Source organism: Phacochoerus africanus, chromosome 1 (assembly GCF_016906955.1).
Source record: "Phacochoerus africanus isolate WHEZ1 chromosome 1, ROS_Pafr_v1, whole genome shotgun sequence".
NCBI classification, from domain to species: domain Eukaryota; kingdom Metazoa; phylum Chordata; class Mammalia; order Artiodactyla; family Suidae; genus Phacochoerus; species Phacochoerus africanus.
Window position 1 is genome coordinate 151,193,448 of NC_062544.1, and position 141,505 is coordinate 151,334,952.

The window sequence follows — 141,505 nt, forward strand, 5'->3', positions numbered from 1 at the left end:
TGTGACTGCAAAATCACAGGCTTGATTACAGGGATGAGGCTTAATTACCTCCCACTTAAAATGGAAAGGGGAAACTAGGCCAGGTGCATCTAAGATAATCCATTCCAATCTGTTTCCCAGCCTCAGCATCCATCCAGGCCCTCCACGAGGATCGCTTCGTCAATACTTCTGAATTCCTTCTAATCAGGGACCAGTGTCCCAGGAAGCCTTGGTTGTGCTGAAACTTTGGACAGGGCTGGGGGTGGGAACCAGGGTGCTTAAGGCTCCATCAGTGGACCCTGTGATTGCTTTCCACCTTTTGGCTTTTGTAAACAGTGCTGTGAACATGGGCATACAAGTAGCTCTTCAAGACACTGTTTTCAGTTGTTTTCTGTATACACCTACAAGTGAAATTGCTGGATCGTGTGTTAACTCTATGTTTAACTTTTTTTTTTCCAGCCGCAGCTGCAGCATGCAAAACTTCCCAGGACAGGGATCGATCCCCTGCCACAGCAGTGACAATGCTGCTGCAGTGACGATGCCAGATTCTTAACCCACTGCACCACAAGAGGACTCCCTATGTTGAACCTCTTGAGGAACCTCTCATTCTGCTGTCCTCAGCAGCTGTACCATTTTACATTCCCACCAACACCCACACATGTTCCCATGTCTCCACATTCTGGCCAACCTTTGTTGCTTTCTGTCGTTTTGATTGCAGCCATGGGTGTGAGGTGGTACCCTGCTATGGTTTTGATGTGTATTTCTCGAATATCCCTGCCTTTTGCAGGGTGACCCAGCAGATCTTCCCACCCAAAGGCAGAGTCTGGGGTTTACACCTTGCTTTGGTTGCTGCAAGGCCACTGGAGGGAGGCAGTGCTGGCAGCAAAAAGCCTTGGCCCAAGGACACCCCAGCCCCACCCCAGCTTCCCCTCTCTCATTGGAAGGTGCCATGTGAACAAGCCCAGGCTGCTCTGCTGGAGCATGACAGACATCCGGCCAGTGACTCCTATCACCCCAGCCAACAGCCAGCCAGCTGCCAGGCACATATTAGAGGCCATATTAGATCTGCCAGCCTGGCTGAGCTGCCTGTGGACTGCAGCTTGGATCCATGCCAGGCCTGGTGCAGATCAGAAGCTCCCTACTGACCCCCACAATCAGGAGCAATAGTGACTGTTTTTTGAACCAGGAAGTTTGGGGATGGCTAGTGATCAAACAGCTGCTCACCAGCACCCAGACCCTACTCCTGCCTAAGGGTTTCACCCCACAATGTGCCATGGACACCTCTGTTCCAGGCAGAGCAGGAGAAAATTCTCCCCTAATTCCTGGAAGAAAGCAGACCAACTCTTATCTGGCATCCAGGACACAGCTGTAGAATGACTCTCTTAGAAACCCAATCTTTTTTCCTCCAGTTTTACTATAGCATTGATAAGTTTCAGGTCTGATTTACATGTATTGTGACATGATCACCAAAACCAATATGTTTAGCTAACATCCATCATCTCATACAAATACAAGAAAGAATTTCCCTGTGACCTATAGCATGGTACAGATACAACAAAAAGAGGAGTTCCCTGGTGGCTCAATGGGTTAAGGATCAGGCATTGTCACACCTGTGGTTTGGGTTTAATTCCTGGCCGGTAACTTTCACATGCTATGAGTGCAGCCAAAAAGAAAAAAAAAAAAAAAAAGGAAATGGATAAAAAATTTTCCTTATAATAAGAACTCTTAGGATTTACTCTCGTAATACCTTTCCTATATACCACACAGCCCTGGTGACTGCAGTCATCATGCCATGTGTTACATCCTAGTACCTATCTATCTTATAACTGGAAGTTTGTACCTTTATCACCTTCCTCCAATTTCACCCCCCCAACCTGTGGTACCCACAATCTCATCTCTTTTTCTATAAGTTTTGTTTTGTTTTGTTGTAAATTCCACATATAAGTGAGATCATATGGTATTTGTCTTTCTCTGATTATTTCACGTAGCACAATACCCTCGAGGTCCATCCATGTTGTCCATCCAAATGGCAGGATTTCCTCTTTTTTATGGATGAATAATATGTCATTACATTATTCATCTTTTTTATGGATGAATAATTAAATATCTCACATCTTTATCCATGCATCTATTAATGGACACAGGTGGCTTCCATATCTTGGTTATTGCAAATAATGCTGCTATGAATGTGGGGGTGCAGGTATATTTTCAAGTCAGTGTTTTGCTTTCCTTTGGACATATTTGCAGAAGTGGAGTTACTGGATCACAGTTCTGTTTTTTTTTTTTTTTTTTAATCTCCATGCTGTTTTTCATAGTGGCTGTAGCAGTTTACACTCCCACCAGCACACAGGTGTCCCCTTTTCTCCACATCCTCTACAGTGCTTCTTTTTTTTTTTTTTTTGTCTTTTTGCATTTTCTAGGGCCACTCCTGAGGCATATGGAGGTTTCCAGGCTAGGGGTCGAATAGGAGCTGTAGCCGCCGGCCTACACCAGAGCCATAGCAACGAAGGATTCAAGCCACGTCTGCGACCTACACCACAGCTTACTGCAATGCCAGATCCTTAACCCACTGGGCAAGGCCAGGGATTGAACCCACAACCTCATGGTTCTTAGTCGGATTCATTAACCACTGAGCCACGACAGGAACTCCATACAGTGCTTCTTGTTTCTTTTTGACAATGGTCATTCTGACAGGTATGAGGTATATCTCACTGGGCTTTTGATTTGCACTTCCCTCATGACTAGTAATGTTAAGCATTTTTCATATACCTGTTGGGTATTCGTATATTTTCTTTGGAAAAATATCTATTCAGGCCCTTTGCCTATTTTATTTTATTTTATTCATATATTTAGGCCACACCTTTGGCATGTGGAAGTTCCCCGGTCAGGGATCGAACCTGTGCCACAACAGTGACCCCAGCCACAGCAGTGACAACACTGATCGTTATCTCACTGCACCACAAGAGAATTCCCCCTTTGCCCCTTTTTAAATTCAATTATTTGGGCTTGGCTTTTTTTTTTTTTTTTTTGGTATTGAGTTGTGAGTTCTTTATATATTTTGGAAATTAACTCCTTATATATATGGTGATTGTTTCTTTTGCTGTGCAGAGGCTTTTTAGTTTGATCTCGCTTCCCCGTGTTTTATTGTTTTATTTCATTGGGGATTGGAGGCCGAAGGCTTAAGCAGGTCAGACACGTGTTTAGGCAGGACCCTTCCCCCCCCCCCCCGCCCGGGGGCCCACCTGTTTGCTGGATTAACAGGGTTCCTCCATCTCGCCCCACCCCTTCATCATCTTCCCGATGGACCAGGTCTTGGCCCTGATCATCCCCCACAGGCTCTTGGCAGGCTCTGCCAAGCACCTACTCATGCCACTTCCCCCACCAGCCTGAAGGCTCAGGGAGGGTTCCCAGCAGCCAGAAAAGACCTTGACCAGGCAGCACAGTGACACAAAGTATAACCCTTGCCAGACTTCAGGGTTCAGTGCCCTCACCTGCCTTCCCACATTGTATACCTTGGACAAACTGTTGGTCCATCTGTTCTGCATTTGTGTTTTCTCACTGGTGAAGTGGGAGCAGTTCCAGCAGCTGCTTTGTCAGGACCAGGTGTTGAGGGGGTCCAGTAGTGACCACTTACAGGAAAGTTAGCTGGAGCACACCGGGCGTCCATGTGCGTTTAACTGATTCACTATTACAATAAAGTGTGAAATGTGAAAAGCTGTATTTTAATTCAGGTATAATACTAAGGTTTTAAGTACAGACACTTGTACAGTGGGGACCCGCCCCTGCCCCCGCATCCCTTCAGAGATGGGTGATTTTCAGTTCACTCCCCTCCCCACTAGAGGCCGCCACTGCTCTGACTTCTAACTGTATGGAATCATTGCTGTTCTTGAACTTCACTCCAGTGGATGCCTGGTTTTTGTGTTTGGCTTCACTCACTCAATCTTATGCCCACAGGCTTTGTTTGTATCTTCATGCTTGGCGGTAGTTTGTCCTGCTTTCCCGATGATTGGTATCCACTTTGTGAATATGCCACCGTTTCTTCATGCACCCTCCTGTTGGGGGGCAGTTAGGTTCCTTCTAGTGTGGAGCTGTGACGAGCATGGCTCCTATGAACATTTGTGTTTAAAGATTTTGTGTGGACATATCACTTTCCTTGGGTAGACACCTCGCTGGAATTTCTGGAGCATAAAGTTTAGTTGCGTAAGAAACCACCAAACAGCCCTCGGAAGCCGCTGTACCAGCCACATATGGGAGTTCCCATTGATCCCCAGCCTTGGGAACATCTGGGATTGTCACTCTCTTGTCATAGCTCTTCCAGTGGGTGGGAAGTGATGTCTCATTGTGGTGTTACCTTGTCTTTCTCTGATGACTCATGATGGTGGGCACTTTTTCATGTACTTATTGGCCATTGTGTATGTTTTATGAAATAGCTGTTCATTTTTACCTACTTCTTTTTATTGGACTTTAGTATTTATTGCCCTTTTAGTATTACTTTGTCAAACTCTTTCTTGTAGTCTGGAAATTCTGAAAACCTTTCTTTTGTCAGATATAAGTATTCTGCATAATTTCTCTCAGTTCATGTCTTACTGAATTTTGTTTCACTTTTAGAAACAGCTTTGGGGGAGTTCCTATTGTGGCTCAGTGGGTTATGAACCCATCTAGTATCCATGAGTTTGCAGGTTTGATACCTGGCCTTGCTCTGTGGATTAAGGATCTGGCATTGCTGCAAGGTGCCGTGTAGGTCACTGATGTGGCTCAGATCTCTGGTGTTGCTGTGGCTGTGGTGTAGGCCGACAGCTACAGCTCTGATTAGACCCCTATTCTGGGAACTTCCATATGCCACAAGTTCAACTCTAGAAAAACAAAAAAAGACCCCACAGCTTTGGGATGTAGTTGACGTACTATAAACTGCACATATTTAAAGGGTATAATTTAATAAACTTTGACACACATACACCATGAAGATAACCCAGTACATCACAATCAAGGGACTGAACATATCCCTCACCCCTCAAAGCTTCCTGGTGCACCTTCGTGATTCCTGCCCACCCCACCCACCACCCCCGGCGGTCTCCTGTCACACCCCCTCAAGCAGCAGCTGAGCGGCCTCCTGTTACTGCAGTTTGAGTTTGCATTGTCTAGATTTCTATATGCACTTGGAATCATTCAGTGTTACTCCTTTTGTTTGGCTTCTTTCACTCAGCACAGTTATTTTTAAATTCAGCTGTGTTTCAGTAGGCATCAACACCTGATTCACAGCCTGTCCTTGTATGGAGAGACCGCAGTTTGTTTATCCACCCCTCTGCTGATGGATGTTTGGGTTGTTTTCAATTTTGGACTAAAGCAACCAAAGCCACCATGAACATTCATATTCAAGCCTTTGTGAGACATAAGCTTTCATTCCTGGGTAAATACCTAGCAGTGGGATTGCCAGCTCATAGAGTGGTATATGTTTAACTTTTTAACAAATTGCCAAGCTGATTTCCAAAGTTGGAAAAAGGTGATTGTAGGATTTTACATCCCCACCAGCGGAGGATGAGGATTCCAATTCCAGCACATCCTCCTCAGCATTTGCTTTGATCTGCTTTTTTCCTTCTAGCCATTCTAATAGGTATGTAAGGTAATTCATTGTGTTTTAATTTGCATTTCTTTTCTTTTCTTTTTTGTCTTTTCGCCTTTTCTAGGGCCAGAGCCACAGCAACGCGGGATCCGAGCCACATCTGCAAACTACACCACAGCTCATGGCGACGCCGGGATCCTTAACCCACTGATGGAGGCCAGGGATCGAACTTGCATCCTCATAGTTCCTAGTCGGATTTGTTAACCACTGAACCATGACGGGAACTCCTGCATTTCTTTAATGACTAAAGATGCCGAGTATTTCTTCCTCTACTTGTCATCCTTATCTCTTTGGTAGAGTGTTTACGCAAATCTGCCATGTGCGTTTTTTTATTGGATTGTTTGTTTTCATATTTAGTTTTGAGTTCTCTCTTATTCTGAGTGCAAGCCCCTTATCAGATAAATGATTTGCAAATATTTTCTGAGTCTGTGGCTTGCTTTTTTTTTTTTTCCTCTTACCAGTGTCTTCAAATAGCAGAAATTTAAAATTTTGAAGAAATCCAGTTTATCCATTTTTTCTTGTATGGTTTTGCTAAGTAGAAATCTCTGCCTAGATAGATTTGGAGTAGAAAATGTTATTACTGAAATGACTGAATTCAGTAGTTTAATGTTTAAGAAAAATGTATTTTTAAATGCAATCTCCTTTCATTACTGATAAATATCCATTTGGTAGCACATGAATATTTTGATCTGAAATTAGCTTTTATAAAATTCCACATTGTAAGTCAAAATCTCTGGGACTTCCTTGATAAATCACTTTCATCTCTGGAAAATCAGTACTTGCTTGCAATTCCTAGTGGGTGGCTGCTCAATTTACCAACTCCAAATATATGAGTCCAAGATCATAACTTTGTCCTTTATTTGTATTTCCCACCAGTGCCCCTAGCGCTATTATTAGTAATAAAGTAGTTTTAAACAGAAAAAGAAAAAAAAAAAAGAAATCTCTGCCTGCCCCTAGGTCCCAAAGGTATTCACTTGTGTTTTCTTCTAGATTTATAGTTCCAGATAGGCAATCTCTCAAAAAAAATTTTTTTTAAGTTTTTATGCACCATTAACTAAAAAGCATACATTTCCCATTTGAATTACTTTATCATCTTTTCAAGATTTCAGTTGGCTGTGTATGTGAGGGTCTATTTCTGACTCTGTTTTGTTCCATAAATCTTCTTAAACACTTTTTAATTTCATGATTCACAGTAAAGTAAGCTTTTATGGTATTGACATAAGAGTAACTCCAGAAGTTCCCTGGTAGCTCAGTGGGCTATAGATTCAACGTTGTTGCTGCTGTGGCGTGGGTTTGATCCCTGGCCCAGGAAATTCTGCATGCCTTAGGCACCCCCCCCCAAAGTGTAAGTCCTCCAAATTTGTTCTTTTTCAGAATCATTTTGGTTCTTCTAGACCCCTTCCATTTTCATACAAAGTTTAGGATCCACTTATCAGTTTCTACTAAACAGACTGCCAGTTTTTTCCTTGGATTCAAGTTATAATTATAGGTGAATTAGGGGACAACGGACATCTTACAATTTTTTTAATTTGTTAATCCTCCAATCCATGAACATAGTGCATCTGTCCACTTATTTAAATCTTTTAAAATTCTCTTTACATTGTTTTATAGTTTTCAGTGTAGAGATCATACATTTATTTCATTAAACTCATTTCTAAATATTTGATGTTGGAGTTCTCCTGTGCACAGTTGGTTAAGGGTCCAGTACTGTTACTTCGTAGCTCAGGTCACTGCTGTGGTGTGATTTCATTCCCTGGTTCAGAAACTTCTGCATGCCACACACACAGCCAAAAAAAAAAAAAAAATTGATGGTTTCGATGGTACTATAAATAATGTTACATCACCCACCCCAATTTCTTATTGCTAGTATATGTGAACACAAGTTTTGTATACCGATCTTACATCCTGTGTAAAGGAGCAAAATTTGCCAATACAAAATCTATCTCTTTGGCATGCAAATTATTTCAAGTTGAAAATAATCAAAGCCGCAAAAACTCTGGAAGAAATTTTGACATGCTCCCTAACTGCCTAAAAGAATGTTGATGGAGGAGTTCCCAGTGTGGCACAGTGGAAACTAATCAGACAAGTATCCCTGAGGACCAGGGTTCAATCCCTGGCTTCGCTCAGTGGGTTAAGGATCCAGCATTGCCGTGAGCTGTGGTGTATAGGTCACAGGTGTGGCTCAGATCTGGCATTGCTGTGGTTGTTGCTGTGGCCGGCAGCTGTGGCTCTGATTTGACCCCTAGCCTGGAAACCTCCATATGCCACAGGTGTGGCCCTAAAAAGCAAAAAAAAAAAGGATAGAAGTTCTGCTCTAGGAAGTGGGCTGTCACCACAGATAACTCTGGACAATAGGAATGAGGCGTGTACTCAGGGAGGAACCCAGCAGAGTCTGTGGGTTAAATTCTTCCCTGTGTCTCTGCCTGGCCTAGTAATCACTTGTTTATCAAATATTTACTTGTCCATCTTTCTGTGAATTGCCCTCCCCCGCCTTTGAGGTCCTAAACCACCCCTCCCCCAACATCCTCTTTGTCTTTAGCTGAAGAGGGTGTTTAAGGTGAAGCCTTCAGCCATTTTATTGAGTTACTCCGTTTTCCTGGATCTCTCTCATGTATCATGTTATTAAACTTTTGTTCGGCTTTCTCCTACTCATCTGTCTCATGTCAATTTAATGCTTAGGTCAGCCAGAAGGACCTAGAGAGGCAGAGGAAAATTTCTTTCTCCCCAACCACTGTTTAATTCACTTACTAGTTTTTGTATTTTGTTTTTGTTTTTTAAGATTCTTTGGGTTTTCTATAGACAGGATCCGGCTGCCTGCAAATAGAAACAGCTTTAGTTTTTCCAATATGTATTCTTTTTTCTTTTCTTTTTCCCTCACCTTGCTACATTGGCTGGAACTTCCAATATCACCTTGTATATATAGAGGTTAGACACCCTTGATTTGCTGCTGTTGTGAAGAAATGCTTTCCATGTTTCACTATTAAGCAGGTTGTTAACTTTGCATTTCAGAGGTGCACTTTATTTGTAGTCTTCCTACTTTATTGAAAACTGTCGTCAATAGTGGTTGCTACATGTTCTCAAATGCTTTTCTGTCTTTTTTAAAAAAATCATTAAACTGGTTTTTTTGTTTTTGTTTTTGTTTTTGGTCTTTTTAGGGCCACACCCACAGCATATGGAGGTTCCCAGGCTAGGGGTTGAATCAGAGCTGTAGATGCTGGCCTACGCCACAGCCACAGCAATGTTATATCCAAGCTGCGTCTTCGACCTACACTGCAACTCACAGCCACACCTAATCCTTAACCCATTGAATGAGGCTGGGGATCGAACCTACGTCCTCACGGATGCTGGTCAGATTCGTTTCTGCTGAGCCATGATGGGAACTTGCTTTTCTGTCTTAAGGAGATGGTCATGTGATCTTACCCTTTTATATCCTTAATATTATGATAATGCTAATTAAGTTTTGAGCTTATTCCTCAGATAACCCCTCCTTGGTCTCAATGTATTATATTTTTATATATCCCTGGATTCTCTTTTCTAATACTTTATGAAGAGGTATTTTGTTTAAGAGGGGTGTTGATCTGTAATTTCCTCTGCTTGTTACCTCTTTCTCAGAGTTTGGTATCAGGGTTATGTTGGCCCATGAAAAAGAGTAGGGAAACACATTTACCTCCTCTGTGTTCTGGAGGAGTTGGTGTAAATTAGTATTACTTTTTCCAGAAAAGTTTGCTAGAATGTCCCCAGAGAAGCCATCTTAGCCTGGATTTTCCTTTGTGAAGAAGTTTTGTATTATGAATTTAATTTTTTTAACAGTCAAAGGAGCATTCAGAGTATTTATTTCCTTTTGCGTCTGTTTCAGTAAGTTGTGATTTTCAAGGAATTTGTTAGTTTCATCTAGGTTGTCAAATTTATTAGCATAAAGTTGTTCATAATATTGAATATTTTAACACCTCCTTTCAGCAGACAAAAAAGTAAATGAAATATCAGTAAGGATATAGAATATTTAAACAGCATTATCAACAAACTGTCCTAGTTGATGTTTATAGACTATTACACTGAACCCTTTCAGAATACACAGTCTTTACAAGTAGTCACGAAATATTCACTGCATATGATTCATATGCTTACTATAAAATAACTCTAAAAAATCGTATTAAATTAGATATTAATAAATATAAGCTTTTTTCCATCTCCATTAGGATGGATGCCCTTTTTTTTTTTTTTTGTCTTTTTTGCTATTTCTTGGGCCGCTCCTGCAGCATATGGAGGTTCCCAGGCTAGGGGTCTAATCAGAGCTGTAGCCACCGGCCTACGCCAGAGCCACAGCAACGCGAGATCTGAGCCGCGTCTGCAACCTACACCACAGCTCACGGCAACGCCGGATCGTTAACCCACTGAGCAAGGACAGGGACCGAACCTGCAACCTCATGGTTCCTTGTCGGATTCGTTAACCACTGCGCCACGATGGGAAATCCCCCTTTTTTTTTTTTTTTTGGCTATACCTGCAGCATGTGAAAGTTCCCAGGCAAGAGATCAAACCTAGGCCACGGTAGTGACCCCAGCCACTGCAGTGACAGTGCTGGGTCCTTAACCCACTGAACCACAAGGGAACTCCACAGAATGGATACTTTTTTTTTTTTTTGGGCTTTTTAGGGCTGCACCTGAGGCATATGGAGGTTCCCAGGCTAGGGGTCTAATTGCAGCTACAGCTGCTGGCCTACACCATCACAACAGCAACGCTCTAATACCGAGTGTTGCCAAGGATGTAGAGAAATTGGAACCCATGTGCTCTGTTGGTGGGAATGTAAAATGGTGCAGCTGCTGTGATGGTTCCTCAAAAAATTAAACATGGAATCACCATGTGATCCAACAGTTTCATTTCTGGGTATACACCTAAATCATGAAAGCAGGGCCTCAAAGAGATATTTTTACACCTATGTGCACAGTAGTACTATTCACAATAGCCAAAACGTGGAAGCAACCTGGGCATCAAGGAATAGATGATGGATAAACCAAGTGTAGTCTCTACAGGCAAACAATATTGTTCAGCCTCAAAAGCATAGATATTCTTGAAGTTCTCTTGTGGAGCAGCAGGTTAAGGATCCAGTGTCGTCACTGCAAAGGCTTGGGCAGCTCCTGTGGCATAAGTTCAATCCCTGGCCCAGGAACATCCATGTGCTCAGGGTGCAGCCAAAAAAAAGAAAAAAAAACATAGAAGTTCTGGTGCCTGCTGCCACCTGGATGAACCTTGAGGACACTGTGCTCAGTGAAATGAGCCAGTGACAAAAAGACGATTATTGTATAATTCCATCTAAATGAGGTCCCTAGAACCATCAAATTCATAGAGGCAGGAAGTGGAAAACTGGGTGCAGGGGCTAGGGAGGAAAGAATGAGAAGTTAGTGTTTAAAGGGGACAGAGTTTCTGTTGGGCAAGATGGAAGTTTCTGGGGATGGATGGTGGTGGTGGTTGCACAATATGAGTGTGCTTAATCCCACTGACCTGAACACTTAAAGATGCTTAAGAAGATACAATTTGTTATGTGTACTTACCACAATTAAAATAAGGAGTTCCCTGGTGGCTCTGTGGGTTAAGGATCTTGCATTGCTATAGCTCAGGTTCTGTCCCTGGCCCAGGAACTTCTGCATGCCACAGGTGTGGCCAAAAATATTAAATTAAAAAGTTATCCACAAAATTTCAAAAATATTTGAAAAGCAGAGTTCCATTGTGGAGCACCAGAAACGAATCCAACTAGGAACCATGAGGTTGTGGGTTCGATCCCCGGCTTCACTCAGTGGGTTAAAGATCTGGCGTTGCCATGAGCTATAGTGTAGGTTGAAGGCATGGCTCAGATCCCACGTTGCTGTGGCTGTGGCTGCAAGTGTGGCCCTAAAAAGAAAAAAAAAAGAATATATATATATATATATATGAGAAACACAAACCCCCTACTTTTTTTTTTTTTTTTTAAACAAGTGGCCGCACCTGCAGCATATGGAAGTTCCCAGGCCAGGGGTCGAGCCACAGCCACTGTAGAAGCAACGCCGAGTAGTTATGTTGTGAGCCACACGCGAAGTCCAAACCCCCCTACTTTGAAATGAGCAATGAATTAAAAGCAAAGTAATAAGGGAAGTTTGAAAATATTTTAAACTAAATGAGAACGAAAACTTTCCTGATTCATGGGAAGCCTGGAAATTGGTGCTTGGAGGAAATTAGCAGCTTTGTTTTCGTTTTGTTTTCTTTTTTCCCTTTTTTAGGTCTGCACCCATGGCATAGGGAAGTTTCCAGGCTAGGGGTCAAATCAGAGCTGCAGCTGAGGCCTACACCACAGCCACAGCAACATGAGATCCAAGCTGTATCTGTGATTTACACCACAGGTTATGGCAACACTGGATTCTTAATCCATGGATCGAGGCCAGGGATTGAACTCGCATCCTCATAGATACTAGTCGGGTTCTTAACCCACTGAGCCACAATGGAAACTCTAGAAATTAGTAGATTTTATGATGGTTCATTTGTGTGTCTCAAATAGTATTCTGGGTGTGTCTGTGAGTGTGTCTGTGGACAAGATGAACGTTTGAATCAGTAGACTTGCCCTCCCTGGTGCGGTCCAATCAACTGAAGACCTGGAGTTCCCTGGTGGTGCAGCAGGTTAAGGATCCAGAATTGTCATTGCAGTGGCCTGGGTTGCTGTTCTGGTGCGAGTTCAATCACTGGCCCGGGAACTTTCACGTGCTGCGGGTACAGCAAAGAGAGAGAGACCTGAATAGAACAAACAGGCTGAGTTGGAGGGAGCTGTCTGCCTGAGTGCTGACCTGAGACTAGGATCCTCTCTTGCTCTTGGATTGGACCTTACATCAGTTCTCCTTGTTCACAGGCCTTTGAACTTGGACTGATTCACAGCCTTGGCTCTCCTGGGCCTTTGGCCTGCAGACCACAGATGCTGGGATTTGCAAGCCCCCTAACCGTGTGAGTCATTCCTCATGCCAAAGCTCTTGATGTGGCCGAGCACATGTACACACATGCCGGTCCTGTTGGTTCTGTTTCTCTAAAGAGCCCTGACTAATACAACCCTAAACAGTTGTGTCAGAAAAGAATAAAGGTATGTAATGAGCTCTCTCAGGACAGAAAGGAAGCTGAGGTTACTTGGTCAGCAGTCAAAGGGCCAGGACTTGCACAGATGGCAGGCCGGGAGCCTGGGCTTTGCACTAAGCTAAGCTGTGTCCTGGCCCCTCCTCCTAGTGGGTGGGAGTCCGGCTCCAAGAGGACAAACAGTGAGGAGAGGGCAGTGGTCAGGCTGACCCTGAGTGGTGCTCCTGAGGGAGGATTTAGGCCAGTGGATAGAGAGAAGCAGTGAGACAGCAGATTCTGGATTGACGTGGGCAGAAGGAGTGAGCAGCTGGCTTCTATGGTGATGACCCCTTCACCCCAGAGGTGTCCGGGGACAAAGTCAGACCACAGCTGTCCCCCCCCCAACACACACACACAAGACGTACCCACTCTGTTTAAGGGACCTTGTTCAAGAAGCTCTCATGTTCTGCCTAATCTTTCACGTTTCTTTAAAAACTGATTATTATTCACAAATTTCTGGTCATTGGTCTAAAGATCACGAAGATATTTTAAACAGGCACGTGATCCATTTTCCTGTCTGAAAAGATATAATTACTATATACGAAACAGACAATAATGTTGTACTGTAGAGCACAGGGAACTATATTCAATATCTTGTAATAAACTATAATGGAAAAGAATCTGAAAAAGAGTATATATATGTGTGTGTGTATATATATATATATATATACACATATGTATACATACATAAAACTGAAACACTTGGTTATATACTTGAAACTGTAAATCAACTATAATTCAGTAACAAATAACAGTATGGAGTTCCCATTGTGGCTCAGCAGTAACGAACCCAACTAGTATCCATGAGGATGCGGGTTCATTACCTGGCCTCACTAAGTGGGTTAAGGATCTGGTGTTGCCGTGAGCTGTGATGTAGGCTGGCAGCTGTAGCTCCAATTCGACCCCTAGCCCGGGAAGTTCCATTTGCCGCAGGTGCAGCCATAAAAAGACACACATACACAAGTAATAATAATAATAAAATAACAATAGATAAATAAGCACCATCAGATAAAAAAATAAATACATAATTAAACCATCAAACAAAACACTCTTGTCCTCTGCGTATGGAGAGACGGTTCTAACCTCACCTTGACTCCAGCCCCCCAGTACCGGAACGTGCACTGGGGCCAAGTTCTGGGTGAGGTGTTTTTGGATCACCAGCAAATTACTCTACTCTGGTCTCAGTGTCCTTGTCTGTAAGATAGGAATGATAATAAAAGTGCATTTTCTTAGTCCCTTAAAAACACTTTCCCAGTTGCTCTGTCTTGTGCTTTAATTTGCAGTGAGGTTAGAAAAATCACAGATGTACCTGTGATTAAATGCTGAGGTGCACACAGGGTGAACACACAGGAACCATCTCGTACATCCCACCTCAGGGATCAGAGATTGACATTGGGAACCACAGAACCCTTCACAGCAGCTCCCGGACCAGCTTTTTAATTTTTGTGAATGACTAAGATCCTTGTGTCTGTGTGTCCCTGAGATGACCTGAGCAAAATCAAACTGAGATTAATTAGAGTTGAAGAGACAACACAGATGGGTCCAGTTCCTGTTTTCATGGACATCTCACATTCAAAATGAGAATGAAAACAGGAAAAGAATTCTGATTTAGAAAATATGTCATTGGAAATATCCTTAGCCATGGCCTGGATGTCAGGAGAACTGGGTTTTAATTCTTATTCTGCCATCCAAGTGGTCTTGTGACCTTTTAGATGTCACTTGCCTTGCTCAGTTTCCAGGTCTGTAAAATGAGGTTGGTTTTATTTACCTACTGTGGAAATAATAGAAAATGTCTAGACTGGTCTCTGCCCCCAGTTCCTGGCACAGAAAACATATGAAGTTCCAGGTTCAGGGATTGAATTGGAGCTGCAGCTGCAACTCGAGCCGCTGCAGTTGTATCTTAACCCACCGTGCCACAGCAGGAACTCCCTTTTTTAATTTTCTAAGTGATAAAAGTACTAGGAGCATTTTTTGTTCTAATATTTGGTCCTTGATCCCAGATCCTTACACAGAGCTTATAAATCCCTTGGACTTTCCTAGATGATAGGAGTGTGTTTTGTTCTCATGAGGGGATGCTTGGTGGGCTCCTGGATGGCTTAAGGATGTAGGCTGGTCACCAGAAAGCTGAGACGCTTGGAACTTTCAGTCCCACTCCCTAACCTCTAGGAAGGGAGATGGGCTGGAAATTGAGTTAATGGTCAATCATGCCTACATGATGAGGCCTGCATAAAAATCCCCCAAACACTGAGACACAGGGAAGCACTCTTGTTTCCCAACCTCGAAGCTCTCCAAACCTCCTCCTTTTGGGTTTCCGTGGCGGCCTAATAGCACAGCTGATTGATTATATCACCGGCTATTGGTGATTGATTCTACCTCTGGGGAGAGGGACAGCAATTTCCACCCCTCTGTCCATCGTTGGTTCCCCTGGCAACCAGCCCCATCCTGGGATGCTTTCCCAAGTCATCTCATCAGCATAAACCCAGTCATGGTCTAAGGGGGCTTGTCATGACTCACAAAACGTTCCTTTCACATTTAAGGCTCTGCAGTTGAGGACTAGAGACCAAGGGTTTGGGGATCTGTGAACCAGGAGCTGTGCACAAAGACCAATTGTACATGAAAAGTATATATTTGTTTATCTGAATGACCAAACATGTATATTTCTCATATACTGTAAACATCCTGAGTCATCATTTTACCCACCTCTGTGTTCCCAATTCATCTACTGGAGGGATGGTATTGTGTGCCACAGCTCTCGATAAATATCCACTGAATGAATCAGCAATCCACTGACTTTGCATTATTTTCATTTTCTTGTTAAAATGTGCTGTCTGCACCAACAGGTATCTAAAGCTAAACTTTCATATAGTTATAAGAGCTCAAAATGATTTTCTTGATGTGGGATTCCTTCCAAACTACTGGACTCATGTAAAATGAGAGAAAATACCCAGAGCACTGCTACTATAAAGTTTCACTAAAATTTAGCACAGGTATCAAATAATATTTGGAAAATTTAAGACAAAAGGTAAAGATGCACACGCTGACCACCCTAACACAAAAATCATTAGTATTTTGGTATATTCTCCTTTGCAGTGAGTTCTGTTTTCATTGACTTCTTAGAATTTACTCTTAGGTTTTTAGAATTTATTAGATGTTTAGAATTTAAGGAGCTATAGAAAAAGACATAACAATAAAAAAATTACCTATTGTCCCCAAACTCAGAATCAACATTCACATTATACTTTCTTTGACTTTTTAAAGTAAAGAGATGCACTATTATAAAGTTGTCTCTAATCACTTGGGTGACTTGCATGTGAATTCCTGCCATACAAACACTAAATAAATATACTCTATTTTTATTATTATTATTATTTTTTGCTTTTTAGGGCTGCACCTGAGGCATATGGAAATTCCCAGGCTAGGGGTTGAATTGGAGCTGCAGCTGCCAGCCTACACCACAGCCATAGCAATGTGGGATCTAAGCCATGTCTGTGATCTACACCAGAGCTCATGGCAATGTGAGAGACTTAACCCACTGAGTGAGGCCAGGGATCGAGCCCACATCCTCATAGGTACTAGTTGGGTTTGTTTCCACTGAGCCACAACAGGAACTCTAACACTAAATGCATTCTATTAGCCCTGTCCCTGCCCTTCCCTGCTTTCTGCTCTATCACATGGGGCTAGAAGCTTCCAAACTATCTGCCTGACTCCCTTTCCTGCTGGATGTGTGGAGACACTAGTGGGAGATTGTAAGATGGGAGAAAGAAACTTTCTGTGCTCTGCATCATCTCTGGCACGTTGGAGGAACTTTCAGCAGAGGCAGGAGCAGGAGCTTATGCTCCTGAGTTCATGGTCAGGGACAGGGTCTCTGGCAGGTCCGCAGTACTTGGGAGCTCCTGGCTGGTCCAAGAGGAGATGCAGCCTCCTGGTATCTGAATTCTATTTCCTTTTTCCTCCCGTTCATCCCCTTCAACACATGTGAAAACACTTATTTGCATGAAATACCTTTCTGCTCAAAATAGCTAGAATGACTTCTATCTTCCTGACCCACATGGACACATGCAGTATTGCTGACTGGCATGTTCCTAAAATTTACACAAATAGCACAAAACTGGACAGAACATTGTGCATTTCCTTTTTTATTAATTTTTTTTCTTTTTTCACCTCCCCACAGCATATGGAGTTCCTTGGCCAGGGATGAGATCTGAGCTGCAGTTTCCACCTACACCACAGCTGTGGCAATGCCAGATCCTTAACCCACTGTGCCAGGACGGCGATCAAACCTGCATCCCAGGAGTTCCCGTCATGGCTCAGTGGTTAACGAATCCGACTAGGAACCATGAGGTTTTAGGTTTGATCCCTGGGCTCACTCAGTGGGTCAAGGATCCGGCGTTGCCGTGAGCTGTGGTGTAGGTTGCAGACGTGGCTTGGATCCCAAGTTGCTGTGGCTATGGCTGTGGCCAGCGACTACAGCTCTGATTAGACCCCTAGCTTGGGAACCTCCATATGCCACGGGTATGGCCCTAGAAAAGACAAAAACCAAAAAAAAAAACAAAAAAAAACAACCAAAAACACCTGCGTCCCAGTGCTCCAGAGACATGGCTGATCCATTGTGCCATGGCTGATCCTTTTTTTTTTTTTTTTTTGTCTTTTTGCTATTTCTTGGGCCGCTCCTGCGGCATGTGGAGGTTCCCAGGCTAGGGGTCAAATCGGAGCTGTAGCCACCAGCCTACGCCAGAGCCACAGCAACGCGGGATCCGAGCCGCGTCTGCGACCTACGCCACAGCTCACGGCAACGCCGGATCATTAATCCAATGAGCAATGGCAGGGACCGAACCTGAAACCTCAAGGTTCCTAGTTGGATTCGTTAACCACTGTGCCATGACGAGAACTCCCTTTTTTTTTAATTTAAATTAATTATAAATTATACAGATACAGAAAAGTGTTCATTTTCACGAAAGGTTGTAAAATGAACACTGAGGGGACCAGCTCTCTGGTTAAGATAAAGAACATTCCTGACATCAGAAATCCCCAGTATTCCCTGATGACATGGATGCTTCTCCCAACACTGTGATTTGGTGACCTAACGGTGACAGTCTGTAGGTCTGGATCCTCCTTTTTAGCTGTTGTATAGAGTTTCATCCCACAATGATACCATAGTTTACCATCCATTCTCTCACTTAGTGAAGTTAGAGGAGCTACCAATTTCACAAAAGGTCTTGTAATAGACATCCTTCATGTCTCCTTGTATACATGTGAGATTTTCTCACAGCCAGCATGTCAGACTATGGGTCATAACCTATTAGAGGGTTGAGAAATCAACATAAGGGGTTTCAACTAAACTTTAATCAAGATAGATTTTGCATATCGTAAAACCCATGGATTTAAAGTTCAGGGTTTTGTGCTATTTCACAGAGTTGTGCAACCATTGTCCCTCTCTAATTTTAAAACATTCTAATAGCCCCCAAAACAAACCTTAGGACCACTATCATTGCTCCCCATTCCTGCTCTTCACCCCCACCCCCAGTGCTAAGCTACTACCGATCTATTTTTCTGCTTCTATGGATTCTGGGCATTTATTTCACATAAATGGAATCATACAATATGTGGTATTTTGTGATAGGCTTCTTTCACTCAGCACAATGCTTTCAAGGTGTAACCATGTTGTAGCATGTGTCAGCACTTCCTTTTTTTGTCAAATCATATTCCATTGTATGGATCGATCACACTTGTTTGTCCACTCATCAGCTGATGGACAGTTGGGTTTTTCCCACTTTTTGGTTATTGTGAATAAGTTTACGAACATTTGCATATGAATGTTTGTGGAGAGGTATGGTTCCATTTCTTGGGGGATATATATGGACGAGCAGATTTGCTGGATCATAGGGCGGCTCTATGTTTAACTTTTGAGGAGCTACCAGACTGTTGTCCAAAGCACCTGCACCATTTTACATCCTCATCAGCACTGTGTGAGGGTCCTGTGGGAGCCCACTTAGACCTCCAGGGTTGATATGAAGATTATTTTACAACAGAGACATTTGGGATTCACAGCTGCAGGAAGAGACTTTTTAGAACTTCCTTTATTTTATTAAAGATGGAAAGTTGTAGAATCTTCTCTAGGAGATTTTTACTGGCCAGAAAGAAGAGAACAAGATCCTCTTGCATCTGCTTAAAACCTAAACTCTGTTGAGAGTCTTCCCTAAGTACCCAAAGCCTAAGTCTTATTGTCCTCTTAATTCCTCACAAATGTGTTCTTGGTCTAAAAAATGTAAAATCTGCTCTCTTTGGCCATTTCTATGGGACTTCCATGCGCAGGAGTTGAAATTTGTTTCTTTTTCTTCTGTTAATGTATCTTGTGTCGATTTCATTAGGAACTCAAGGGCTGGGGGTGGGGTGGGGCAGGGTAGAGGGAAAATTCCCCTCCAGACTCTGCCTTTCTCAATCCTGGCAAGAAGCATCCAGCCCCTAGAAACTGTAGGGGATGAAAAATTCTCTACCTTTCTAGGTTCTTTTGGCTGTCTGTTAATTAAATTGACCCATGACAGATGAACAGGAGAAAAACAAATTTATTTCCATACTTATGGAAGAATAACACAGACATGAGGGTTTCCAGGGCAGATGGGCAGCTGAGGCTGTGCGCCCTCTGAGCTCAGGAGAAGGCTCTGGGACTCCCAGGGAGAAAGCTGGGAAGAACGAATGTCTGTCACACCTGCAGGACGATGGTTGAGGAGGCAACTTGGACCACCAGGTCCTGCTGACCCTCCTCCCCTCCCCCATTCACCAGGCCAACTCATATTCCGTGCTTATCTCTGAAGGCTGCTCTCTAAATTCTTATAGGCAGCTATGGGGGAAGGTAAACAGCTCTTCCTGAGTCTTTGGACCCTGAGGATCTTCAGCTCAATATAATCCACATGCCAGAATGGCACATTTTGGGGTGGCATCCTCTGCCCCTCATCACAGCCACCATCTGACTCCCTGCTCTATGAATCTAATCTCTCAGGCCCTCAAATAGGTGGATTCTTATGCTCTTCGTCCTTTTCTGTCTGGCTAATTTCACTGAGCACAACATCCTCAAGTTTCATCTGTGTCCTCTATTATGTCATGTGTCAGTACTTCCTTCTTCGTCGTCTTTTTTTTTTTTTTTTTTGTCTTGTTAGGGCTGCACCTAAGGCATATGGAAGTTCCAGTAATGCCAGATTAGATCCAGCTGTGTCTGCAACCTACGCCCCAGCTCATAGCAAGGCTGGATCCTTAACCCACTGAGTGAGGCCAGGGATCAAACCCGCATCCTCATGGATACTAGTTGGGTTTGCTACCACTGAGCCACAGTGGGAACTCCCAGTACTTCCTTCTTTAAGGCTGAATGACATTCTGTTGTATGGATGGACCACATTTTGCTTATCCATTCATCTGCTGATGGACACTTGGGTAGCTTCCATCTTCTGGCTGTAGTTAATAGAGCTGCTTTGAACCTGGGTGTGCAAATCTGTCTTTGAGACTCTGCTTTCATTTGTTGGAGTATCATAAGTGGAATTGCTGGACCATCTGGTAATTACATATTTAATTTTTTGAGGAATCTCCATACTATTTTCCATAATGGCTGTACCATTACATTCCCACCCAAAAAAAAAAAAAAGTGTTCTAATTTCTGCACATTTTCATCAACATGTTATCAAGTTTTTCTTTTTTTCTTTTTGTCTTTTTTAGGGCTGCACCCTCAGCATATGGAGGTTCCCAGGCTAGGGGGTCCAATCAGAGCTATAGCTGCCAGCCTACACCACAGTCACAGCACAGGATCCAAGCCATGTCTGTGACCTACACCACAGCCCCATGGCACACCGGATCCCTAACCCATTGAGCGAGGCCAGGGATCAAACCCACATCCTCTTGGATGCTATTTGGGTTCATTAACCACTGAGCCATGACAGGAACACCAGGTTTTTCTTTTTTAAATAGTAGCCATCATCATGGGTATGAGGTGACCCATACCTGCCACCTCATACTTTTGGCATACCTGTTGGCCATTTGTATATCTTCTTTGGAGAAATGTCTATTCAATTCCTTTGTCCATTATGTTGTTGTAGAGTTGTAGGAGTTCTTTTTATATTCTGAATATTAGCCCCTTATCAGATATGCCGCCTGCAAATGTTTTCTTGAATCCCATAGATGGCCTTCTAATTCTATTGATGTATCCTTTGAGGCAAAGACATTTTAAAGCTTTTGTTTTGTTTTGTTTCACGGCATGTGAAAGTTCCCAGGCCAGGGATCAAAACCTCACCACAGCAGTGACAATGTCAGATCCTCAAGTGCTAGGCCTCCAGGGAACTCCAAATTTATTTTTTACTTTTGTTGCCTGTGCACTGTTGAATTTCAATAACATACAAGTGTTAAAACAACACACTTTTAAAATACATGCTCTAATACACAATGTATTATACATGGGTGTTAATTCTGAAAACACCTATTTACAAGGTCTGTCCACCCAAACATATGGATTTAGCTCATGTGTTTGTTTCCAGGGTAAGTCTGTAACTTTTGAAATCCTGTGAATTTGCTTCAGACACAGCTCTTGTCTCCAAATCCCACAGCTGTATACACTTCTGTGCCTAAATAGTAGACTTGAAATCATCAATGATGGCACCATGATTGTAAAGACAAAGAAAACAATTTGAGTTATTCCTATTCAGCTATCTTACACGCCTACTTACGATTCTTACTTGGCTTAAATTTTAAAACAGTGAAAGAGTAATGTTTCTGTTTGGCTAAGTAACTCTTACCTTATACTTGGACATTTTTTTCTGAATTTTCATATTAGGTTAGGAACAGAAATTTCTTTTTTATCTCTATTCTTCTTTATTAAATGGACCAGTACATTCTCAAGTTCTTTATTATTGCAACAGACCAATATGTAAATATAAGTTTTTTAAAAATACATGAATGCAATTAATATTATTAATCCATTCGTCTTCCATTTTTGGCTGTAATATTTATTTTTTAATTAAAAACTTGTTTTTGCTGGCTTCCTTCTGCATACAAAGCTTAAGTTTTAAAAAGTTGTTTTTTGGGCATTCCTCGTGGCTCAACGGAAACAAATCTGACCAGGAACAATGAAATTGCAGGTTCAATCCTGGGCCTCGATCAGTGGGTTAAGGATCTGGCATTGCTGAGAGCTGCGGTTTAGGTCACAGATGTGGGTTGGATCCCTCATTGCTGTGGCTGTGGTGTAGGCCAGCAGCTGTAGCTCCAATTAGAACCCTAGCCTGGGAACCTCCACATGCCATGGGTGCGGCCCTGAAAAGAAAAAAAAAAGTTATTTTTTCCCAGTCATTCTTAGGTTGCATTTATTTTATTTTTTAATTTTTTGGTCTTTTCTAGGGCCGCACCCGTGGCATATGGAGGTTCCCAGGCTAGGGGTCTAATCAGAGCTGTAGCCACCGGCCTACACCACAGCCACAGCAAGGTGGGATTGGAGCTGTCTGCAACCTACACCACAGCTCACGGCAATCCTGGATCCCCAACCCACTGAGCGAGGCCAGGGATTGAACCCACAACCTCATGGTTCCTTGTCAGATTCGTTAACCACTGAGTCATGACAGGAACTCCCTTATGTGCATTTAAGGTTTATTATGGAAAATAATTTTATCTTATAAGGAGTATTTTTTAAAGAGTCTTCTACCCCCGCCCCAGGGGGTTCGGTGTGTTAGGAGTGCTCCTTCAGGTATGGAATACTCAGGTGTATCCAGACTGGGGAAGAGGGTCTGGGAGGCAGAAGGGAGAGGGACAAACAGGAAGGGCCTGAAGACCGTGACAAGGAGTCTGGAGTCTTCCTTTCTGGGGAGGGTCGGGGGGGGGGGGTAGGGGTCACTGTTCCTATGGCAGGCAGAAATTCCCAGGTCAGATATCGAATCCATGTCACAGCAACAACAAACAATGCTGAATTCTCCACCTGATAGGCCACCAGGGAACTTCCTGGACTCTTCTGTCAACAGCACCTGGGAGGCTCTGGAGGGCTGGCCAGGCAGCCATGTGCTGTGATCTGTGCAGGCTACTCTGGCACCAATGTGAGCTGCCTGGTAGGTGGGCCCATTCTGGGAAGCAGGGAGCAGTGATAGGGATGGAATAGGCACAGGTAGTTGTAAAAGTCCGAATAAAGGACCATATTTAGAGAGGGAAATTTAGGGGACATTGGGAGACCACCCATAAGTTAATAAATTGCTCAAGAAAACCACCAGCTCAAGGCAGACTTGCTTCATTAGTGGAGCCTTGAGAATTGCCATTGGGTGGAGGTTGGGATGAGGCCTGCATTCATATTCAGACCAAGGGCAGGAGTTTGAGGACTACCCTTCTGGGGATTTGAATACACACCTTACTGGACACTAAGGAGGAGTTACTACTCCCAGAAAGGAAGAGGCAGGCTTTTCCAACCCTCACTCCCCTTGGAGGATAAAACTGTAGCCCACCAATCCTCAGGGCAGAGCTTCCGTGCCTTCCTGCTTACATCTCTCACAAGCGTTCTATCTTAATAAATCTATTTTGTCTCTCACTGAATTTCTTCTGCGCGGAGATATAAAGAACCTGAACCTCAGTGAGTCCAGACACAGGGTGAGTGATTCGAATGTAAAACCGTGGGTTTAAGTTGCAATCTGGGTTTAGGCCAGGTTCAAGTCCCAGAACATGGGTTCAAGTCCCAATCTGTGTTCTGACTAGGTTCAGGCCATTATTGCTGTCAGTTTCAGCAGAACATACCTGCCTCCAGTGTCAGTGGCCTGGCGATGTCTGTGCACTTCCTGTGTTTCCCTCAAGGGGTGACAGTGTCAGGCTAAGACGGCTGGGACAATACATGGGCTAGATCTTCTGAGGGGCCTGATGATGTAAAGCTCCAACTGACTTACTCTGCAGCCACTGGCCCATATCGATGCCTTTAGGGACAAAGGGAGTGGGCGCTGAGGATGAGAGGTTTAGAGCCCCCAGGGGGCAGGGGATGGGGGCAGTGAGCATTCACTCACCCTGGCAGAGACCAACATTGGGCTAGCATGAGAAAACCATCTGGAATGAGAGTTAATGTACAAATAGAAACTAGATCTTGTGTGCAGGCTGCATATCTGGGCTTTGATAAAAAGCAGCAATATCTGTAATTACGTGGCACCATTATCTTACACAGGATGGAGTTTTCTATTTACAGATGGAAGCTGCTCCAATGCTCTTACTCTTTCTATTATTTTTTTATTTCCCCAAAAGTTGCATTTTCCAGCTCAGAGATTGTGCTGAAGGCCCACGTTGGGTACCTCATTCCTCAGTCCCCAGGGATCATGACCAGAAGGCGGCTGCAGATTCACACATCAGGGAACTATGCAGCTGCGCTAGGTCTGCAAGTGTTTAGGATGGGGGCAGGTGTGTCATGAAGATGCCCTAAGGAAAATTTTTACTCTAAGAGAAAAGGGCAACACAGACAATGCCAGGACTGAAAGTGAGCAGGAGAGGGGGACCTATGGATTAAAAGCTCATTTCAACCCATTGCAATGTGTGAATCTTACCTGGACCCTATTTCTGAAGACACAAACTGCAGGGGGGAAAAAAGCTATGACATTTATGAGTCAGTTGGGGGTTCGAACTCTGGATATCTTATGGCTGAGGAATTATTACTCTTTTTTTTGTGTGTGATAATAGTATTGTGGTTATAGTGTACATATAACGTCCTTATCTTTTAGAGATACACACACTGAGATGCAGAGGAAATGATAGGATGTCTTGGATTTTCTTAAATGATGGTGGGGGCTGGGGCGGGGCTGGCTGTAGAAGGAGAGGGACTGGCCTTGGACTGTGGTCACAGGACTGGATGGTCATGCCTGGGGCTTCATTAGACTATTCTATCAACTACTGCAAATGAGCTTCTTCATTGTAAAATTAAAAAAATACACTTGTTAAAAAAAAAAAAAGGTAGATAGGTTCTAACATGACAACAAGCCACTTGGAAAGAGTTCTTTACCTTGAAAAGTCTCTCTCAACCCTTATTTGCTCACCAAGAAAGGCCCAGACTGTCCTATGCTTTGTCCTCTCCCACCAAACTGTGAGAGCAGCTTTGGGCTCTGAGCCTTTGGCAGGAAACAGTGTCTCCTTGTAACCTAAGGGCATCCCTTTGTTTCATTGTATTTATTTTATGGCTACTTCTATTCTGGCAACTGATTGTGGTTTTCTATTTACAGAAGTGACAAAGTTTCCTTCTTAAATATATGTCAACACTTTGATTTAAAGAGAAATAGGAAATAACAGTACAGGTGGTACTCAGATACTGTAAGGTTTTTCAGGGTGGTAGGAAATAACAAGGTTGGAAGACATTGATAGTCATTTTCCTGTTTCTGTTATCAGATAGACAAATCTGGGGTTCCTCCCATTCCAGAGGGTCTCTGCCTGGGGCAGCATGGTCTGCTTGGGCCATCACCTTCTGTCTCCCTGAATCTCAGATAAAGCACTTGATACCCAGAGAAGGGGCCCAAAGGCAGAGAGTGAAAACAGAACTCACAGAGAAGGCAGGTCCACTGCATAGACCATGGAGCCCAGACAGTGCCACTTACCAGGTTCATGGGCTCCTGAAAACAGGAAAGGGGGACAGGATTAAGGACAATATAAAGGGGAATAGCTCAAATGGGAAATTGTTCTATCCATCATTTTGTTTCCTCCAGTTGGTTGGTTGTTTTCTGCTGGGGAAATTTCCTGACGGCTTTAAATTAAACATATAGGTGGCCAGCAAGCTGTGTCCACCCAGATTATTCTGTTAGGTCTGTTTGTATGTTTGCTTTTTTGTTTGTGTAATTAAACATTTTTTCTTTTCAGATAATCACAGGTTCACCTGCAGTTTTAAGAAATAATATAGAGAGCCCACTGGCCCTCTTCACAGTTCCTCCCAGTGGTGACTTCTTGCTGGATGGAATCCATAAGCCTGGTGACCTCTAGGGGCAGGCTCAGACCAACTGGGCCTCTCTGAAGCCCAATGAGGCCTCTATGCCCAGCCCAGGGGCCATTCCTCTAAGAAGCCTTTCCCAGCCTGGTTGAAATTCAGCTTCTCCCTCCCTGGCTGCAATTCAGGGCACACTTCCTGGACCCTTCAGAGGGGCTGGGCCTGTGTGCACTTGCCTCGCCTTTTTCCTGACATCCCACTAGGCTGGGCCCTCCCCTAAGCAGATTCACTTCACATCTTAAGGGCACTGGTGCTCAGGGTACCCGCTGAGCACATCCCCTCCTCTAACTCAACTGCGAAGAGCACAGCCAGCAGATTGAATTAAAGATCTAAGATTTGAGCCCGCAGAATTCAGTGGTTCAGAGTGGTTCTCTCTGTCTCTCTCTCTTGCTGGGTAGGGTGTGCTCTGGCAGTACTTGTGCCCGAAATCTGCCCTTTAGGTAACCTCCACATGGCTTCCGGAAGACAGCGGGTGCAACGCAGAGAGCACGGGCCTTGGGATCTGAGAGCCTCAACATTGCGCTTCCTGGCTGAATGGTCTTCAGGCCACTTAGCCCTTCTCCTGGAGAAGTGGGGGGTTATTAAGGCTCCAGGGCAACGCTGGGAGGAGGAAGGGGAAGGGAGGACCCAATAGGGTCCTCAGGGTTTTAGCAGGTTGCTTGCCCTCGCAGAACCGGGGCCCCTCTTCTGGAAAGTCTGGGCATTACAGATATCCTGGGGGCCTGTCCCTTTGGGAGTGGTCGGTTTTCCCCGACTGAGCTCCAGGTTTCAGAAGCCTGGCTGACTTGTTCGGTGGGCTCTGGACAGGGCCAAATGAATGACTGGAATGAATGGCTGCGGGTGGCCGAGAGGCTCCAGATCGGCGTGCAGCACCGCCTGAGAGTTTGAAACCACGAATTCGAATGTGGAGGCCAGAAAAGAGTCCGGCACTTCCCGCGTGGTTAAAGGGTGCCCTGCGGACGAGGGTGCCATCCCTTCTCGTCCGCCCACCGTGGCTCGGGCGCGCGCCCCTTCGCACCCACACCCGCGTGGCCCCGGGCGCGCTCCCCAGCCCCTCCCCCCACCCCGCGGGGCCCGGGGTGGGGGGTGGGGTTGCTGCGAGCCCGGCCCCTTCAGTTCCCGCGCTCGGCCCCTCCGGGTCCCAGGAAGTAGCCCGAGGCCTCGGCCCTCGCCCCGCCCCCTCCCTCCCGCGCTTATCACCTGCTGGCCCGGCGCGCGCGGGCGGGGACGGAGGGCTCGTGGGGAGCGCGCGGGCAGCCGGGTGCCGGGTCGCGGGAGGTGAAGCTCGGCGAGGATGGCGCCGCGAGCCCGGGGGCTGTGGCCGCTGCTGCTCGCGCTCTCGGGGCTGCTGGCGCTGGGCCCCAGCGTGCCGGCGGCCAAGCTCAACATCCCCAAGGTGCTGCTGCCCTTCACGCGGGCCACGCGCGTGAACTTCACGCTGGAGGCCTCGGAGGGCTGCTACCGCTGGTGAGGCGCGGCCCGGCGCGGGGCGGGGGCGGGAGGCGGGCCTCGGGCGTGGGCGGCCAGCCCGGCACTCTGCAGGTGCGCGGGCGCGGTGAAGAGGCCGCGGCCCCGAGCGACTCCGGCGGGGCCCGCGGCGCGCGGCCTAGTGGCCCGGCGGGCGCCCCCACCAGGCCCGCGCGGCAGGTGCGCCGACGCGCGCTCCCGGGCGCCGGGTTGGCGGCCGGCCGGCCACCAGCCCTGCGGCTGGTCGCGCGTGACCCGGCGGCGTGCGCTCAGGTCGCCGCCGCCACTGCGCATGGCGCCTCCCCGGCCTCTGCATGTTCCGGCGGGAGGGAGGTTGTGGGGAGTTGGCGGGTGGGTGTGCGGACCGGGGCCTAGTGGTGGCTGGACTTGGTATAGGGGGAAGAGGGGAGGGCGCGGAGGAAGGCCGTGTTCGGGCCTGGGGCTTCGGGAGGGACCTTATGTCCGAGGGAGAGGGTCGCGCCAGAGCCGCCCGGCCGGGGCTGCGCGTCCACGTGGTCTCACTACTGTCTAGGCAGGGAGAGGTGGTCAGGGCTCTGCAGAACCTGGTCTGGGGACGCAGCTTTCTGAAGTTTGTCTGGTGACAGCGACTCATCCTTGGCGCCGGACTGGTCGTGGGAATTGGCTTGTGGCGAAATGGAGAAGGTGTGTGTGGGAGTTGAATCCTGGCCTTCCGCCTCTTTGGAAGGAACGTCAACCTTAGATGAAAGATTTCTCAAAGGAAGCCCGAGGTTTTTACAGATGAGAGAGGCAAGGGAATGGTTTGTGATTCAGCCCCAGTTGCCTAGAGAGCAGGGCCGGTCTAGATCCCTAGCCTCCTGGGGGAACTCGGGAGTTCTCCACCCATCGTGGAGGATGTGATCTGGGAACCCCAGGAACTGAGGAAACCAGAGGTCCTCCCCGTTCCCCACCCTCCAAGGTAGCCCGGCAGGGTGATGTGCCGTCCTTCATACCGAGAGGAAAGGGCCTAAAGTGGCCTCCAGGCTTCCATCCCGGTAGGCTCACTCCTAGCAGGGCAGACGACGGCCTGGGTGTCATGAGGCCCTACCCTACCTCACAGGCCACCTTGCTTGAGATGGAAAGGAGGGTCCCCGTGCTCCTACCCACGTGCCACACTCTTGCTTGTTTCAAGGCTAGTCCCTGTTAACAAGGTGTGCTTACATCAGCAAGATGAATTGCATTGTCTGTTGGGATAGTAGTCTGTGCACATCCGCAAGCCTGGTGGTGCCCAGAGCTGACGGCCTTCTTTCATACTTGCATTGCTAGTACCTATTTGTTTTCTGATCATGAGCCTCCTGAAATAAGGACAGTCCATGTCAGCCAGATGCTTTGGGTTTAGTGCCTTGTGCACCTGGTGGGTCCTATTTCTGGCTTGATATCACAGGCTGATCTCCTCTTTAAGTTTTCTGTATCCATGTACTGGGCCCTGTCTGGTCCATACTTTGCAAGGGATGGATGTGCTCATTCTCTGGTGGACATTATCTATTTTCTTGATATGGGGGCAAGAAAAAGGAAGCTGGCTATTAAAAACAGCTGGCTTCAATTGTATCCTTTGGATGGATTTGTATGCTACTTCCTCTAAGATTCTGTAGCGGTATTTTCTTTTTTTTCCTAACCGCATTTTCTTTTCTCAAAAGAGCTGATGGATGTTAATTTACTTGTATAGCTTCTTAGGAGGAAGGGAAAAAAATTTTTCAATCTCTGATGCATCAGAGGAGTGCTCAGTACCTTACAATTTGTCTTGAATCAGATCCATGGTTTTCACTGCAAATGTGTGACTGCTTCTCTTAAGTGTCTCTCCAAGGTGTTTAGTGGTTGTGATTTCCCCCCTTAACTTCACAGGAAAATCTTTTGTCGATCAAGCATCGAAAATATTTTCTTTATTTTTAGCATGCTCTTCCTAGTTCAGTTCCTGCATTTTTTAGTTTTTGAAGAGTCTCTGGAGGTTTGAAGAGTGGGCTTGCAGACAAGCCATGGCTCCACACTCATGGACACCTGGGAGGAAAATAGCCTCTTCACCCAAGCAGTTCATTGTTGAGTCTGTGAGTAGGAGAACAGAGAAAATTAAAACCCTCCTGGACCTTGGAGAATTCTTGCTCATCCTTTGAATTTATAGCCACACTCTCGTTTATTGGAATCACTGTGTGCCTGAGCCAGTGGCTTTAGGTTTACTTTTCCTGTTTCTTGATTTTATAGCATCAACTAATCAGGCAGTTTTAAGGCCCTGAGCCCCAGAAAGGGAAGTGCTCGAGTTGAGCAAGAACCCTGGGAGGGGGCGTGCCCCCTGTCCTACTCCTTTCAGGGACTTGCAGCCTCCCTTCCATCACACCCAGCATCGCTGGTTAGGGGACACGTTCCTGATTCTTTTTTGATATTTTGTGTTATTGAAAGTAGTCCAAAGTATGTTTTTAGCTTCTTTTTAAGGTATCCTTTTCACACGGAATGACACAATAGAGAAAGTTGGAAAAAGGGAAGGGAGAAACAGAAGTAAACCTTAATCCTTTGTAACCCAGTCACCCTTTTGTTTTCCTTTCAGTCACTTATTTTTCCCCTCAGAGCTCAAATTTGGTGTTCAGGCCACTGGGGAACCCCTTCTCTGCCATCACCAGTGACCGTTAAAGCCCAACTGTTTTCCTATGCTGCTTCATGATCTTAGGTTTTCAGTGTCTGAGCACTGTTATCAGCTTTGGTTGAGGTCCAGGGTGTTGTGGATTCTGCAGGGGGCTGCCCTGCCCTGGAGAGAGTCAGACAGGCCTTGCCTTATGGAGAGGGTGGTCTGCTGGGAGGTGAGAAAGGAGAGGAGAGGGAGCAAGGATGTGGTAACAGAGAAAGTCCAGCCCTGGGCTGATTCTGCTGGTTGGCCTTCCCTGGTTCAAGTCCGAGACTCAGCTTTTGAATTTTTTTCCCCCATTGTCACTCAGCCACTGGCTAGCCCCCTGTTGATGGAGTGGGGTGGAAGGGGGGGGGCGGCAAATGCAGCCCCCCAGCCTCTGGGTGAAGCACCCCTGTTGGCCAAGGTGTTTGCCTGAATAAAGTTATAGGTGTAAACTTTGAGCTGCAACTCCAGCTGGGGTGGGGGTGGGCAGACCTGCCTGGTAAAGAGCCTCTGGCAGGGCACAGGCAGCCAGAGCCCACTGTATTGAACTCTGCCCAGATGCCTCGTCCTGCTCTCCTGGGCCTGAAAATCTCCCCTGGGTACCCTGCAGCTGTCTGATACGTCAGCCAGGCTTGTTCTGAAGCCAGGGTGCCTGCTCTCACCATGAGCTGGGTGCTTGTAGGGGTATAAGGGCCCTCCCTGCTGCCTGGGCCCCACATAGAGGGACTCCTCCATGGAGCACGCCATGTGCTGGGCAGCTCAGGGCACCTTTGGAGAGTCAGTGGGCAGTGAGATCCCACAGTCCCTCTGTCCCTGCTGACACATAACTGCGGGAGACCTAAGGCCAAGAGTGTCCCAGGACCCCCTTCCTGACCCCAGCCAGGGAAGCTGGGAGAAGAGGTGAAGCGAAGGGTTTTCTCTGGGGCCTCTTTAAAGCCCTCTGCACCTGGCCAGGTGTGCTATCCAGCCCAGCTGCTTTCTGCTCAGAGCCTGCAGGGTAGAAGTGGGTGCGCTGGTCCTGGGCAGGGAAGGCAGTCGGAGCTGAGGGAGGCTGGAGAAGCAGCTCTGAATGAAAATGAAAAGTTTGCGATGTGGGAGCACAACAGAAAGGGCTTCAGTGTAACCAGAGGCCTAGTGTTCTGCACCCCATTCATTTGGCCTGTCTGCCCCAAACCAGTGCTTCTGCCCCCCAGTCTAGAGCATCTGTCTTTGACAGCCCATTTGGGGGCTCCATGTGTCTTAACACAGCAGGATCAAACCTCTCCTTGCTTGGCCAGGGGCCTCAGGTCAGGTGGAGGTCCTATTTGGCATCATTTCTGGCAGTTAGAGGTTTGGACAGAGACACCAAAGCCCCTGCAGTGCTCGCTGTGAAGGGCTGTCCTGCCAGTGCCTGGGGATGAGCCCTGACCTACAGGGATGTCACAGGCAAGGACTGGGGCTAACCACTAGGCGTGGAATATTTGTGACTTTTCCGATGAGCCAGCTCATGGGGCTTGGGGTGGTCAGCAGGCAGGGAAGGCCCTGCTTTCATGGAACTTGTAGTGGATTGTGGGAGTAAACGGTAAGCCACAATGAAATGCCTGCATTTCCTGTGATAGGATTCTGTGAAAGCAGCATGTTGTGATAAGGACTGCAGGGGGCGTGCCTTTTTGGAAAAGGTGACAGGAAGGAGGTAGCCTGGGCCTGGCTCTCCCCTCTGCACAGGCCTTGCACGGTTGGTGGGGCCTCGCCCCTGCCTACCCACCCCCTCCATCTGCAGAGGGAGGTGACAGGAAGTGTGTGTTGACTTGAGTGGTTTTCTTTGCTTCCTTTGAGGGGGTGGGAGCGAGGTGGGGGGTGATGCTCTGGCCCTGGAGGAGGTTCCACCCCATGGGCCCTGCCTCTGACCCTACCTCTGCCCTCTGGGCTGGACCATAGGTGGGGGAGGGAGGCTGCATCTTCCTCTGCCCCACCCACCCCTTCTTCGCTCAGCTGTCACTTCTCCTTTTTCCTCTGTCACCTTCTGGCCTGACCCTCCAGGTCCTTGGGCTCCCCTGTTCCCATCTGAAAACAGTGGGGAGCAACTCCCCCGAAGCAGTGCCTCCCAGAGCACAGACTGTTTGTCCGCTGGAATTTCAAAATTCTGTCTGCCCATTAGAGACTTTTAGGATAAAAGGTCATCTCTGGGGCCCATATGTTGTTTACATTTTATTTTAAATGGTGGTAAAATGTACGTATTATAAAATTAACTACCATAACCATTTGAAGTGTCTAGTTCAGTGGCATTAAGTCGATTCACGCTGTCTTACAATCATCACCACTGTCTATCACATAATTTTTTCATCTTTCCAATAACCACTAACCCCTCTCCCCTCCCCCAGCCCCTATACCCACATTCTGCTTTCCTTATGCTCTGTAATATCTGCCAGTTTCTGTTGCAGGCAACACTGTCCCCCTTACCCCCAGAATCTGGTAACACTGTTTCGATCCATGTTTGTTTTGTGGTTACCTTGGATGAGAGGTTTTCTAGTTACACTAGTGTTAGAAGCTTTCCTTTAAAAATACTTTTTCAATAAAGAAGAATCAATTTAAAAAGCAGAAGTAGAACCTCCATATGCCATGGGCACAGCCCTAAAAAGACAAAAAAGACAACAACAACAACAAATAAATAAAAAGCAAAAGTAAGAATAAGATACAAAGGTTACTTGGATACAACCCGTGGGGAAGGCCTGGTGGACATGCAAGTGTCTAGGCAGCTGTCCCTGTGGGAAGGTGGGACTGGTGGCCAGAGCTGCAAATCCGGAGATGGGGACTTTGAATGTTGCGGGTGGGGGTGGAGGGAACCAAATAGCAGAACCAGTTTTTCTGCTAATTCCTTTGCATATTTTGCATGCTTTCCCCCAACTCAATCCTAAAAGCAAAAGAAAACACCTTTTCATCTGGAGCTTCCAAGCTGAGTAGTGGCAGAGCCCTATTCAAAACCAGGTGGCAGACTAGAGCTAGCTCAGACTGAGACACACAGAGGAATGTGCTAGCCCTGCGCATCGCGGCTGCCTCACCCAGCTTCCTTCAGTAGGTTTAGGGAAGTCAGCAGCAGTTAAGAAGCAGCATTAAGGGTGTATGTGGGGCAGAGGGTGATGAAAGAGGAGATGAGCCATCTTTCGTGGCAGGGGCGGGGGGGGGAGGGCAGAAGTTAGGTTTGGCAGCCTGGACCTTGCTCTCCTATGGGCACCCCCGGGTAGGGGGAGGCTGCTGGCTCTGTTTTCAACAATCTGGGTGCATGGGGGGCAGTGTCTGGACCAGGGGTCTAGAGCCAGGCCTGGCTGAGGTGTTTTCCAGGACTGTAACCTTGGGCTGGTTACTTCATATCCAAGCAAGGGTTTCCTCATGTATCAGATGGGGGCTTCAATGGGATTGCGGGGAGGTGCATGGAATACTTGTGATGTGTTTTGTTCTGTGCCTGACACATAATAAGCACATAATAAATGACAGATTGTTGTTGTTTGTTTATGTGTCTTTATTTATTTATTTTTTAATTTATTTATTTTTTATTTTTTGCTTTTTAGGACCGCACCCGTAACACATAGAAGTTCCCAGGCTAGGGGTTGAATCAGAACCACAGCTGCTGGCCTTCACCACAGCCACAGCAACATGGGATCTGAGGTGCATCTGCAACTTACACCACAGCTCACCCCAGCAATGCCTGATCCTTAACCCACGGAGCAGGGCCAGGATCAAACCTGTGTCCTCATGGATACTAGTTGGGTTTGTTACCATTGAGCCACAATGGGAGCTCCAGTTTATGTGTTTTTAAATATAGTACCAGTAGTTTGAATGAAATAAGGCAGCAAGTCTTGAAGGATTCAGTAAGCAGATTTCACCTGTCCAGACTCTCCTGACACATGGACAGGGCCTTGGATCCAGGGTTGGGTGGTGCCCTGACAGCAGGGCTGAGGTCAGGCTTCACACAGGGAAGGGGTGGACAGGTCAAGCATAAATGATCACAATCTAGAGGGACTCAGGATTTCTTCCTTTCTTTAAAAAGCACAGTTCTTGGAGTTCCCATTGTGGTGCCGTGCAAACGAATCCGACTAGGAACCATGAGGTTTCGGGTTCAATCCCTGGCCTCGCTAAGTGGGTTAAGGATCCGGCGTTGCTGTGAGCTGTGGTGTAGGTCGCAGACGCTGCTCAGAACTGGTGTTGTGGCTGTGGTGTAGGCTGGTGGCTACAGCTCTGATTAGACCACTAGCCTGGGAACCTCCATATGTCGCAGGTGTGGCCCTAAAAAGACAAAAAATAAAATAAAATAAATAAAATAAAAAGCACAGTTCTGGAGTTCCCGTCGTGGCTCAGTGGTTAACGAATCCGACTAGGAACCATGAGGTTGTGGATTCGGTCCCTGCCCTTGCTCAGTGGGTTAATGATCCGGCGTTGCCATGAGCTGTGGTGTAGGTCACAGACGCGGCTCGGATCCCACGTTGCTGTGGCTCTGGTGTAGGCCGGTGGCTACAGCTCCGATTGGACCCCTAGCCTGGGAATCTCCACATGCCGTGGGAGCGGCCTAAGAAATAGCAAAAAGACAAAAATAAATAAATAAATAAATAAATAAAAATAAAAATAAATAAAAAGCACAGTTCTTGTGGTCAGGATCTTGCCAAACACCTCAGGGCCAGAAGCCCTTCCTCTGGACACCTCCTCCTGGTCCCGAACTTGAGGGCTTACTGTGTGTGAGGCCTTGATTAGAACTTTATGTTTGTCATCTATCCGATCTACCCAGCCCTTTGTAGCAAGCACCATTTTTCTTCCCATTGAGCAGATGAGAAAACAGAGACCCAGGGGGGGTGAAGTTGTTTGCTCAAGGTCGTACAGCTGGTGAGTGTCCAGTGACTTTTCCATCTTGGGCTGTCACCTTCCAGCAGACATGAGCCATGTCAAGACCTTGTCGCCCTCACCCGGTGTGCCAGGGGCCTGGGGAAGCCCTGAAGCCCCTCCTCTGGGCCTTGGGGCAGACAGGCAGAGTGCTGACTGCCAGTTGAGATGCAGGGAATAGCTAGCATGCATCCTTTCTGTGGGGTGGCAGTTCATTTAAATGGGACAGAGGGAGGTCTCACTGCTCTCTGCTGTTGTGTGTTCTGTATCCTGGGGAAAACACTCATATGGTGGGAGGAGTCACACAGACCTGGCTGTGAGCACTGGCCCTGCCACTTACAACTATGTGGCTTTGGGGAAGTTACTCAACCCCTTTGAGCCTGTTTGGTTTTCCCATGTAGGCCATGTGTGTGTGTATCTACCCCCCATATATGTGTATATATAGATGGAGGGGGAGAGAAGTATATTACAAAGAATCGTGTCATGTGATCATGGAGGCTGGCAAGTCCTGAGATCTGCATCGTGAGTGGGCCAGCTGGAGACGCACAGGCTGGCAGGCTCAAGACCCAGGATGCAGTGATGTTTCAGTTCAGGTTTGAAGGCTGTCAGGCAGGAGGGACTCTCACTGGCAGATGGGGCAGCCTTTTTGTTCTATTCAGGCCTCAGCTGATTGTGTGAGGCCCAGCACATTGGGGGGCAGTCTGCTTTACTCAGTCTGCTGTTTTAAATACTGTCAAGCCCAAACACCCTCAGACACATGCAGAGTAACATTTGACCAAGTAGCTGGGCTCCTTGGCCCAGCCAGGTTGACACACAAAAATCAACCATTATGGAGTTCCTGCTGTGGCACAATGGGATTGGCAGTGTCTTGGGAGCACTGGGATGCAGGTTCAATCCCTGACCTGGCACAGTGGGTTAAGGATCCAGCATTGCCATAGCTGTGGCTTAGGTCAAAACTATGACTAGGATCTGTTCCCTGGCCTGGGAACTCCCTGGCCAAAAAAGAACGATAACAAATTATTCATCACACTCGCCCAGCACCCTTCTGTCTTGTAGTTGTGGTCTCTGGGTCTCTCCATGTTTGCCAGGCATGAGGTGCTGCTGCCTGTCAGCCCCTCTTATCTCCTCCCTGCCCTCCATCTGGGTCTGCCTGATGTGGGCCTGTGGGGTGGATAACCATCATGTCTGTGAAGAGTGACCCATCCTCCCTCAGTGGAGAAGGTGATACTCCTCTTGCTGGATGCTGCAGCAGAAACCTTCCAGAACTGCACATGGAGGCCAGCTCCCCCCCCCCCCCCCCCCCCCCCCCCCCGCCACCAGGAGAGCTGCCTCAGACCCTGGGCCAGCACTTGTGGTTTCAGAGCTGTGAGGTGCAGCCTCAGTGCTTCTGCAGGGCCAAGAAGTGGTTTGAAAAGCAGGAAGTGTCGAGGTTGGGCTTGGGACACCTGTGTCCTGACTCTGGCCCTCAGAGTGGCCCTAAACCATCCCTTTCTTCCTTTTGAGCCTCAGTTTACTTACCTGTGAAATGAGGGCACAGCTGTCCTCTAAGTTACATCCAGTGTTAGAGGGAAAGTCTTTTATTCAGAAGTTAGAATAGTACAGACAAGGCAGAGTATAGTGAATACCTGCATTCCTACCATCAAAATTAGCTGTTGTCAGAGTTCCTGTCGTGGCACAGCGGAAACGAATCCAACTAGGAACCACGAGGTTGCAGGTTCAATCCCTGGCCTTGCTCAGTGGGTTATGGATCCGGCGTTGCCGTGAGCTGTGGTGTAGGTCACAGATGAGGCTCGGATCCTGCGTTGCTGGGGCTGTGGTGTAGGTGGGCAGCTGTAGCTCCAATTAGACCCCTAGCATGGGAACCTCTGTATGCCACGGATACGGCTCTTAAAAAAAAAAAAAAAAAGGAGTTCCCGTCGTGGCGCAGTGGTTAACAAATCCGACTAGGAATCATGAGGTTGCGGGTTTGATCCCTGCCCTTGCTCAGTGGGTTAACGATCCGGCGTTGCCGTGAGCTGTGGTGTAGGTCGCAGACGCGGCTCGGATCCTGCGTTGCTGTGGCTCTTGGCATAGGCTGGCAGCTACAGCTCCGATTCGACCCCTAGCCTGGGAACCTCCATATGCTGCGAGAGCGGCCCACGAAATAGCAAAAAGACCAAAAAAAAAAAAAAAAAAGAATTAGCTGTTGTTAATGTGCTGTTTCCAACCTGGCTTTTTTGGGGTAAGGAATAAAAATTAAGGGTAAAGCTGCAGCTCCTTTGCTGCCCCGCCCAGTTCTCCCCGCCTCACCCTCCGCAGTCTCTATTCTGAGTTTGAGTTTGAGACAGTGTTTACTTTCCCATTATAATCCCTGACAAACACCTTCGGATGTGCTTTTTCACCCAGTGTTTTCTGAACTGCACCATGACGGGGACACCAGACACCACCCAAGGGCAGGTGACTGCTGCTCTTAAAGGCACAGCCAAAGCACACAGGGCCTCAGAGTGTCCCAGATGGAGTCAGATGACTGAAAATAACTCTCTGCTGGTAATGGAAACACCACCCCAGACTGTCTTAAAGCCTTTGGAGACAGTTGCTATGAGCCCTCCCTATCAGGCGCGGGTCCTAGTGAGAGGGGTAGTGGGGGGACACCCCATGGTGTGCCCAGTCCTGGCCCTCAGCCTCCTGCTGCCGCCCTCAGCACTTTAGCCTTTCTTCCGAAGCTTTCCAGTTTTCCCAGCTCCCCATGAAGGTGGAGCCTGGCTCCCTTGCACAGTGCTTAGCTGAGGTGAGCAGGTGCAGGCATCCAGGCCATGCTGGAGCAGAGGCCGTGTCCCCTTGGGGGGCCCTGTTTTTTGCTGGATCTTGCTGCAGGCCCAGGGGTGTGGGTACCTCCTCCCAGGCTGCCGCCTTGGCTGCTCTGTCTTATCTTCACACTGCACTTAGTGCCCTTGCATCTGCCCTCAGTGTGAAGAGCAGCGACTTTCTTAAGAGCTGCTGAGAGCACTCAGGCCCTGGCAGTGATTAAAGTCACCCCAAGGAGGAGAACTGGGAGGGCTGCTTGCCCACCTGGCTGTCCACCTGCAGGCCCAACCTGTGGCCACTCACCGCACGGAACTCAGTGGCCGAGCTGCAGCTGGGGCAATGTGTCTGAAAGATGATGTTTGGGCTGCATTGGGCTAGGTAAATAAGTGGAATTAAAATTAGCTTCACCTGGTACTTTTCTGCAATGTGAACTTAAGAATGCCTCAGGGAGTTCCTGTTGTGGCTCAGTGGGTTAAGAACCTGACTAGTATCCATCAGGATGTGGGTTCAATCCCTGGCCTTGCTTACTGGGTTAAGGATCTGGTGTTGCCATGGCTGTGGTGTAGGCCGGCAGCTGCAGCTCCAATTAGACCCCTAGCCCGGGAACCTCTGTATGCCTCTAGCCCTGGAAGTTCCATATGCTACAGATGTGGCCATAAAAAGAAAAAAAAAGAAAAAAAAAGTGTCTCAGCAGAGCACAGAGGGTTCTTAGGGCAGTGACAGTACGTGGGGTGACATTGATGGTGGACAAGTGTCATTATACTTTTGTCCAAACCAGTGGAATGTGCAGCCCCAAGAGTGAGCCCTCGTGTGAACTGTGGACTCTGGTGGTGATAGTTCAGTGTGGGTTCATGAGTTGTGACAATGCACCATATGATGGGGGGTGTGGATGGTGAGGAGGCTTCATGTTGTGGTGGTAGAGGGTGTATGGGAACTCTCTGCCCTTTCCACTCAGTTTTGCTGAGAGCCTAAAACCGCTCTAAAAAATAAAGTCTTTTTATTACACTTGTTACTTTTTTTGGCCATGCCCTCGGCATGAGGAAATTCCAGGCCAGGGTTTGAACCTACACCACAGCTGTACCAGAACTGAGTCCTTAACACGCTGGGCTGGGAGGGAACCCCTCACCTGATACTTTTTAATAAGGCAATTAGGAAATTTTATTTTATTTTTTTCGTCCTTGCCGCACCCAGGGAATCTGGCGGTTCCTAGTTTAGGGGTCCAATCAGAACTATAGCTACCGGCCTCCACCACAGCCACAGCAACATGGGATCCAAGCTGTGTCTTTGACCTATATCACAGCCCACAGCAATGTTGGATCTTTAACCCACTGAGTGAGGCCAGGGATCAAACCCGAATCCTCATGGATGAGGATTCATTAATTGCTGGGCCACGAGGGGAATTCCTGCATTTAGGAAACTTTAAATGTCACCCACCATGTGTTTCTATCAGACAGGGCGGCTTAGGGCCATAGCCTTGCAGCCCCAGAGGTGCCAAGTGAGGGGTGCTGTGCTTCCTGCCAGGATGCGAGGGCTACAAGTGTCTCGGGCAGCTCAAGGAAGGCCTGGGCATGGCAGGGGGACTTCAGGCTTCTCCGACTTGAACTAGGACAGTCTGCTCTTATCTGCATTGATTTCTTTATTGGGATTCTGTCCAAGATTAATTCACTGCCCTGAAGGAGTGAGAAAAGAGCTTGTCATCAGTGTTCTATTCTTGAGGAAGCTGAGGTTCAGTGGGGGTGGAAGTTTAGGGCCCAGACTGGGTGCTCAGGTCCCTGGCTCCCAGGGGCCACTGAACAAGACACTGTTTCTCAAAAGTAGAAGCAGGAAATGATGACGTGCCTTATTTTTTAAGATGGACTTTATTTTTAGGCAGTTTTAGATTTATTAAAAAATTGAGCCAAGTTACAGCAATTTCCACTATTGTACCCCATCTGCCCTGGCATTCCCCACCGTCAGCATCCCCCACCTCCACAGATGGTGTATTTGTTAAAAAACAGTGAACCTACATCGACATGTTATCATCCAGAGTCCACACTATTCATAGTTGGTATCAGTCTTCCAATGTAGACACCTGTAATAAGTTGTAACATTGTTAGGGTATCATACAGCATAGTCACAAAGCCCTAAAAATCCTTTGTGTGGCTTCTTCATTCATCACTCCCCCTGTCATTTAAACATTTTTTAAAAATTGGGAATGATTTTAGATTTACAGGAAGGTTGCAAAGATAATCCAGAGAGTTCCTTTATACCCTTCACTCAGCTTTCTCTCAAGTTGACATCCTTCAAAACCAGGAAGGTTGTGAAAAGGAAAAAATGAGCACTGGTACGTGACTTACCTAAACCCGGGACCACTTGGATTGTCAGTTAATCCACCGAGCTTCCCTTTCTGTTCCTGCATCCAAGCCAGGGTCCTCTACCTTGTTCGTCTCTTTAGTCTGATCTGTGTGTTTTCTATTTTTGCCCTCATTTACATGTTGGCTCTGTTGTGTGTGTGCACGTGGGTGCACACATGGGGAGCTCTGACCCCCTTGGAAGTCACCAAGCTGTGACGGCTGCATGGCCGGGTGAGAGGTGCCCAGGGGGCTGCCTCACCTCCCTGTCTGGGTGCCCGTTCCTGCCCTGTGTGGCCTCCTGTGGTCTCTGAAATGCTCTTTCCTTGGGGGGGGTCCCTCCATGGGGGGACCACACGTGCATTTCCCTGGGAGCTTAACATTTCTCTCCTCAGCCGTGGGTGAGGTTTATTTCCAGGGTAGAGGTGTGTACCCTTGGGTTTGTGCCATCCCAGTGTCCTTGGTGAGCTGGCAGAGCCCGCTGTGCCTGCCTGGCCTTGGGGACAGTCAGCGTCGACTTGGAGATGTCTCTTTGGCTGTGTTTCACACCAACTGCTTTTTAGCACCAGGCCATTTTTACACGTTTTCTTCTGAATAACCCAGAATGTTAATGTTCCCGTGAGTTGAAAAGGGAGGGGGCGGTAGCCCTGCCTCCCGAGAGCCTGCCCCAGGCTGGACACTGGCTGAGTGCAGCCCTGGGAGCTTGGGTGCCCTCCTGGGGACCTCCCCACCCAGAACTCACTGATGTCAGCACCACCTCTGCTCTGTTAAGTGGGCATTGGGTTAGATTGTTCACCTGCTCCATGGCCCAGGAGCTGGTCATTGCCCTCAGATTAAGTCCTAAGCTCCTTACTGTGGCTTTCCAGTGCCTCCCCAACCGCAGCACCCATCTCCTTGACCTCAGCACCCCATCTCCTTGGGTCCCAGGGCACAGATGACCCTACCTCTGTCCTTGGAGCCCACTGGTAGCTCCCCACCCAGGGCCCCCCACAGCACCGATCTTTGTGTGGTGGTACCTGGAGTCTGCCCTGGGAGAGGCACTGTCTGCAGTGATGCTGGTGGCCTCTGCTCACCCAGCGCTTCAGGGCAGTGGCCGCTTTGTTGGTCCCCACTCATCCATCTCACTGTGCCAGGCGCTGTTATCATCTTGTGTGTAGATGAGAAGCCGTGGCCCTGACCCACGTGCCTCCTGTCACACCGTCCCTTGTCCCTTCGTCTGGTTATTCCAAGGCCGGGTCCCCATGGGACGTCATCTCATGGATGTGCAGATCCATCTGCCCTCCACCCACTTTCCCAATGACAGCTGTCCCTGTGCACTGGGCCACGTGGCTGTTGTTGCTGTCCCGTTGGTGAGCTCTGGGCTTTGTCGAGCCTGTTGGGGACAGATGCTTAATGCCCACAGGCTGCCGTGTTCCAGGTCTGCCTAGCGGTCAGCAGGTACATGGCCTCTCCTCCCTGGAACCATAGACAGGCTTCTCCCATCATTATCTCCAGTTCTGTAGAATAGTCTTGGAAGTTACTGTTGATCATGGTGTTGTTTCCATGTCCAGGCTCCTGTTTGAAGTGCTGAACAGGGCTGTGTGCAAGGAGGGCCTGGGCCCGGCCGTCTCTGCTAGGCTTGAAGCTGATGGAGTCAGCCCCCTCCATCCTGCGTCTGGGGCAACTGTGCTTCTGATCCCAGCCCTGCCTCTCTGGGCGGCTCCAGAGAATAAATTCTTGTCCTCTCTCCACAGGTCATCGACCCGGCCGGAGGTGGCCGGCATCGAGCCGCTGGGCCTGGAGGAGCAGCAGTGCTCCCAGAAGGCAGTGGTGCAGGCCCGCCTGTCCCAGCCTGCCCGCCTGACCAGTATCATCTTCGCGGAGGACATCAGTAAGGGCCCTCTGGTCCCTGGCAGGGACAGGGTGGGGAATGAGGAACAGCCCACTGAGGCCTCGGGCCTGGGGCCTGCAGAGCCCATGGCCACGTCTATAGGAGGGGCCACCACACAAGCAGCGCAGCCTGGTTCCTCCTGCCAGCACCTCTTGCTGCTCCTCCATTGAAGTGGAGGCTGGCTTTCATTTCCAAGTTATTACTTGTTACACAGACAACTCTTGACAGGCATTGCTTCAAAATAAAGAAAGTGATGCAGTCTTCCACTTGCCATATTTCATTGACCATATTATGTCATAAATGCTTAGAAAAACAATTGGTCTTCTATCATGATTTCCTGCTACCTCACATGATCTGAAAGACTTCCCATTTCGTTAAGAATTATTATTATTATTTTGGTCTTTTTGTCTTTTTAGGGCTGCACTCACAGCATATGGAGATTCCTGGGCTAGGGTCTAATCAGAGCTACAGCTGCCGGCCTATGCATGGGATCCGAGCTGTGTCGGTGACCTACATCTCAGCTCACGGAAACCTCAGATCCCTAATCCACTTAGCGAGGCCAGGGATTGAACCCACATCCTCATGGATGCTAGTAGGTTCGCTAACCACTGAGCCATGACGGGAATTCCATTATAGAATTATTTTTAATGGCCAAATAATATTCTTTTTTTTTTTTTTGCTTTTTAGGGCCATACCCACAGCATATGGAGGTTCCCAGGCTAGGGGTCCAATCAGAGCTACAGCTGCCAGCCTACCACAGCCACAGCAACTCTAGATCTGAGCCGTGTCTGTGACCTACACCACAGAACTCGTGGCAACACCAAATCCTTAACCCACTGAGCGAGGCCAGGGATTGAACCTGCAACCTCACAGTTCCTAGTCAGGTTTGTTTCCGCTGTGCCACGACAGGAACTCCCTGCATAATATTCTTAACAAGAGATTGTGCTATAAGCATTCCCTTATATTGGACATTCAGATTGTTTTCAAATGTTTGTTTCTATATAGAAAAATAAATACTTTTATATAGAGAACAATTTTGGGTTCTTTTAGGTTATTTCCTGCCAAAGAAAGATTTTCAGCTTGACTGCATATGAATTTTTTTTTCTTTCTTTTTGGCTATACCCACGGCATTTGGAAGTTCTCGGGCCAGGGATCCAATCTGAGCTGCAGCTGTGATGAACACCCTAGCTCCAGCAATGAGAACCTCTGTATTATACACTCCTGCATAATTTTAAGGCTTTTGCTTAATGGGGCTGAATTGCTCTCACAAAGTTACAGGTATGTGGGGTTTTATGTGATGCTTGGAGAAAGGTCAGAATGAGTCTTTGTCACATGTGGTTATCATTATACTAGATGATTCTCCAGGTAATGCCATTTGTATATCTTGATGGAGCAAGTAAAAATCTGTGTGTGTGTATACACACTCTTTTATGCTATATCACAGTTGATAGTTTTATAAGAAACAGTTTAGGAGTTCCCATCATGGTGCAGCAGAAACAAATCTGACGAGGAACCAGGATGTCGTGGCTTCGATCCCTGGCCTCACTCAGTGGGTTAAGGATCTGGCATTGCTGTGAGCTGTGGTGTAGGCTGGCAGCCATAGCTCCGATTAGACCCCTAGCCTGGGAACCTCCATATGCCACTAGTGTGGCGCTAAAAAGCAAAAAAGAAATAAAGAAACAGTATAAACACACACACGCACCCTGGGTGTATTTCCTAATCTCAGTGCAGGGACAAGCCTTGAGAACAGTGCTGTCCTTTTGGAAGCTGACGCTTCTTGCCAGAGTCCTTGTCTTTTGGCTCAGTGGTTAGACCCTGGGCAAATCCAGGGATTCCCGGAGGAGTGTTGCACATAGCTTTAGATGCTGGGGATGGGCCATGCGAGTGCCGTGAAGCCTTGCTTTCTGGACATGTGCTGACTCCCAGACCGTGTGTGGCTCAGGCTGGACTCCCCAGGGTTGAGGTGCTGGAGCTGGGGCCTGCCCTTCTACTGACCCCGTCCCTGCCCCTCTAGCCACTGGCCAGGTCCTGCGCTGCGACGCCATCGTTGACCTCATCCATGGCATCCAGATCGTCTCTACCACCCGCGAGCTCTACCTGGAGGACTCACCACTGGAACTGAAGGTCCAGGCCCTGGACTCTGAAGGTCAGGCTACCTGCTTGGCAGGCTCGCTTCCCTCCCCTGGGGGCTGCTCCAGCCAGGAGGGCCTCGTGGAAGAGGTCTGGACTACCTCTAAGTGGACGTCAGGCCCCGGTGGCAGCCAGGCCAAGGCCACTTTTGTGTGCACTGGCTTGGCCACACATGGGGCCTGGAGGCCGTGCTTGTGCAGGGGCCTCACTGGGAAGAGCACGTCTTTGGGAAGCCAACGGGGTATCTGGGCACCATGGGAGCTGGGAGGGCTCACTGGGTCACTGTGCTGAGACAGCAGAAGTCCGAGGGCTGGGGTTGGCTTCTGGCCCAGAGTATGTGTGTGTGTGTGTGTGTACATGGAGTGGGGGCACCATCCTTTACTTCCTAACAGAGCAGCGTCTGCCCTGGGCTGGGGGGTCTTCTTGGAAGGTCTGTTTAGCAGGTGGGCAGACTGCTTTGACTATAGCCTGACCTCTCGGTGGAAGAACAGAGGGAAGATGTGGAGGTTAAGGTTCTGTGGAAGAAGGTGGGTCAGACAAGAGACATCTTTCAGATGAAGGTTCTCCCCAAGCTCTGAGCTGATGGAAGCTTACTGCTAGTGTCGTGCACTGTTCTTGGGAACCAAAGTTTCATGTTCGAGGCCATACTGTGCTAAGCGCTGTCTGAGCACCTCACACGTCCTGACGCATTTCATGTGCAGGTGGGGAATACACACACACACAGATACACACATACACTCAGATAACATACACACATGTGCAGATATACATACATGAATACACACGTACATGCGCATAGATACACGCACACACAGATACACACTCAGATATATACCTAGACACATACATGCATATGCGCAGGTACACACAGACACACAGATATATACACACACAGACACACGCTTAGTACACAGCAGAGCCAGACCTGAGCTCCAGGCTGGGTAAAGTCCCAGAGTTCACTATTGGCCAGGCATCTGCATATGTTTTCTGCAATGGGCAGGGTCCTCACTGTTTTAGGTGTTGCTGGCCAGACTGTCTCTCTGGCAGCTACTCAGCTGTGTCAGTGTGGCTCTAAGCAGTTGCCTCAAGAGTGGGCGTGGCTGTGTCCTCACAAAACTTTATTCCCAGAGACTGGTGCGGCACTAGGTTTGGCCCAGGGGCCACAGTTTGCCAGCCCTGCTCTTGATCACTCTGTTCTATTCACTGTCTTGGGTCACTTTTTAAAAAGTTTTATTTTTATTGAGATTTGTATGCCATGAAATTCACCTCTCTAAAGCATACGCATCAGTGGTGGTGTTGTTTTTTCTTTTTTTTGTCTGCCCCTCGGCATATGGAGTCCCCAGGCCAGGGATCACATCCCAGCCACAGTTGTGACCTGTGCTGCAGCTTGCAGCAATGCTGGATCCTTAACCCACTGTGTGGGGCTGGGGATTGAACCTGTGTCCTAGTGTTCCAGACACTGCTGATCTGTTACACCATGATGGAAACCCCTCAGTGTTTTTTTTTGTTTTTTGTTTTTTTTAGAGCCGCATCCATGGCATATGGAGGTTCCCAGATTAGGGGTTCAATCAGCTACACCACAGCCACAGCAACATCAGATCCGAGCTGCGTCTGTCACCTACACCACAGCTCACGGCAACACCAGATCCTTAACTCACTGAGCGAGGCCAGGGATTGAACCCTCAACTCATAATTCCTAGTTGTATTTGTTTCTGCTGTGCCACGGCAGGAACTCCTGTTCAGACTTGTCTGTGCTGGGCATTTGTATATGTGGAATTATACAACATGCGGCTTTCTGTATCTGCCATCTTTCACTGGGCACATGCTGTCCAGGTTCACCATGCTGTAGCCTCTGTCAGTGCTCCATTCCTTTTTGTGGCCAAATGATCTTCCACTGTAGGGCTGGGCCACATTTGTTTATCCACCCATCCACTGATGGACCACTGGGTTGCTTCCAGCTTTTGGCTGTTGTGCATAGTGCTGCTGTGAACATGGGTTCGAGTCTCTGTGTGACACAGGCTTTCACTTTCTTTGAGTCTACACCCAGAGGTGGAGTTGCTAGGTCAAAGGGGGACTCTATATGTGCCTTTTTTTTTTTTTTTTTTTTAAGGGCTGTACCCAGGGCACATGAAAGTTCCCAGGCTAGGGGTCCTGTCAGAGCTACAACTGCCAGCTTACGCCACCGCTGCAGCAATGCAGGATCCGAGCCACATCTGTGACCTAAACCACAGCTCATAGCAACGCCAGATCCTTAACAGTGAGCGAGGCCAGGGACTGATCCTGCATCCTCATGGATGCTAGTCGGGTTCATAACCTGCTGAGCCATGATGGGAAGGCCACACTATATGTACCTTTTTTGAGGAGCAGCCAGCGTGTGTTTCTATAGCTGCTGTACCATTTTCACATCCCCACCATTGAGGCACGAGGGTTCCCGTTTCCCCATATCCTCGCCAACACCTGTTACCGTCTGTCATTTTTGTTATTGTTCAGTCATTTTCGATCACATTCATTTTCCTTGGCCTGCGTCCTTTTCCCTCGGGCAGTTGGTGGACGTGTCAGGAGCAGGGAGGTGGCTGCCCTGGCATTCCTGTGCGGAACAGGTGCCCAGCGACCCTCGGGGATGACCCTTCCCACCCTTAGGTCTCGGTGGCACATGTGACCACTTGCAGGGTGGAAGCCAGGCTCACCTGCGCACACTGGCCTTTCAGAAAGAGCCCTGATCGAGGGCCCTCCCTTTGTAGCTCCAGGTGGCTCACTCCCCGGCCAGAAGTGCTCAGACTAATACCTTAGAAATCCCTGCTTTCTCTGTCCCGAGCCTGTGTCAGTCTCTTCTGTAAAGATGAACTTGACCTTTGTAACCTTGGACGACCCTGTCGTCTCAGGAGATGTACCTTATCTAGGTTATTGGCTGTTTGTCAGAGTCCCTGCTTGTGGCTCAGCAAACCTCATTAGGTGCCCTGCATGCTTGGCACTGTCTGCCCAGTACAAGTGCAGTCTTCTACCCTGTGAGCGTGGATGGTAATAACACATTAGCGCATTGTGCAGACAAGGGTGCCGAAGCCCAGAGAGCTCCAGCATCTCACCCAGGGTCACACAGCTTGTGGGCGGCAGAGCATGGGCTGGAAGTCGGGGCGGCTGCTATCTGAGTCCATTGCCTGAGCTCTTGTCCCCAAAGCCACACTAACTCTCTCCCGCTTCTGCGATTTCCTGGGCAGGGGGGTCTGCTCAAGGGGCTGGGCTGTACTGTTTTGACCTGAGGTCGTCAGTGGGGTGCCTGCTTGAGTTCATGTTGTCAGAGTCCTTCCCATCCCACGGGACCTCACGCAACCCTAGGTGGGCTCTGGTCTCTCAGGTGTCCCTCCTCCCTGTCCTGATGCCAGGTCTTGGTCAGGGCACCTTTCAGACCCTCCCGTTCTTTGCTTTCAGAAGCCTGGCCTTCTGGGCAGCCCTTCACATAGTCTCCTCCAGGGTGCTCCCCACTGGCCCCAGGTGACGTTTATCCCCTGCTCCTGAAATCCCTCAGTGGTCCGCTGGCCCTGCCTCGAGGTGCGGGGCACTTTCTACTCTGCATTGTCATGCTCTGTGCTTGGGCAGAATTGGGATCACCTCGTTCTTTGCTTGATGCTGGACTTTGGGCCCAGTGGGCACCCAGTAAATATTTGTTAAGTTGAATTGCTTAATATTTTCCCACTGGCCTCCTGGGGCCAGGACAGAGGTGCAGCCTCCAGAGGCTGGACCCTGGGTTTTCCTTGCTAATATGAGCACCTGGCACACAGTAGGTCTAACAGCTGCTTTTCCAATGGGTCGGGCAGAAGCTCCTGAACCCTAACTCTAACTCTCCCCCAAGTCTGCAAATTCCTGCTGAATGTATGGGTCTTGGAGTCTGTTGCTGGGAGGGGCTCCCACTCACCATCTGCTCTGAGAAGCTACAGTGAGGGGCTGCGTGCATCTCCTGTGGTTTTATTCTGTCACCCGGAAATCAGGGCCCCCTTCATGCAGGGCCTCATACTCCAAAGCACCCCAGGCTTGGTTTAACACTTTGCTGCTGCTGTCTTAAAATTTTCATCACCTCATCTTTGGACTTAGGTCCCATGGGAGTCCTAGCAGGTGCTGGGGATTTAGAGCCTCAGTGATTTGAGATCCTGCTTCCCTGCCACCTCCCTGCCTCCTGGGATGGGTTCTTGGCCACCCATGCCCTGTCCCCACACGTTCTGGGTCCTGCCTGGCTTCTCCTTCCCCGTCCTTGCCCTGTGACTATGGCCACCTTCCATCCCCAGTGGGGGCCTGTGATGGGTGCATGCACCCCAGGATGTGCTGGCGTGAAGCGTGGTGGTAGCCACCCCTGTCCCAGGGTACGTCTGGTCCAGAGGCTCCATCTGGCCAGAGGGAGCCTCTTATCCTAATCCGGCCTCCTAGCACATTCTGCGTACAGGCTTCCAGAGGCTTAGTGTGGGGGCCAGCGGAGTGTGCGGGGGGGAGAGAGCTGCCTGACTCAGTTTTCCCAGATCCTGCTTCAGCTGGGATGCACACGGTGTGTCAGTCCAGACCCCAGTAGCTGGCAGGCCCTATTTGTAGGGCAGGTCCTCCAGGGGTCTCTAAGGGTCTGCACTCAGCCTGGAGCATCCCTACCCCCCTGGCTCTGGGGCTGCCTCTGTCTCCTTCCAGCTGTCTCACCTGACATGCCTTCTTCTGGAATTTCCTTGCCTTGGGAATGAGGGGCCCCCAGTTTTCCTTTGCATGGAGTCCTGCAAATCCTGCAGCTAGTTCTACATGTGCAGCTGCCCACGTGGGTGAAACTTCTGGAAGCCCAAGGATGCTTTCTGGTCTGGGCACAATGCCACGTTTGTCTCTCCCTTCACGTCTGAACAAGGCAGATGTGCAGAAATTATGAGCTGGGGCAGCAGCAAAGATCCCAAAACATAGCAACAATTGTAGCCCCCGAAATTTGTGAAAACAGGATTTCCTGTTGCCTTTCCCAGGTTTGGAGACCCAGGCAGGCCTCCCCTGGCCTCAGTCTCCTTGTCCTCAGAAGACCATGGTGAACTGCTTTTGCCCCTGGGCTGGCTGGCACCCCTGGGCACCTCACTGGGGGCACTTTCTCTGTTTAATCTTCTCAACAACACTGAGCCCTGAAAGGTGGGGTTGGACAGGATCCCAGGCCTGCTGACTCTAAATGCCTTGCCCTTTGCCCTGTGAAAGATTTTTTCTATGCTCCATCTTGATGCTCTGTTTTGGGGGCTGGCCAGGCAGGGAAGATGATGGATAGCCGTGGAGTGGGTGTGGGGTGATAGAATGTGGCAAAATGCCTGGAGAGGCTGAGCCAGCAGCCCTCACCAGAGGGAAGAGGGACCAGGCAGCTGGATCTTTGGACTTTTGAACTTGAAGTTGGATTTGTATATTGCATTTCTTAATTTGAAACTATGGGAATCAGCTAAAAACTGTAAAATCAATATCTGGGTAAAAAGCAAACTGTAGTTCCTGGCAGATCAGGCCTTTGAGCCCCCAGTTTCCATCTCCTACCCTGTTTCAGGGTGTGCACATGGAACTGGGCATCACACTCGCCCCGAGAAGGTGTTAATGGAGGGTTTCAGACCCAGCCCGAGTCCTGTCACCTGCTGGGCTCTGCCTGTGCTGATATCTGGTCCAAGGCTTGCGGAGGGCCCGCCAGGGCTTCCTCTACCCTGGACCCCGGCTCCCAGCATCTTGGGGAAGAGACCAGGGTGGGCGTGTGAAACCAGACAGGGAGGTGGAAGGGGGAGTGAGGGACTCAGCCTCAGGATGCCTGTCTAACCTGTAAAGGATTCACCCACATGAGGGGTGGTGGGTGTGCACAGACAGGAGGGCAGTGGGAAGGGTACAGCAGGTACCTGAGAGGCCCCTTGTGGTCACCTGACCCTGGTCCTTTCCACTTTGGTTCCCCTGCTTTGCAGGGGGTGGTGCTGAGTGCACGTCCCAGCCCGAGGCCCTGGGGAGTTAACCCCCCATCCCCGCTCTGCTCCCACAGGAAACACGTTCAGCACCCTGGCTGGGCTGGTCTTTGACTGGACGATCGTGAAGGACACAGAGGCCGACGGGTACTCAGACACCCACAATGCACTTCGGTAAGGAGTGCCTGCCTTTGAAGGGAGGCGGGCAGGGGTGGCACTGGGCTCCACGTGGGCCCAGGGCTTCCAGCACCATCCTCACCATCATCTTCTCTGCCAGCAAGGAGCCCAGCCGATTCCTGGGTGCCAGCTGACGTTCCCTGGGATGAAAAGCCTTTGGCTCGTGGTGTGCAGGCATCTTGCCACCTGTGCAGCCCACCAGGGGTTTTCCGGGGGACATTATCAAAGAAGCTGTCACGGGTGGCAGTTGGGGGTGTGGGGGGTTTGGGGGGTGGTCCTGACCCCTCCCATTGGGGTGAGTTAATGGGGTGACCCTTGGGACTGGGAGAGCTTCTAGCTGTGACAGTCCTCCAGGCACAGGAGGCTGCCTTCCCCAGCACAGGGTGTGTGTGTGTGTGTGTGTTGATGCCCTCATGCCCTGGCTGTGTGCAGGCTGGGATGCCCTCATGCCCTCAGCTTTTCTGGGGGCTGGGCTGTCAGCTTCTACCTCCTGGGTGGGTTCTGGGATCTCTGGTGTCTCAAGAAGCCGGGAGTACAGGCTTCAGGTGAGAGACCTGGATTCTGGCCCTGGTCGTTATCATGTCCTGCCTGTGCCTGTCCTCAAGAACTGTCATCACCTCTGAGGGCAGTGGGGTGAGCAGGCGTGTTGATGAGGGTGAGAGCCCATCTCTGGATATTTAGGGGATGTTGGAGCCTGCACCCTGCACACAGCCAGGCCTGTTTCCTGCTGTGTCGTCCCCCTGATCGTCCAGGCACCAGCATGTGAGCTGAATGCTGACTGCCAAGGTCTGTGCTGAGACGTGCTGGAACCAAGGGCCTGAGTTTTCATTAAATTCAGCATGTCACACCTTGTAAAACTGGGCATGGAAACAGATTACGGTGTGATATAGTGCCTGGCAGGTCTTAGGGAGAGTGAAAGCATATCCAGCTGATGGCTCTTGCTCAGGTGGGATGGGGGGCCTATTTGTGAATCGCGGGCTGCCAGAGAAGGACTGAATCTAAAGGGTTCCTCAGGCTGGCCGTGTTCACTGGCCTGTGCTCTGGTGAGGGCCCACCCTGAGTTCTCCCTCCCTTCTCCCCACAGCCCAACCCCAGGGAAGGTAGGATGTGATGTGATCCCCTATTCCTTGTGGGGTGGTCACTGAGCTGTTTGCTAGACGCAGAGCTGGCTAGGGAGGGGGCTGGACTAGCAGGTGCCCTGGGGAGCCCAGCTGGGCCTGAGATCCTGGGCCTGCTTGCAACTTCCACGAGCCTCACCTTTGGCATCTGTGAGACCAAAGCATTTCCACTAAGGGGTAGTCCTCAAATTTCAGTGCCTGCCTTTTATCCTCATCACATTTGGATTTTTATAAATACAGATCCCCAGGCTTCATGCAGACCCAGGGCTGGCCAGGGGCCAAGAATCTGCATGTTCCGCAGGGCTGTAGGCAGTTCTGGCAGCTCTGATGTAGGAAGTTTTGGGGCCAGGTTCCTAAGCAGCACCGGTGGGGAGCATGACTTATTAATTTGGCATCTGGCAGCCCTCAGAGGAGCTGCACTGTGTGAATGCGTGCGGTTCCTGGGCTCCACGCATCAGGTCTGACCTCATGTTCCTTTTCCAGAATCCTGCCTTTCTTGGAGTCCACCTACATACCTCCTTCCTACATCTCCGAGATGGAGAAGGCGGCCAAGCAGGGGGACACCATCCTGGTGTCTGGGATGAAGACGGGGAGCTCCAAGCTCAAGGCACGCATCCAGGAGGCTGTCTACAAGGTGGGTATGCGGTGGGCAGACTGGGCTCTGGGCAGATCTGGATTGACGGGTCCACTCACACATTTTGTAGTGGAGAGATGCCCTCCTACGGTGAGCATTTCTCTCTCATGCAGCGGGACCTCCAGAGTGTGATGCTGCGTGTTTATCTGCTTGGCGTGAGCTGTGGCTTCAGGAGAGGTGGCCTAGGGAGAAGTGACCGGGGCTCCCCAGCTGTCTTCTGCAGTCACAAGCATTCTCTCCCTTGTCAGTTGCCAGGGAGGTCCTGGAGCAGTGGGTCTGGTGTTAATGACTAAGCTTGTTTTCAGCGAGCACCCTGTCCTGATATAGGGGCACATCAAGCATATGGGGCTCCCAGTGTCCCCCAGCCACCTTACCCTGTGCCTGTCTGAGCCCTGACACTGGTTGCCTGGTGCCACATGTGGAGGGCTAGGGCTCCCACCCCCACGTCACCCAACCTCAGCAGCACCTGCTTCTCCATCAGACCCCCACTTTGGCAGAGGGCAGGACAGGACAGCGAGGAGTGGGTTTCGCCAAGGCTCTGGAAGGTACAGGCCCCTGTGGAGTGTGATGGTGGGGAGTGCCCTGGCCAGCACCCCCATGTCAGAGTCCCTCAGGGAACACCCTGAGGGAGGTCTCGGTGGGGCTGGGGGTTGGGGTGGGAGGTGGGCAGGGCAGGCCGAGCAGCAGGCGCTGAGGCTCACCTGCAGTGTGGGCCTCTCCTCTGTTTCACGTGTGGCTATGGGTTCCCCACCTCTTCAGCCTTTGGGACTTTTGTGGGTAGAGCCTCCAAACCCTTGGCAGCTTCTGTACCCATCACTGTCACCCTGGCTCTGTGCTTTCCTTCCTGCTCACTTAGTACTATTTTAACTTGAGCAGCCCCCTATGTCTTGTACAGTGATGTGCTGGGTACAGTTGGGCCGTGACCCTGAGTGCCCGCTGGCCGTACCACAAGGCTTCCCTGGGCTTCAGGGTGTCCAGAGGTGGTTTTCACCCTAACTTCTCTGGGCCCTTGTGAATGGACTGAAAAGTTGTAAAGATCTTTTTGTTGCCCACCCTGACCCCCATGCCTGACTGCACTCACCTTTCCTTTTCTCTTCCTTATGCTCAGAACGTACCGCCCGCGGAGGTGAGGCTGCTGATTCTAGAGAACATCCTTCTGAACCCCGCTTACGACGTCTACCTCATGGTGGGGACATCCATCCGCTACAAGGTGCAGAAGATCAGGCAAGGGAAGATTGCAGGTGGGTCCCAGCTCAGCTCTTTGCTCGTGGCAAGGCTCCCCTTTTTATTGGGGGAATTCAGCATAACGTAAAGGTGACCATTTCAGCTCTTTTTCGGTGTTGATTTTAGTGATGTTGATTACATTTACATCGTTGTGCAACCACCGCCAACGTCTGTCTCCAGAACTTTCTCATCTTCCCCAACTGAAACCTTGTCCCCATTAATCACTAACTCCCCCCTCCACCCCGCCACCCTGGCTCCTGGCCCCACCCTCTACTTTCTTTCCTACAAATCTGACTTCTCTCAGACCTCATAGAAGTGGAATCAGTTTGTCCTTTTGTAACTGGTTTCTTTCGCTGAGCACAGTGTCCTCAAGGTTTGTCCCATATTGCAGCAGGTGTCCCAGTGTCCTCCCTTTTTCAGGCTGAGTGATGTTCCAGTGTCTGAATAGACCACATTTTGTGTACTACGCATCAATGAGTTGGGTTGCTTCCACCTCATGACCACTGTAAATAGTGCTCCCGTGAGCCTAGGTGTACATATATCTCTTTGAGGCCCTGCTTTCAGTCCTTTTGGGTCTGCATCCCTTTGTTTTAAGAGTATCAGCAAGCTGTGAGCTTCACGTGGGACTGGGATTTCCTCGGTAGCCTTGGCAGCCACTGCTGCCACCCCTGGAGCTTGGTTTTTCTGTCAGAGGTTTTTCAGTCGTGCTGAGGGCAGGTTGAGTTAATGGGTTTGGACTTGTTCTGGGAGCTCTGAAGTGCTGTGCATGCTGGAGTGTTCTCTATGGTGAGTGTTCTTTGTAGAGCAGCACCAGGCCTCCTGAGGGGCAGCAGCAGCAGCATTTTATTTAGCTCAGGGTTTCATGGTCGGGGGCAGGGCAGCAAGGTTTCGAGTCGCCCTCAAGGCCAGAGGACTTGGATGCAGGCCTAGGCAGGTGCCCCCAGGTCATAGGCCATTCTGCCTATGATGCAGGACGTCAGCTTAAGAGTATGAAGAGGAGTTGCTGTTGTGGCGCAGTGGTTAAGGAATCTGACTAGGAACCATGAGGTTGCGGGTTCTATCCCTGGTCTTGCTCAGTGGGTTAAGGACCCGGCATTGCCATGAGTGTGGTGTAGGTCGCAGACGCGGCTCGGATCCTGCATTGCTGGGGCTCTGGCGTAGGCCAGTGTCTACAGCTCCTATTCGACCCCTAGCCTGGGAAACTCCATATGCCGCAGGAGCGGCCCTCAAAAAGGCAAAAAGACCAAAAAAAAAAAAAAAGAGTGTGAAGATGCCTCAGCCTCCGGGTGGCTTGGGGTTGCTCCATAGATGGGCTTGAGCTTCTGCAGGCAGTGGGTCTGGTCAGTCACTACGTGTGGCAGTGCTGTGTCTTGGGCAGGCCTCAGAAGGCCCCTCCTGCCTGGGGGCTCAGCTCTCCCACATGGGGTGTCCTGCTGCCGAGCAACAGGAGGATCCCGAACATCCTTTTTACTGGGAGCAGTGTCCAGCTCTTCTGCACATGTGATCATGCAGGCGGGGTGTGTTCGAAGCCAAGCTGAGGGTCCTGTCCAGAGCCTGGCATGTAGCCCAGACTTTAGGGAAGCAGGTTCTAGAAGCACAGGGATGGATGGGTGGGGCTTTCCCAGACTCTTAAAGGGGACCCGGCTCCGAGGTGGAGCTCTCTGGACCCTGGCCCAGTGCCCTCAGGGGAGTGCAGTGGGTACAGTGGAAAGGCCAGCGGGTGCTCACAGGGGCTGCCAGGAAATGCCATCTCACACCTGAGCACCATTGCCAGGCGCGTTCTGACCTGAGGATGGTCTGGAAACGTCTGACTGTGATGAGTGTTTTCTAGGTGGGATGACCCAACAGCCCTGGGAGGTGGATCTCATGAGTACCCCGTTTACAGATGAGAAAACTGAGGTACAGAACGCCCGACAGCACAGAGCTGACAGGTCCTTGGCCTTAATCACTCCTGTGGGATTGAGCAGTCCTGTGCCCCAAAGGAGCACAAGAACCACCTTCCGTTCTCCCAGGGCAGCTTGGGGCCCCTTGGTGTAGGGGCTTATGAGGGTGGAGAGCTGTGCCCGGACTAGGGAGGTTAGGGGGGATTAATAGGGCCTAAGGGCTTACCCTAAATCAGTTTGGTGTCACGGACCATAGGAACAGTGCACCCCAAGACAGGCAGAGAACTTTCGGGTTTGTCACTGACTGATGGAGAAGTCAAAGAATGGAGCACAGGAAAGGTACCCTGGAGAGGAAATAGGGAAGCTGCCTCCCTGGCATCTGTGGGTACTGAGATGGAAAATTCCTCCAAAAATAAGCACACCTGTGTGGTGGATGGGTGGTACCAGTGCTGCGGGGCTGGAGTGGATTCCAGACAGATGCTTTGGGAGAACAGGCGGGAGGAGCCAGTGAAGATCCAGCATGAACAAGACTTCCAGGTGGACACTCACTGTCCATTTTTGTAGATGGGTTGTTAAAAATTGGGATATAATTCACATCACAATCACTTTCAACAGGCCACTGGAGAGAAAAGTCAGGGGAGTGGTGTCTTTAACAAGGGGTGTGAATTTCCCAAGCCTGTCTTGCATGGCGTCCTAGAGGCAGTTCTCAGAGTCACAGGTCAGCAGGCGGTTACCCCAAATTAGTTCTCCGGTTTCCCTTCAGTCTTTCTTCCTTCTTCTTTCCCTTTGTGCTTTTGCTTCCTGGCATTTGCCTGCCTTTCTTGGAGTGGTGGCTTGCTTTCTCGCAAGCCCGTTGACGGCGCCCCTGCTGTGCTGCAGCCACTGCTGGGGTACAGTGGTCAGGAGATTTTCCAGTGGCCCTGCAGACACCCCTGGGTGGGGCAGGTGAGGGTGGAGGGGAGCTTAGCAGAGGGGCATCTGTGATGCCATGGGGCATGGTTCCTGGAGGGGGCACAGGCCTCTCCCCTCAGTCCTCAGTCCGCTTTGCTGGGGTTACAGACGTGCCTGGCACAGAAACCAAATTACTAGAACGAGATGTGGGAAGAACACGCTGGCTGAGGAAGTTGGTGTCTGAAAAGCAGAGTGATGGGAGTGCTGGGGATTCCTGGGTTGAATTACCCCGAGGTTTACAAAACCAGCTGCAGGGATGGTGTTGGACAGAGGTTCCTGTGTCAGACTCAGGTGTTGAAGGACTAGGGACCCAGCGCAGCTCTGAGCCATGGCTTCTTGGAGCCAGTGTATGCGGGGCTGCCTGCTGGGCTGGGTCACAGGCCGGGGAGTAGTGGGCTCCTTGTCATCTGGCCTCAGACCCACCTCCCCAGGAGCTCTGTGGTCAGATGGTTCTGACAATCAGAGGTACATCTGGAGGGTCAGAGACTGAGTCTTTTAGAACTGAAGGGCGGCCATGGGGATGGCCCTTTAATCCTCACTCAGCAGGTGGTCCCAGGGCTGGTCTGGGGCCCAGACTGAGCAGCCTCAGCTCTGTGGACTGACAGCAATCATTAACATGTTAATGATCCATAAAGCCTGTATTCAGTGCTTCTTACAAGTAGTGAGTTCTGCAAAATGAGAGGTGATTCAGGAGATTAAGGTGATTAAGGAGCCGTCAGATGCGCCTCTGGTTTTCATTGTTTTAGGGTTTTGTGAATAGGGTTACATCTGTGTTGTGCAGGCTCTTTTGAGAGTCAGTGTATTTATTTCCCCAAAGGGCATTCTTTGTTCAGAGAACGTTCAGCAAGGGAGGAAGCCAGTGCTTGGTGCAGCAGCCGCAGGAATCCCTCGCTCTGGAACTGGAGCGATACCCTATCATTTTACTGTGATGTGTATCCTCCATGCACCTGAGCACTGGGAACATCACATGCAAGGGTTTCAGCCCAGCTCTGCTGGGCTTCCCCGTCTACACAGGAAGTGGGCTTCCTTGAGTGGGCTTCCTGATTCCAGCATGCACGTGGCACGGGATCTCCTGCAGGGCCTGTGCAAAAGAATTGTGCTGCGTGCCCCCGCCAGGCCCCATCTGTTTGATTCAGCAGGTCTGGGAGGGGCCAGGTACTGGCAGTTTCCCAGGTCATGCTGATGGTCCAGGGACCTGGAGAACCCTCTGCTCCAGGTCAGATTCTTGAGGACCTAAAGGAACATACAACAGATACCCCCAGACAGGAAATAGGCAGGTTGCTTCCCTTTTAGCATTCCTGGGAGTTCCAAGGATGCTCTGGCTGAAACTCCTCTGGAATCCATGTCCTGGGCACTTCCTGTGGCAGTCCCTGCCTGGGCCCCAGGTGCGAGCGGGGGAAGCTGTCTATAGTCCTAGCATCCTGTCCATCCTTCATGCAACAGGGCTGGGATAGGGCCACCCCCATAGGCCCAGTGACAGGGTCATTTGATAGGAAATCCTGCAGATTGGGGAGGGGGTATGTCCACACAGTTCTGCTCTGTTTCCTCTGAATCCCTGCTCTGCTTTGTACTGCTGCAGGGCCTGAGCAGTGGGAACTCTGGTCTTAGTTCCCACAGTTCCCTCATCTCTTGGGAGGGAGCATCATTGGTGCCTGTTTGAAGGGTTGCTGGTGGTAAAACAGGTGAAGTGCATCAGAAACACGTTGCACAGTCCTGCCACATCTTGGTTTCTCGTTTTAATTCTCAGTGCTGCTGGGCTTTAGGGAACAGGGTGCAGACAGATGCAGAGGCAGTGGGTTTGGAGAACCCATTATTCCCCAGGGGAAATGGTTTTCCATCCTACCCCAGACTGGGCAAGGTCTCTTCCTCAGTGGGACACAGAGCAGGGAAGCACCCATAGGTGGTAAGGATAGCAACAGAGAGGATTCTTTGCAGATTGTAGACCCAGCTCTCAAAATCCAATGGGAGGCCACAGACCAGTGCCTTTTTGGAAGCCCCCAGAGGATGCACAGGTCCAGGGAGCCCCCCCACCTGGACCCCTCAGGATGGAAGTAGAGCTCACTTCTGTGATGAGCAGAAAAAAGTCTGATGCTGGTATCCTGCCAACAGCTGGTAGTTTGAGTCAGAGGCTGTGCTTAATTTAAAAAAAAAAAAAAAAGCCGCTCATGGCATCCACAAAATAACTGATTTTGCCTCTGAAAATGCATGCAGAGTGGCAGCTTGTCCACAGGCATGGAAGATAATATTAAAATTGAAAATGTCGGGAAGAAATTAAGCAAAAAATAAAAAAATCAAGCAGCTGTACTGACAGCAGGGTCCAGGGTTGGAGGGAGGAAGGTGACACTGGCTTCTCACATTTCCTGCTTTTCTGTCTCTCCCCACCTCATTCCTCCTGTTTTTGGGCGGCCAGAGCTCTCAATGCCTTCCGACCAGTATGAGCTGCAGCTTCAGGACAACGTCTGGGGCCCTGAGGGAGACCCGGGCCGGCCCGTGGCCGTCTTGGCCCAGGACACTTCGACGGTCACGGCAGTGCAGCTGGGACAGAGCAGCCTGGTCCTCGGCCACAAGAATATCCTTTCCGGGCAACGTGCTGGCTTGTGTGCATCCTGCACAGGAGAGCAGCTCATTGGAATCCAATCACCATTCTCCCTGAAAGCTTAGTGAAGCTGAAAATAGCTCTCTTTTCCCTGAAGGTCTGAAAATCAGAAAGAACCAAAATAGCACCATGGCTGGGCGGAATCGCTCACCTCTGTGGGTGACTCACTGGAGAGGCTCCGAGGTGGGAGTCAGTGGCCCCATCCCCGCTTCCAGGACCTTCTCTGGTCTCAGCTGGGCAGCCTGGCCAAGGCTGTTTCCACACCAATGTGTGGATCATCCTGTTCCAGGCCTGTACACGTGTCCCCCAGTGGTCTTTAGTGTCCCCTTGTGAGTGGAGGCAGTACCCTGTGGCCTCTGATTCTGCATGAGGGCTGTGCTCCACGTGGCCTCAGGCATGGGCCTGCCTACCCCCTCTTGTACTGCAGTGATGTCACCCTCAGTGAGGCTGAGGGCTGCCAGCCAGGTCACCTGCTGCCTTGTGTTGCGCTCCTTAATGAAGATGTCAGGTATCCGCATGCAGGGAGCTTCCCGGTTACCCAACAGTACTGTCTACGTGGTTGAACCTGGATACCTGGGTGAGTGTGGGCATCCTGGATCCTTTGTGATTATAGGAGTCCAAAAAGTAAAATCAAAGCAGCAGCCTCCCAGTAAATGCTTCGTTCTTGCCAGCTCTGCCAGCTGGGGGGCCCGGGCCACCAGCACACAGCCCGCCCTTTGGGGGGCTGCGCCCCCACCCTTGCCCTGTCCAGGCCTAGAATAGCAGAAGATAGACGGAGGTCAGGTGGGTGGCCAGCTCTGCAGGGAGAGAAACGAGACAAGGTGGGGGGAGGGCTTTGTCTCCTGGTTTTACACGGGGCCCTGCCCAGACCTGACCAAGACTGTGGACGTTTGGTAGACGTCTCTGTGGGGAAGGTGGGGGAGGGGAGGCTTTAGGCTGAGCGAGAAGGGCAAAGTCCACAGCCCTGGCAGACACAGAGGGGCACAGCCAGGGCCGGGAGCTTCTGGAGGAAGGACCCCTGGAAAGATGCCTGGACACACAAGTCACCTGGGCCACAGAAGCCAGACCTCCTTTGGTCTGAGCTGACTCACCTATTGAGCACACTGAGGTGGTTCAGGTGAGGGCGTTTGGCTGATGTCTGGCAGCCCCAGGTCCTCTTGTCAGCTGCCCTGTGAAGCTGCTGCTGGGTGGGACCCACACTGACAATGTAGTGGCCCTAAGCAGGTGGCTCCATGCCTCTCAGCTCCATCTACTCAGAGTCCTCGGTACCTTCCATCTGTCTGGCCTGTGCTGGGCACTGGGGTCTGGAGGAGAGAAGCAGGCTCATGGTACTTAGTTTGTGGGGAGAGGCCAGTGCAAACACGAGGTGACGGGACAGTGGTAGAGTCAGCAAGGGAAGAGCTTCTGGGAGGTGGTATTTGAGAAGGGGTTTTCTCAGCCCCTCTTTTGTGGGGCTGTCATCCTGGCAGAGGGGACAGCCTGGCGATGATGTGGAGGTGAGAAGCACATGGCATCACCAGGGTCAGCAAGCAGCTGGGTGACATGTATGGAGACAGAGCCAGAGGTCTGGGACGGCAGGGCCAGCTCACAGGGAGAGGGCTCAGAGTGTAGACCTACTATGGGTTCAGGGTGTAGACCTTCTGTGTGTTCAGAGTATAGACTCACGGTGAATTCAGGGTGTAGACCTACTGTTGATTCAGGATATAGACCTACTGTAGGTTCAGAGTGTAGACCTACTATAGATTCAATGTAGACCTACTATGGGCTCAGAGTGTTGACTCACTATGGGGCAGAGCTAGACCCACTCTGAACAGGATCAGGTTCAAATGTCCTGGAGCAGTCACAGGGGCATGTGTCAAGCTTCATCCTGGGGCACCTGAGGGCTCAGAGCTGATGTGGGTTTTAGATCTCACCATCCTCGGTGGCTGGTCCTTTCCCCTGGATGAGTGCAAGTGAGTGCTGCGGGGCCCAGGGTGCTGATGGTGCCTGGGCCCATCCTCTTCCTCAGCTTCAGGCCCCTATAGCCTCAGTGTGAGGTTTTGCACCTGCCTGTTTTGTAGGTTTCACTGTCCAGCCTGGTGGCAGGTGGGTGCTGGAGACTGGCCGCCTGTATGAAGTCACTGTCGAAGTGCTAGACAAGTCTGGCAACAAGATCTACCTGTCGGACGTGAGTGCCCCTTGGGCCTGGGGGGTAGATTGGGTGCCTCTCATGGAGCAGCTGCCTAATGAGCAGCCCTCGAAGCACAGCCCTCCCCCCGAACCTGTGCAGGCAGACTGAATTTGGGTGCTTCCTAGAGGCGCTGCTGGGTCTCCAGGAGAGAGTTGTGGGGTCCCTTGGGCATCCCAGGACCCTGGCAGCCCGTGAGTCTGCACCCCAGGCACTGGTCCCTTCAGGACTGGCATGGGGAGGGGAGGCAGGGCTCACGGAGGCGGTGATGGGGGAGGTGGCGCCTGCCAGCTGCCCTCCTATTCCCTCATGAGCACAGGGTCCTCATGGCATCGAGAATCCCTGCTCTTCTGCCCTGCAGGGCAATGGGGCCAGGAGTCCCTGCACCCTGTCCAGACTGAGGCCCGGCTCAGGGGGCTCCCAGCCCTGAGAAGAGCATCCCACAAATGGGAGATGGAGTGGAGTCCCTGCCACGTCTGGTCCTTTGTGAGAATTCCCAGGTTCATCAGAACATCCAAGACCTTCCTTGTGAGAGTCTCAGGCTTTAAGGAGGAGGCAAGGTTTCCCTAAGGCTCTTCACAGAAGTCACTGTTTTCCTTGTAGCACTGAACAGAGATACAGTCGATCACTATTTTGGGGGGAAATTAGCACTAAGGATTTTTGATGTCCTTCTTTTATATTTGGTGGTTTCCTTGTTGGGACTCAGGGTCCAAGCAAGCTGATGGTAGGCTTTGCGCTCCCCTGGGCACTGGGTCATTGGATGATGCAGGGAGGGTGGCCTGGGAGGGGTCAGGGGTAAGAGCAGTCAGAGCTCATTTCCAGGCCTTTGTGTGGCTTCTTTGCCAGCTTTTAGAGGCTGCCGAGCCTCACAGGCCCCTGGACTTGGCTTGGCTTCTGATTCAGAGTCACACTGCTTTTTTTCCAAGTTCTTACTTCCCTGAGTTGTCCCAGATGCTCACCTCTCACCTTCCTACCCTGCCTTCTAGAACATCCGCATCGAAACCACCCTTCCTGCAGAATTCTTCGAGGTGCTGGCTTCTTCCCAGAATGGGTCACACCATCATGTCAGGGCGACCAAGAAGGGACAGACAGCCATCGAGGCAGCCCTCACCTCCGTGGTGGACCAGGCAAGTTGGTACCACCTTTTCCACCCTGGGGCTACTGTGGTAGAAATGTCCACCCAGGTTGGACATGAGCCCATGGAAGTCAGCGGCCACTGACTGCTGCTGTGGTGGGTACAGGGGGTCCCTCCTACTCTGGGCTCACAGTGGTTTCTGGGATGGGGTTTTCCACCTTCCCTGACCCTGTCCCTGTCCCTGTGCTGGTCCAGAGCCCCCCTTGCTCTGCCCTCTGCTGGCCACTGTAATGGTGAGCCAGCGCCCACTGGGACTAAGGCAGGAACTCCTCACTAGGGAACAGTGTTGGGCCCGTGTGTCCAGTGGTGCACTGACCAGGACCATCGTGCATCTCTTTGGCTGTTTTGGCTGCTCAAATCCATCAGCGTTTTTCAATTTTCCCTCATATTTAAAAGGCCAGTCAGTTTCGGTGGGAGTAGATTTTGCTGATTGGGAGCGTGGCGTGGATGTTCTTACCTTCCCATCCCATGCAAACCTCTCCCAGGCCTGCCCGAGGAAGAAATGCCCCGGGGACTAGGTGGCAGTTCCCACCACAGTTACCACTTTCACTCTGGGGGCTTCAGGCGAGTCACTTACATGCCCCACGCCTCAATTTCCCTGTCGGTAAAGTGGGGATAAGCGCGCACATCCTGTCAGGGGTGCCGTGAGGATGCAGTCAAGTAGCGTTTACTTGAGTGGCAGTTACAGAGCCACAAAAAGCCGTTCCCATGGAGATGGAGAAGGCCCCAGGGTACCTGGCAACTTCCTTCTTACTCCCCCACACTCGCAAAATCTGCCCTTGGTACCCAATCCCCAGGGAGGGTGGGGGCTCCTTGGGTGCTGACCTCGTTGTCATGATGGCATGTGGCACCCTCACCTCTCGCAGGATGGAGGGGTCCACACGCTACGAGTGCCCATGTGGAATCAGCAGGAGGTGGAAATCCACGTCCCCATCACCCTGTATCCCAGCATCTTGACGTTTCCATGGCAACCAAAGACAGGCGCCTATCAGTACACAATAAAGGTAACCATGAGACCCTCATCTGGGTGCATTCCTTTGGGTGTTTCCATGAGGTTGGGGCTTTTTGTCCATTCTGTTTCTGTCACTATTACCTTTTAGTGGCTGGAGAGAATTTTAAATCAGTGTCTTTTAAGCATTCTGTCTTTTCTGAGGTTTCTATCACAGCAATGTATTTTGGTAATTAGGGAAAAACCCTGACAAATAGGAAAGAAAACATGATAAAGAAAGCCTGGGACATGGATTTAACTGCCACACATGTTTGTTTTTGTAAAAAAACTATTTCTGAAAGCACGTAAGTATCTTTAAAAAAAAATTTGAAATTCGAGGGGAAGAGATCCCCCACTCTGCCCCATGTCACATGTTCTTGGTCTCCACTTGCCCACCTGGTGTTAGTTGTCAGGGTGTGGTGCCTGTGTGGCCCGCCCAGTCCCATCAATCCCTGTCACTGTCCCCCGGCAGCAATTGTACACTGAGACCTGCTGCCCCTTCACTCAAGTGTGTCACCTTCCTGGCCCCTCTAGGGTTCTGGGGTGGTGGCCTCTGATCTGAGGCTGCTGGGCTGTCCTTTACTTCATGGCAGATGACTCAGATCTAGCAGGGGTCTGTACTGAGAGTGGGCAGGGAGGCCACGTCCTGCACCCAGCTCCATGGCGAGGGTCTTCCCACTCTAGCCTGAGTTTGGGAGGTGCTCCTGGGTCCCGGGGCCAACGTTGTGGGCACTGCACATGCACGTATCTGCCGCAAGGTCTGCAGAACTTGAGGACCAGAAAGGGACAGTGGGAGAGAGTGAAGGCAGAGGCAGCACTGGCCAGATGTTGGCTGATGCTACATTTCTCCACATGGTTGCATGATGCCAAGGGTATGGAAGAGAAAGGGACAGGTGGGCAGGTAGACTGACCTGATGCCTTCCCTCCCCAGGCCCATGGTGGGAGTGGGAACTTTACCTGGTCTTCCTCGAGCTCCATGGTGGCCACGGTCACCGTCAAGGGCGTGATGACCACTGGCAGTGACATTGGACTCAGTGTGATCCAGGCCCATGATGTGCAGAACCCACTACATTTCGGTGAGATGAAGGTGAGCACCAGCCTCAGGCTTACTTCAGAAACAGCATTTAGGCTTCAGTCTTGTACTTGGTGTTGGTGGCGGCCAGTGTGTTGGGTGTCAGGCCCAGCCCTGCCCTTGATAAACTTGTGGCCAGGTCAGGGAGGTGGCTGTGCCACCCAAAACCAGGCATGTGATGGGGCCAGAAGGGTTTCCAGAAGGGAGACCAGAGGACACAGAAGCACAAGAGACTCACAGGAGTCATTCCAGAAGATTCCCTATCCTGAAAGCTATGATTCTCCAGGTCCGAAGGGCCCCTGGGGGTGGGGCTGCAAATTTATTGTGAAAGGAGAGCTACAAACCCCACCAGACTGGCTACTCCTTTCCTGACTTCTGTTCAGATCTGCATACAGGCCCTATACCTGGCGTTTGTCCCAAGTGACGTGGGACTAATGTACTAGCAAATGCCAGAGGTGGGGTGGCCTCCTGCAGGTGAGCCTCCGCCAGCCCCACCTGGTGCCTCCTGACCCCAGCTCTCTCCTACCCTCTCAACCCTGAGCTCATCCCCTTCCATTACTTCATTTAGGACAGAAATTGAACCTCCATATATAGCGCATCCGATCCCAACCTGCTCTGACACTGTTTGGGATGCTGACGGACAGCTCGTTCTAGGCTTTTTATTTTGATCCCCACACACCTGCTGAAAGAGCAGTCTGCTTGGCTGTGAGGAGGCTTGTAACGCAGCGCACTCAGCTGCCGCCTAGTCATCAAGTATTTGGATAAACTGTGACCAGCTTGGCCTGCCCCTCCCTCAGCCATCTTCATCTCAGTAAATGTGACCTTGCACCCGGTCACTCAGCTAAAGCCTGAGGACAGTTCCTCAGTGTGTGACAGTCAGAGCCTGGCTCCCAGGGCCAGTCTGCCTGGCTCCCATGCCACTGTGCTTCAGCTGGGCAAGTTCTGAACCTCCTGTACCAGGTTCCTGACAGGTGAAAGGTTGGTGATAGAACCTTCTTACCAAGGAGGCTCAAAACAGAGCCTGGCGTTGGGGATTTGTTGGTGTAAGTCCTGGCTGTGGATGGTGCTGCTATACTTCTCACTCTGCACACTCACCTTCTTCTTCTTTTTTTTTTGGTCTTTTTTAGGGCCACACCTGCAGCATATGGAGGTTCCCAGACCAGGGGTCGAATCGGAGCTGTAGGGGCTGGCCTAAACCACAGCCACAGCAACACAGGATCTGAGTGGCATCTGTGACCTACACCACAGCTCACGGCAAAGCCAGGTCCTTACCCACTGATCAAGGCCAGGGATCCAACCTGCATCCTCATGGATGCTAGTCAGATTGGTTTCCGCAGAGCCACAATGAGAACTCCATACTTGCCTTCTTTATGTTCTTCTTTGAGCTGAGCTGGATGTGCCTCAGGACCTTTGCACAGACCGTCTCCTCTTCCCAGAATGCTTTCCTCCAGACCTTCATCTGGCTGCCTCTGACATGGCCCCCAGATCTCAGCTCCTCTGTCACCTCCTCAGAGGCCTTCCCCGAAGGCTGTTCCCCAGCCCCCAGCATACCCCTCATGCCCCAAAGAGCAGGCTTCTCCCCGACACATGCTCAGTGTCCACACGCAGCAGCCCTTCTGACCATGCACGCCCCGCCCTCAGGTATATGTGATCGAGCCCAGCGGCATGGAGTTCGCCCCCTGCCCTGTGGAGGCCCGCGTGGGCCAGACCCTGGAGCTGCCCCTGAGGATCAGCGGCCTCATGCCTGGCGGGGCCGACGAGGTGGTCACCCTGAGTGACTGCTCCCACTTCGACTTGGCAGTTGAGGTGGAGAACCAGGGCGTGTTCCAGCCACTTCCGGGTAAGCCAGCGCCGTGAGCCTGGGCTCTCAGCGTGAACCGCCCCAGGTTCCTAAATGGGGGCTTGGGCAGTCATAGGGTGAGCAGTGGCATTTGTTTGCTTGTCCACCATCAGCAATGGTTTGGATCTTACTACTGGGTGGCTGCCTTGTCACTTGGCTTTCTGAATCTGTTTTCACGTCTCTAGAATGGGTGTCTTCCTAGAGTCAAATGTCACTGCGCTTGTTGCAGGGCTTGGAACGCAGTAGGTCCTCAGAATACACTATTCATAGGAGGTATGAGTGACAGGATCGTAACAACTTTGTGCCTACATGGTCCTCCCCTCCAGGGCCATCAATGCCGGGCACCCCTGCAGGGCTGGGCAGTGATGTTGATGGCAGAGCTGCTTGTCACCCTGCCAGATGTGGTGTGTGCACTTGGTGCGTGGCCTCACCAGGCTTTATATCTGCTGTGGGAGGAGGGACTGTGGTCAGTCCCCATGTCGGACAAAGGGACCAAAGCTGCATAGCTGCTCAAGGGCCCACAAGGGTCCAGGTGGGATATGATATGGAGCCAGCTGTGTCTGACCCTGACCCCAGGTCTTAGTCCCTGGGAAATGGGGCCTCCCTGGGGGGTGGGCCTGGAGAGTCCCCTCCAGGTGCAGATGACAAAAACCACAGGCTGATGATGGATGAGCCTCAGGCAGGGTCAGAGGGAACAGAGAAGAGTGTTCACAGGCACACCGTGGGGTGTGTGTGCACGGTGACCTGGGGTGGAAGAACCTGTCAAATCCTTGGGGGAGCGTGGACCTCAGGATCCAGAGTGGGGGCCACCAGTGGTTTTAGAGCAGAGGAGTGACCACTTAGCCCTGGCAGAGTTTAGGAAGCTTGACGGGCAGAGGTGTCTGTAGGCTCGCCTGTGGGGCCAAGCAGCTTTCCATGCCACTGCTGTGGTTGTGGTCCCTCGTGGACCTGTTTGAACATGAAGCTTCTTGGAGCATCACAGAACATCACCAAACATCATCAAGTTCACATCCTCCCCTGGAGGTGCTGCTGCAGCCCCACTGATCATCTAGGAGAAACCAGACTTTATGGTGGAAAACATTAGCCTGGAAAAGGGAGGCGCACTGATGGCAGAAGAGCCACTGCCTGCACCGCCCTCATGTGCCTCCTGGATGTGGCTGCAGCCATGCGGCCCCAGGAGAGGACGGAACTCAACTTCCACAGTCCTGGGTCCCAGCGCTCCGTTGGCTGGAACTCAGCCGGCCCCGCTCTATATCTATGTGTTTCACTGTATGTAAATCTGCCCTTGAGAAGAAAACAGCCCTAAAGGAAAGTTGCCTGTAGGTAATCACGTGTGTACTAGAGCATCTAGAATGAAGTGTACCAAGACCTGCGGCTTCCTTTTGGATTCACCGAAGCATAAGATGGACTGATGGGTGGGAAAGGGCGTGTGTGGGTGTGGGCAGGTGTGCAGCAGAGAAATAGCCACATGTTAGCTGTAGGATCTCAGGGACAAAGAAAACTATAAAATGCCACCAGAATGGCTTTTTCAAATGTGGAAAATGCCAAGTATGGGCAGGACCTAACACAGTGCCTGGTAGCAGTGTGACTTGATGCAGCCATTTAGAGAAAGATAGCTAATAAAAATGACCAAAGGGGAACAAAAGCTGAACGTGAGCACTCCAAGGAGGTGAGGGCCAGAGGGGATATTCCTTCCTCCTGGGACTGACCCGACGGTCCCCCAGAGGAAATGCTGCACGAGCCCCAAGCAGCACAAGGCAGCCCTCCATACCACCAGCAGCCCAGAGGTTCATACACAGCTGCGTGGGCCTCTGTCTGGTCACATGCCCCATGAGCTGCAGAGCCACCAGCACAGAGCAGGTGGCCGCTATGTGAGGCCACTAAACTCTGGGCCTCAGTACCCAACAGTGGTTACCAAATGGCCTGTGTACCGCACACCTGCACACTTTACACTGAAGCAGCTGCAAAGTCGGTGTGTCTCTGAACACGTGTGTGCATTTTTCCTTGTGTGTGTGTATCTGCACAACAGAAAAGAGACTCTAAAGAAATGTGAAGCGTGAACAGCGATCGTGTGAAGGGACTATGGGGGTTTCTGGGTGTCCTTCAGGGATCAGTCACATCACAGAGAAAAGTAGGGGCCCCCAAACCAGAGCAGCTGGGTGTGAGTTCCAGCTCTGCTGCTTCCCAGCTGTGGCAACTTAGGTCAATGACTCAACTTCTCTGAGCCTTGGTTTTCATGTCTGTAAAGTGGGAATAACAAGACCCTCCTCCTAGGACTATTGCAGAATTCATAGGTGGAGTCCCTCGTGTGTAGTCAGTACTCAGCATTACCTGTCACTGCTGTCTCTGCCCAAGCTTTTCACCGTAAACCCACATGACTTTTATAATTAGACAATTTATATGTGCATTTTCAGGAACAGAGGAAAGGGCGCTAACTGCTTAGCTCTTTGCCTCGGTGGTAGGGATTTAGGTAACTCTATTCATCAGACACACACTGTGCACCAAGCACTGTTATATCTATTATGACCACCGCTTTCCACATGAGGAAAATGCAAACCAGAGAGGGTAAGTCATTTTTTTTTTCCCCCTTTGGCTTTTTAGGGCCATGCTAGCGGCATATGGAGGTTCCCAGACTAGGGGTTGAATCGGAGCTGCAGCTGCTGCCCTACACCACAGCACCTGCAACGCAGGATTCAAGCCGCATCTTTGACCCACACCAAAACTCATGGCAACGTGGGATCCTTAACCCACTGGGTGAGGCCAGGGATCGAACCTGCCACCTCGGGGTTACTAGTCAGATTTGTTTCTTCTATGCCACAGTGGGAACTCCCGAGGGTAAGTGATTTGCCTGAGGACACAGCACCGCCTGTGGCTGGTAGAGCCAAGGTGCAGGGGAGCAGGCCCCCTGGGGCAGCCTGTGCATGGTCCATAGGACAGAGTGGGGTGAGATGAGTGGGGCACCGCCTCTAACAGCCTGCTTGTCCACAGTGTTCTCCAATGGGACACTTACTCTACAAGGACTTGAGAAAGCATCTTTATTTGTGTGTCCTTGGGACTCTCTCGGGCTCTAAGAGGGACATGGCAGGTCTGGAGGGTTTACTTCTCTGACCAACATCCACGTCCCTGTTGTTCTGACATCCTTCGTGAAGTCTGAGTCCCACCCCTGTTTGGCTACAGGAGACGATTTTCTGCATTGCCTTGGAATGGCGAGTCCCCAGAAGCTGGTAGTGAAATCCACAGATACGTTATTTCTGTCTCCTGTGTTGGATAGAAAACTGACTGCAGCCTTGTGCGGTCCAAGGACCTGAGCCTGGCTTAATGGGGAAGAGGTGGCCGGGGCCCCACCAGCTGAGGCCTGGAGCTCACAGAAGGACAGCCCCGTGAGCAGAGGGTCCTGCGTCAGAGCTGACGCTTCCAGGCCCTGACAGGGGGTGTTTCAGTGGAGACACAGAGCACTGTGCTTGGGGGGGTGGTCCTGGAAATGTCCTGTCATTTCTGTCCTATGTGTGCCCGACACCCCTGATCCATTCTGCCCAGATACCTGCTCTCCATTTCCTTCCTGGACAGGGAAAGGGGACCACCCCCCACTCCCGTGTGATAGTCAGGGAACTCGGCTGCACAGGAAGTTACCCTAAACCTCCCTGGGGGACCACCCCCTCTCCTCTGACCCCTCCCCCCCAATAGGCTGCCTTGTAGGACTTTGCTATTCTGTCGTGGACTCTTGGGCATCATTAACATAGGCCGAAGGACACCTGTTCCCCTCGGCCCCTCATGACCTTGGGGACCATGAGTGTGGGCAGGCAGTGCCCAGGGTCTGCACGTCTGTCCTGAGTGTGGCTCAGCCTTTTCCCTTCAGAACCACACATGGGGCTGTTGGGAGGTACTGGGACAGTTCGTCATTCTGTTCAGTTCTGGTGACTCCAAGTACCATGTCCCTGTGCTTCTCACAAATCCTCCTATGTGTGGAGGATGCAGGACAGAGCTTCTGGGTGCAGCTTTCTGGAGCACCAAGTTCACGTCAAGGTTCTTCGTCAAGGTTTGGAAGAACCAAGTACTTGCCGGGAACCGTCCCCTCCCCCACACAGAAGAAGAGCAGTTGGGGGAGGTGCCCCTGGAGGCCCAAGGACTGGACCCACAGCCAGGGCAGCATCTCCTCTCGTTCCCCAGGTGGTTCCAGGCTGTCCCCTGCTCACCAGGCTGCTGGATATGATGCTTCCTGAATTCCATGCAGAGAACACTCCCTGTTTCCACTGGGCCAAGTCCCGTTGCCCGGGTTTCCCTGTATACACAGTGTGGCCTTCCTGCACTGCTCTCACCCGGAAGGGTCCACAGGAGATGGGGGGCAGTGTCAGGTGGTGTAGGTCATACTGTTTCTCGATCCCCATCCTGGATACAGGGTATGTTCAGTCTGTGGGGGAAAATCATCGTGAATTGTCTGTGCTTTTTGGTATGAGAATTATGCTTAAAAATAGTGAAAAACATTCAATTTTGTTTTCACGCCCAGAATGAAAGAGGGCTGTCAGCCTGTCCCCTCTTTGCTGGCAGAGGCAAGTTTCTGTTCCGTTCATGGCACCTGGTGGCTCTCTTGCAGGGAGGCTGCGGCCGGGGCCTGAGCACTGCAGTGGCGTCACCGTGAGGGCGGAGGCCCAGGGCCACACCACGCTCCTTGTGACCTACAAGCACGGCCACATCCACCTGAGCGCCCGCATCACCATTGCTGCCTACCTGCCCCTCAAGGTGAGCCCCCAGCCTTGCCCCTCCTTCCCTGCCCAAATTTCTCATTTGCTCTGGTGAGTCTGTGTTAAAATGTGTTCAGAATAGCTTTTGGAACAGCTCCCCTGTCCATGGGATTTTTGAGCTGAAATCAGGAAGTTATAGAAGGAGCTGGGCCGCCTTGATGACAAATGTGAGTGATAAGAGGGGCCTCCTGGTCCACTCCGGAGTTACCCGGTGGGGTCTCCACAGAACCCTGGGCGGGTAGCAGCCCCCGAGTGTGGTACAGATCCTGGACCAAGGCACATGGATCCCACCTAGGAACAGAGAGTGCCAGCGCTCAGGCCTCTTGACCAGACTTGCCCTCCTGTTGTGCAAACCAGGAAACAGCCCCCAAGAGGAGAAGGACTGGTCTGCGACTCGGGGCCCCTCCTCTCCCTCCTCCAGCATCTGTGCTTTGACACCCTGAGGAGCTGTACGATTTACGAGCGTCCTTCATTAGCTGTGTTGATTGTTAACCTGTCTCTCTGGCACAGGATGCGGTGACACTTTTATGCCTGAATGAGAAGAGAATTACGCGGGAAGGTGATAATTGATCATGCTCCAGCTTTAATTACGGGAAATGCAGTGCTTTTGCAGAGTCTTTCCTGTCGGGGTGGTGGTGAAAAAAAAAAATCCTCCAACAAGGTTTACCATGTCCTGCTATGTCCGTAGCAGAGTTTTTCTGGTTGTGCAATGAGACACAGCTAAGCCCTGGGCACACCAGCTGGGTGGACTCAGACAGGTTGCCTGTCCTGCTGGATTCATGCTTTCCCTCTGTAACTTGGGGATGACAGTTGACGATAATGACAGTTAACAATGGTGGGGCCATTTATTTACTGAGCATTGCTAGGCCTATGTTCTTGGCTTCTATTCACATTCCCTTGAATCTGTGTGGTAACCCAGTGAGCTAGGGGTTCTCAGTGGATCCATTTTACAGGGTGGGGACACTGAGTCTTGTAGAGGTTTAACCTACTTAAGGTCATGCAGCCGCATGACAGCTCAGTTCTAGTTGTGGGGGCAGAGAAGCAAATGCACTTACGAACATACAGAAAGTGACGGCAAGTGGTGAGAAGGGTGGTCCATCTACAAAGGGCGGCAGCAGGTGATGGGAGGTCCTGCCTTGGACAGGGGATCCCAGAAGACTTCCCTGAGGAGGTTTGCGCTGGGTCCCCAGTGAAGCACAGGAGCAGGTCATGTGACTGTCTTGAGGAGGGAAGGGAGGTCCAGGGAGGAAGGGCCTAAGGCCCTGATCACATGCAGAAAAGGGCCCTTTTGATGGCTTCTCTGGTGGGCATGGAGCAAGACAGGGTCTGCAGATGGGCTCACTCAGAATTGTGTGTGCATACACAACTGTGCACATCTGGACAAGGCAGGGTTCCTGGAGAGTTGGTAATGGGTAGCATATTCAGAAAAGTGTTCAAAGTGCAAAAAAAAAAAAAAAAAGTCTGTGACTGGGTCACCTTGCTGTGCAGTAGAAAATTGACAGAATACTGTAAACCATCTGTAATGGAAAAAAAATTAAAATCATTAAAGAAACTTCAAAAAAAAATCAAAAGAACAGACTTCTCATTGACAAGTGATGCCCTTTCTTTGCTAAGGGTTTGGTGTAAGCATCCAACCAAGGGATCCTGAGCCCCACAGGCCTCAGCAGATCATCCCCCTGCCCCCACCCACCTCCCTCCTCAAGGGTTCATGCCTCTCACAGCTGTCACTTGGTGAGATCCCCCTCCGTATTGAGGTGCCGCTTGCTGGGGCACTGCCCCAGGCCCAGGATTGCAGGGCAGATTGAGTGGTTATCAGCCTGTACTTGTGAGGGCATCAGGCTATTCCAGTTGGGGAACTAGGATGCAGCCCCTTGGGGTGAGGGCACAGAGGATGCTGAGTGGAGAGTCAGGGGCTCTGGTGGGCAGGTCAGCAGAGATGACCATAGCAGCAGGCTGGCATACCCACTGGACCAAAATGGAGGAAGCAGAGGAGACTGGCACTGGCTGGGCGAGGGATGCTGTGGTTCACCCCAGGCTCATGACATCACAGAGGGTCTCTGCTGCAGAGGGTCTGAGATGGGACATTTTGCTTGAGCAGCATGAGCACTCATGGCTTTAAGGGTCCAGGTAAGTAGGGCTCGGGGCAGAACTGTCAAGTGCTCTGTCCAGGCGCTAAGCTGTCAAAGACTCACTCGATGTGTTCCTAGTAGCCTCCTCTTGCATAGCACACCAGCTCTTCTGAATCAGAAGTTGCCCTGCCTTTGTGGACTCTGGTCTAATGCAGTTAGGCACCTGCTTGTACCCAGCCGTGTGCACTGCAGACATTGCTAATTGTTCCTGGCTGCTTTTATGCCAAGTGCTTATTCAGACAGGACACTGCAGACATGGCTAATCAATCCTGGCTGTCTTCATTGCCAAGTGCTGATTCAGGCATAAGCACACATCCCACCCCCCTTTAGCTGATACCAGGCAGAATTAGTGCTTTGGGCTTACAGGTGTTTGCAACTCTTGGCCTAGAAGATATTGGGAAGCAGAGGTTAAGTAATCAATTAATCCAAGAAGAGGGGCCGGACGTGGGCTTGGTCTTCCCAGCACTGACATCAACATTCTGTCACAGAATCACTTGTTTCCATCTCTTCTCAGTCTTAGGATTTGCTTTTTTAAACTTTATTCTGTGTATGTTTATGTTGTTTATATGGCTCCAAAGTTAAACCTACACTGAAAGTAGACCCAGAAGTCTCTCTTCATTCCCTTCCCTGCTTCTTATCAAGAACCATTTTGATTAATTTCTGATTTAATTTTTGTGTCTCTTTTTGCACCAACACTTCCATTTGCAAGAATGCTTCCATTTTATTGGGCGCTGCCTGTTCCTCTCTCACTCCAAAGGTGGTGTGCCGTATATGCTGTTCTGCATGTTGCTTCTTTACTTGGAAAATAAAGGAAATAGCCTGGAAGTCTCTCCACGTCCACATGGGAAGATCTTGGATTGATATTCCGTTGTGTGGACAGATCACAGTTTACCTAACCAGTCCCTCTTGGATGGGTATTTTCCCAAGCTTTTGCTCTTGAAAATAACCCTGCAATGCATAGCTCTGTGCCTCTGTTTTATATATGCATGGACACATGTCTTCTAGTGTCCATTCCTAGAAGGACTATTGCTTGGACAAGGGATGAATCAGCCTGTAATTTTAGTAAGTATTACCAAATTCCCCTGCATTGGAGTTGCACCATTTTTCTGTCTTCCCAGCAGGATATGAGAACATATTTCTCTGTGCTGTATTGCATATTTGAAAATTCTCATCACAAGAGCAAAAAATTGTAACACTGAGTGGTGGTAGATGTTAACTAGACTTACTGTGGTGATCATTTTGCAGTATATACTAATATCAAATCATTATGTTGTACTAATGAAACCAATGTGTTATTTCTCAATTATATCTTAGAAAAACAAGTTAATTAATTTTGTAACAGAGTTTTCCCTCATAATCACCAGCAGTGTATATGCTCAATTTTGGCTTTTTGCTAAGGGGATGGCTGAGAAATAGGATCACAGGGTAGCTGTAATTTCCTCTTTTTAGAATATTTTTATTTTATCGTATGGTTTTGTTTCTCATGAGGCTGAGATCACACTGCGGGTAAAGGAGGAGAGAGGCACGCCCTTCTTTTAATGAGCCTGCAGGCCCATCAGGGAGACAGGCACCCAGATAGGTCATTTCCTGGCAGGACAGTGGGCACCAAGTAACGTGAGAACCGGAGAGGGAGCCCCACCACCCCAGCTGGCCCCTCCTCCCAGCGACCCTGACTCTTTGTCTCTCTTCCCCTACAGGCTGTGGACCCCTCCGCTGTTGCCTTGGTGACCCTCGGTTCCTCAAAGGAGATGCTGTTCGAGGGGGGACCCAGGCCCTGGGTCCTGGAGCCTTCTAAGTTCTTCCGCAATGTCACCTCTGAGGACAAGGACAGCATCAGTCTGGCTCTCTTTGGGCCACCTGCCTCCCGGAATTACCAGCAGCACTGGATCCTGGTGACCTGCCAGGTCTTAGGCGAGCAGGTGAGGGGCTGGCCACCCCCAGACCCACTTTACCTAGAAAGAGGGGCAGAAGGTCAGGTTCATGAGTATCCTGCTGTGCCTCATAGCATTGTTTTACCTAATCCTCAAGGGGGCTGTGAGACACAGCGTCGGCTTTTGTACCCATTTCACAGACAGGCAGCCTTAGGATGGGGGTGGTGGGAGGACTGAGAGAGCAGCAGGTGGGTTGAGCGGGGTGCCTCAGTTAGGAGGCCCACAGAGCTGGCTGCTCCCAGCTCCCTTTCCACAGTGGGGTGACCTCCTCTGGCTGCAGGTGTCAAGTTGGGTGTGGGACAAGGTGGGGGTGGCAGACAGGTGCCTCCAGAGTCACACAGGGGTGGTAAGTGAGGGAGATTGCAGGTCTAGGATGGGCAGATCTTTTTTTTGTGTGTTTCAGAATAAACTGAGAATCCCCAAATCTTTTTTTTAATTCAAGTATAGTTGATTTACAATATTATATTAATTTCAGGTATCTAAAATATCTTTTTTTTTTTTTTTTTTTAATGCTGAAAAAAAAAAAAAAGCCTGGTCGGACTAAGCACAGTACGTCTGTGACCTAGATCACTGCAGGACTGGTGTCGGCTGGTCCCCGGGCCCAGCAAACCCAGGCCCAGGGCTGCACACTTGCATAGCAGTAGGGGTGAAACCCTCCATTCTGGGGGTGCCAAGGCACAAAAAGCAAAGGGGCGGGGCCAGCACGAACCAAGAAGGATAGGAGGACGCCTTTTCTTGGTGGAAATGAAGACCTTTTGTGTTTATTTAATAATTAGTGCAAAGCACATCAGTTGATGTTAAACACAAGCACGCACACACGTGCATGCTCCCCCCCTGCCCCCGCCAGGGGCCCTTACGAAGCCGGCCACACTGAGACTGGCCTCATGTGAGCAGAAAAGATGCACAGTGAGAAGCCCACTTTCCACTGGCTTTGTTTTTTTCTTAAAACAAGAATTAAAGAATAAGAAAAATAAGTACGTAATAATAATAATGCCACAAGAAGTAAACTTAGTCAAAAATTAAGTTAGGGATGTTTCTTATCCCTGACTTAGCTCAGTCAACTGTGTCCCTCCCACCCCAGCTGGAGGAGTTGGGCCCCCAGCGGGGTCCTCCCCTGGGCACCTCCCACCTGATGCTCTGTGATCACTTCCTGGGGTGTCAGGGGTTAGCGAGGAAACTTCCCTCTGTCCTGCCTTGTGGTCAGGCAGGGTGAGGGGCTCCTGGGCCAGACCATTCTGTCCTACAGAGCGAGTGTCATTGAAGGGCCAGGCCCCCCAACCCCATGTGGGGCTATGAACTGTGCTGCTTGTACAGTGAGGCTGGACTGGGATTTCTGAGGTCCCAGCTCTGAGCACAGACAGACCGCTGTCTCTGCAGCCTGGACCTCAGCTTCTCCACCCTCTGCTGTAGCACCTGCCCACTGCCCCACCCTCTGTGCCCCTGGGCTGGCCCCGCCGCAGGCCTGGGTCCATGGAGCACCCTCTCCCACACCTGCACCTCTTTGGGATAGTCCTCAAGGCAGCATGGGTTCCTCATTCAACCCCCAAACTCATCGATTTGCTAGTCAGCCTTGGGGTTTTCACAGGCTCCTGTGAGGCCACAGGTGTCCCCCCGATCCCCTTACCCCAGGCCCAGGGCAGGCAGTCATTCCCTTCTGTTTGTAGAGGACTCCAGGGCCCTGTCAAAGTTCTCTTGCCTGTCCCAGGAGCCCTCTTTCCTGTGATCCTCCCTGGACCATTCCAGCCCCTTTTCCACAGAAGGACTCGCCACTTCCCAGAGGCCCTCGGGACTCAAACGTGGGGTGTACGACAGCTACTTCTCTCTGCCAGGTCATCGCGCTCACGGTGGGGAACAAGCCCAGCATCACGAACCCCTTCCCTGCACTGGAGCCCGCTGTGGTGAAGTTCGTGTGTGCGCCACCCTCCAGGCTGACGCTCACACCCGTCTACGCCAGCCCCCAGCTGGACCTGTCATGCCCGCTGCTGCAGCAGAACAAGCAAGTGGTGAGTGGTCTTCATGGGGGGAAGGTAGGAGCATGCGTCCCCTCCCCACACTTGCCCTGCACATGGAGGGGGCACCTGGAAGGAGAGGGGGCTCCTGGAGTCATGGCAGCTGGTGACAGTGCTAGGCAAAAGTGGGCCTCCTGAACCCAGATTGAGCCACCTCTCTGCGTGGCACTTGACAGTTTGCAAAAATCTCATTCTTGTTCTCTGTGGCATGAGGGTGTTGGGCAGGGCTCTTGTGTGGGCAGGGCTTGTCTTCAGAGCAGAGGCTGCCAGGGAGGTGACCGGCTGCTGCCTGCTCCCCAGCCTGGAGGCCGTAGGCTGTTTTCAGTGTCACCATGGGGAGAGGGAAGGATGTCCCTGGGGAGATGACACCAAGTCCAGCCTCACCCCTGAGACCGTCGAGACCAGACGGACGTGGAGAATTTAGAGGCCTCAGATCAGGCTCAGGTGTGCACACGCCCTGCTGGCCAGCTCCACCCCTGCCCCTCTCAGAGGGTGGCCAGGCTTTTTCCCCCTCTCCCTCCACATACATTTGCTGGACCCTCACTCCTGGTGCCAGGCACAGTTGAGTTCTGGAACATAGAGTACCCAACAGGGCAAGGCTCCTGGCCTGGAGCTGACAGGAGGCCCCCAGCAGACACAATGGATGGATGTTGGATGGACAGAGCAGGTGTGAGGCAGCAGAGGCCACTTCAGATGGAGTGGAGAGGCCTCTGAGGAGGGCATACCAGTCCAGGCCCATGGTCAGGGTGCCAGCCAAGAGGGGCCAAGCTAAGGGTGGGTAGAAGCAAGTGCAAAGGCCCCAGGGCCAGCCTGGGGTCTCTGCAAGCCTGTAGCCCCCACAGTGATCAGAATCATTGTGTGTGCCCTGTTCCATGTCCCTGGGGCCAGGCCCACAGACAGAAACCATGTCTGTCCAGCTCCAAGGTCAGGGGCCCCGCTGCTTCTCTTCTCTCAGTCCCAGCCTGTGGTCAGGCTCAAAGTGTGTCCACCTGCATCTGTCTGGCCGCCCCAGGTGCTTGTGTCTCTTGGAGCCACGTCTCTGATCCCTCCTCCTGCAGCTCAGTGTGGAGCCTCCAGGCAGCCGAGGAAACCTTCCTACATCCTCTCCCACCCACTACTCTTGGGTCAAAACGCATCCCTTTGAAGCCCTGGGATGGCACTAGACTCCAGTGTCTGAGACTAGGAAACAATGTGGGAGTCTGGGCCACCTGTCCTGGGTGGTCTAGTTCAACTTTTCCTCCTGCTGCTCTGGGAATCTACAGTGAGCTTCACTGCTGCTCACCCAATAAGGCAGGTCTGGCCATCTGTTGGCTGTGACCTCGGGGTCAGCCCAGGGTTGTCACTTAGCAGAAAGATGGCAGCTCTGAATTGGCTCTCGTGTTGTAGGTCTTGCTGGAACATGGCATTATCTCGTGATCCGTCAGCCCTGGGATTCCACAGCCGTGATCCAGTCAGGCACGGCCCGTGTGATTTAGGGTGTCCCTGGGGTCCTTGAGGAAGACATTTTCCTGCCATGCATCCTGGTGCAGCATCAATTTCCCTTCATGCCTCTTCAGAGCCAGAGGCCACCCAGGATGTGTTTGCAGAGTAAATTACTGGTGAGGCCAGACAGGGCTGACCTGTTGGAGTGACAGAATGGGACTGCACTCCAGCCTGACCCTGGTCCTCCGAGCTGGTCACCCAGCATGTAGCTCACTGCCAGGAGGTGATGAGCTGGGGCTGCACAGCTGGGGCTGGGAAGCCCGAGGGCTTTAAAATCAGGTGGCAGAGTTCCACCCCTGAGCCTGTGTGCCTTGAGCAAGTGACTTAGCATCCCCGAGCCTCAGCCTCCCCGTGTGTAAGTTGGGGATAGTGTTGATGCTGTGGATGGACCAGTGAACCTGCAAGCGTGCTTGATGCAGTGTCCTGACCCTTGTGGGGAGCAGAACGGAAGGAAAGGGTGTTAGTTTTCCACCAGGCTGCGTCTAGGAGATGGAGTTGGACCTCTAGACTATGTGCCTTGTTGTCCCCGCCCACAGTCACAGCTCCCCATGGCATCCAGAGTATTTGTAAAACCCTTGGGGTCCCCAGGTGATTGTGTATTTAGAATTTGGGGCCTGCTTTGGTCTAGAATCCTTTGGGGTGAATAGAGCTGGGAGGACGTGGGCAGGAGCCCCCAGGGAGGGAGTTTGGTGACTGCCTCTGGTGGGCCAGGTGGGCTGGGTGGCAGGAACACCCATACTGCATGGGCTAGCTTCTCTCTCAAGGCCACGTGAGCATCGTGGGGGCTGGGGTTCCTACTTTGTCATCATCTTCCTTCCGAGGCATGGACGGTGAGGGCCACCAAGGAGAATGCAGGCAGCTGCTCTGTGTGGACAAGGACAGCTGCAGATCAGGCGCTGACCCTTAGAGCTTCTGTCCCTGAAACTCATGAGTCACTTGTCACATTTCACCAGCCAGAGGGGGTGGCGCTCTCACTCTAGACTGCAAGGGCCAGAGAAGCACAGTCCTTCCTCCTGGACCTGGACACTGTTGAGCCCAGGGTCCCTGCCTAAGTGTTAGTGACACAAACCCAGCTCCTTAAAATGCTCTCATGTGGCCCTTATTTAACACAGAGCCCTGGGGGAGGCCTCCGTGTGATTCTTACCGTACATGGAGGAACTCCAGAAAGCAGATACTTGCCTGGGCAGCGAGAGGCACAGTTGGGGTTTGAGGCCAGGATGTGGCCCCAGGTGTCCATTCACCTGGTGGGCAGAGGGGTGGACCAAGGTCTGGGGGGAGTGAGGAGCCGAGTTGCTCCAGGAGTGGAGGTGACGACAGAGCAGCAGGACCTGGGGTTTGGAGCAGAGTTCCCAATGCCTGCCTCTCAGCCACCAAGGACTCTGTTCCTTCCCTTCCCTGGGGCCCGTCCTCACCTGTCAGTGTGCAGACAGCTCCCCCATCACTTGGATAGTTAAGCCTGGGTGAGAATTCAGCTCTGAAAGGGCTTTGCCTTCTGAGTGGCTCTGGGACACTTTGGGGGTGTAATTGGCATTGCTGTTAGGCCACAGTTGGACATCCTGGAGAGGCAGAGGTGGGCTTGGGCAAGGTGGAGGTGGCGAGGATGTGGAGAGGTGAGGGCAGAGAGCAAGGAGAGCAGCTGGGCCTGGGTGGGAGGCCAAGGGCAGGTCCCCCAGTCCTGGCACTGCTGACATTTTGTTCCAGATCCTCCTTTCTTGGGAGACCATCCCATGTACTGCGGGGCATTCGGCAGCACCCCAGCCTCTGCCCACTAGATGCCACTTCACCCCCTGAAGTTGTGACAGCTAAAAATGCTCTCAGACGTCACCAAGGTCCCCATTGAGGACTGAGGCAGGAGGAAGAGGCCAGGGGGAGGCAGGGGTCACCTTGATGCCCGGCAGTAGCTGGCACTGGTCTGTGACTTTGGCTCCTTGCAGGTTCCAGTCTCCAGCCACCGCAACCCCCTGCTGGACCTGGCTGCCTATGACCAGCAGGGCTGCAGGTTTGACAACTTCAGCTCGCTGAGCATCCAGTGGGAGTCCTCCAGGCCGTCGCTGGCCAGCGTTGAACTCGACTTACCCTTGCAGCTGGTGTCCCGGGATGATGGAAGTGGCCAGAAGAAGGGGCATGGTGAGCAGGGCAGCAGACTCAGGCCCAGAGAGGGGCATGGAGAACAGATGTGCAGGGGGCTTTGTGCAGGAGGCTTTGTTCAGGACCCCCTCTGTGCAGGACAACTCTCCGGTAATCCTCATACATTCTGTTTCAGAGTTGGGGGAACAGGCTCGGGGAGTGTCAGGGGTGAGTCTCCATCTGCACCTTGCTTACAGTTCAGCCTGGCACGTAGATCCGGCTGCCCTGAGCTGTGCAGCCAGCCCAGGTCCCCGGGAGCCGGGAGCCGGGAGCCAGGGCTGTCCTCCATCTCCTCTAAGCTGCTCCCTGGAACCTTGCTCAGGGCCCGTTAACTCTTAGGGTGCACACAGTGTGAACAAACTCAGTCACCTATTTTCAGGGCTGAGAGAGAGTTAAAGCTACAGATGAGACAGGGAATGAGGGGCTGTGTTCCAGGCACCAATGGGGCCAAAATCCATTGTTGGTTTCTCTTCCTGCACGCAGGTTTGCAGGCCATTTCAGTTCATGAGGCCTCGGGCACCACTGCCATCTCTGCCACCGCAACTGGCTACCAGCAGTCCCACTTGGATGCAGCCGGAGTGAGACAGCCGGTACCAACCGGGTCCCTGGGTGGCGGGGAGTCCTTCTGCTTCTCCTGCCCAATGTCCTTGGGTCTGAATCCCCTGCCCAGGGCCACACCCCAATCACCGCTCTGCTCCCTGACTGGGGATGTACCTGCATGCAGTTGGGGGTCCCAGCCAAAAGGCAGGGGGGCTGCCCCTGATGGCTCTGCACAGACCTCGGGGTTCCTCAGGCCTTGGGCCGCAGCTGTCCATACTGTCAGCCGTGCCTTCTCCCCCTTGGTCTGACTTACATCCCTACCTGAATGTGCCCGGGTGGGTCAGGCTGCCGTGCCTTGAGCCACAGCCCCCACCACCGGGAATGCCATCCCCTTGTCCCCTCATCCCCTTGCTCCTTCATGTCTCTACCAGGAACTTCTGTCCTTTTAGTCCCAGCCTGAACCCCGCCCACAGAGCAGCTGCTTCTGCTGCGGGTCTCAGAGCCTCTTGCGCTGCCCCTCGGCCAGGCAGAGGCACTGCTAGCAGGGTGGCAAATGAAGACGTGTGGGTGGGAGTGGGAAAGACCCCCAGGAAGAGCTATGCCTGGACACCCGCCCACACAGGGGAGGGGCCGCAGTTCATGTCCTGAATGGGGTGGAGGCAGCAGTGACAGCTGGAACTGGGACTAAATGCCAGGTTGAGGGGCTTCGGTTGTCTCCTGGGTAGTGGAGAGCTGGGAGAAAGACGTGGATCTCGGGGAGCAGCCGTGAGACTCCCCGGAGGAGGTGGCCCTGAAGGAGCACAGCTGCTCAGGTGCCCCCTAACCCCTTACCCCCCGACATGTGGTGGCTGCATGGCCTCCCAACTGGGCCCCCTCAAGGTTCTGCACTCACTTTGACCTGCGAGCTTTTTTCTGTTGTTGCTTGTGCTCAACATCCTGGGGCCTGTGCTCACCTGGGAGACCCCCCTCCAGCCCCTCTCCCTTCCTCTTCGTTTCCCTTCATTGGCTTCACCCCCCACACTGTGCTTCATCTCTCGGCCATGCACTTACTTCCCCTTTTTAGTCCTTGCATTTGAGTAAACTTGTATCACCTGCCTGATGGCAGTTGTTGGGCCCCCTAGGCCCAGCCCAGTGCCATGTGTGCAAATATGTGACTATGAGAGTGGGTCCAGCAGTGCCCTGGACTGACGTGGGGCAGGAGTAAGAGATGCACATGGGTGCATGCCCATGGGGGGACGCCTGTGCTTGCTCTCCAGAGAGCTGCTGTGAGGACACCTCCAGTGCTACATCCTTGCTCCAGGGCTGTGGCGCCTTTGCTGTTGGCGCAGGCTCATCCTCTTGCACCCAGCACCGCAGCTGTCATTGGCTGTGTGTTCCCACTTTCCCACAGGGCCTGGTAGTGGGGGCGGGGAGCACCCACCTTGGCAGGACTACCGGAGGCATCCCAGGGGTGTGGCCTGACTGGGCTTCAGGGGCGAGGGGCACTAGCCCTGTTCTGCCAGGGGGAGGCCTGTGGGCTGGCCTGGGGTGGCCCCCAGCCTCCTGGATCTGACAGTGCTGCCTTGCCGCTTCAGCATGACCCTCTCCTGCCTGTGTCAGCCTCCATCGAGCTCATCCTGGTGGAGGACGTGAGGGTGAGCCCAGAAGAGGTGACCATCTACAACCACCCGGGTGTGCAGGTACAGTTCCCTCCAGACCCCCCAACACACACGGCCTGGACAGGACCCCAGGGACTCTTGCTTGACCTCTCCTGGCCCCTCCCACAGGTGGAGCTGCACATCCGAGAAGGCTCTGGCTACTTCTTCCTCAACACCAGCAGCGCAGACGTCATCAGGGTGGCCTACCAAGAGGCCAGGGGCGTCGCCACGGTGAGTGTGCTCCCCTTCGCCTTCCTGCTCATTGAATGGATGGACTGTTTCAGAAGCTGGCCCTTACTCGCATCGGGTATGACGAGCAGGGTCTTTAGATTTTCTGATTCCCTGAAACTCGCGTCTCCCTTTGTGGTTTTGTCCATCTCCGTGCCTACTCACACGCTTAGGTAACTACGGGTATCCTTTCATTTGGCTTTTCAGTTAAGAATAAATTCCTATTACGTAAGTGCCACTCTAATAATCATAAGGAAAATTGCTTTAGAAGATGGATCAGCTTTTCTGTTTCTCTGCGTCCCTTTCCCGACGTTCCCTCCCTGCGCCTGTGACTTGGAAGCCCTGAGCACTCTGCTCATTTCAGTGCTTTGATCCTAAGTGTTTCTCTCTGTGTCGCTCTGTAGTCTGGCTGAGTGTTTTCATGCACTCACTTCTACTCACCATTCTCCCCTTGTGGAACACTTGTGTTGTTTAGATATTATTTTTAAAAAGAGCCTGATAGTTATAACAAAGCGCAAAGAGTGAAAGGAAACAGACACCAAGGTCCTAGGCATCCGCGTCTCAGCACAGCGAGTTATACAATCCTGAAAACGGAGCTTTCTTTCAAAGGAAGCTCTGACAGCGGAATGTATCAGTCCACTGCCGTTGAGTCCCTATGTCAGGCAGCCAAGGATCAAAAGACCCCTGCACCCACATAGTGCCCTTACATCACAGCTCTGCCATGGCCTCTGGACCGCTCAGAGCCTGAGGCCTGCTTTCCCCTGGTTGAGGCTGGTTGCCAAGTGTTTGCGGGGTTTTAGAGTCGTCCCAGCACCAAACGAGACTTTCTCTCTGAGAGGCCTGGGGTGACTCAGTGCTTGGCTCATGGTGGGGATTCAGGCGGTGCAGCACAGGAGGCCGGGGTCAGGCCTTACCTGCCCGCGAGCTGTCCTGACATCCATGCAGGCCAGCCCTCGCCGGCTGGCAACAGCATAAAATGCATCTTCCAGGGAAGGCTGAGGTCAGAATTAGCCTTCACAGAGGCCTGGTCCCCACATCTCCTTTCAAAAGTGCACCCAGGCACCTTGGCCGGGGTTGTGCAGTAAGTTCGTGTCCTCACTGGGAATTAGGGGACTCTCACCTCACTTTCTGCAGGGCTTTCAGCTATAACTCCTCGCAGATCCCTTTCTCTGACTATTTGCATCCAATGATGGTCTTGACATAGGGGTCACAACATCAGTTGCCTCTGAATGGGGGGCAGATATAAAGTCAATAAGTCCAATGAGCAGGTTCGAGGAACATTTGAAGAGCTGTGCTACATGGCACCTGGATCTCAGCTTCAGAGTCAGAGGGTACTAGGGCATGGTGGGGACTGGGGTAAACTAGGGTTCAGAGACAGGGTCTAAGGGACAGCTGCTACCACCTCTCACCAACTTTGGTTATTTTTAATAGCAGCTTTATTGAGCTGTAATTCACATACCAGATGATTCATTCAAAGTGCATAATTCATTGTCTTTTAGTATATTAATAGATATACACAACCATCACCAAAGTCAGTTTGAGAGTGTTTTTATTACCTCAAAAAAAGCAGCACTTTAGTAATCACCTCCCTATTCTTACACACACGCACACACACACACACACACACACATTCAAAAAGGTATTGGATTTTGTCAAATGCTTTTTCTGTCTCTTGAAATAATCATGGATTTTTTTTTGTTGTTGTTTTTTAATTCTATTGTTATGATTACATTAATTGACTTTCAGATATTAAACTAACCTTGCATTCTGGGATAAATGCTACCTGATATGTAATTCTTTTTACATGTACCTGGATGTAGTTTGCTGGTATTTTCTTGTGTTTATATCCATAAGAGTTATTGCTCTGTGGTTTTCTTTTCTGTGATTTCTTTGTCTGGCTTGGGTATCACGGTACAGTCAGCCTCATGGAATGACTTGGGAGTGTTTCCTCTTCTAACTTCTGGAAGAGTTTGTGTAGCATAGGTAACCATGACTCTTGGAATGTTTGGTGAAATTAATCAGTCAAGCCATCTGGTGACAGGCTTTTCTTGTGGGTAGTTTTTGATATGAATTCAATCTTTTCCCCTCTCACAGGACTATTCAGGTTGTCTGTTTCTCTTTGAGTCAGTTTTGGTAGCATGTGTCTTTCTGGGATGATCCAGTTCTTTCGTTCTTTTGTTTTTCTAACATTTTCTTACCTTCCTCCAGTGAGTGACCTTGGTCGTTAGCTGTCTTGTGGAGAAGATGCTTTCCCACACACAGTGCAGCCCTGTGAAGGATGAGGAAACACGTCATGGTGTTACTGTTTTTCTCAGAGTCACAGTTGAAGGTGTCAGTACCTCTTGGGTTTATTGCCATAAATCAGAGCAGGAAAAAGCCATCTCTTGGCAGCTGTGAACAAATGTGTATTGTTAGAAGGACCTTGGGCACAGCTAGATGCTTAAGATCATAAGATGCTCTCCCCCAGCATTTTTATTTCTTTTATAAAAGAAAGAATTCCCCACCCATTCCTTTTCCTTGTGAGTGTTCACCCTCAAATCCCTCACATTTAAGGGAAAACCTCAAATTGTGAATAATTCCAAGTGCTCGCTTTGCTTTAGTTCTGGAGGTGAAAAATAGCTCCCCTGTTATGTAGGAGAGGGAAGTTCCAGGTGCCAACAAAACCTGGGCACCCTTTTATTCACATTTACCTTGCACCACACATTTTGAATAAGTCCTGAGGGTAGACCTGCGGCCTGAGAGAGACCCTACCTCCAAGAACAAGAGCTTCTAAGTCTGTGATGGATTAGGCTGCCACCGTAGGTAGTGAGCTCCCTGTCTCTGAAGGCATTCAAACAGAAGCTGAGATACTTTTCTAGCCTCAAGATGGGATTCAGCATCAAAGTCAAGTTTCTCCAGACCTAGGAACCCCTGCTCAGTCCTACAGTGTCCTACAGTTACAGTCCCTGTCAGTAGCAGACTCTAGGATTGTCCCTAACAAGGCAAGCATCATATCTCCAGTTTACAGATGGTCCCAAAGAGCCCTAGCAGTTCTTTGTCCAGGTTGTGGACTGGCCATTGCCTGCATGTCTCCTCCTCCATGGCTCTTGTTGAGTGGGGCTGAGTGCCCCACGGCAGACACGACCCCAGGACAAGTTTGCACTGAATGTGGGACATCGCAGGCCCCGCAGGCTTGCTTTTGCCCAGAATGTATCCTAGAGGTGCCTTGGCCACTGAGGTCTCTGTGTCCCCTCCCCTCGCCTGTGGCTCCAGGTGGAATTGGCTTCTGGTTCCCTCTGCCTCTTCAGTTGTGTGCAGGAGGGATTTTTCAGGAAGTGTTGACAGCCGGTGACAGGTCCTAGCAGCTTCTCTCGAAGGGCTATTTCTGAAGGATGTTTACACATTTCTTTGGCATTTTCCAGCTGCTAATTAGCAGCATTTTCATTTCTCTTAATCACAGAGACAAGGAAGTTCACGATGGTTCTCCAGTTAGCTCAGAGAAAATGTTTCTGTCTTTCTTATCGATGCCCATTCAGCTGCAAAAATGGCTCCTGGGTTTTTGTGTGTGTTGGCTTCAGAGCATCTGGAAAGGAGCCTGGGGGTCAGGCATGTCATAGGTCTGATTCTCCCACCCAGGGTGCCCAGGGCTGTGTGGGGCCAGGCTGGTTCTGCTCACACAGCCCCAGACCTCTGCAAGGCTCCTCTCTTTCCTTTTTGGCTGGCTGACCCATGGAGTGTTTACCTGACTTAAACTCAGGGTTTCTTTCTTCTCACTGGTTCTTTACATTTCAAAACAAGTCCTCCAGGCAGAAGCCATGTGATTATAAGAGCTGGGGAAGGAGCCTACTGTGCACATTAATGCATCCACCCTGCAAAGATAGCTGCCTGTCCCGTGCTGGGCCTAGTCCAGGCTCTGCGGGTTCAGCCATGAGCCGTCGGGCAAGGCCTCTGCTCTGAGGAGCTGGCCCATCTCCTGGTTCTGGGATGGGTGGCTTGTCATGGTCACATTCACACAGGAAGTGGGTGGTCATTCCTCGAGATGGGCATGAACTCAGCTGTGTCCACTTTTTCCCTGAGAATGACGGTAGAGAAAGGAACTGGTCCCTAGCCTGGCCTGTGGGAAGCCTCTGGGCTGACTGGGACCTTGGATGGATTCTCATCTCAGTGCCTGTGATTTTGGTGTGATCCTAGACGTCCCCCACCTGGAGGATGTCCGCTGGGGGCATGGACCCCCACCTTCTCACCGTCTGGCCCCCACCAGATGCTGACAGGTATGCCCAGGAAGTGGAAGCTGATGGTGCTGGTGACATTCAGAAATACCTGCAGGGTCCTTCCTCTTCTACAAATGCCACCTGTCAAGGGACAAGTGTGAAGTGTGATGGGGCCCCAGGAATGAGGAGCTGTGATGATGTGGCGGCACCTCGGGGCCTGGTGGGCACAGGTGGACAGCACGAATGGAGCTGCTTCTGGCTCCATGCGTGGTGTCTTGATGAGCAGCAATATGTCCCGTGAGTCCAAAGAGAAGACAGGACTTTCCCTTTGGCTCTCAGGGGACACTGCCACCATTTCGGAACCAGAATTCATTTTGAGTGTGGGTTTGCCCCCCTGCTCACGAGTTCCTTGTACATCTGTCAAGAAGCAAGTGGGTCTGGAACCCAGAGAAGCGGGAGGTGTGACACATGCCCAGTAGGGTGTGATGCAGGTCCCCTGTGCCACCTGCTGGCCGGCATGTCCCCTTGCTTCCTCCAGAGCGGTTTGTCTCCAGAGTGGCTGGAGGGAGCTGACACGGCCCCTCTTCCAGTGGCTGCCTGGAGCTGTCGTCTGCTGTGCCATCCAGAAGGCAGCTTGATGTCCAGCTACTGGGAAATCAAGTGGAAGAGGAATTGGTTTCCTCAGTTATTTATGTCCTTGTTTAAAGTGTGTGAAATGGTTATTCTGGAGGAGAGAAAAAGAAGAGAAAACCCCTCCTGCACCCCGTCCGGGTCTATCCCCAGTTAGTGCAGCAAACGCATAGTTTTTGTGTTGTGAAGGACGTGCAACTCCTGGCAGTGGTAATTTTTGTAGGAGGATCAGATTGGAGCTTGAAATCGTGTTCTCAGAGAAAGCTCTCACTTGTCTCTGTGATTTTTAAGAGTTCTCTCTGGGGCACATTAATAAGCAGGTGACTGGTCCTTCATAAAACTGGAGACCTGGTGGCCCTGGCCCCTAGCTCTGGGCATATTTCATACCAGGCTGGTGCGGCCGTGACTCAAACTACACAGTCATCACTAGGAGTGCTAGCATGCTTCTCACTCTAGGATCTTTATTAAGTGATCCGAGTCATTGTGTGGAATGCCCTGGGCACCATACATCTGTAGATGTACCCTTGCCAGTGCCATTGGGAGGGCTCTCACCTTGGCCACCCTGCTAGCCCTCCCTTCCCCTGCCCAACAGTTCCTTTCTGGCTGCTGGTGGTATCTGGCCATGGAAAGTGGCTGAGTGTGGGATGAGCCTTAACTGGGGGCTCTGGCACTGTGTCCCTTCCCCTATGCCATCCTTTCAAGGCTGGGTTCCCACCCTGGATGGCCTGGTGTCCCCGTATGTCCATTGAAGGACTTAGACCAGAATCAGCACTTTCCAGATAGAGAGGGTACCTGCGGTGTGCAGCCTTTTTTCCGAATGCCCAAATCCTGATGAAGCCAGGACTGTAGTTGAGTGAGCAGAAGTATAGGTCTCCTTCTGTTACCCCTCAACTCAGAGCCGTGAGCCTGGGCTCAGTCTACTTGACACAGGGGTGATGGGGTCGAGTCTGGGCCTGACTCTGGGCTCAGTCCCGAGGCTGCAAGAGGAAGGTCTCCCTCAAGACCGAGGGAAGAGTGCACCAGGGTGCGGCTGCACCAGGAGAAGTGAGCGGAGGGATGAAGGTCCTGCCCCTCCAGATCAAGGGAAACTTTACTGAGAAGGGGTGCTTGAATGGGGCTGAGTGTGCTTGGGAGCCAGCAGGTGGACATGGAGGAGGAGCATAGATCTCCAAGGTGGGCTAAGTGGGCTATATTCACCCCTCGTGAATATAAGACCACAAACCGCAGGCAGCATAGCTGGGGCCAGGCAGAGATGAGAGACAGCCGTGGGGCCTATCCACTAGGTTTGACTAACCTCCGTCTGCCCAGCCTCCCAGATCACCCAGTTGAGATGCTTGAGTAAGCAATACGACAAGTTATTATGAGTCCGTCCATGGTGTGAGCATGATTGTGATGCCAGTTGTCTAGGGAGAGAGAACCTTTTGAAGCTGGGATCCCTGGAAGGAGGTAGAGCGAGAAGAGGACTTAGAAAGGGGTCATTGCCAGTGAAAGACTGGAGAACAGGAGCTTGGATGAGTTCATTCACTCGGAACCTTTTGCAAGGGCCCTGCTTCAAACACAGCAGAGCTGGAGATGAATGCTGAGGTGAATGAGACTCAGGGAGCTCACCCTGAAGACACCGTTGCCTCTGCCGGCCGACCCAGGTTCTGAGGTTCTGGAAGTTCAGACTAGTGCCCCTCAGTGAGAGCGCCACCTGGAATGCAGCCGTCTCACACGCTGTCAGCGCTGGGCTTGCAGTTTCACAGGGTTAGGGTTTTCCCAGCCCTGGCCCCGGGGTCTCTGGGAGGTGGCGTCCTGTGGGCGATAGGTTGCTGCTGAGAGCGGCCCCGTAACCGCACTCACCTCTGGCCTTGCAGGTACACCCACTACTCCCAGGCACCACGACCATCATGATCCACGACTTGTGCCTCGCCTTCCCAGCCCCAGCAAAAGCTGCTGTTTACATCTCGGACATTCAGGAGCTGTACATCCGCGTAGTGGACAAGGTCAGTGTCAGCTCCCTGATGTGAGAAGCTGGGAGACAGAGAGCCTGGGAGGTGTCCTCCGCAGCTCACTGTGCAGCTTCACCCTGCGCTCTGGGTGTGGTGCAGAGCAGCCTCCAAGGCGTATGTCCTCATCTCAGCTCACATCAGTAAAACCTGGCTGTTAATCCCACTGTCCCCATGTTAGCCCCAGCTTGGGAACTCCTGTCCTCTGGCTGGTACAGGTCACTAACCAGCCCGGCACACACCTTGCTTAAAGTGAATTTTCTCCCCAGGATGTAGGTTTTAGATTCTCAGGAATTTCAGTGGCAAATGAATAAAATGAACTAATGCCAAGTGCTTTTGCCAAATGAGTACATAATAGAGCTAGGCTTTTCTTTAATGTCAAGAGAGATTTTTATGACTCCTAATACCTGGAGTAACTGCAGCGAGGCTTGCAAAGCATGCTGTCAGGGTCCTGTCTTCCTGGGGGGAGACAGTGGTTGCTGATTAAAGGGGGGCAGGGCATTCAAGCAGCTTAGGCAACTCAGAATTCAATGTTCTCTTAGCTGCAGATACTTCCACTGGTGTTTTGCTTCCAGACTTCTGTTCTTTCACGAAGCAGTTCCTAAAGTTCTCACTGTGCATATTCTCTGCGGCCAGCTGTGAACTGCTGCGTCGGTGAACACTTATCAAACCCCGACTGTATGCCTGTTGCTCTTCTAAGCTGTGGACTATCTCTCTCTAACTAGATTGTTAGTTCTTTATTGCAGCATAGTTGATTTACAGTGTGTTAGTTTCTGGTGTAGAGCAAAGTGATTCAGTTATACATATATAATTATAGTCTTTTTCAGCTTCTTTCCCAGTACACATTATTACAAGATACTGAATAGAGTTCCCTGTGCTACATAGTAAATCCTTGGTGTTTATATATTTTCTGTGTAGTCATGTGTATTTGTTAATCCTATACCCCTGATTGTTAGTGCTTTAAGAGCGGGATGTGCCATGTGTACATCTAAGTATTGCAGAAGCCCCTTGGATTCAGAAAGCACTTCACTGGTTTTCTTTCACTGATGGGCTGGAGGTCAGCCAGAGTCTGTGGGTCTGAGGCTGCTGATGCTTTTGCAGAGAGCCGTGGGTACCACAGGTGTTGGGCTGGTTATTCAGAAACCAGCCCTGAGTCTCTGTCCCCTGCCATGTAGGTGGAGATTGGGAAGATGGTCAAGGCATATGTCCGTGTCCTGGACTTTCACAAGAAGCCTTTCCTGGCCAAGTACTTGGCCTTCATGGACCTGAAGCTCCGGGCAGCCTCCCAGATAGTCACATTGGTGTGAGTCCTCTCTGGGGTCAGGGGTTGGAGGAGGGTATCTGGGGGCAGCACCGGCGGGTCTGTCTTGGGGAGAAGTCCCAGCCCCTCCCTCTGTTCCAGGGCCCTTGACGAGGCCCCAGACGACTACACTGCCACGTTCCGAGTCCACGGCGTGGCCATTGGCCAGACCAGCCTCACTGCATCTGTGACCGATAAAGCCGGGCAGAGAATCAACTCAGCCCCACAGCAGATTGAGGTAAAGCTGTTCCTCTTCACGCATGGTGGGACCAGCCCAGTCCCGTTGCATGTCAGGGCGGGGGACATATGGCTTTCCCATGACAGGCTGGGAGTTTTGGGGGTGGCCCAGGAAGGCACCTGGAGAGGCCATGTTAAACTCTACCCTAGAATCCTCTGACTGAAAGAGGGTCTTCACTGGCTCCGGGGATCTTGGGGGGGCAGCAGGAGGGAGGGGCTGGGCTGAACATTCCTTAAACCCTTGAAGGACTGGAAAGCAATGGCTGGGTAGGAGCTGCAGGTGATGTGGGTCTGTGTGTAGAAGCATGTGCTGATGGTCAGCGCCTTGGAAGTGGGGGCTCCTTGCTAGAGCTCCAGGGGCAGTTCCCAGATGAGGAAGCTCTGGGGACCCAGCTCTGTCTCAGCGTGTGACTCATGCCTCCATGGCCTTGGGTTTTGACAGGAGCCCCACAGTCACCAGGGGCAACCCTGCTCTGGCCAAGAGGTCATGTCCTAGTTTATCCTTCAGGAGTAGCTCTAGACTGTTCCTGCTGCGTCCGCTGCAGTCTCAGCCCCTGGGGATGGTGGACTTCATGTCAGGGGATGCAGGTTGTGCCTCTAGATGAAGTGCAACTTCTTCTCCTGGTGAGAGAAGGTCATTTCTGTCTATAAATCGCACAACCCTACGGAGACTAGTCCTTACGCACAGAGCGGCTCTTGGCCGGGTGGCACGTCTTCGGACAAAGTGGGCACTGTGGAGGTACAGGAGGAGGACGCCGGGGCTTGGCTCTGCTGCAGACTTGAGGTGTCCTCATCCCTGCCTCCCGCTCCCTGCCTTCCTCATCCAGAAAGTGCTGAGGCCACTGAAGTAGAGAGCTCTTCTAAGGCAGTCTGTCGGTAGAACCTGGAGACATTTTGTGAAAGAGGCAGCCTTCCAAGAGGAGACAGGAGATCTCAGAGGTGGTGGGTTGGACACTTGGACATGGGCCAGGATCTCGTGGAGGTGGATTAAAACACATTGCCGGACCCCACCTCTGACCACGGTGTGGGGCAGGCTGGGAAGCAGGTCTGTCTCCAACAGCAGGACACACCCCCGAGAACCCAGACCCGGGACCCAGCGGTGTGACAAGGTCTCAGAGGGGCTGAGTGGGCTTGCCCAGAGTCAGCTGGGACCCCAGGCCTTCGTCAGAGGGCTGATGTCCGTGCACCATGTCCCTCGCCTGGAATTAATTGTGACTCTGCTCAGCTGTGTGAGCTTGGAGCACAATGATCCCCTTTCTCTCTTGTGTCTCCACACCCAGGTCTTTCCCCCGTTTAGGTTGATACCCAGGAAGGTGACGCTGATCATTGGGGCCACAATGCAGGTAGGAGCCACAGGCTGAGTCCCTGCCCCACCCCCACCCATGGCCACAGCTGGCCACGCCCCTGCCATGGGCTCCAGGAGATGAGGAGGAGTGTTCCAGGGTGTTGGCGCCTTTGCCTATGAGGGTGGGGTGTGGGCGGACCACCTGCTGCTTCTCCCAACAGATCACCTCCGAGGGCGGCCCCCAGCCTCAGTCCAACATCCTCTTCGCCGTCAGCAATGAGAGTGTTGCAGTGGTGACCGGTGCCGGGCTGGTGCGGGGGCTCGCCGTGGGCAATGGCACCGTGTCAGGGGTCGTGCAGGCCGTGGACGCTGAGACCGGCAAGCTTGTCATCGTGTCACAGGTAACTGCATGGGCTGCACTGAGGATAGGTGCCTTCTGAGTTCTCCGACACCAGCTCTCCTGTGATGGAGTGCTGCTCCCCAGGTGGCTGCCGGGGCTGGTCCACCATGACGGGAGGGCTTGGGTCCTGCTGCCGGGACCACCCCTCTCTGTGGGTCTTGCTCGTGCCCTCAGAGTCCGAAGGTCCTGCCTGTTGCCTCCCTCAGCCACCAGGGCCAGCCCTGCGCTCATACTCCGAGGTTGCCCTTCTCCAGGCTGAGGCCCCCACCCTAGGGACATCCCAGTGCAGGGTAACGGTGACCATGTCCACCCTACATGTGCCTCCTTGAGTCCTCGCATGCTCCACTCCGCCCAGGGTGCGGATGGTGGGCCCATGGGGTGATCCATGGCCACAGCCACCACATGGCTATCCCCTGCCCTGCCTAACATTGCTGACTTTAGAGCCCTTCCCCTTTAGTTCATTCATGGCAAGCAGGGCTTGGAGCTGTTCTCTTAGAAGAGATGGGGTACTATGGCTCTGACACCCTGGATATCAGTATGTGGTTTTGGAGGCATGCGTTGGCTTGGCTGCCTTGAATACGGATAATTAGACACTGGTAGTATTTCAGTTGTGGATTTATATTTCCTGGAGAAAAAGAAAACCCGAGTCATCCGCTAGTATCTTTGCTCAGTTATAGGATGTGATCTCCTGAGGCTCCTTGCTAGAGCAGGGCCCATTTCCTAACCACTTCTCCAGGTCAGCAGAGTTTCCAGGGTCCGAGTCAGGGGAGCCCTCTCCAAGGAGGTCCTCAGCCTCACATTGGTGGCACTGACTGCAAGCAGGAGGAAAGGGCGTGTCTCTCAGTCTGATGGTTTCCTTCTTTCCTGGGACGAGCACATCTCTGGGCCTCTAGGCAGAGCGTGGGCAGGGCTCAGGGTGCCTGGATTCCACCCTGGGTCCTTGACCAGCGCTAACTTACTGGAGCACCTGCTTGGTGGTCAGGCCAGGCTGGAGCCCTGGCTCTAAGAAGGGTGTTTTGTTCTGTGTGATGTGACTGGACAGGAAGTTTTCAGAGCTCGGCCATCCCATTGCTCATCCAGGATTGGGCCCCTGAGAGTTGTCCTGGAGCACTGCTGAGTTCGGAGCATTTGAACACACATACCAGGGAACGCCCGCTGTTCTGCCCTGGGGAAGGAGCCTGACTTTGATCCAACATTGAGTTCATTGATTTGCTCCTTTTCCCTCTCCAGAATTACAGACCAAGGAGACCCTGCTTTGCTTCTCTCTAAAGAAAGGGTTGCAGCCTCAGAAATGGAGCCATGTGGCTGAAATGGCAACTGGCTAGAAATTCGGCTCAAGGGACACAGCCACGCAGTCCCTCCTGGCCACTGCTTCCCTCCTGGCTGATCTTGCTGGGCTACCTCTCCCCGCCTCTCCCATCTGGCAGGCTGGGGGAGGGCCCAGGGCAGGCCCTGGCGCCCCTGGCAGTTGGAGAGGCAGCACCACCAGCTGCATCTGAAAGGTGTCTCCTGCCAAGCAGGCAGAGGCTCAGCTTGGGGCCCTGAGGTCCATGTGTCCACAGTTATGTGACGCTGGTCAGAAGCTCACAGTTCCATTTGTCCAATCCAGGTCGCCCTGAAAATCGGCTCCCAAGGCCAGAGGGTAGTCCAGGACTGCCAGGAGGAGGCTGAGCAGTGAGACGGATGAAGGGAAGGAAGGGAACAGATGCTTACTTAGCACCTACTATGTGCCAGGGTTAGCGCAGATCACAAGGCACAGGAGGTGGGCTCACATGAGTTCATGTAAAGAGGGCTTGAGGATTTTAGTAGCTTAGGTTCAGTATGAGTCAGCAGCACTACGAGGAAGCCAGTAAAGTTAGTCTTTGGCCAGATTAATAGGAGCATAGAGTTCAGAATGAGGGAGGGTATAAGGTCGTTCTAATCACACTCTACCTGGTTCCTATCTTTGTCCCTGTACCCTACTCAGTCAGAGATAGACTGGATTTGGGATTGGGATGGTTTGGAGACTTATCCTGTGAGGGCATCCCAGCCTAGAGAAGTACAATCCCTGGTCAGTGTCTCCAAGTCCCCAAAGTGCTGACCTAGAGCATCCGGATTGAACAGGTCTGTAGACTCAGAGGCCCGGGCTGGCACTCCCTGGGGCAGGGGAGAGGCAGCAGGAAGGTCCACAGGGGAAGAGCCAGCCACAAAGCCAGGCCTCCTGGGAAGGAGTCACAAGTGCTTTCTCACTTAAACCTGAGCTGGCCTCGGCAGGAGCCCCCTTCCTTGGAGGGGCCCCTCTCTGCAGCCAGCCTGAGCCCTCAAGCCCTTTACCTAGGATCTCGTGGAGGTGGAGGTGCTGCGTCTTCAGGCGGTGAGGATCCGCGCCCCCATCACCCGCATGAGGACGGGGACCCAGGTGAGGCGGGAACCTCGTGCTCTCTGGGCGGCCTCTTGCCAGGTGTCAGGCTCTGAGTTCTGATTGAAGATGGGCTTGGAGCTGCTGCTAGGACGCTGTTCCCCGGATGTTGTTCCTCTGCTGGATCAGTCTCCACCCCCTCCTCCTGCTTAACCCTGTTTCCCTGCGGGGTCTTCACTTCCCTGCTCTCCTTCCCAGAGCACAGGCTCCCTGTCATTCTTATGCCTGTGATGCCTGCATCTGCATCATCTGTCACCTCCACACACCTAGGATAGTGCCTGGGCCCTCAAGGAGGGAATGCTGTGTGCACGTCCTCTCCTTAGTGCTTTCTGTGTGTTACTCCACCCAGTGTGCATAACAACCCCTCCAGGGACTCGGGAACTCCGTGTCACTGTATCACGCGGCAGGCTTAGGGCTCCTGCCGAGGTCACCAGTTAGTACTCAAGGGACTGGGTGCTGACTCACAGCCTGGCAGAGTCCATCTCTGCCTTTTGCCACATCAGACTGTAGGAGACTGGATCCACCCATGCTCACCCCTCATGATCAGGGGCCCCTACCATCCTGGGAAAGAGGGGAGCAGACTGGCTGGGGAGCTGCAGGCCAGAGCTCTAGGGGGTCATTTCAGGGCTAGGGTCTCAGCCAAGGCCCCAGAGGGACTGGAGGGAGGGGCTGGCACTGTCTTCTGCTCTGTCCTCTGCTGCTTCATCAGACGCCCCCGACCTGTGCCGCATTTGGCCTTGGTTAGGGCATGACCAGCTCCTGTTGTCCCTCAGAGATGGGAATGTACCGGCCAGTGGCGAGGCAGTCCAGGTGGTGCCCCAGGCATCCAGGGGATCTCCGGCTGCAGGTCTCTGGTGGTCACAGGCCCACTTTTCCCCGCAGATGCCCGTCTATGTCACCGGGATCACCAACAACCAGAACCCTTTCTCCTTTGGCAATGCCGTACCGGGTCTGACCTTCCACTGGTCTGTCACCAAGCGTGATATCCTGGACATCCGGGGGCGGCACCACGAGGTACCCATCTCCCCTGAGCCCCGCACCCTCCATCCCAGGTGGTGTCAAGGTGGGAGGATTCTCCCCTCTTCTCTGCCCATGAGGTCTGTACCTCACACCCAGGCTTCCCGCCCCTTGAGGCTCACTGTCTCCTCCCAAATCTGCAACCACACTGTCCATCCCCCAGTGTACCCCCAACCTGCAGTCCTGCTGTGTCTAGGATCACGGCCTCCCAGCTCCCCTTTTCCTGGTTCCCCAGGGCAGGCTGCAAGCTTCTTTTAAGCATGTGCTTGTTGGCCCGCCGCAGCAGATGGGCTTAGAGGTCACTTGCCATTGGAAGGCAGCAAGAATGACAGCTGTAGGGAAGCCACAGAATGTCACAGGGTCTTGGTCGGGGTCCCCAGTCTGTTTTTTCTGACCACCTTTCTAAGATGACGCCTGGCAGCCCTGGGGTCTTCTCCAGGTTTTTCCCAGGGCCCAACTCACTTCTCCTTAGGCCTCCTGGAGGAGGCGGTCCCTGGCCCCTCCCTAGGTCTGATCTGGAGCCCATGCATGGAGTGACGTGCTTGGGGTCACCCAGCCAGTGGGGCTGTGGGCCTGGGCATGGGCCATGGGGACTGGACTGCACACTACAACCCTGGACCTGAGTGTGCTTGGTTTAGGAGGTTTCTTGTGGGGATAACGCCCTGGGGCGGGGGTGGGGGGGCACAGGATGGCGTCTCCTAGAGGCTGCCTGAAGCTCATCTGGTGCAGAATGAGTACCCCCCCTCACCCCACCCAGTGGGATCAGAATCTGCTCCCCAGTGCGGGGGTGGGGGTGGGAGGCTTCCCCAGACTGTTCCCGTGGTACCCTGGCATGTGACTTATTCACAGATATCCCATAACAGGGCCTCTGTGGGGAAACACCCAGACCTAGTGTCTTGGTAATTCGTACAGAACCCGCATGGTTAAGGCTCGGACAAGTCCTGCGTGAGAATGCTAGCTGGTGTGGGTTAGCCCAGCATCTTCCATAGGTACCCGTGAAACACAGTGTGAGGTGCCCTGTGCTCATGCTGGGGGGACCTCAGGCTGTGGCTCCTGGGGTTAGCAGGCCCTGACTTTGTCAAGAAGGCAGCAGTGTGAGAACAGACAGCTCAGAGTCAGGGGCTCCTGCCTGGCTCTGCCCTGTGGAGGAGTGGGGGCCCGCGGCTCTTCCTGAGGATGTGTTTATTGTCTATCACAGGCGTCACTCCGGCTCCCATCCCAGTACAACTTTGCCATGAACGTGCATGGCCGGGCCAAAGGCCGCACGGGGCTGAGGGTAGTGGTCAAGGCTCTGGACCCCACAGCCGGGCAGCTGCTGGGCCTCGCCAAAGAACTCTCTGATGAGATCCAAATCCAGGTAAAGGCCAGGTGGACAGAAACCACCATTAGCGGGAGGGTAAAGCCAGCCCGGTGTCCCTGCTCCTCCAGGGGATGTGGCAAATGGGGCAGGGGTCTGGACTGGGGGGTTGAGGTGCAATGGGAGCCCAGAGATGGGGTGACCCAGGGCTTCACAGAGGGGTGGGCTCAGCGGCCAGGTGGGTGGACAGTGTGGTGCATGCAGAGGCCTGAAGGTCTGAAACAGTTTGATGTGCTCCCGGAATAGCAGATGGTTCTGAGCTTGGAGTCAAGTGCCTTCTGGGAGGAAAAGGCTGGAATGTCAACTGAGCTGGGCATTCATTTAATTGTCTATATATTTTGCAAGCGCTCTGGGGCACTAATGGGTAGCCGCACTCTCCCTATGTCCTGGCTGGCTCCTGTGAAGCCTGTAGTCCTGGGGGTGAAGCCCCTACAGGACCCAGTGAATGGACAGGAGGGTCCTGAGATACCAAGGGTGCCACCCATCATTCACAGATGGAGGCAGCCTGCTCAGGGCACACTGGGCAGGACTGGAACCCAGCCACCCCGTCCCCCCAAGGGCTTGATGCCCACCTCTACCTCCCTGCTCCTCCCGGACCCTCTGTAAAAGCAAGGAGGGGACAAGTTGCCTCTGAAGAGCATTTTTAGCTTCAGAGGCGCAATTCTGCTCATCTGGGACTCTGTAATGTCAGATCCTGCTAAATTGCAAAGAAAAACTGAGAGTAGCCCCTGAATATCATGAGAAAAGAAGCAGGTTCAAGCCCTTCCTCAGGAAGACACTAACCACTTCTAAGTACGCGCCCCACTCTGGGTCAAGAAGCAGATTTCAAAGAGAGAAACGCCCGTCTGCCAGCCCCCTTACCCCTGCACCTGCAGGGGCGCGCGCGCATACACACACGCAAATGGCGCGCAAACACACAGACATATACACATAAACACACAGGGACATACATACACAGATGTGCACACACAGAGAGACATGTAGACATGGGCAAATACATGTTCTTCCCAGCAAAATACAAAATTAAGAAATTTCTGATACCTCTCATAGAATTAAAGTCAGGGCTTCCTAATTCTGTGCCCTCAGTTGTGTCACTTACCATCTCTGCGCCTCGGTTTCCCTGGCTGACAGTGGATGGGTTTTGAGTGCAATCAGAAATTTAGAGACCCCGGATCCAGCCTGCAGAGGTGTTTTATTTCTCTCACTTGTTGCTTTGAAACAATTTGTATTGGCGCCAACATTTAGGAATAGGAGGGTTCTGTCTGAAAGTCTTGGTGTGCTGCTGGTCCCATGGCCACACCAGCAGGAGGAGGGAAGCAGCCATGCCCCCAACTTTCACATCCCCCCAGAGTCTCCCTAGCCCTGAGGCTATTCACATGGCATGGGTACTGGTGCTTTCCTGCCAGTCACACTGACAGGAGAGGGAGAGCCCCTTGTACCCCCATCTCAGGAGGGACCACAGAGGTACATACCTTGGAACAGAGGGAGTGGACCTGTCTCTGAGTGTGTACTTCCTGCGCAATGCATGCATCTGAGTGGAAATCAGGGAGACAGCTTCACTCTGGATGCTGCTTGCCTGGTGGAAGGATTCCCCTGACCCTAGCACCCGGTCCAGCCCACAAAGGCCAGGCCCAGGGCATGATTAGGAAGCACTACCACTCTGTGGTGTCACACCCATCCCCCAGCGCTGAGAGACAAGCGTGGCGAGGATGATTTCTCTTAGACCCTTTTTACAGAGGAGGAAGTTGAACTTGAGTACGTGGTCAAAGCATAGTGGTGCTGGGATGGAGGGAAGTCAGGCTGGTTTCCTTCTGGAAAATCACCCATCAGTTCAGATTTTAGCCACAGGCCCTTAGCAGTGGCCAGCTGGTCTGGTCAGATCAAAACCTAGGGCGGGGACAGGGGCCACTCAAAGCTGTGCTTGGCCTCCAGGCTAGATGCCAAGTCTGTCCACAGCCCTGAGGGTCCTTGCGGAAGGGACTTCGAAGGATGGTGAGTGCTTCAGGCTATGTGCAGAGAGTGGTCCGGGGTCCCAGGGAAGGTCAGCCTCTGTGGCACCATCAGCGTCCATCTGCCATCATCAGGTTTCTCAGCTGCTAGCCTGAGGTCAGCAGGTGCCCTGGTTTTGTGCTGATCTTGTCAGGGCCTGGCCAGAGAGAGGGCACGAGGCTTGGGTTGGGGAGTGACACAGGGTGGCCCTGGGATGGTCACACGAGGAGAGCATGTCTCGCTGAAAGAAGGGGTATTTAGAGCTCTCTTCAGGCTCAGTCCCAGCAGGAGCCACCTAGCAGGACCTGGACCCTCACCCTGTGCGCCACCTTCCACACCCACTCTGGGAGCTCGGGGGTGGGGGGCAGGGGCAGGCCCTCGCCCACGCACACCTGCTGCTTCTGCTCCTCACGCCCTTGGCCTGTTAAAGTCAGCCCTTGCAGTCCCATCCCCAGTTCCTGGGAGATGCTGGCAGACACTGGACGCTGGAAGAAAACTCGCCCTCTGTTCCAGGTGTTTGAAAAGCTGCGGCTGCTGAACCCTGAAATAGAAGCAGAGCACGTGTTGATGTCACCCAACTCATTTATAAAGCTCCAGACAAACAGGTGCGTGACTCAGTGAGGCCTCAGCCAGGTTGCCAAGCGGTGCTCACACCCTAAGGCTCATTCATCAAGTTGTTAGGAGCCATAGGGACTCCAGGGGAGCTGTGCCTCCATCCGTGTGGTGCTAGGAACAGGGGCAGCCTCTCCCTCCTCCTTGTCCTGGAGGATGTCCCTGCATCATCTCCCCGAGGGTCCCACTTCTCCCTGTAGCCCAGTGCCTTTAACACTTCTCGTGGAAATCTAACACTTCACAGAGGGAAAGTGCCAGTGTGGAGGTGTCCAAGTTTTCAAAGGCCCCTGTGTCTTTAAGACTTACTGCTCAACGTGTAGTCTTGGAGCTGGGGCACCACCTGGGGGCATGTTCGGGAAGAGGGGGTGCATATGACCTGGGGTGGGGGTGAAAATGCAAATCTCATCTGGGCCCCTCCCAGTTCAGGGGTAGGGGGGATGCACATGAACCCTGAGAAGCAGGTTTTGAAGCCTGTCTGCAAACCTGACTTGCCTGGCACTCTAAGGCGATGGTTTGGGTAGCAATGCCTGTCACGTGAACTGCAAATGCAAGGTCAGGCACTGCAAGGACCCTTGGAAAAACACATGTGTACATGCAGTGGGCACGCAGCCCAAAGTGTCACCTCCCGGCTCCAAGCTGGGCTCTGGAACAGAGGTGGATGCCAGCCGTGCCCTTGAGGAGCCTGATGGAGAGGAGGGGGTGTAGCATGAGAAGGGCTATAATGAGATGAAGTATCGTGATGAAGTCACACCCCAGAGAAGGGCCCTCCATGTGAGGGTCGGTGGCAGGGCAGGGGCATGCCCCTGATGGACATGTTGGAGCTGGGTCTCACAGGATGCATAGAAGTTTGGTAGGTGCAGAGGAGGGGATCAATGAGGGGGGATAAATTTGGAGCAGAAGCAGTGACATTTGCTTAAAGACATCAGCAGAGGGTCTGTGGGGCTGCAGCATAGAGAGAGGGTGGGGGGGTTGGGCCTGGAAGGCTTTTCTCTCCTTTCTTTCTTTATAACATCAATGAATATGTAAAAGAGCACAAAATACTGCATAATTTGTCATCTATGCAGTGCATCTTATCAGTAGTTTTCCAAACCATATTCTTAGTAAGTGGCCCATTTTTTTCCATTACTGCCCTGGGAAATAGGACAGGGCAGGCCATTGCTCCCATCTCACAGGAGAGCAAACCAAGGCTGAGAGAGGGGCGCTTGTGCCTAAAGGCACTCTGTTTGCAGTCTGTGGGGACTGCCTTTGGGTTCCGTCCAGCCCAGAGCCCCATCCTCTTTCCACTGTGCATGGCTGCCTTATTGCAGCAAACAAAACAATTTTTTATAGCAAGTGTCAGTGCAGCTGATGGGACCCTCGGCTCTCACGCCCTCCCCTCCCATCTACCGGCCACAAAGGTGCTGCTCTCTCTGGAACTCTTGGTTTTTCAAATTAGGTTTCTCAACAGCGACCTGATGACCTGGCCAGACTGCTGCATGTGGTCCCGATTCACAATGGGGCCAAGATAACAGCCTTTTCTTCTCATGGGGGGCAGCGGCACTCTGAATCCCAGTCCCCTCGCCCTCTGTGAGCACAGGTCTGTTTTGTTCCCTGAAGGGATGGCGCTGCCTCTCTGAGCTACCGCATTCTGGACGGGCCTGAGAAGGTGCCCGTTGTGCACATTGACGAGAAGGGCTTCCTGGTGTCAGGGTCCTTAATTGGGACGTCCACAGTTGAAGTGACAGCCCAAGAGGCTTTTGGGGCCAACCAGACCATCATCGTGGCTGTCAAGGTAGGATCTGTCTTCTTTTTAGAGTAATAAAAGCACTAAAACCTTTGCAGGTATGCAGGTGAATTATACTCACCTTCCAGTCAAGAAATCATATGTAAGAATTTATTTAAGGACCCAGGTAAGAAGCGACAGCATCTTCTGGCTGTCAGAGCCAAAGATCCCCAGAGAGGATTGATGGCAAGGACCTCATTTCTTTTTTTTCCTTTTTGTTTTTTCTGTCTTTTTAGGGCCATACCCTCAACACATGGAGGTTCCCAGGCTAGGGGTCCAATCAGAGCTGCAGCTGCCGGCTTACACCACAGCCACAGCAACACCAGATCTGAGCTGTGTCTGTGACCTACACCACAGCTCACGGCAACGCCGAATCCTTAACCCACTGAGTGAGGCCAGGGATCGAACCCACCACCTCATGGTTCCTAGTTGGATTTGTTTCCACTGCACCACAATGGGAACTCCAGGACCTTGTTTCTTAGATGGGGATACTGAGGCCAGAAAGGTCTGTGGTTTGCTGGGACTGGCATCCTGGTGTCCTGAGCGGCCAGCAGTGCCTGCTACCCAGCCAACCAAGAGTATTGCATATGTGTGCTGTCCTGACTCGGAAACCATTACACTGCAGCTGGCTCCTTAGAGAACAAGGTGACCCATCCTACAGGCAAGGAAACTGAGACTCGTTGGAAGTGAGTTGCTCAAGGTCACGCAGTGATTGAGGGCCAGGGTCTGGGTTGCAGCCCACATCGGCCTGGCCCAGGTTTGTGTCCCATGTGCTCCTGCCATGCTGGGCTCCTTAGTGACAGGACTTTACCCTTGGGCGTTCCTGGGTTGAGTCCTGGGGTTTATCCTGAACCAAATTTTCTTCACACATGTCATCACAGCCACTTTCTAATCCTCAGTGACAGACTACACGACCACTTTAATACTCAGATTTTGCTTGGGTTGTAGGCCTATTTCCTTATTAATGTCTTTTTGTTTCAAGGTGGGTGTCCAGCAGGGAACCCTCCACCCTAGTTTTTGAGTAAGCGATGGTGACCGACTACTCATCCTGTGCCAACAAACGTGTATTGAGCACCAGCTGTGTGCTGGTCACTCACCATTGATCTTTGTCAAAGAAACTGGATCTTTTGGGGGCTGGCTTTTTGGCCAGGACAGATGTTACCTGGAGTCAGAGGACCAGGGCTGCTCTCTAAGGAACTTGGGTTCCTGGGCTCCTGTAAGCCACCTGCCCTCCTAGTCCCATTCCCCTCTCCCAGGGGCACCTGTCCCAGGTGCATCTGGGGGTACAGGGGCTCCAGGCGGTGCACCTCTGTGGCTGAGCAGGTATTGTTTCTCCTTTAAATGCCCAGAGAGCCAGGTCCTCTAAAAAGACTGAGCAGTCAAAGCCCATGGGATATTTTTGCAATGTGAATAATGATCTAATTTTTCACAGTCATGGATTTTGACTCTTGTGGGTCAGATTTCCTCAGAGTGAGGCTGGCCACTGTGTGGGGAGGTGGGACAATGTCACAGGGCCAGGATGCTCACTCTTTCCACCCCCCCACCCCCTCAACACCTCCTAGGATGGGGGCCGGCTGGGGCAGGCCCCTCAGGAGGGGGCTCTTCGGGGAGCCGTTCCTGGCACAGTCATCACCACACCTGCCCGCTGTCCCCAGGTGTCCCCTGTTTCCTACCTGAGGATCTCCATGGGCCCTGCCCTGCACACCCAGAACAAGGAGGCTCTGGCGGCCCTGCCCTTGGGAGTGACCGTGACTTTCACCGTCCACTTCCATGACAACTCAGGAGATGTCTTCCATGCTCACAATTCCGTCCTTAATTTTGCAACTAACAGGTAGGATATAGATGCCCTCATTCCCTAGGAGAAGTCATGTCTCCACCGCTCCCAGATCCGCAGGCGACTAAGAGGCCAGCGCTACTGAAAGAAGAGTTTGTTACCTATGGTTTTCCAGAGCAGGGATTCCTCCATACTAGCAGGGCCACAGAGGGCATGCCAGACTCAGCCAGGTGGCTGCAGCGAGGGAGGCATGGCCAAGAGGTGTTGTTACCATGTGGCATGAAATAATTCAGCAGGGATGACCCCTAATAGTGAAACACAGAAACCTTCTGTGGTTGGAAGGTTTGTAGTAAGACTTTTGTGCAGCCTGGAAAGCTAGGCTACAGGGAGATGCAGACCACTCTGGCTGCTGGCCTGGCCGTGTGGTCAGTGGACGCAAAGCATCAGCCACACCCTCTCCAAAAGTTGGTCAAAAAAAGCTTCCAATGTGCAGGCGCTGGCGAGGAGGGAGCCTGACCGTCTGCTGTGTGCATACCCTTCTACGTGCCATCTGACTCCTCACTGTCACCCAATTGTAGAGGCCCAGAGAGGTCAAGCCACTTGTACAGGGCCGCACAGCCAGGAAGTGGGGTTTGAATACCTGGTCCCATCAGGTCCCAAGGGCAATTCTTTTTGGCTGACTCTTCTGAAATAAAACCGCAGCCTCAGGCCTAAAGTGAGGGTGGAAGAGCAAGAAAGAGAGCAAGGAAGAGAGTTATGGCCTCAGGCTGGACCTGCTGAGACATCTGGGTCGGCAAGCACAGTGATTCTCAAAGTGTGGACCCCAGACCAGCATCACTACCACCACCTGGGAACCCTTATGAATGCACATTCACAGGCCCAACAATCTGTTTTAACAAGACCTTCAGGTGACTCTGAAGGTTGAGAACCACTCCCAGGGGGTGTAGACCCTGCTAAGAGGAGGAGAGAGGAGCCTCAGACCAGGAGAGGGCTTGGGGGCGCCAGAAAGGCCTCCTGGGGGTAGAATTTTGCATCTGGGGGTTGGAGACCCTTGCACCTTGGGCCTCCCCAGGCCTGCAGCAGGTGGACACTGGTGTGGGCACAGCAGAAGAGCAGAGTTTGGGGTTGGGCCTGATTCAAGCCTGGCTCTTCCCTTTGTGATACCATGAGCTCGGGCAGGTCATCCCTCCAGGCCTCTGTCTGCAGGCCTGTCACCTGGGGAATGTGGCTCAATCCCCCAGGCCACCTACTGAAGCTGTGGTTATGAGGGCCTCTGGCAAACAGTGGCACTCTGTGCACACAGCAGGGGGTCTGCCACCCAGGTTGGAACAGAGCCTTGTCCCAGCTCCTCCTCATCCCTGCGGAAGCCACCCCCATGGCAGGAGCATCTGTCTCTAAGAGGCAGGTCAGGGCTCAGGCGTGGTGGAAGGAGGCCGCAAAGCAGAGACCCTGCCCCTCCCCCACCCAGCCCAGCCTGCCCTGTCCCCACAGGGGCTGCTCAGCGCCCTGCAGCTGCTGGCCAGGTTGTCAAGCCTGTGTCATGGGTATGTTATCTGCCTCAGTCAGCAGATGAGGAAGCAGGCAGGAGCCTTGTCATTTGTCCCAGTGACAGTGCAGGAGGCTTCCCCAGTGTCTTGGTTCCTTGCTCGGGGGGCTCGGAGCACTGGGCACCTCACCTTCCTCTGGGCCTTGGCCTCCCCTCGCGACATGGCCATGGTGACCCAGCTGTCCTGGCTGGGCTGTGGGGTTGTCCTAGGTGATGGGTGAGTCCAGTTAGTATGGCTGCAGGTCCCCCACCTGGAGCAGGTGGCATTTGGGCACAGGAAGTAGGACCATCGCCCAGCTGGGGACCTCCACTGGCTCTGCCCCTGGAGCCAGGACCCCCTCCTGAGACTGAGCCCATGTCTCCTGTGCACAGGGACGAGTTTGTGCAGGTCGGGAAGGGTGCCACTAACAACACCTGTGTAGTCCGCACGGTCAGCGTGGGCCTAACTCTGCTCAGAGCCTGGGACTTAGAGCACGGAGGCCTCTCCGACTTCGTCCCACTGCCTGTCCTTCAGGCCATCTCCCCGGAGCTGTCTGGAGCGGTCGTGGTGGGGGATGTCCTCTGTCTGACCACAGTTCTGGTCAGCCCAGAAGGTAAGAGAAGTTCTGGCCGAGGGAACCCTCTGGTTGGGAGGTGGCCTGGGGTGCTCAGCCCCATGGTGGCAGGTGGACATTCTAGAGCAGGAGTTGGAAAACCGCTGTCCCCAGGCCAGATCCAGCCTGCAGCCTCTTTGTAAATAGGATTTTATTAGCAATCAGCCACACCCCTTCACCTTTGTGTCGTTAGTGGCCATTTTCATGCTGGATCTGCTGGGCTGAGTGGTGGCATCAGAGACCTTGAGGCTTACACAGCCCAAAATCTTTACAATCTGGCTTTTATAGAGAAGGTTGCCACCTCTGCTCTAGGAGTTTTCTGCCCTGTGGAAATGCCCTGCATCGACCCTGTCTTCCTCAGCAACCACAAGCCACGGAGCACCAGAAACGTGGCTGGTGTGGCTAGTGCAGCTGAGGAGCTGTTTTGTCTTGATCAGCTTCTTAGCCAGGGCTGCCATGTCAGGCATCTGGGAGGGAACCTGAGCTGAGCATAGCTGTGGGATTGGGGGTGGGGGTAGGGGGGAGCATTTCCCACACCACCCGTATATCCATGAGCCACGCATAGTTATTTACTTAATTATTTTTCAAATTGGCTTCCTTCTTTTAAACCTAATTAAACTCATTTTAAAAGGAAGTTAAATACTGCCTTAAAGAAAAGCAGATATAATTTGCTACAGATAGCATATAGCTGTTGAATTCTTTTATTGTATTTATTATATAATGAAGCTGGCTTTTTACTAAGGACTACTGTCTAGTGACAGCTCTGAGCCTGCTACCTACTTTGTTGTGCAAAAGGGTTTGCTGAGCAGGGTGGGTGGTAGGGTGGTGCTGTGAGGGAGGCCTGCAGTGGGCTGCCACTGGAGGGCCAGCACCCAGGTCATCCCAGGATGGGAAATGACTGAGATTCCCAGTAGGGAGGTATCGGGCAGGGGCCGAGGTCTAGTCTTGGCAGGGCTGTGGCTATGCAGAGAGCAGGTGCCCTGGGAGCTATGGGTGGCACCATATGGCTGTGGCCAGGAGCAGGAAGGGAGGGGCAGTGAAGTGTGGGGATGGGGCTGCAAAGATGCCACCCAGGTGCCCCAGGTGAGATGGGGCTGGCTGGAGTGTCAGGCTGGGAAAGATGGGTCACATGCAGTTTCCTCTCCCAGGTGTCCCTGGAATCTGGAGCTCTTCTGCCAGCAGCATCCTCCACGTCGACCCTAAGACAGGCGTGGCCATGGCCCGGGAGGCAGGATCCGTGACCATTTACTACGAGGTCGCCGGGCACCTGAGAACCTACAAGGAGGTGGGGCTTTGGGACACATGTGGCCAACACTCTGGGGTGAAACCCTCGGCTTTTGATACAGAATGATTCCCTTTTCTTTAAGAAGCCCCAGCATCTTGGGAGGCAGTCACACGGGGGAGTCACGTGCCTGCCTGGGGGCAGGCTCCCCCCAACCCTTCACAGTGTGTGAGGAAGAAGGCCACCTCCTGGGGTGGTCCCAGCACCCATGCACTTCTGCTCTTGGCCCAGCCCCAGGACAGGAGTGCCCGCTGTGGGCACCCCGGGAGTGGTGGACGTGGGCGGCCCCACAGAGCCACTTGGCACCAGCAAAGTTAAACTCCCCTTGCAAGTCACCTTTTGAGTCCTTCTGGAGGCGAACAAAACCGCTCTCTCTGTTTACCTCCAGTGGAGAATGAATCAATGAACAGAGTCTGGCTTCGTTCCACGATCTCATTTTCAGAGCCAGCATGTTCTCTATGGAATCCATCATTTTAACCTAATAGCCTGCGTGTTTAGTGCTGAGGCTCTGGAGTTGGGGCGAGCCTAGTGCACATAGAGGCATCTTGTGCCTAATTAAGTACCCCGGCACCCCCAACTGAAGAAGCCCTGGGGAGTGGTCAGGCAGGGCCTGCAGGGGGATGCTGGCAGAGGGGGGCATGGCACAGCAGAGATGTGTGGGGTTCGAGAGCTGAGCCCTGGGGCTGGCATCTAGGGTCTCAGGGAGCAGAGGCTGGCTGTGCAGTCAGATCACGACATGCATTCAAGGCTGATTAATTCTCAATGGAATGGCTAAGCTCTGGGGCCAGGATGCCTGGGTTCAAATCCCAGCTGGGCCACTGAGGGGCTGTGTGACCTTGGGTGAGCTGTTTAACCTTTCTGTGCCTGGGTTTTGTAACCTATAAAATGGAGATAATGTTGTGTAGATTAAACAAGGTATGAACATGTGAGAAGTACTTAGACAGGTGCTCAGCACATAGCATAGGAGGTGTTAGCCGCTTCTGCTCCTGTTCAGGTAGGAGGTTGAAACTTATGCCAGATGCAGTAGGGAGTCATCAGATGTTTTTTGTTTTTTGGGTTTTTTTTTTAAAGCAAAGAGTGATATAAATCAGAAGTATATTTGGAAAAGTCAATCAACTGCTGCCTGGCTGAACCTAAGTGCCTGGGGCGGGGGAGGGGCTGCAGGGTAGCAGCTGGGAGACAAAACTGGGCTTTGGGTGGGCAGAATCTCCCTGAGGAGATTCAGGAGGGAGGGTCTTCAGAACTTGGCCACTGCTTGGAAGCGGGGCTTGAAGAAAAGGGAGGACTTGTGGCTGTGTCTGTGGGTCTGGCTTGCGCTACGAGGGGGAGAATGGCCCTTTGCAGAGAGGGGGGCCCAGAAGCAAGGGCCAGTGGGGGGCGGTGGCTGATGGTGAGTTTGAGATGGTTATTTATTGCTCCTCCAGGTGGGGCTGGGGGTGACTCAGCTGGGTGGGCATGTCTGGAGCTCCAGGGCTGAAAGCTGTTGGAGAGAGGGGGTCTGCAGCACAGACCTGGTTCTTTAGCCCTGGGAGTGGCAGGAGCAACCAGGGCCGACCACAGCAAGGGGGGCATGGGGTCAAGGCCCTGGGTCCTCCCAGGGGTGGGAAAGGAGGGCGTGGAGGAGCCTGCAGAGTGAAAGTCAGGAGGGGGAGGGGGAGACAGATGGTGGGAAGGACCAGGGCAGGGGCACGAGTGCCCACTGTCATTCTGGAGAGTGATGGGACCGGCCCCCCAGCCTGCCAGTGGTTCTCTGTCAGCCATGGCCCAGGGAGCTGCCAGGGCTTGGGGAGGAGTGAGACTCCATCCCTGCTCCTGAGGGGCTCACGTGCTGTTGAAGACCTGGTCCCTGCCCAGAGCCAAGGACGGCCTTGCGGCTGGAGGTGGCAGCCTGGAGCTGGACCAGCAGGGCGGAAGGAGCGCCCAGCTTAGGCCAGCTCATCCTGCCTGGTAGGTGGGAGGGCTGAGCAGGGAGGAACCTGGGAAGACGAGCGGGGCCTCCAGCACTGTGAGTGTACATTATTGTCGGGCTGGTTTATTTTGTCTTTTTTGTTGTTGTTGTTGTTGTTGTTGTTGTTGCTATTTATTGGGCCGCTCCCGCGGCATATGGAGGTTCCCAGGCTAGGGGTGGAATCGGAGCTGCAGCCACCGGCCTACGCCAGAGCCACAGCAACGCGGGATCCGAGCCGCGTCTGCAACCTACACCACAGCTCACGGCAACGCCAGATCGTTAACCCACTGAGCAAGGGCAGGGACCGAACCCGCAACCTCATGGTTCCTAGTCGGATTCGTTAACCACTGCGCCACGACGGGAACTCCAAGGGCTGGTTTATTTTGAATAAATGACAGTAAGGTAAAATAGATCCTTCTCTCTTGTTGAAAGATTAATTAACCTTATTGATGTACAGAAAAAGTATCATAACTGTCAGGGCAGCCAAGTCTGAGGCCGCCCCCGGCCACTGCCTGAGTTCAGGCCTACTGTTCGCCCTGCTCTGCTGTTGGGAGGAGCAGCTGGGTATGTGGGGTGGGTGTTCTGGCCAGCCTGGGGTCTAGCCCAGCTCTGCCGTAGCCAAGCAAGTCATACAGACCTGGGATCTTGCCACCTGAACTTGGGAAAGGCAGCACCCACATCCCAGGCATGGGGCCCTCAAGCTTGGCTTCCTCCCCAGATAGTGGTCAGCACCCCACAGAGGATTGTGGCCCAGTACGTCCGCCCCGTCCAGACTGGCTTCCAGGAGGGCGAGGCCTCCAAAGTGATGATCACCGTGGGAGAGGGGAGCTCTAACCTGAGAGGTATGGTCAGGGGTCAGATGGCCTGGGTGGCCCGGACCAGGCTGGGAGCGGGACAGGCAGCTCAGGCTCTTCTGATGGGTTTTGTCTACTCTTCCTACTCCCCCTCTGGAGAGAGCATTCAGCCCTACCTGGCCTGCCCCTGCCAGCGCTTTAGACACTTGAGTTTGCAGGAGCAGAAGCTGAAAGAGCCCGGTCCACAAACTGCACTGCCAGACCTAGGGCCCCCGAGTAAAGAAAGCCACTGACCACCACACACCCAGAAAATAATGGCTTAGCAGGCCTGGCCACCAATTCTAATTTTCATAATTACCTCTCCCAAGTCATGCATAGAACATTCGACTTCCTCCCCTGCCCATCATGGCCCAGGACAGCAGCTGCCAGAAATGAAGCCATCGATACAGGCTGTTTTTAAAAAGCTACTTAACTGCTGGAATCAAACACACTGTTCCTGTCCTGCTGCAGCTTCATGCCCTGTAGTCACCTCTCTGCCTGCTCCAGGGCTGCAGACAGTACTGTGCAGCTGCCAGAACGATGCTTAGGGTATTAGTGGGGACCTGGTGCCCTCCTGATGTCCAGGAGTAAATGGCCCATTGCCCTTGCTGACAGAACAGACGCCCTGTGTTAGTGGGCCTGACCCATCTGCCGTGCCGCTGGACACGGCTTGGGAACAAAGGCCGAAATCACCTCTGATTCCGAAGGGCCCCTCCCCGTAAAATTCATCCTCAGCTTTATAACTTCGACACCATCAAAAAGCTTTGGGAGGGATGCGAGCTCAGGTCCGGTTGGCCAGGCAGCCTCCATGGTGGCTGGCTTGTGTCCTTGTGTTGGGGCACTGCAGGCAGGGCAGGGCCCGGCCCACAGGCATCTCCCCTCTCTGTTTCTAGGTGAGTGCTCACCAGCGCAGGTGGGAGGCATTGCGGCCCTGCACCCAGAATCCCTTCTCAGCTGCCAGCTGCAGTTCAAGCAGGATGTCTTCGACTTCCCAGCACGCGAGGTTTTCACTGCTGAACCAGAGTTTGACGCTGCTCTGGGTGAGTCTGCAGGGTTTGGGCATTAACACAGACCTTCACAGAGGGCTTGTCTTCCGTGCATGTGGCTCAGGATGGCCGTCTGTCCAGAGGGGCTATGTCTGTCAGGAGCCCTGCCCAGGGACTAAGGTCATCACCCTAGTTTCGGGTTCACTGTGGTCGCCAGGAGGGGTTAGCATTTGGGTGCCCAGTCCTGCCGCCTCCTCAGCAGCCCCTTATGCCTGGCAGAAAGGACGGGATTCTGAGTGGGAGAGCCTGGTCCCAGGCCTTTCATGCCCTTCCCAGCTCAGGCCTGCAGGTGACATGGGCAGGACAGTGCCCTGCTCTGCCTGCCTACAGGGCTCTGAGAGGAATGAAGGGTCCGTGTTTTGTCAGGAGTTAAGGGCCATGCAGCGTGCGGGGGATGGAACTGCTCCATGAACCCGGGAACTGGAGGGAGGCACTGCAGGTGGCCAAGTGAAGTGGCCTGAGTGTCACCAGCTCACAGAACGCTGTGAGCTCTCAGGACAATCCCTGTGACATGCTTATTTAGTGCAGGGTTCAGCTCATGCTCACACCACGTCCTAATGGGATGGCCAGCATCATGCCGGCGTCATGAGCATGACAGTGGATGTGCAATTGGCATGTTGTCTTGTTCTTTGTTTAGAAGGTGCAGCCCCGCCTTCACCGGGAGCCCAGCCTGCACTCCCGCTGCGAGGAGAAGCCTTCCCTCTGCTTATCCTTACCAGACAGGATGTGTATCCTGAGGGCAGCTGCAGGTGGCCTGAGCTTGGGGCTCGCACAGAGTGGGCACAGGTGGTCCCAGGCTCTGTGTATTCACCTGAATGGTCCCACTTGACAAAGGAAGCCATCTCACCTAGGGGCCCCTGGCTGGCAGGACATGGCATCTTGGTTCCTGGCTTGCGGAGCTTTCCAAGGCTCTGCTCAATAGTGTTCATTGAGCTCATGTACCTTCTGTGGGTCAGTGGAGGACCTCGAGTAGTTCCAACCCAGAACTTCCTGCCATGCCCAGGGCCATTAGTGTACCAGGGGTCAGCCTTGCTCGCTGTGCAGCCAGCACAGGGTTGTGGCACCTGTTCACCACTTCCTCACCCTGATTGTGAGACAGCCTGGCTGGACCCTGAGACGCTGAGCTGGACCAGGCATTCCTGCCCTGGAAACATTAGTGGAGCCGGAATCTGGGGAATGGAGGATTCTGAGACGGTGGGGGCAGAGGGTGCTGGTCACAGAAAGCTTGTCCTAGGTGGGTCAACTGCATTGAAAAGAGACAACCCAGGAGGCTCTTGGAAGAGGAGGAGGTGATGCTCACCTGGGCTGTGTAGGATGTGTAGGAGTCCTGCCATTAGAAAGGCAGAGAGAAGGAACAGCATCAGGGCCGGGGGTGGGGCAGCAGGCAGATCAAGGCCCTTGTCTCTGCAGGCCGGTACCTGTGCTCTATCACGATGCTCAGGCTGACAGACAAGCAACTGAAGCACCTGAACATGAGGAGGACGGCACTGCTGGTCACCGCCTCCATCCTGGGCAGCCCCTCCTCCAGAGAGCAGATTGGGGCCGAGGTCCCCTTCAGCCCAGGGCTCTATGCTGACCAAGCTGAAATCCTTTTGAGCAACCACTTCACCAGCTCCGAGGTCAAGGTCTTTGGTGCCATGGAGGTTTTGGAGAACCTGGAGGTGAGTGGTGTCCACGCAGGAGCTAAGGGGTCAGGGAGGACCAGGTGGAGGTGGAGGTCCTGGAGCACCTCTCTTTAAAATTAAAAACTTTAAAAAGGTTCAAAACCTTCCCCCTTCCTTGTTTCCATAGCACTGCAGCTGTGTGTCAGCCTCTGAAATGGAGTGAATGCTCATGATCGCTCTTGATCTTCCTCAGCAGGAAGTGCAGTGTGGGGGCAGCACTTAGCACAGAGCACCTGCCCAGCGGACATGTCACGTGTCCCCGAATGAACTCAGTGCAGGGAGGCACGTAGACCTGGGGCAGAAAGGGCAGATCAAACCCCAGCCTAGTACTGATTTTGCATAACCCAGGACAGTTGCAGTCTCATCTCTGGGCCCAGGCCTCCGTCCACTGTGTGGAGGGAGCCTGACATCCCAATCCTGAGGCTTGGCAGGGTGACTGAGAAGGGCTCGCCAGTGGCTCCGCCAGCTCCTCTGGTCTCCCTGTGGCAAACGTGGCTGACCGTCCTCAGAGCAAGACAGGGACGAGTTGGCTATTGGTGGCCCAGGGTCTGCCTGGCCCCAGGCTTGACTGATTCCTTGGGAAGCCAGTGTTTGGGGATCACTGGCATCTGTGTAGCATTTTTTAAGGAGAAATCCTCAATATTGATTTGTCCTTCCCTTAAAAGCACCCCAGTATAGACAGTGTGTTTCTCTGCTTTTGCGGGTAACACACTGACACTTAGAAGTGCCCAAACCTCATGACCAGCCTAGGAAGCAGCACCTAGCAGGGTCCCCACCCTCCTGTGGGCCCTGGGTGGGGTGGGGGGGCAGCAGGCTGTCAGTGCCCCCTCCAGCCCTGACGTCTCTCCCAGGTGAAATCGGGGTCCCCTGCAGTGCTGGCCTTTGTGAAGGAGAAGTCTCTGGGGCTGCCCAGCTTCATCACCTACACAGTTGGTGTCTCGGACCCCGCAGCTGGCAGCCAGGGGCCTCTGTCCACCGCCCTCACCTTCTCCAGCCCCACCACTAACCAGGCCATCACCATCCCAGTCACTGTGGCCTTCGTGATGGATCGCCGGGGGCCGGGTCCTCGTGAGTCACGGGATGATGCCTCTGGGAGAGACCTGGTGGGAGGAAGGGGCGGAGTGGTCCATCTGGGAGTGGAAACCAGGGAGTCTGAGGGCTGGAGGGGCAGAAATGCTAACATCCCTGAGTGAGTCACCATCCCCAGGCGTGCAAGCATTGTCCCCCTGTCTATGCTCACATGGCAGCCAGAGGGGGTCCTGTTAAATGTGACCAGTTGCACCCCTCCTCCACTCAACACTCTGCCGTGGCCCTCCCCTCCCTTGGGAGGCAAAGCCAAATCCCTCCAATGTCCCCAAAGGCCCTTGGATCCCCTTGCAGACTCTGTTCTAGCCACATTGGTCTCCTTCCTCGTTTTGGCACGTAGAACAAGCTGTTCCCTCTGCCTGGGATGCTGTTTCCCAGAGAGCCCCTAACCAATACCCCACTTCCACCAAACCTTCCCCCAACGTTGCCTTCTCATAACATGGGAAATTCAAGCCTCCCTCGCCTGCACTCCTGCCTCTTCCTCTCTCCGTAGCACTATTGCCGACTATCAGCCTGTGTCGTAATTAATATGAGTAATTATTAGGATTGCTGCTGCTCTTGCCCACTGTGTTCGGTAGGTGAGGACAGTGCTTAGAACAGGGCTCACCTCACACATAGTAGGTGCTTTATTGTGAACACAGGCCTGTATTCTGCGGTCATATCTTAGCATCTGCTGTGTGCCTGACCCTGTGCGAAGCAGATTCATGAGAGGCCTCCCACCCCCCACCCCCAAAGAGGGCACAGATTACAAGCACACTGAGGATAGACCGGGTCTGAAGATGTGGCTGAGGAAGTGGGGGGCACATGGGGGTGATTTGGCCTCTGTTGGGTGGAGGGGACCGTTCACGGGGGCTGCTTCCACTGGGTCTGGGGGAGGGTGTGGTCACAAGGACCGTGAGGTGTGTGCAGGTGAGAGGTGGGGCTCTGAGGGGCCATGAGGACCCTGGGCCTCCGGAGCACAGGGAGGTGAGTGGGCTCAAGTGGGACCAGTGTCAGAGTGCCAGAGGGGGCCACCACCTCCTTCCTGCTAGCAAGCATGCATCCTCACTCAGCACAGCCTTGCAAGGCTGGGGGAGATGGAAGAGGAAGCAGGGGGCCTGGCTGTCCCCAAGGTGGGGGCTCCAAGGGGAGCAGCCCCAGGCAGAGGACCCTGGGCTCCCTCAGTGCAGGACCTCAGTTCCCACAGCAGTGGGGTCCCCACCTCAACTTTGACCCTCGACCTCCCTTTTCATGGTTTTAACTCACTGTGGCATTTTTAGCACTGCCCTGGCTTTTGGGGGCAGTCCTGGCCTCCAGAGGCCCCCAGACAGGCCCCTTCCTTCCTTCTTTCTTGGGAAGAAGCCGAGGCTCCCTGCCAAGCGGAGGGGGGTTCAGGAGGAGAGCATTCCTGCCATGGACACGGGTCCTGGGCCAAATGGGGTGGGTTCAAGCAGCCGGGATGAAGGGGGTGAAGCCATGGTGACCAGGCCTCTCACCCGGGCCCCTCACCCGGGCCCCTCACCCTCTGACCACACGCTGGAGAGGGCTCCACGGCAGTCTCGGTAACTGTCTTTCCATGGACTGCAGACGGCGCTGGCCTCTTCCAGCACTTCCTGGACTCCTACCAAGTCATGTTCTTCACGCTCTTCGCCCTGCTGGCCGGGACTGCGGTCATGATCATAGGTGAGGCAGCCATGCCTTGTCCCCCCCGCCCCCAGCTTCCTCCCCCACCCCAGCCTCCATCTCACCATCTTTCCGTCCTGCAGCCTACCACACGGTATGCACGCCCCGGGAGCCCGCAGCGCCACCGGCCCTCTCCCCGCAAGCCAGCCCTCGGCACAGCCCCCACTGTGAGTGGCCGCCCAGCAGAGGGGTCCTGGGGGTGGACCCCACATCTCAGAAGGCCTGGCCCTGCACAAATGCCCCCTTAGCTCCGCTGTTCACTGCATCTCTTTCCACCGTAGATTTTGCTGCCTCGCCGTCACCAACGCCTTTCAACGCACTGCCTCCTGTACGCCGAGCCAGCCCCCCATCGGGGCTGTGGAGCCCCTCATACCCCTCCCACTAGCAGCGTGGCTGAGCCCCGGTGCCTCTCCCCACCAAGGGGGCTAGGCCAGCTGGGTCTAGCCTGGAGCGAGCCCCGGCTCCCAGCCGCCTTCCCTTCTTCATCCTGTAGACTCAGTTCAGGCTCCGCTCACTAGCTGATTCCCATGTGTAGGGGTTAACGTTTGTTGTTTGGGGGGTTGGTTTTGTTTTTTTTATTTTGCTTCAAAATCTTGCAAAGGCAAAGACCTTGGCTCATTCCTTTACCTAACTGTCTGGGGTTTCTGGACAATGCACGCTTGGGCTTTTATTTTCTTGGAGTGTCTAGAATCCCTCCCTCTCAGGGCTTGGCACAGCGAGGAGCTCTGCAGAGAACTCATCGTAGATGCCGTGACAGCAGTGGTCTCAGGGAAAGGACTTTGTCACGACGTTTTTACTTGTGTGTGTTCTTTTCCTTGGAAACTTGGCTTTCTCCAGCCTGGCTCCTGCTGGGACATGAAGGCAGCGAGCAGACACGAGTGTCCAGCTGCGCCATCGCTGCACAGGGGCCCTCAGGACCACGGCCAGGCATCCAGCTCAGCCTTGAGGCACCTGAGACGTCTCTGGAGTTGGGAGCCGGGCCTCCCACCCCGCTTGGGCCATGGCGAACAGGCAGCTGTCCTCTGTGGCATTTTGTTTCCAGCTATGGACTTGCCCTCGGCCCTGGGGGGACGGTCTGTGGGGCCCAGCTCGTCCTCCCTGTCCCAGCTCCACTATCAGCTCGGGGACGTCCTTGGCCTGGGACAGGGCCCTTCCTTGTGCTCCTTTGTCCCGAGAAGCTGCCTCATCCCTCCCAGGCGCAGAGAGCCTGTGCTAGCTGTCCCTCCTTCTGTACAAAGCACCAGCAGATCTGAGCCTCTGCTGCCCGTGGGACGGAGACCAGGCAGCTTCCAGGCATCAGAAGGAGGCAGGACTTAGAAAATACCCTCCTTCCCAGCCCCTTGTCCATGCAGCAGCTGAGCCCTCCCCAGACCCACAGACCCTATTGTAGGGACTCCGCCTTGACCTTGAGCCGCCCATATGAACTCACCCCTGTCCTTTGGGGCTGGGTCATGCAGTTTACGTTTTTAAAGCTGGAGACAGGAAGAATTGTGCCTTGTGTAATACTTGAGCTCACACTGACAACTTGGATGTAAATAGGTGCATTTCTACTTGATTTATTTAATAAAGCTCTATATAGTTTCTTAAGATGAGTGTGATTATTGCCAGAATCACATCTGTCCTGCCCAGAACTGACCCAGGTCTGGGGACATTGCTTCTCATCGTGTGGGCTTGGGGAGCAGGTCGTCCTGCTGGCCTCCCTTCTCTGGCTGGACACCCAGGCCTCCCTCCAAGGGACCGGCAGGCGGCCAGGGCAGGTGGCCGTGGTGTCTGCTCACAAGACAGTGAGATGGAGAGATAGCAGGTGGGCTGGAGGAGGGAGGTCCCCCAGCCCAGACCTCTGTTGCCATTCCCCATGCTGTGTGGCCATCGTCAGCCCCACTGCACCTCCCTGGCTGGGACCTCTTTGAGGGTGAGAACAGGCCTGGTTCTAGTATGTCTCCAAGAGCTCATGTACCAGAAGACCTAGAAGCATCTGGCTGATGTATGCTTAGCACGGGGCCCACCTGGCACACAATGAGCACTCAAAACATGTCTGTCTGCATTGCCCTCAGGCAGGCCCTCTCAGCAACACAAGAGGGCTGCCAGGAGCCAGACATCACAGCACAAGCAGATGTGGCAGGATCCAGCAGAAGAGGAGCAGGGACAAGCTCTCCCTGTCTCTTTCCAAGGTCCAAGGACTTCTTTCCCAAGAGGCTCCTCAGCAGACAGCTCCCACCTTACCCGTGGCTGGAGTTGGTTCCCATGGCCATTCCTAGCCCATGGAGGTGACAGTGCCCACATACATTAATCCTTCAGGGTCACCTGGGTGTCAGGATGTCAACCCCTTCAGCTTCTTTCACATGAAAATGGAAGGTTTGAGCATCTGCTCAGTTGGTTCTCTGGTGCCCTGATGACTGCTCCCTTCCCTTACCCATCTCAGGTACTCTGGGGCCTGACAGGGCTGGAGAGGTACCCAAGGGTACAGGTGAGAGGTCTGGGCTTTCTTGTCCCCAGATGTCACCATCATCTTCAAGCATGTGCTGCTGGAAACAGCCAGACTGGCCAGGGGCGAGGGCGTTGACAAAGCCCAGTGGCACGCAGCCGTTCAGCTTGCTGTTTCCAAACTAACCAAGCAACTTTCACTCTTTAAAGGGTGCCAAAAATGCTTTTAGCACCATTTAGCGCTAAAAATACAGTATTGCACATAGATTTTTTTTTTCCTCCAGAATTCCTAAGTTTGGCTAAAAAATAACTCTGTGTGTCTCTCCCTGTTTCTCTGTGCCTGTGTTGGGGGTCGAAGGGGCCATACATCTCAAAATCTGATACACCAGCCATGAGACACCCCAGCACCTGGGCATCCAGGTGGGTGGGGAAGGTATGCAGCTTAGAGGGGAGGGGGCTGGGGGCAGGCCCACCATCTGGGGAGAGAGGGGAATCAGGATCCCTTTGCACCATCCTGACCTCTGGCTCCTCCGCCACCCCCGGGCAGCTCCAGGGGAAGACTGAAGGACTGCATGTTTCTCTAGCCCCCAGCCTTCTTATCAGTGGACCCTCTTCCCAGGGCCTCCCCCAAGGCTGCATTGCCCCCACGGAGGCTGGCCGTGGTCATGTGACTTGCTTTGGCCAACAGAATGTGGGTGGAAGTGACCTTGTGTAGTCCAGAGCCTGGGTTTAAAAAGGCCTTGTCAGTGTCCACTCACCCTTCCTGCATTTCTGCCATTGACAGAATAAATAAGGACCAACTGACCTGCACATCCATGACCATGAGAGTAAATGATGGCTGTTACAAACCACTGACTTTGGGGACTGTTTGTTAGGCAGTGTTATTACAGGTGTAGGCAACTGAAACGAAGTGTGGCATGCATTCCATTCCAGCTGAACCCTGGTTTCTGCCACTTATCACCAAGTCTGATTGATGTGTCTGTGGCCTTGCATGGCCCCTTCTTTCAGCCTGTTCTGTTCTGGGTCCTGCCCGTATCTGCCCCTTCAGCCCATCCTGCTGGAAGGGGCTTCTTGATGGCCCTGGCAGAGGCTGGAAGGGTACCCAGTGCTCAGAGCCTAGGCCAGGCACTCAGGCAGCAGCCTCGGAGAATGACGCTGGGCCTTTGTGGCCTGAGTTCTGGTTTCCTCCACCTTGGGAGGAGGCCTCACCCTCTATGTGTCCCTCACGGTGGGGACCACACAGGGAAGAAGGCCCTCAGGATGGTTTGTTAAATGAATACAAGAATGGAGTTCCCATTGTGGCTCAGTGGTTGACAAATCCGACTAGGAACCATGAGGTTGCAGGTTCGATCCCTGGCCTTGCTTAGTGAGTTAAGGATCCAGGGTTGCCGTGAGTTGTGGTGTAGGTTGCAGATGTGGCTTGGATCCCACGTTGCTGTGGCTCTGGTGTAGTCCGGCGGCTATGGCTCTGATTGGACCCCTAGCCTGGGAACCTCCATATGCTGCAGGAGTGGCCCAAGAAATGGCAAAAAGACAAAAAAAAAAAAGTGAAAACAAGAATGAGTCCCATGAAGGAATCAGGGAAGGTGGGTTTCCTGGGGCTCTTGTTCTCTGGGAACCCTGAGCTTCAGGCCCAGGGACGGGGGTGGGTTTAGGCGGGGAGGAGCCAGGCAGGGGGAGGCAGGTGGCCGCTGAAACTCCATTTCACCCCAAGTGCCCCTCCCCCCAGCACCCTCCAAGCCATCTGGAGCGGCTGCACCCACGCCCCTCAGAGCAGCTGAGCTCCAGCCTGTCTCAGGTCGTTTTATTTTTCTTAAGAAAAATTCAATATGGGGAAGTACAAGGAATGATAGCAGAAGCCCCCCACCCACACCTTCCATTGGGTGTGGGCAGCTGTGAGCACATCTGCTGGGCTCTGGCTGTGGTGGTACAGTGGTATTGTAACAAAACAAGCAGACAAGTGAAAAAACTACAAATAGGACTTGATCTCTCCCCTTCCTTGTCAGAGGCAACTACTTTTAGAGATTTGCAGCATATCCTTCCAAAACGCTTATTGTTAATAAGCGTCAGTAAATAAGACATGATGGTTTTGTCCACTTTTTTATAATTTTACGTAGTAACGGGTGGTCCTTTGTCACATTCAGCACCTTGCTTTTCTCCCTTAGGTGTCAAGTGCTAGCCTAGCACACAGCTGCATTTCTATTTAATTCTTTGCTCCCGTCATAGAATTTTTGTTGTACTGACCAGCACTGCAGTGAACGGCCCGGTCCGAGCTTCCGTGGGCCTAGCAGCCAGAGTGGCCAGAGGTAGACACCAAGGGACAGAGCTGGGGCCGAGGGCAGGCCCATTGCCAATGTGATCGGATGCTGCTGAATTCATTTCCAAAGCACTGTTCCAATCGTCACACCCACCAGCCAGCTGTGAGAGATTCTGTTCCTCCTGTCCTTGCCAACACATGATACTGTCATCCATGTGTATTTATTTTTGCTGGTTTGGTAAGTGCAAACAGCATTTTATAAATTTGCTTCAAATGGTTTGATTACTCGCAAGAAAGAGCTTTTGTTTGTTTACTGGCCATTCATATTTTCCTTCTGAATTGGGGGTCCTCCACCCAAATGTTTCCCTTTTCTTTCCTTCTTTCTTTGTCACCCCTATAAAATACCTATCATACACTCACTTTTGCCTTCAACGTATCACTTGGCTACTGCCGTGTAACAAACTACCCACCCCAATCTCAGGGGCTTAACTCAGCCGACATGAATCACTGCTCAGGGGTTTGGCCTCAGCTGGCAGCAGTTCTGCCCAGGCATCTCTCATCTTCTCAAAGCCCCAGTGGCCCGGGTGACACATGTTCTGCTCCTAGTCACAGCTAGGAGCGAGAGAGCAGGTGGGAGCACACATAGCCCCCTGAGGGCTGGCCTGGGACAGCTGCGCAGCCGCAGGCTCTCCAGTCTCTCAGACAAAACAAGACATGAGTCTGAATCTAGAAATGAAGGCTCTGGAAGAGACTCCACCTTTGCTGGGAGCAGCTGCAAAGCCACAGGTATGAAAGGAGGTTTCAAAAGTAAAGATCATTCTTGTAAAGCAATCATGGGTGGTCTTTTTTTCTTATTGATCCACGGTGGCTCTTTATTTAAGATATATGTTGATATTTTATATATTGATATTTTACTTCCAAAAGAAATATTTGAAATCCGTGAATCCAGTTCTGCTCCTTCATGGTACAGATGGGAAAACTGAGGCCCAGAGATGAGAAGGGACTAGCAGGGGCCACCTGAGTAGCACACCAAGCCCTCAGTCTTCTGCTGATAAAGATCCCCTGCCCAGAGCAGTGACATAGGTAATGAGGACATGTCAATACCTGTGGTTAATTCTCCAGAAGCCTGTTTAGATCCACAATTTTTCTTTCTTTCTTTCTTTCTTTCTTTCTTTCTTCTCTCTCTCTCTCTCTTTTTTTTTTTTTTTTTTTTTTTTTTTTTGCTGTGCCCTTGACATATGAAAGTTCCCAGGCCAAGGATTGAAACCATGACACAGCAGCAACCTATGCTGCCGCGGTGACAACCAGATCCTTACTTGCATCACCAGGGAACTCCCAAGATCCACAATTCCAATCTCACAAAAAGTGAGCAATCTCAGTTAAAGAGAGAGAAAGGAAGAAAAGAAAGTGCAAGGACTGTGGGTTTGGTGATCGTCTACCATTGTGTTAAGTTTTATGTTGTATGTAATTAGCAAATTAACTTCTGGAGGGAATTTCATTAGCAGACTCATCAGGTGAGCACTTGCATAGGGGGAGTGTTTACTGAAAGCAAATAAAGACCATTATTTGATCTAGGAGAAAGAAATCCTGTTTTGCCATTGCTTCTTGCTCCCTGTGCTAAGGCATCATGGCCCTGGGGCGTGCCCCCTGTGTCCCCACTGCCCCGTCCTTCTGCATAGAGCAGGTAAGTCAGGAGGCCAAGGACAGAGGTAGATCCCTTGCCTCTGCCACTTCCCAGACAGGGGACGTTGACCACGAGCATGTCCTATCACCTCTCTGCAAAGTGGTAATTATCACAGGACCTCCACTGTTGGTTTGCTGTGTGGATTTATGAGCTGCTGTATTAAAAACCTCTGGTATGGTTGTGAGCAAACACTCGGTGCTCAATAAATGTGAACTTTTCTTCCCTTTTCTCCCTGGAGAAGGGATGCAGCCATCCTTACTCTTGGGGGTCCAGGATATATTCCTTGGGAGTCCCTATCACCGCCCACCAGGCCAACTAAAGCAAATCAGTCATCAAATCCAGGCTCACAAATGAGGATATGATGGGCCAGACAGGTGGCCCCAAGTGTAAGGGGCTGGAGGTGGACACAGGCCATCTGAATGCAAGGCCTCCAGCTGCCAGGCAGGAACCAAGCCCAGTGGAACCCATTCTTCTAGCTTTGGGGGGATAAAACCTTCCACTTTATAAATAATAAAATTAAAATTCAAGTTTAAAAATATTAAAAAAAAAAAAAGTGTGGGCCCAAGAAACCTGCCCTAAGGCCACTGGGTTTCAATCTCTGAATTTCTTCATAAATAGTAACATTCTGGCACGTGTGTCTATGCACCCCCACCTCTGGCCCTGACAGACATTGCTAATAGCTCCTAGCACTCTTTGCTGCCCAGGCAGGACTCTGCCTTAGGATTCTCTACAGTCCAGCATTCTGGGAAGCCTCAGCCAGTCAGCTGGTATCATGCCCCCTAATCTACTCCAAGCCTCTTGTTTTAGAGACAGGAAAGGACTGGGTTTATTTCACTCATAACCAAAGTTGTGGAGACACTGACATCTCTGGCAACTTGCCCAGGATGGACAGACAGATGGAGTGGTTAGAAGATGCTGTAACTCTACAATGTCTATTTTTTTCCCTTCCAAAGCGTATGTTTGGGACTGAAGCATCTTAAAGGCAGAAAAAGCTGGCAAATGCTGCAGCCCCAGCTACCTGCCCCAACTGCCCCCAGGGTCCAGGGGCGGCCTGTGAGCGATTGGTGGGCAGAGGGAGAATGTTTACATGTATAAGTGTAATCACTCTGTCAAGGTTTCAGGATCCACAGAAATGACCTTCCCCATCCGTGGGAATGGACGCACGTGGTGTAAATCAGAGGAAAAGGATCAAAGGCTGTTTCTTGGGCACCTGAGTTGCAGGCAGATTCATGTCAGCTGCCAAGTCAGTAGTGTTGTTGCCTAAGCCAGCAGGGGTGAGTTGCTGTAATCGCCTCCAAGAGAGGTTGGCATCTTTTCACCATGCCCTGCCTCCCCAGGAGCTGGCAGGTGCGGGCAGAACGGTGAGTCAGACGGGGCTTGTCTCTGGAGGTGCTGAGGGAGCTGAGACTCCCAACACCTTTGTGGGTGGAAGGAGCTGCAGCCTCAGGAGAGGGATCTTGGGGGGTGTTGGAGGAGGCTCCCAGGAGGAGGGGGCGTCAGAACCATCTCAGTGGAGGGGCCAGTTTGAAACTTCCAGGCTTCTGTGGGGGCAGTACTGAGAGGCGGGGAGGAACTGTTGGTGGCCTGGGTTCGAATTCTCTCCCACTTGGAGGAGAGTTATGACACATTGTTCTGGGGACAACAAGCTCTCAGCTCCCAAGCTAGGGGCTGTGGGAAGTGCTGCTTTGGGACAACTGGGGGTCGGTACATTCAAAGCAGCTTTCCCATCTCTCCCAGTCCTGGACCATTGGCAGAGGCATGAGGCTGGGTTGTCCACCTCAGGACACCCAGCGAGAGGTCAGCAAAGGTCACGCTTCCCCATCTAACCAGACTCTTCTCTAGGTTTCTCACATTTCAAAGTACGAAATGCATAAGACCCATTCGGTGAAATGTCGTGTAACTTCCGATTCTAGGTAGATTACTTAATTTGATTAAGTTCTATTTTGTGAAGTCCTGTCATAAATGTCTAATTATGGTCCACTTCATTGTTTCAGCCTGTAAAATGTTTAATATGTTCTGCTTCCTATTAATAAAAGTATCCCTTTAAACAGAGGATTGAAAACTACAGATGTCAACATAGAAAGGATGGCAGGGGCGGGGGGATAGCGTTTTACCAAAGTTCTGCAAGGGAATAATCGAGAAGTTGTGAAACCTCTCCTGTGGGGATAGGGAGCTGTGCAGGGCGCCTGCATGGACTGTGAGGGTTGGAGACGGGCCGGGGTTATTCTAGCGGCAAGTGTGTGTGAGTTGAATCCCCTCGGTGGTAGCCGACAGCATGACTGCCCTGTCCAGGGAAAGGTGCCAGGCTGTATTTGGGGCAAATAGCCCTCCACCTGGCCTCTGCCCCTTTGACCTTTTATCAGGCTCTGCCCCCACCCCCACCTCTTGTCCCCCATCCCCCACCCCACATCTGGCTTCTGCTTCTGTTCTGGCCATCCAGCCAATCCCCTCCCCTCCCTGGGGCTCGTCATCGTCCCCCTCAGTTCTGACCAGGTGCCCAGGCTCCCAAAGGCCCGGGGAGGGAGCAGACCCAATGCGAGCCCAGTCCTTGGGGAGCCCAGCTGCCACCCCCCGTGGCTTCCCTGTTCTTGGCAGGAGCGAGGCTGAACCTTGGAGCCATAGCTGAGCCAGCTGGGCGGGGAGTCAGCCCATTCAACCAGCTTGCACGTGAGGCTCAGAAGGGCAGCTCCCGCCTTTCTGCCTGATGGGGAACATCTGAGACAGGTGGGAGTTAGGCCTAAGGAGACCACAGACCATGATGCTCGGTCAGAGGAGGGCTCCTAATGCTACTCCACTCCAGTCCCGGCTCACCCTGCCTGCCTCATTGCCTCCTACACCCCGCGTTCACTGGAGCCAGGGATGCTCTCCGCAGCCCCTGTGGCTACAGCGGTCTGCCCTTTGGCTTGTCTCTTCCCCCTCTTTCCCCTGCCTGCCTCCTCCCTCGGGGCACAGATCTCACCTCCTCAGCAATTTCTCTTCTTCCTCTCCTCCTTCTCCCTGTAACACCCTACAGCCTAACTACTCAAACTCTGGTCTACAGGTCAACAGCGTGGACATCAGAGAGCTGCTTAGAAATGCAGGCTCTGGCCCCACCGCAGACCTGCAGGATTAGGACCTGCATTTCAACAAGACCCCCCTGGTGACTTGTATGCCCTTTTCTAATTACAGAGTAATCGGAGTTAATTGAAGTAGAAAACAGATGAGAAAAGAAACATCACCTATAGCCACTCTGCTGATTGCTAACTCTGCTTTCAATTTGCTGTTCTTTCTTTCCGAGGCTTTTTTTTTTATCCAGTCATTTCTTGTATTCATGGGGGATTAGGACCATGAGATACCAAAGTCCCGGCTGGCTGTAAACACACACACACACACACACACACACACACACACACACGGCATTGGTTTTCTTATTGAGATGTCAATGTGCCTGTGTTCTCCATGCATGTAGATATAGCAAGGGCATCCTCTCATGCCAGTAAGAACTGCACAGTATCCATTAGTTAGCTGTTTAGACCTCCAGCCAGCCAAACACCTGCAGTGTCAGGCCCTGTGCTAGGCTCTGGGTTTACGTGAGAAAACAAAACAGGCCAATGCCTGCCTTTGTGGTGTTTTCAGTCTACATGGGGGAAAAGGTAAACCAAGAAACACACCAGCACAGGGACCATCGCAAATACAAGGGTTCCTGCAAGCCCCGTGTTGCTGGGGGATTTGTCCTGGGCAGGGCAGTGATGCCTGTGTTGGCTTATCTAAAGGACGAGAAGGAAGCGTGATGAGGACAGACAGAACCATGTGTGCGATGGCTATGTGGACAGGCAGGATGGAGCCGCCCATGTCAGCAGAGGCCAGCTCCCTGGAAGAGATGGGTCACTAATCCCGTCCCCAGTGGGTGGCCTTCAGCTTGTGTCCAGTGTGCCAGTGTTACAGCCACACTGACGTGAACATCCTTGCCATACAACTCTGCCCACAGCTCTGCTCGTCTCCCTAGGGTGGCTTCCTTGATAGGGGCATGCGCTTTTCTCTGGGTGGGTCGTGAGAGTGGTGGAGCCAAAATCCTAACCCAGGTTTAATCTCTGATACCATCCACCCTGACTCTGTGGCATCCCTTCCCCACTGGGGTCCATTCCACTCAGCCTGGCACAGCCCAGGATGGGGACCAAAGTCCTTTTGAGGACAGAAAGGACAAATGTAGTTGAAGCTCCCTGCTGATGAGAGGGATGGGTCTCACAACCGTGAACTTTGCTCAACCTCTCAGCCCAGCCTGCACTGGGTGCTGGGCCCAGGGGAGCTTCCAACCCCTCCCTGCACTCCCAGGACTCATGTCCAATGGGCAGACCAGGGCCAGAGGGGGAGCTGTGCCCAGGGAGCTCGGAAGAGGCCCAGCCCAGTGTAGGAGAGAGGATGGTCAGGAAGGGCTGCCTGGAGGAGGAGACCCTTGTGAAGTCTTGGTGGAATAGTGAACAGTTTTTCTGGTGGACATGAGAAAGAAGGAAAGGTTCCAAGAAGAGGGAATGGCACTTGCAAAGACAACCAGGGAGAGGACAAGGAGTTGTGTGTGTATGTTGGGCGGACAGTGACCATAGCAGGGAGGGGTGCAGCAAAGGTGAGGGGAGGGTGGAGGTTGAGTGGCTGGGGCAGGGCTTCTGTTTATATTTAAATGAGCGAAAGGAGATGCTGGACCAGGTCACTGTTTTCTATGTGCAGGCTCTGAAAACAGAAGGCCTGGCTTCAAATTCTGACTGTATTTCTCATGTGCTGTGTGACCGTGGGCAAGTTGATGAACCTCTCTGTGCCTCAGTTTCCTTATGGGGAAATGGAGGCAATACTGGTGCTTCATCAATGGGGCTGATGTGAGATTCAATGAGTTAATTAATGGAAAGTACTGGGAAGAGTTCCTGGCTTGTAAAGGGCCAGCTGGAGACCAAGGCCAGGTCACCCACTGCTCTGATCCTCCACTTCCTCCACTGCAGTGTGGGCAGAAGAAACGTCTGCAGGGTGCTTGTAACTATTCAACAACATCCGCCAGACATGCATGTGCCTGGGCCTCTGCCCAGCAGACTCAGCTTCTCTCATGGAGCTGACGCTGCAGTGGGGGAGACAGAAGGGAACAGAAACAGCTAGCATGGTTTTGGAGGTGATGCCAAGTGCCACAAGAAACATAAAACAAGCTGGTAGAAGGAGAGTGATGATGGAGGGGATGCTGCTTTAGTTTAGTGGTCCAAAGACTTTTCTGCAGCGACGCTTGAGTGTAGATGTCAGAGCCAAGGGGTCAGCAAAGATGGGGCAGGAGGAGCATTCCAGGCCAAGGGAACAGCATGTACAAAGGCTCTGAGGTGGGAGTGCCACAGATCTGACTGTGGAACAGCACGGGGGCAATGTGGCTGGGGAAGGGTTGTGGGTTTAGCAAACAAAAATATAGGGCAGCCATTAAAATGGATGAAATTAGAACTTTAGATAAAGAGCAAAAATTTTTTTTTTTAGTATGAGAATATTCCAAATGTTGCATGGATCATACTTATACTAAAAAGCTGGAGTTCCCATTGTGGTGCGGCGGAAACGAATCCGACTAGGAACCATGAGGTTGCAGATTCGATCCCTGGCCTCGCTCAGTGGATTAAGGATCCAGTGTTGCCATGAGCTGTGGTGTAGGTCAGATCCTGCATTGCTGTAGCTGTGGTATAGGCTGGCAGCTATAGCTCCAATTCGACCCCTAGCCTGGGAACCTCCATATGCTGCAGGTGTGGCCCTAAAAGGCAATAAATAAATAATAAATAAAAAGTCATGTAGGAGTTCCCATTGTGGCTAAGTGGGTTAAGAACCCGACTAGTACCCATGAGGAGGCAGGTTTGATCCCTGGCCTCACTCAGTGGGTTAAGAATCCGGCATTGCCCTGAGTTGTGGTGTAGGTTGCAGATAGGGCTGGGATCTGGTATTGCTGTGGCTGTGCTGTAGGCCAGCAGCTGCAACTCCGATTCAACCCCTAGCCTGGGAATTTCCATATGCCACTGGTGAGGCCCTTTAACAAAAAACAAAAAACAAAATCCTGTATTGTTTACCTGAAATTCCGATTTAACTGGGAACATCTGTTTTGTCTGGCAGTCTTGGGCTGGATGGGGCTTGGGGGAAGGGTCAGCACCTGGCAGAGGCTTGGCCAGCCCAGGAGGCCGCCAAGGGACTTCACTGTAAGGGTCATGGTTGACAGGGTCAAGGCCTCCAGCCTGGTCCAGGTGCTGAGCAGGTGGGCCTTTTAGCTTAATGGGGAGAATGTCTGCCAGGAACCCCAGAACAAGTGGTTCAAGTCACCCACATCATGGAGAATTCTCCAAAAGATGACTCAGCCCAAGTACCAGACAGGAGAGCCGGGGCTGCGTCACACTCCTGGAGGAGAAAACATCCCTTATAGAAACATGGGGGGAGGGGGGAGCGGTGGAGGTAGTACGGGGGATGTTAAAATTAGAACAAACCTGTTCTCCTAATTAAAAATGCAGTCAGAGCCACACAAATCTGTAATGGGCTTCCTTGCAGACTTCTGGAAGAGGGAGGCTGGGGTCAGCAGCATAAATATTCATGAGCAGCCAGGCAAGGGTCCTGGGGGATGCAGGCCTGCCTGCTTCCAGGGGAGGCACAGCCAGGAAGTCTGGGTGCTCATCCCTGCTCTGCCACCCACGAAGAGGTCTGTGACTGCTGGCCAGCCCTGCTTCCTCAGGCCTACGTTTCCCCATGTGGAGGAGGGACCTGCCCTGGGGGTAGTGGTGGATGGGGAATCAAGTTCCAGACAGGATCTCAGAGGCAGGCGGTGACCCTGTGCCCCCTTCTGCAGAATCAGGCCCTTCACACTGGCCTCACAGACTCCATGCTTGTTGAATGACTGAAAGAAAGAAAGAGAGAAGGAAGGAAGGAGGGCTCTTTGGCAATAGCTCCATCTTTGTGGCAGGGCTATGTTAAGCCTCCCACAAGGCCCTGTTTGGCCATATCCATACTGCGTCACAAACACATTAAGAGGTACCCACATGCCTCATTAAATAGAATTTACAGTGCTGAGTTGAGATGCAATTGACTAGTTGATGAATGTTATGTTCCGTGGATATTTAATCAAACGTTTATTCATTTTGACACATCCGTCTGAGTGTCTTTTTCCTCCCTCCCCCACTCCCCTCTCAAACACATTCATGGGCCCGGCACATGCTACCTCAGGCTCTCGTCTGTAAAAGGGGAAGGTCAGATGAGATGACCCCACTGGGCCTGGTCTTCCCAGGGGGATGGTTGTTAGAGCCCCCACCCCCCACCCCTCCACCACAACTGCCCAGACAGTGGAGTGACAATAACTACAACGCCCTCATAGGAGGGTGCTGTGCTGGGTGGTTGACATGGAAAACCATGGCCTCTGCCATCAGTGGTAGCTGTTCTAATTCCCATTCTACAGATGAAAAGACAGAGGCTGTGAGGGTTAGGGCCGACCAGTGGGGCCCTGATGCACCTGTGGCGAAGTCTCCAGGGTTGTTTGGGGGGTGTGGACAGAAGTGCATTAACCATCATGGGGTGAGAGGCAGAGGGTTCATTTCCCTTCGATCCTGGGAAGGACTGGGAAGAACAGGCCCCACACTCAGTGTAGAAGGACAGCAATTTCTAAGTATAAATAATTTTTTTTCATTCTATTTTATTTTATGGATTACCTTGCAATTATGGCAAGTGATAACAAAGTTTTATTTATTTATTTATTTGTCTTTTGAGGGTTGCATCCACAGCATATGGAGGTTCCCAGGCTAGGGGTCGAATCAGAGCTACAGCTGCTGGCCACAGCCACAGCCACAGCCACATGGGATCCAAGCCGCATCTGCAACCTACACCACAGCTCATGGCAATGCGGATCCCCACTGAGCAGGGCCAGGGATCGAACCTGAGTCCTCATGAATACTAGTCAGCTTCGTTAACCACTGAGCCACACGGGAACTCCTCATTTTGTTCTTGGTGAAAGGTTCTTGTCTCGTGATAGAAGGAATTCACAAACGAGATAGGGAGATGCAGAAAGTAAAGCAAGGATTTAGTTAATTGAGAATATGCCCGGGGGGTGGGGGGCAGGGAGCAACATGTTAGCAGCGGCCCTGCGTGTCATTGGCAGATGGTTCTGAGGGGCATGCAAATGAATGCGCAGAACACTCATTGGAAGGAGGGGTTTGGGGTTCATATTCCCTGATTTTCATTCCCGATGCACCTTCCCATAGGTGTCCTTTCTTAGCCTTGATTGAAAGTATTTTGGCGTCCCTCCATCGTGGGAACTTCTTATCTGCAAGGCTAATTTTACCATAATGAGAGCATAATGAGCAACAGGTAAATTCAGAGGCTGGAGATTCCCGCCTTTTCTTACCTTTCTTTGTCTGCCTCTAGGACACTTACCACCAAAATGTGTGGTTTCTTGCCAGTCTGGAAGTTTCTGCTTTTCTTTGTCTCCCACAGACCCCTGCTGTTTACAAAACGTGTGGTTTCCTGCCTCCTGGCCCATGTCCTGCTTTTTCTGCTCACACCCAACTATCTGTCTGCTGCAAATTTAAAATTAGGAGTTCCCATCGTGGTGCAGTAGAAATGAATCTGACTAGGAACCATGAGGGTGTGTGTTCGATCCCTGGCCTCGCTCAGTGGGTTAAAGTATTCAGCATTGCTGTGAGCTGTGGTGTAGGTCACAGATGTGGCTGGGATCTGGCATTGCTATGGCTGTGGTGTAGACTGGTGGCTACAGCTCCGATTGGCCCCCTAGCCCAGGAACCTCCATATGCCATAGGTATGGCCCTAAAGAGACAAAAAAAAACAAAAAACAAAACAAAACTTTTAAACTAAAACTATTTCTGTTAAAAAGGTAAAGATAAAAGTTAAATATGTGTTTAGTGTATAACCAGTGATGGCAAAATTCATGAAAGCAACATTTGAATGACCAAATTCAGGATTGTGGTAGGCTGCTATTACATGCTCTGTGTCCTCAGACAAATCACTCCCCCTCTCTGAGCCTCCCCATTTGTCAAAAGGATTGTCAGCCCAGATAAGTTCTAGTGCTGACCATCCGAAGACTCCCTTTTCTGATTGTCTTCCCCTTCTTTGAAGGGCACATCACTGTCTTCCATTTTTGTCTGGCAGGCAGTAGACCGAGAGCACTTAGAACAGGCCTGAGTGCTGATATTATGTTCTGTGCACACAGGCTCCAGGAGCCTGGCCCTGAGGACGAGAAACCAGGTTCCAGTCCCCTGGGGGATTGTGTAAGAGTCACTGAAAGCAGCCATATTGTAGGACCAGTGAAGGGCCAGTTTCCTGTTCCTAAAAAGTGGGACAACTGAGGAGTTCCCATCATGGTGCAGTGGTTAACAAATCCGACTAGGAACCATGAGGTTGCAGGTTTGATCCCTGGCCTTGCTCAGTGTGCTAAGGATCTGGTGTTGCCGTGAGCTGTGGTGTAGGTTGCATATGTGGCTTGGAACCTGTGTTGCTGTGGCTGCCGTGTAGACCAGCAGCTTTAGCTCCAATTAGACCCCCAGCCTGGGAACCTCCATATGCCTCGGGTGTGGCCCTATAAAGACAAAAGACAAAAAAAAAAAAAAAAAGACAGGTGAGGTGGGTTGGAGGTGGCTGGCAGGAACTGCAACCACCACTGAGCTCTTTTTTTTTTTTTTTTGACATGGCATATGGAAATTCTCAGGCTAGGGGTTGAATTGGAGCTGCAGCTGCCAACCTATGCCACAGCCACAGCCAGGCAGGATCTGAGCTGCGTATGCAAACTTAACCACTGAGTTGGGCCAGGGATCAGCCCTGCGTCCTCATGGATCCTAGTCATGTTCTTTATCACTAAGCCACATGGGAATTCCCTTAACTCTTTTTTTTTCTTTTTTTTTTCTTTTTGCCATTTCTAGGGCCGCTCCCACAGCATATGGAGATTCCCAGGCTAGGGGTCTAATCAGAGCTGTAGCCGCTGGCCTATGCCAGAGCCACAGCAACTCGGGATCCGAGCCGCGTCTGCAACCTATACCACAGCTCACGGCATCGCTGGATCCTCAACCCACTGAGTAAGGCCAGGGATCAAACCCGCAACCTCATGGTTCCTAGTCGGATTTGTTAACCACTGAGCCACGATGGGAACTCCAAGGGAATTCCCTTAACTCTTGTAAACCTGTGCTGCTGGGCATCCTGAAGTGCCTTTGGAGAGTCTCTGCCTTTTGATAAGGCAGTGGAAGACATTAATCTTTATTGTACTATTTAACTCTTTGGGTTTCCTTGGCCATCTTATTTTAATTAATCATAATTTCATTGTGTTTAATTTTTAAATTGATCAATTATCCTTGTTCTATTTTTCCCCCTCTACTGCTTTGAAAATTATGCTTTCAGTCTCTACTTTTCTAGTGGCAACTTTTATACTTTTAACACACATAGTTAGTTTTCTAATAATGTTTACTGTTTAATGGTGTCTATATTCTAACTTGGTCTTTGAGACTGCTGCTAAGTCCCTGTGGCAGGGACCCGGGAGTCTGAGACAGGTAGGATGAGGCTGTGTGCTCTTACCCTGTGCCAGGCACTTTCTACATGTCACCATGCATGATTCAATCTATCCTTAGAACAGGCAGGACAGGAGGCTCCATTTACAGATGAGTTAAGTGGGGCTCAAGAGCCAAAGACAGCGAGTGGCTCAGGCTTATTAGCCAGTTGGTGGCCAAACAGGAGTTCTAAGTCCTGGCTCTTTCCACCATTTTTTTTGCCTGTCTGTCCATCTGTCTGTATTTTTTATATTCCTTTTCTAATATTTCATTGTTAGCATACAGAATCGCAACTGATTTCTGAACATTAATCTTGTGTCCTGCTATTTTGATGAATTCATTCATCAGTTCAAGTAATTTTTGTGTGGCATCCTTAGGATTTTCTGCATATAGGATCATGTCATCTGCATAGAGTGACAATTTTACCTCTTCTTTTCCAATTTGGATACTTTTTATTTCTTTTATTTATCTGATTGCTGTGGCTAGGACTTCCAAAACTATATTGAGTAAAAGTGGGGAGAGTGGGCATCCTTGTCTTCCAGGTTTAGCAGGAAGTCTTTCAGCTTTCCTCTGTTGAATATTGTATTTGCTGTGCATTTGTCATAAATGGCTTTTATTATGTTAAGGTATGTTCCCGCTATTCCCACTTTGGTAAGAGTTTTTATCATGAATGGATGTTGGATTTTGTCAGATGTTTTTTCTGCATGTATTGAGAAGATCATGTAGTTTTTGTGTCCATCTATCTGTACTGTTCCCCACCACCACCCTTGTCTGTACTTCCTCAACAAAGGGCCAGGTAAGCTGGAGCATGGGGAGGGGTGAGACCAAGGTAGGGGTGAGCATGTGCTGGGGGAGAGCCCCCCGTTGTCACCTGGCCTCTGCTTCCTGCCAGTGAGGGTTCAGCGTGCCTAGGAGCATGGCAGAGTCCTGGGTTTGTGCCTTCTTGCCCCCAGGCTCTGGGGAGGACACCTGTGCTGATCCTCTCAGTTGCTCATTCAGCAGATACTTCCTGAGCCCTTCCTGGTGGCAGTTCCTGGGACTGGAGGGTCAGGGATCAATGGGACTCAGTCCTGGTCCTCAGAATCCCACTGAGGTGAAAGGGAGATGTGCAGAGAGAATAGAACACCTCACGTTTCAAGGTTATTTGTTCCCTTTCAGTGTGCTTATTATTACGGCTGTATTTTGAAAAGTAATACATATGTATGGAAAACAAATCCGAACTTTACAAAAGCCTACCAAGGTAGTTTTTTTTCCATCCCTAGATTATTGTTATTTTATAAAAGGTAAAATATACATGAGGAGGTATAAAAATCCAGAGGTACCCACCTTTAGCATTATTTGGAGTGTATCCTTCTGAAAATTGTCTGTACACATTCAAGCACAAAATCCTGCATGTTTTTTCACATTTTCACTGCCAGGAGCAGCCCACACTGACCATCTTGTGCCTGACTTTCATCACTTCCTTTATCCTGAAGGTCACCCTTGTCAGTCCATAGAGACCACACATGGCTGAGGCTGCAGATTTTCCGCAGAATGGAATTTCCATGATTCCTTGGAGCTAGAGAGTGGGTTTATTGTGGAATAAATTCCTAACTTGGGTAGAAGGGTATGTGTGATTCCCCACTTGTCTTCTGAGGAGTACATGCCATTGTCACCCCAGCCACGACTGACAGTTAGTGCTTATTTTCCCACAGTCCCACCAAACTGAAGGCCATCTTTTAAAAACAATAGGAGGAAAAGCCCCTGGAGCTAAAAGTAGCTCCCATATGGGCTGGAGGAGCCAGGGAGGGCTCCTGGAGGGAGGTGCCACTTGGAGTGGGTTTGAAGGACGCATAGGAGTTTGTCAGTGTGGGGAAGGAGTATCTAGAAGAAGGAACAACATGTACAAAAGTGCAGAGATGTGGGAACACATGGTGCGTCCAAGGCAAAAAAGGGCAGAGAGGGGTGGAGTGGAGGAGGGGACGCAGATGCCCAGGAGTGAGGGGCTGTGTGGTGTGTCTTCATACCTTTCTCCTCTGTACCTTCTCTGCAGGGTATGAAATTAGCCTTCACCTCAGGGTGAGGCTTTGTGGAAAAATCTACAAACCTTTGGAAGTGGAGCAGGGTAGGGAGAAGCAACACAGCTTGGCATTCAAGGTCAAGATCCACTGCCACCCACCCCCGCCCACCATGAGTGGCCTTGGGCAAGTCCCTCCTCTTTGGCTTCAGCTTCTTCATTTGTAGGGCATACCTGACAATCCACAGTCCGGTCTGCGGGAGGGGCCCCTGCCACTATCCACCTGTGACACTTGCAGCCAGGAAGGGCCAGTCCCAGGAGAGCCCTTAATTAGATTCTTGCATGAAATCACCTGCCCTTAAAATGCTGGCAGCTGGTATGTGCTTTTTCTGAAGCACTCCCCATCTTGAGCTGGAGCGGCAGGCTGCCTTGGCTGCACCTTCACCCTGGAGACTCTTGGTTATATACCTAGGAGCAGAATTTCTGGGTCATATGATACAAATGCTTCAATGTTCGAGGAACTGCCAGATTATTTTCCAAAGTAGCTGTACCCTTTTCCACTGCTACTCTCAACGAATGAGGGTGCACTTTCCCTGTATCCTTGCCAACACTTATTATTGTCTGTATTTTAAATTTTAGTTAACCTAGTGGGTGTGAAGTGATATCTCATATTGCTTTGGGTTTGCATTTCCTTGATCACCAATGATGTTAACCATCTTTTCCTGTGTTTCTTATATTTTTTGAGAAACATTTATTTGGATCCTTTGCCCTTTTTACAATGGGTTGTTTTTTAAAGTAATGAGTCGTAAAATTCTTTATATATTCTAGAAACAAAGTTCTCATCAAATGTACACTTCACAAACATTTTCCCCTGAGGGCTGTCATTTCAGTTTCTTGATTGATGTCCTTTGAAGCACAGAAGTTTTTAAATTTCATTGATATCCCATTTATCTAGTTTTACTTTTGTTCCTTATGGTTTTGGTGTCACATATAAGTAGTTTTGATTTTAATTTGCATTTCCCTAATGACTAATGATGTTGAACATATTTTTGTGTGCTTATTTCCCATTTTGTCTACCTTCTTAGGTGAAATATCTGTTCACATCTCTTGTCCTCTTTTAATCGGGTTATTTGTCTTGTTATTAAATTGTAAGTGTTCTTTATACACTCTACATACAAGTCTTTTGTTGAATGTACATTTTGCATACTGTGGCTTGTCTTTTCCTTATCTTTACAGTATCTTTTGAAGAGCAAGTTTTTTTTTTTTTCAATCATGATGAAGTCCAATTTTTTTCTTTCTTTTTTTTTTTTTTTTTTTTGCCTTTCAGGGCCTCATCTGCGGCATATGGAGGTCCCGGGCTAGGGGTCTAATCGGAGCTACAGCTGCCGGCCACAGCCACAGCAATGCCAGATCCTTAACCTACTGCACAAGGCCAGGGATCAAACCTAAGTCCTCATGGATGCTACCCAGATTTTTTAACCTCTGAGCCATGACAGAAGCTCCTCAGGTCTATGTTCTATTCCAAGTTAATTGTTGTAGATATTATGAGGTCCATGTTGAATTTCATTCTTCTACATGTGCATATCGAATTGTGCCAGCAAGACTGTTGAAAGACTATGTTTCCCCATAAGGCTGCTTGGTATCTTTGTTAAAATCAATTGGCCATGGGAGTTCCCTGGTCGCCTTGTGGTTAAGGACTCAATATTGTTACTACTGTGGTTCAGGTTTGATCCCTGGCCTGGGAACTTCCACATGCTGTGGGCGTGGCAAAAAAACCCCAATTGTTCAAGTATATGTGGGTCTATTTCTGCCCTCTCTTCTCTTGACCTTTTGGTCAAGATTTACACCAGTAGTGCTTGTTTTATAAGTCCTGAAGTCATGCAGTGTCCTCCAACTTTGTTCTTTTCTTTAGCAGTTTGAGTGGGGCAATTTTTGTTTGATGGGACTTCCCTGCATGCTGTATCCCAGGCCCTCGCCTGCTGAATACCAGTGTGCCAACCATCACTGCGATGATCAGATATGCCCCTTACCATATTTACAAAAGCCCTGATTTGGTGCAGTACCCTCCCCCTCCCCCCCACCAAGAGAATATATTCCTTAAAGGAACAAATATAAGATTAGAAGCAGCAGCACTAGGTGATAGAGGAAAATGGAGCAAACCCTTTTCAGCTTCTGAGGAAACTGATTTTTCACCCAGAATTCTATACCCAGCAAAACTGTCAATTAAGTGTGAGGGCCAAATAAATCATTTCAGACACATAAGGACTCACTGACCTCCCTACGGGCTGTCTCTGGGAGAATTGCTAAAGGATGTACCCAGCAAAATAGAAAATGAATCTAAGAAAGAGAATACACGGGATCCAAGAAAGCGTGGACCTGATCCAGAAATGCAATGCCAAGAAATCTCCGATGATAGCTGTGTAGCAGGCCAAGGAGGTAGCCAGGCCAAATTACAACCATGAGTCAGAGAGCCCACAGAGGAAGGTTTCTAAGAAGAAAAACGACTGTTCCACAACGAATGGTAACATTAAAAAGATAGATGGTCTTATTGAGAAGCTGAGTGGGGATAATAATAATAAAATTTAATAGATGATTATAATATGCCTCCCCTTCCTCTGTCTCTTCAAAAGTTTTTGCTACTTTTACTTTCTTTCGCGGGCATAGCTACATCTTTTTTCTTGCAGTTCAATTTAAACTCCTTGGCTTTGTATTTATGTGGTAATAGTATTGGAAAAGCCTATTACTGGTTTGTCAGGTTTAGAATCTCTCTTTAGACAAAGCGTGGAGACTTTGTCTAGAGTTCCAGGACAGCATATAAACCCTGTAAATCACCACCAGGTCTGAGTAGTGGAGTGGGGCAGGGTCGGGAGAAGAGGGGAAGGAGGTCTATTGCAGGAGGTTTACTGGGGGAGCTCTGAGGACCGACACCAGCACAGGCATGAAGGAGCACTGCTGGGCAGGGAGAAGCTGGACTTGGCCAGTCCCAGCTGAGGCTTCAGTGGGTCCCCCTGGGAACTTTGGAGCTGGGATGACCCTGCACCATTGCCCAAGTTGGGACAAGGGGGCCAGTCCCTTGCACCCCTGCATGGACCAGGTGCTGCCTGTCCCCGGGGAAGCAGGGTGTAACCTTGGGGGATGCAGATTCAATTGGCACAGGGCAATTACCCAAGAGGGACATGGCTCTGAGCCATCAGATGCTGAATCATCTGGCCATAGGAGATGAGAGCTGGTCCTGAAGTGGGGACACAGGCGGCCACCACAGTGTCCACTGCAGAGTTCTCCTTTGTTGTACCCTGTGGGACTCTAAACGAGAGGCAGTGTCTAAAATGGACAGCACTGTTTTCACTGATTTGTTTTGCAATTGTGTCAAAGCACCCTGCATTGCTCCTCCCTGTCCAGATCTGCCATCTTGCCCATCAGTGTCCTTACATCATGGGCTTACATGGGGAGATCGTAAGTGACATCTGGGTGGCCAAGAGTCCAGAGTCCAGTCCTTTGTTCTGAAAGAGGCCAATCAGCTCACTGCATCTGGGGTCCAGGGGTGGGGATCAAAGCCAGAGGTTCAAGTTCATGGTACAGAGCTGGGGAAAGGCAGGTCCTGCTGGATCATCTTCCACAGTCAGGCCCGTGTGGCAGTGGTATGTGTGTGGCAGAGGTGTGTGGGCATTTGGAATGGAGCAGGGTAAGAGTGGAGGCCTCTGTGGTGGGTACCTTTGCCTCCAGCTCTCAAACTCTTTGACTCAAAGGCCAAATTATTTCTCTGCTGATGCATTATGCTTACAGGTTTATGTTGAATCTCAAACAGGCTGAGCATTTGCTTTGTCTGTACCTCCTCCCAGCTCCAAGTTCCCCCATGTCCCCAGATAGCATTTACACCATGGGAACTAGCAGGTGATCCAGACTCTGCTTTCTCCTGGTTCGCTGCTTCCTGGCACAACATTGCACTCCTCCAGGACTGGCATCATGATGTGGGAGGCCCAGTGAACAGGAAACATGGGAGCCCCTTGTTTAAAAATTAAGATTATGGAGTTCCCTGGTGGCTCAGTGGGTTAAGGACCTGACATTGTCACTAATGTGGCTTGGTTTGATCCCTGGCCTGGAAACTTCAGCATATTGTGGCTGTGGCCAAAAAAAAAAAAAATAAAAAAAAAGATGATCAAGACAGAAATAGCATGGAGTTCCCTTTGTGGCTCAGTGAAAATGAATCTGACTAGCATCCACGAGGACGGAGGGACAGGCAAATGGGGGGAGCTGCTCCTCCTTACCCAATAACGTTCTCACTCCATGATCCTCACTCACGTGATCTAATATTTAGACCTGAATTTCCTTCACTCCCAAACTGGCAGAGACCTCCTGCCTGACTCCAGGGTCAGGTCTCCTAAATAAGTCAAGAGAAGCCAAGGCCATATACCTTTGAGGAGGCTGTTAGTACCTTTATAAATTTAGAACATATTAGAACAGGATTGCAAAAATGCTGGTATATGTTCAATGTATAAACTGAAAAGATAAACACATTTTAGACATACAGCCAGGATATGACATAATTGTGCCCTTCACACGATAATTATAGGATTTACAAAAATAATATTTTATTTTTTTTTGCTTTTTAGGGCCATACCCACAGCATATGGAGGTTCCCAGGCTGGGGGTCTAATCAGAGCTACAGCTGGCGGCCTACATCACAGCCACAGCAATGCCAGATCTGAGCTGTGTCTGTGACCTACACCACAGCTCACGGCAATGCTGGACCCTTAACCCACTGAGCGAGACCAGGGATCGAACCAGCAACCTCATGGTTCCTAGTTGGATTCGTTTCTGCTGCACTACCATGGGAACTCCAAAAAATAATATTAATTTATAGAATATCACAAGTACCCCAGTAAAAGTGCTTGGTGAATTTGAGGACCTCTAAATAGCCACACTGCCATTCTCTCCCTCTTCACAGGCCCTGCCCAGGGACCACTCAAAGAGGGATTTGGGCCCCAGAGGGTCTGGAGGTCTATCCATGCAGGGCCCATCCTCCCTCAGAGGTAAAGGGGTATCAACCAACATGCCTACTGGATACCACGTTTCATCAAAGCCAGTGGGATGCCAGCCTTATCAAAGAGACACCACATCATCCCAAGGTACATGGTTACAAAGTGTTAGAAACTTACAAGATGGAGCTAAAGCTTTATCCAGAGGTAAATTTATAGCCTTAAATGGATTTGCTAGAGAACAAGAAACCATGGAAATAACTGAACTCTTCAAGAAGATAGAAAAATGACAAGATTAGCCCTAAAGAAATTTGCAGTATGAAAATGATAAAGATTCTTAAAAGTCAAGAAATAGAAAATACTATTGCTGAGGAAACCGAGGCTCAGAGGCAAGATAAACTGCTGAAGGTCTCAATGCCAGTGTTGAATTGGGTCTTTGGCCTAGAGGCAGATCAGGCCAGAAGCCGGGTGTGAGTGGAAGGTTCCTGCTTGGGTCTTGGCGGCCGGTCCACATACACATCATGAAGGCCTCTGGGCCACTGACCGCTTAGAACGCGGAAGGGACAGTCAGGGAAACTTGCTGGTGCGACAAAAGGAACCCTGCCTTTTAGGAGACTTGGATCAGAAAACGTGTCAAAGTGCTTATATGTTCTTGAGTTATTTTCCTATTCACACCCCAGTCGTCGACTGATAATGTGTAGTAGGAAGCCATATTTTGCCAAATTTCTTCTTTGAGAAATTTGGGCATCTGAGCGGCTCAGACGGAGGTGCGGAGGCGAGAGTCGCACCCCGGAGGCGGGAGCGGGCGCGGGGCTGGCGCGCGGGGCCGGTAGGCGGCGCCCTCCCTGCGCCGCCGCCTCCTCTTGCCCGCTCCTCCCGCGCCCGCCGCCAGAGCTCCGGCGTCCCTTCCCTTCGCGTCGCAGCCGGCACTTTACAAACTCCTCGCCCGCCCGCGGCGGCCGCAGCTCCGCGCCCTACACGCCTGGCGCGTCCGTAGGGCCGCGGGCAGCGGGCGGCGCGGAGGCGCCAGGGGCGGGTGCGGGCGGAGGCGGGAGCTGGGAGCCGAGGCGGGGCCGCGTCGGCCCCGCGCGCCGCGCCCCCCGGGCAGAGCCCCGCGCCGCGCCGCGCAGAGCTGCCATCCCCGCCGCGCAGCCATGGCTGCGCCGCCGCCGCCGCCGCCGCCGCCGCCCCGCCGCACACGCGCCTGAGGCGGGGACCATGGCGAGCGCCGCCGAGCCCCCCGGCCAGGCGGCCGAGTACCTGCAGGAGCTGACCCGGATCGTCGCGGCGCAGCAGGAGCTACTGGCGCGCCGGCGGCGACGCATCGAGGAGCTGGAGCGCCAAGTGGCGCGGCTGAGCCGCGAGAACGCCGGCCTGCTGGAGCGGCACCGGCGGCACCTGGCCGCGTGCGCCCGCCGCCCCGACCCCGGCCCTGGCCAACAGCCACTCGGCGCCATCCCGGAACTCGGCGGCCGCCGCGACAAGTAAGTGGGGACCGGGGGCGGCGGGCGTGTCGGAGGCGCACGAACTTCTTGTCGGGGGGCACTCCCCTCGGGGCTGGGCGGGGAGGGTGCCGGCTAGGAGATCCCTGGCGCCCCCGAGTACCCCCGCGGCGTCGCGGCCCGACTTGGGGCTCGGTCTCCCGGGGACTGAATTCCCAGGAAAAGGGTCTCGGGTGCGCTGCCCAGCGCTCCCGCCCGCCCGGCTTTCCGCTGCCGGCCGGCTCTGAACTCAGGTTCCTGCAACCCAGGAGCTCGGATGCAGGGTCCAACCCGCCACAAGGGACTGTCCGGAGGCAGCCCTGGGGTTCTAGGTAGCGGAGCCAGAACTCCTGGCCGGGAGACCCCAAGACTCAGAGGAGAGGGGGCGCGGCAGGCGCAGAGCCTGCTCTCGAGTGGGCCGGGGTCACTTGCGGGTCGCATCCCTCCCCAAGGGACTCCGTGCTGCCTCCAGCCCCGGGCACGCCGAGCCCTGCTCTTTCTGGACGCCTCTGACTCTTCCTTCGCGTCTCCGGGTTCATCCCCCTCCCGCCTCGCCCTAGGATTACCCGGGGCTATTTCGGATCAGGGATTAAGCTGGGGATGGGATGGGACGGGACTGGCCAGCCGAGCTGGCCTCGCGGTCTCGGCCGCCCGTACGCCTCTGGTGGATCCGAAGTCGTGTGCGCGGCCCCTCTCCGCAGAAGTCCTGGCGCCCTGTGGGGCGAGGCAGGGAGTAACAGGGCTCCAGTGGCCGCTGGGACAGGGTTCCTCTGTGCTCTGGGCCCCGTCTAACCCCTCCCCACTTCGTCCCCTGTGTCTTTGGAACCAACTAGCCCACACTTCACGGATTAGAGCTGTGGGCGTGGGTGGGTTGGGTCGGGGGTGGCGAGGTCATGTACTGAAGATTCAGAAATCATGGGGAAGAAGTTGCACTCGACTCCAAAATCCTGCCGGAGGAGGGCGTTCTGATTCCCAGGAGTCCAGGTGTGGTTAACTGGTCATCTGGTCAGTGGAGACCCCATTGCCTCCAGTGCCCCAGGCGGAGCTGTGACCTAGACTGGGCTGTGCAGGCTGTGGTCCTGGAAGGAAGGTGGGAGTCCCTGGGGGGCAAGGGCTGGGGTCCTCCTGCTGCCCTGCTTTGGGTGCTCCTGGGCTCTAGTGAGCCCTGGAGGAGGAGTATTGAGGGTGGGTCAGGGCATGGGTGAGGCTGGTGGCTCTGTGGGGGCAGGCCAGTGACAAGATTCTGTGTTCTTTTTATCTTGGGAGGGAGAAGGGAGATGTGGGGTACTCCTGAAGCTGGCATCACAGAGAAAGAGACCCCGCTGCTGC

The 141,505-nt window shown here is 51.9% G+C and overlaps 1 protein-coding gene across 4 annotated transcripts; it reads left to right on the top strand.

The window, feature by feature from the left end:
* Positions 1–26,880: 26,880 nt before the first annotated feature.
* On the top strand, positions 26,881–116,437 carry NUP210 (nucleoporin 210). 4 transcript variants are annotated; one of them, XM_047781940.1, is made up of 40 exons: positions 26,884–27,141; positions 41,451–41,587; positions 43,602–43,733; positions 49,722–49,818; positions 51,423–51,573; positions 52,682–52,814; positions 58,042–58,200; positions 58,736–58,804; positions 60,288–60,394; positions 61,381–61,521; positions 62,396–62,533; positions 63,449–63,604; positions 65,231–65,429; positions 70,021–70,166; positions 73,995–74,216; positions 76,058–76,231; positions 79,654–79,846; positions 80,330–80,436; positions 81,961–82,065; positions 82,153–82,254; positions 88,928–89,056; positions 90,235–90,362; positions 90,462–90,597; positions 91,877–91,939; positions 92,103–92,282; positions 94,599–94,679; positions 95,562–95,693; positions 96,895–97,053; positions 99,556–99,647; positions 101,251–101,425; positions 103,072–103,247; positions 105,109–105,329; positions 106,478–106,614; positions 109,278–109,401; positions 110,286–110,432; positions 111,849–112,099; positions 112,954–113,170; positions 114,755–114,850; positions 114,934–115,017; positions 115,132–116,437. In XM_047781940.1, the coding sequence occupies exons 1-40, from the start codon at positions 26,969–26,971 to the stop codon at positions 115,233–115,235; spliced, it is 5,673 nt and encodes a 1,890-aa protein (XP_047637896.1). In that variant the 5' UTR covers positions 26,884–26,968; the 3' UTR covers positions 115,236–116,437. The 4 variants fall into 4 exon arrangements, with proteins under 4 accessions (XP_047637924.1, XP_047637913.1, XP_047637905.1 ...); XM_047781957.1 differs by lacking the exons at positions 114,755–114,850; positions 114,934–115,017; positions 115,132–116,437 and having other exon boundaries at positions 26,882–27,141; positions 112,936–113,065; XM_047781949.1 differs by lacking the exons at positions 112,954–113,170; positions 114,755–114,850; positions 114,934–115,017; positions 115,132–116,437 and adding an exon at positions 112,230–112,928 and having other exon boundaries at positions 26,882–27,141.
* Positions 116,438–141,505: the final 25,068 nt, after the last annotated feature.

What these genes read in the sequence shown, in the direction of transcription:
- NUP210 (XM_047781940.1), top strand. Translation starts at nt 26,969, where the DNA reads ATGGCGCCGCGAGCCCGGGGGCTGTGGCCGCTGCTGCTCGCGCTCTCG. An exon ending in GGTTGAACCTGGATACCTGG is followed by an intron (nt 58,805 to 60,287) that starts GTGAGTGTGGGC and finishes CCTGTTTTGTAG; the next exon opens with GTTTCACTGTCCAGCCTGGT. An exon ending in TCATTGGGGCCACAATGCAG is followed by an intron (nt 91,940 to 92,102) that starts GTAGGAGCCACA and finishes TTCTCCCAACAG; the next exon opens with ATCACCTCCGAGGGCGGCCC.